The following is a 121,896-nucleotide window of genomic DNA, read 5'->3' on the forward strand; positions in this document are numbered from 1 at the left end:
TGTGAAATTGCAGAAACAAAGTGACTTGAAACCACGTTGGCCTGTAGTTTATCCCAATTGCCATAGTTCTGAGTTGGAAACTTGTTTGTAAACACTTAATTTCAGCCGTGGTGCTATGATGCATTAGGCTGAGAAAGTGAGATTTGAAATGCTGTTTTCTGTGAAATTGCAGAAACAAAGTGACTTGAAACCACGTTGGCCTGTAGTTTATCCCAATTGCCATAGTTCTGAGTTGGAAACTTGTTTGTAAACACTTAATTTTAGCCGTGGTGCTATGATGCAGTAGGCTGAGAAAGTGAGATTTGAAATACTGTTTTTTGTGAATTTGCGGACACAAAGCGACTTGAAAACTCCTTGGCCTTGTAGTTTATCCCATTTGCCATAGTACTGATGAAGAAATTCTTTTGTAAACACTCCGTTTAAGCCGCGGCGCTGCAATGCAGTTTTATGCTGTAATTGAGCTTCTCTCGCTGAGATAAGGCTGTTTTTGAAACATTGTGTTTCCTGTGAAATTGTCCACACAAAGTGACCTGAAACAACTTTGGCCATGTAGTGTATCCCATTTGCCATAGTACTGATGAAGAAATTCTTTTGTAAACACTCCGTTTAAGCCGCGGCACTGCAATGCAGTTTTATGCTGTATTTGAGCTTCTCCCCCTGAGATAAGGCTGTTTTTTAAACATTGTGTTTCTTGTGAAATTGTCCACACAAAGTGACTTGAAACCACTTTGGCCATGTAGTTTATCCCATTTGCCATAGTTCTGATGAAGAAATTCTTTTGTAAACACTCCGTTTAAGCCGTGGCACTGCAATGCAGTTTTATGCTGTATTTGAGCTTCTCCCCCTGAGATAAGGCTATTTTTGAAACATTGTGTTTCTTGTGAAATTGTCCACACAAAGTGACTTGAAACCACTTTGGCCTTGTGTTTTATCCCAATTGCCATAGTTCTGAGTTGGAAACTTCTTTGTAAACACTTAATTTCAGCCGTGGTGCTATGATGCATTAGGCTGAGAAAGTGAGATTTGAAATACTGTTTTTTGTGAAATTGCGGACACAAAGTGACTTGAAAACTCCTTGGCCTTGTAGTTTATCCCATTTGCCATAGTACTGATGAAGAAATTCTTTTGTAAACACTCCGTTTAAGCCGCGGCACTGCAATGCAGTTTTATGCTGTATTTGAGCTTCTCTCGCTGAGATAAGGCTGTTTTTGAAACATTGTGTTTCCTGTGAAATTGTCCACACAGAGTGACCTGAAACAACTTTGGCCATGTAGTGTATCCCATTTGCCATAGTTCTGAGTAGGAAACTTGTTTGTAAACATTTAGTTTAAGCCGTGGCACTGTAATGCAGTTTTACATTAAGCTGATAAAGTGAGACTTGAAATACTGTTTTCTGTGAAATTGCAGAAACAAAGTGACTTGAAACCACTTTGGCCTTGTAGTTTATCCCAATTGCCATAGTTCTGAGTTGGAAACTTGTTTGTAAACACTTAATTTCAGCCGTGGTGCTATGATGCATTAGGCTGAGAAAGTGAGATTTGAAATGCTGTTTTCTGTGAAATTGCAGAAACAAAGTGACTTGAAACCACGTTGGCCTGTAGTTTATCCCAATTGCCATAGTTCTGAGTTGGAAACTTGTTTGTAAACACTTAATTTTAGCCGTGGTGCTATGATGCAGTAGGCTGAGAAAGTGAGATTTGAAATACTGTTTTTTGTGAATTTGCGGACACAAAGCGACTTGAAAACTCCTTGGCCTTGTAGTTTATCCCATTTGCCATAGTACTGATGAAGAAATTCTTTTGTAAACACTCCGTTTAAGCCGCGGCGCTGCAATGCAGTTTTATGCTGTAATTGAGCTTCTCTCGCTGAGATAAGGCTGTTTTTGAAACATTGTGTTTCCTGTGAAATTGTCCACACAAAGTGACCTGAAACAACTTTGGCCATGTAGTGTATCCCATTTGCCATAGTACTGATGAAGAAATTCTTTTGTAAACACTCCGTTTAAGCCGCGGCACTGCAATGCAGTTTTATGCTGTATTTGAGCTTCTCCCCCTGAGATAAGGCTGTTTTTTAAACATTGTGTTTCTTGTGAAATTGTCCACACAAAGTGACTTGAAACCACTTTGGCCATGTAGTTTATCCCATTTGCCATAGTTCTGATGAAGAAATTCTTTTGTAAACACTCCGTTTAAGCCGTGGCACTGCAATGCAGTTTTATGCTGTATTTGAGCTTCTCCCCCTGAGATAAGGCTATTTTTGAAACATTGTGTTTCTTGTGAAATTGTCCACACAAAGTGACTTGAAACCACTTTGGCCTTGTGTTTTATCCCAATTGCCATAGTTCTGAGTTGGAAACTTCTTTGTAAACACTTAATTTCAGCCGTGGTGCTATGATGCATTAGGCTGAGAAAGTGAGATTTGAAATACTGTTTTTTGTGAAATTGCGGACACAAAGTGACTTGAAAACTCCTTGGCCTTGTAGTTTATCCCATTTGCCATAGTACTGATGAAGAAATTCTTTTGTAAACACTCCGTTTAAGCCGCGGCACTGCAATGCAGTTTTATGCTGTATTTGAGCTTCTCTCGCTGAGATAAGGCTGTTTTTGAAACATTGTGTTTCCTGTGAAATTGTCCACACAGAGTGACCTGAAACAACTTTGGCCATGTAGTGTATCCCATTTCCCATAGTTCTGAGTAGGAAACTTGTTTGTAAACATTTAGTTTAAGCCGTGGCACTGTAATGCAGTTTTACATTAAGCTGATAAAGTGAGACTTGAAATACTGTTTTCTGTGAAATTGCAGAAACAAAGTGACTTGAAACCACGTTGGCCTGTAGTTTATCCCAATTGCCATAGTTCTGAGTTGGAAACTTGTTTGTAAACACTTAATTTCAGCCGTGGTGCTATGATGCATTAGGCTGAGAAAGTGAGATTTGAAATGCTGTTTTCTGTGAAATTGCAGAAACAAAGTGACTTGAAACCACGTTGGCCTGTAGTTTATCCCAATTGCCATAGTTCTGAGTTGGAAACTTGTTTGTAAACACTTAATTTCAGCCGTGGTGCTATGATGCATTAGGCTGAGAAAGTGAGATTTGAAATACTGTTTTTTGTGAATTTGCGGACACAAAGTGACTTGAAAACTCCTTTGGCCATGTAGTTTATCCCATTTGCCATAGTACTGATGAAGAAATTCTTTTGTAAACACTCCGTTTAAGCCGCGGCACTGCAATTCAGTTTTATGCTGTATTTGAGCTTCTCTCGCTGAGATAAGGCTGTTTTTGAAACATTGTGTTTCCTGTGAAATTGTCCACACAAAGTGACCTGAAACAACTTTGGCCATGTAGTGTATCCCATTTGCCATAGTTCTGAGTAGGAAACTTGTTTGTAAACATTTAGTTTAAGCCGTGGCACTGTAATGCAGTTTTACATTAAGCTGAGAAAGTTAGACTTGAAATACTGTTTTCTGTGAAATTGCAGAAACAAAGTGACTTGAAACCACTTTGGCCTTGTAGTTTATCCCAATTGCCATAGTTCTGAGTTGGAAACTTGTTTGTAAACACTTAATTTCAGCCGTGGTGCTATGATGCAGTAGGCTGAGAAAGTGAGATTTGAAATACTGTTTTTTGTGAATTTGCGGACACAAAGCGACTTGAAAACTCCTTGGCCTTGTAGTTTATCCCATTTGCCATAGTACTGATGAAGAAATTCTTTTGTAAACACTCCGTTTAAGCCGCGGCGCTGCAATGCAGTTTTATGCTGTAATTGAGCTTCTCTCGCTGAGATAAGGCTGTTTTTGAAACATTGTGTTTCCTGTGAAATTGTCCACACAAAGTGACCTGAAACAACTTTGGCCATGTAGTGTATCCCATTTGCCATAGTTCTGAGTAGGAAACTTGCTTGTAAACACCTAGTTTAAGCCATGGCGCTGAGATGCAGTTTTACATTAGGCTGAGAAAGTAAGACTTGAAATGCTGTTTTCTGTGAAATTGCAGAAACAAAGTGACTTGAAACCACTTTGGCCTTGTAGTTTATCCCAATTGCCATAGTTCTGAGTTGGAAACTTGTTTGTAAACACTTAATTTCAGCCGTGGTGCTATGATGCAGTAGGCTGAGAAAGTGAGATTTGAAATACTGTTTTTTGTGAATTTGCGGACACAAAGCGACTTGAAAACTCCTTGGCCTTGCAGTTTATCCCATTTGCCATAGTACTGATGAAGAAATTCTTTTGTAAACACTCCCTTTAAGCCGCGGCGCTGTAATGCAGTTTTATGCTGTAATTGAGCTTCTCTCGCTGAGATAAGGCTGTTTTTGAAACATTGTGTTTCCTGTGAAATTGTCCACACAAAGTGACCTGAAACAACTTTGGCCATGTAGTGTATCCCATTTGCCATAGTACTGATGAAGAAATTCTTTGTAAACACTCCGTTTAAGCCGCGGCACTGCAATGCAGTTTTATGCTGTATTTGAGCTTCTCCCCCTGAGATAAGGCTGTTTTTTAAACATTGTGTTTCTTGTGAAATTGTCCACACAAAGTGACTTGAAACCACTTTGGCCATGTAGTTTATCCCATTTGCCATAGTTCTGATGAAGAAATTCTTTTGTAAACACTCCGTTTAAGCCGTGGCACTGCAATGCAGTTTTATGCTGTATTTGAGCTTCTCCCCCTGAGATAAGGCTGTTTTTGAAACATTGTGTTTCTTGTGAAATTGTCCACACAAAGTGACTTGAAACCACTTTGGCCTTGTGTTTTATCCCAATTGCCATAGTTCTGAGTTGGAAACTTGTTTGTAAACACTTAATTTCAGCCGTGGTGCTATGATGCATTAGGCTGAGAAAGTGAGATTTGAAATACTGTTTTTTGTGAAATTGCGGACACAAAGTGACTTGAAAACTCCTTGGCCTTGTAGTTTATCCCATTTGCCATAGTACTGATGAAGAAATTCTTTTGTAAACACTCCGTTTAAGCCGCGGCACTGCAATGCAGTTTTATGCTGTATTTGAGCTTCTCTCGCTGAGATAAGGCTGTTTTTGAAACATTGTGTTTCCTGTGAAATTGTCCACACAGAGTGACCTGAAACAACTTTGGCCATGTAGTGTATCCCATTTGCCATAGTTCTGAGTAGGAAACTTGTTTGTAAACATTTAGTTTAAGCCGTGGCACTGTAATGCAGTTTTACATTAAGCTGATAAAGTGAGACTTGAAATACTGTTTTCTGTGAAATTGCAGAAACAAAGTGACTTGAAACCACGTTGGCCTGTAGTTTATCCCAATTGCCATAGTTCTGAGTTGGAAACTTGTTTGTAAACACTTAATTTCAGCCGTGGTGCTATGATGCATTAGGCTGAGAAAGTGAGATTTGAAATGCTGTTTTCTGTGAAATTGCAGAAACAAAGTGACTTGAAACCACGTTGGCCTGTAGTTTATCCCAATTGCCATAGTTCTGAGTTGGAAACTTGTTTGTAAACACTTAATTTCAGCCGTGGTGCTATGATGCATTAGGCTGAGAAAGTGAGATTTGAAATGCTGTTTTCTGTGAAATTGCAGAAACAAAGTGACTTGAAACCACGTTGGCCTGTAGTTTATCCCAATTGCCATAGTTCTGAGTTGGAAACTTGTTTGTAAACACTTAATTTTAGCCGTGGTGCTATGATGCAGTAGGCTGAGAAAGTGAGATTTGAAATACTGTTTTTTGTGAATTTGCGGACACAAAGCGACTTGAAAACTCCTTGGCCTTGTAGTTTATCCCATTTGCCATAGTACTGATGAAGAAATTCTTTTGTAAACACTCCGTTTAAGCCGCGGCGCTGCAATGCAGTTTTATGCTGTAATTGAGCTTCTCTCGCTGAGATAAGGCTGTTTTTGAAACATTGTGTTTCCTGTGAAATTGTCCACACAAAGTGACCTGAAACAACTTTGGCCATGTAGTGTATCCCATTTGCCATAGTACTGATGAAGAAATTCTTTTGTAAACACTCCGTTTAAGCCGCGGCACTGCAATGCAGTTTTATGCTGTATTTGAGCTTCTCCCCCTGAGATAAGGTTGTTTTTTAAACATTGTGTTTCTTGTGAAATTGTCCACACAAAGTGACTTGAAACCACTTTGGCCATGTAGTTTATCCCATTTGCCATAGTTCTGATGAAGAAATTCTTTTGTAAACACTCCGTTTAAGCCGTGGCACTGCAATGCAGTTTTATGCTGTATTTGAGCTTCTCCCCCTGAGATAAGGCTATTTTTGAAACATTGTGTTTCTTGTGAAATTGTCCACACAAAGTGACTTGAAACCACTTTGGCCTTGTGTTTTATCCCAATTGCCATAGTTCTGAGTTGGAAACTTCTTTGTAAACACTTAATTTCAGCCGTGGTGCTATGATGCATTAGGCTGAGAAAGTGAGATTTGAAATACTGTTTTTTGTGAAATTGCGGACACAAAGTGACTTGAAAACTCCTTGGCCTTGTAGTTTATCCCATTTGCCATAGTACTGATGAAGAAATTCTTTTGTAAACACTCCGTTTAAGCCGCGGCACTGCAATGCAGTTTTATGCTGTATTTGAGCTTCTCTCGCTGAGATAAGGCTGTTTTTGAAACATTGTGTTTCCTGTGAAATTGTCCACACAGAGTGACCTGAAACAACTTTGGCCATGTAGTGTATCCCATTTGCCATAGTTCTGAGTAGGAAACTTGTTTGTAAACATTTAGTTTAAGCCGTGGCACTGTAATGCAGTTTTACATTAAGCTGATAAAGTGAGACTTGAAATACTGTTTTCTGTGAAATTGCAGAAACAAAGTGACTTGAAACCACGTTGGCCTGTAGTTTATCCCAATTGCCATAGTTCTGAGTTGGAAACTTGTTTGTAAACACTTAATTTCAGCCGTGGTGCTATGATGCATTAGGCTGAGAAAGTGAGATTTGAAATGCTGTTTTCTGTGAAATTGCAGAAACAAAGTGACTTGAAACCACGTTGGCCTGTAGTTTATCCCAATTGCCATAGTTCTGAGTTGGAAACTTGTTTGTAAACACTTAATTTCAGCCGTGGTGCTATGATGCATTAGGCTGAGAAAGTGAGATTTGAAATGCTGTTTTCTGTGAAATTGCAGAAACAAAGTGACTTGAAACCACGTTGGCCTGTAGTTTATCCCAATTGCCATAGTTCTGAGTTGGAAACTTGTTTGTAAACACTTAATTTCAGCCGTGGTGCTATGATGCATTAGGCTGAGAAAGTGAGATTTGAAATACTGTTTTTTGTGAATTTGCGGACACAAAGTGACTTGAAAACTCCTTTGGCCATGTAGTTTATCCCATTTGCCATAGTACTGATGAAGAAATTCTTTTGTAAACACTCCGTTTAAGCCGCGGCACTGCAATTCAGTTTTATGCTGTATTTGAGCTTCTCTCGCTGAGATAAGGCTGTTTTTGAAACATTGTGTTTCCTGTGAAATTGTCCACACAAAGTGACCTGAAACAACTTTGGCCATGTAGTGTATCCCATTTGCCATAGTTCTGAGTAGGAAACTTGTTTGTAAACATTTAGTTTAAGCCGTGGCACTGTAATGCAGTTTTACATTAAGCTGAGAAAGTTAGACTTGAAATACTGTTTTCTGTGAAATTGCAGAAACAAAGTGACTTGAAACCACTTTGGCCTTGTAGTTTATCCCAATTGCCATAGTTCTGAGTTGGAAACTTGTTTGTAAACACTTAATTTCAGCCGTGGTGCTATGATGCAGTAGGCTGAGAAAGTGAGATTTGAAATACTGTTTTTTGTGAATTTGCGGACACAAAGCGACTTGAAAACTCCTTGGCCTTGTAGTTTATCCCATTTGCCATAGTACTGATGAAGAAATTCTTTTGTAAACACTCCGTTTAAGCCGCGGCGCTGCAATGCAGTTTTATGCTGTAATTGAGCTTCTCTCGCTGAGATAAGGCTGTTTTTGAAACATTGTGTTTCCTGTGAAATTGTCCACACAAAGTGACCTGAAACAACTTTGGCCATGTAGTGTATCCCATTTGCCATAGTTCTGAGTAGGAAACTTGCTTGTAAACACCTAGTTTAAGCCATGGCGCTGAGATGCAGTTTTACATTAGGCTGAGAAAGTAAGACTTGAAATGCTGTTTTCTGTGAAATTGCAGAAACAAAGTGACTTGAAACCACTTTGGCCTTGTAGTTTATCCCAATTGCCATAGTTCTGAGTTGGAAACTTGTTTGTAAACACTTAATTTCAGCCGTGGTGCTATGATGCAGTAGGCTGAGAAAGTGAGATTTGAAATACTGTTTTTTGTGAATTTGCGGACACAAAGCGACTTGAAAACTCCTTGGCCTTGTAGTTTATCCCATTTGCCATAGTACTGATGAAGAAATTCTTTTGTAAACACTCCGTTTAAGCCGCGGCGCTGCAATGCAGTTTTATGCTGTAATTGATCTTGTCTCGCTGAGATAAGGCTGTTTTTGAAACATTGTGTTTCTTGTGAAATTGTCCACACAAAGTGACTTGAAACCACTTTGGCCATGTAGTTTATCCCATTTGTCATAGTTCTGATGAAGAAATTCTTTTGTAAACACTCCGTTTAAGCCGCGGCACTGCAATGCAGTTTTATGCTGTATTTGAGCTTTTCCCCCTGAGATAAGGCTGTTTTTGAAACATTGTGTTTCTTGTGAAATTGTCCACACAAAGTGACTTGAAACCACTTTGGCCTTGTATTTTATCCCAATTGCCATAGTTCTGAGTTGGAAACTTGTTTGTAAACACTTAATTTCAGCCGTGGTGCTATGATGCATTAGGCTGAGAAAGTGAGATTTGAAATACTGTTTTTTGTGAATTTGCGGACACAAAGTGACTTGAAAACTCCTTTGGCCATGTAGTTTATCCCATTTGCCATAGTACTGATGAAGAAATTCTTTTGTAAATACTTAATGTAAACCGTGGCACTGCAATGCAGTTTTATGCTATATTTGAGCTTCTCTCGCTGAGATAAGGCTGTTTTTAAAACATTGTGTTTCCTGTGAAATTGTCTACACAAACTGACTTGAAACCACTTTGGCCATTGTGGGAATTTCACTGTCTGATATTTCACTGTTGTTTGCTAATCTCCGCAGCACACGTCACTGTCCAGATAAGGGCACATGTATCAGTTGTTTGCTAAATCTCCGCAGCACACGACACTGTTTTTGGGGACAACTCCAGATAGACAGTGACTGTTGACGACATCACGGCGCCAGGTGCACAGCCAAGGCTACCGACATGCAGCCATCTCATGGCAGACAACACACCGGACAGAGAGCCAATTGAAGGAAGCCACCACCCCAGAGGAACTACCTATACAATGTACTATAAAATACAGGAGCGAGGGAAAGTCCTGGTGTCGAGAGGGGCACGGAAAAGTATTATATAAGGCGTAAACTTAAAGAGGCCCGGCGATATAATGCCTGTGAGGTAATTAATTTTTCTTATGGAGAACTGACCACTGCAGTCTGATGTTGAAGTGAAATTGAAGATTGTTGAAAGCATTTAAATACGGGGAAATGTGGGTGGCTTCCAAGAACTAAGCAAGTTTATAGAGACAGCCAGTCTCTGCAAGTTCTTGTTCTGTGGGGACAAAGGGTGGTGTTGGTGAAGAAGTGAGCGTGAATTAAAAGATTTGTGGTTTCTGGGGCGACCCCTAGAGTGAGACTGGACTGAATTTATTCAGCCTAGAAGCTTGTCTCACTAGATCCACAAATTGACCTGAAGGAGTCATTCACACTCAATCTCCACGTGTGTGTTGAATTACCACTGTGTGGCAGTATTGAATGAAAGTAAAACAAAAAGTCCAACAATTTGGTGACCCCTTCGGAGTACTTACGAAGAAATTCTTTTGTAAACAACTGTGTTGTACTCGGGTCTCTGTGACCCGGGTCCACAGGTAATAATGGGGAGATCAACTCGATCACTCGGGTCCCTCTTACCCAGGCCTCATGACCCACGCAACCCTCGTCCTCGGGTCTCTGTGACCCAGGCTTCATGCCCAACGCAACCCTCGTCCTCGGGTCCCTCTGACCCAGGCCTCCTTTTTGCTACATATAAACATGTCCAATTCAATTGTAACTGAAGAAGAATACATTTATTTTATAATGTCTGTTGTAATCATATTGTTTATGTGCTACCTGTTCTTAATCTTGTCTTTTTTGTGGAATGTTTCTAACAGTCAGAGATGTTACGAAGAAACACTCGGTTTTCCGCGGGGGGATTGTTCCTGTTGGGGATATTCAGAAGCGGACAAACGTGTCACTGCCAAAAGAAACACAAAGGTAAGTGGTAAAAAACACACAATAAAAGCAAACCATCAGAGTCAGCAGGTTTGTCAGGAGAGCAGAGTGAATATCAGAAGTCCCTTATAAGAGTCTAAATATAGACAAAGAAGCACTTTTTATTATGAAATGACTTGGTCCATTCACGAGTACACCAACACAACCGATTTTGTTACATCTATTTTGTGAAAATGTGTGCCAAAGATCTGATTTAATGCAAAATGTTGAATATTAAAGGTTTCTGTGAAAATAAAAAGCAAAAAAGTGACAAAACAATGCAAATAAATACTTTATATTTTATTTGCGGAATATTAAACAATCAGCAATCAGGACCCACAAAAGTTTACACCCCACCCAGGCAAAGAGCCACACATGTTTATGGCTCATGAGGAAATTCAAAAGGTAAAAGATCACATGAATATGTCTCCGTTTACAAAGCAAAGTTCACTTAGTACCAATAACGGTAAAAGGCTTTCTTTTTGTTTTGTTTTTTATGAATTCTGTGACAGAAGCAAAAACTATAAGGCAATATACTGTAAAGAAGATAAATTTACATGAGCAAAATTAACTCAATTCCTGTTCTTTTTTCAGAGGCATACACAATTTAACTGAAAGCGTAAATGTTGAAGTCTTTTCCGACAGTCACATTCGCCCCTGCTGCATCCTGTGAATCTGAGTCTGCTACAAGGGAACACTTACACTGTCTGCTGAATGACTCTGTACAGCAGGTTTCTCCTTGGCCTGTCTACTACAGTGTACAGTTCAGAGTTAAGATGCACCGCAGCAGATGAAGCCTCTCCCAGAGTTCAGCCCAAAAAGAGTCAAATCACAGGAAAAAGGCTGAGAACTCCACAGTGTATAAGACCTTATTGCATTGACACATTTGGCACAAGAACACAAGAAATATCTTCTCAAAAACAATCTGAGTGTGGGTACTGTGCACTCCTTGCACACAGGGATCAAAATTAAAAGACAAGAAACGTTGTCCAAAAAACCCCACATAATGCCTCATCCGGCAAAAACAGAGCTACAAGGAAAATGAAGTTGAAACGAGTCGTCATATAAATTCTGCTAAAGGCTCAGCCTGTGTTTCCTGACCAGCAAACATCCAGCTTCCATCAGTGAGCTTTGCACTGACACCACTCTGACAACAGGATCATAGTTCATGATTCTTAATAAAAAATACTGAAGGCTGCGTTTCTTTTGAAGTCTGACACACTGGAATCCAAGCTCGTGTGTGTGTGTGTGTGTGCGCGCGTGCGTGCATGCTTGTGTGCGTGTGTAGGAATGAGACCAGGGTAAACTATTACTGGGCTACATGCCCGTAGAGCCAGCTCTTTGCATATCAGTGTGAGCTCTTAACAGCTCAAAAATATATAAATTTTCATTAAAAATGACAAAACACAGTTCTGTCGAGCGTCTTACAGGTATATAAATTTAGATTGTGATTGTAACAGCAACTGGCAGCTGGTGCTGATTAAACTCCACATATAGAAATTAGTATCTCCTCAATGAAAAGGAGAAATACATCTGAAACCTTTAACCGGCCTAATTAATCAATTTAATACAGTGATAAATGCACAGAAGTAGCAACAGTAGAATAATGAAAATGTTGAATTTGAGCATCATTTGTTCAGAATAAAATTTGTTTGAATGTTCTGATAATTGTGGGTAGATACAGCAGTAAAATCTCCAGAACAAAAACAATCAACTTTGTTTTGGCTTGGTTTTCTCATAGATTGCACCAAATGTTCATAAATTTTTAAACATTTTACTTTAATTCATTTTAATTTTATATTTTTATAAATGTAAATGACACAACACACACTGACGTCCCATGAATCTACAGCTGTAAATCTAAAAATAATGTTGCTACAGGTGAAAAGCTTCAATGTGATATTTTTGTGATGTTTGATTTCACTCCCTGGTGGGTAAAAATTGCATTAAAAACAAGCACAAATGTCAATGAAATGTATGCTTAAATGGAGAAAACATCTGGATTCATTCATCACAGGACAACTGTAGAAAAATAAGAACTAATATCTGGATGACACAAACTTATAAAATGCACCTTAAGATGGTCTCATCAAGAGATCGGTTGTTGGAGTGTGCAAAGAGGTTGGACGATTATTTTAAAAAAAGATGAGAGGGTTCATTGTGTGTCTGTGTACATATGAAGTATTTTCATGCTTATTTTAAATGGCACCTCAACAGTTTTCAAAGTTAGAAAAATACATCTTTTTCAACACTCAATGGCCAAGCACTGGTTACTCAACATACTTTAAAACTACTTAAATCAACTCTCCATGGTCCATGCAATCAAGCAACTGTCTCATAACTGCATCAAACTATGTCAACATACACTCATCACCATATGATGCAAGGGATTGCCCTGTAATGGGGAATAAAATATTTTACAAATCGGGGCTCTCAACTCGTTTCTCGTATGCACAAGGGGAAATGAGCATCTTTTCTCTCCTGTCCCTGCTGCACACAGGAATAAAACTCTAAATTAAAATCTCTTTGGGTTCTGTTAAAAAATGTCTTTTGTGAAAGACTGAAATGTCAAACCTGAGAGGTTGGACAGCCAGGGAAGACCCTCTGTCATGAGTTAGTAGTCAGAGACATTTCTCACCTTTCTCATGATGTGATTGACAAATCTGTCTGAAAAACAACTGACTCCTAAATGCTAGACGCGCGAGTGCACGTTCATCCGCATGTGCATTCAAACACAGATGTATGCATGTACACGCACGTTTGCACAAACACAAATGCGGTCTAACTGAAGAGTTTAACGAAGCAGCCATGACAGTAGGGCTTGTCATTCTGCTCTTTGAAGGTGCCCTTGTTAAGCTGCTTGAGGCAGAAAGCGCACACGAAGTGCTCGGGGTGGAACTTCTTGCCCATGGCTGTGATGCAGCGGCCGGTGATGGGCTTCTGGCAGCCCGAGCACAGCGAGCCCCGCCGCTCGTGGTAGTGGGCCTCGCAGTACGGCTGGCCATCGTGGTCAAAGAAGCTGCCGTTTATGAATGGCGTGAAGCACTCCTGAAAAACACAACAGACAGTGAATGTTAATAGGCTGACATTGGATGGTCTGTCTCACACACGAGGGTCATATCTATCTGGCCCGCAACGTTCCGGAAGGAAATGGGGAAAAAAATAATAATAATCAACAAAAGGCAGCATCATGTTTATGAATCCTGAGGTGATATAAACTGGATTTCACTAGCTAGGACCCCGCCTCGGCTGAGGGCGAACCTTCATTGATTGGGGGAGATTAAGCCAGGGTGAGAGTTTCGCGGTTTGGGGAAGACTTAGTCGAGGATCCACTGCGGCTCCCGGGCCTTGCAGATCCCCGAGATCTCCATGTGGGACGGAAGGATAAAGGCTATGAAACATGATAACCATAAGTGAAACGGTTTAACAAGAGGGAGGGAGGGCGGGATGCAGAAAACGTGAACAGGCCGAGGTTTAGAGTGGGTGGATATTTACAGGAGTGTGACTGGAAGTGGGGGAGTGGTTGAGGCGTGGTCCTGCTGCTGAAATTCAGCTAAAACTTTATCTCCAAATAATTTGTAGCTTCGTAAAACATAAATGATGATGTAAACTGATGAGGGGATCCTCTTTTTCATCTTTCTTCTATCCAAAACTGTCATCTCTGACGGTTTGTAACTCGCATGAGTCACTGACTTTTCCTACGAGCTGATTGGCAGTTGAAAGACGTGACACCGTAAAACTGTCCACCGGCGGCTTCGCAAGCCGTACTACAGGCGACATCATCAGGCTTCAGTTGAGCTGAGACAAGCCAGTTCACACTGCTGCAACGTTTCCCCTGCTGCCTCAAAAACAGTTTCATCTCATCACAATTATTTGGTCTGAACTGGGCTTAATAGTAAATATTAGATGTTGTTTCATTGTAAAACAGATTGCCTGAAGTCCATATTTATATAATGCATTGGGTTTCATCAGTGACCTGTGCAGTGATGAATGTCAGACAATTTGCAAGACGATGGCTAATTCTAAAAGGAATACTGACTTTAATTGGACTGTTTTAAGCAACTCATCTTTTCATTGTAACCTCAGACGACACCAGATTGACACATACAGCTGTAAAGTTGATATTGTCCAAAGTATAATTCTTGTTTTTTGAAAGAAGGACCAAAGCCTTCTGGGCAGGTAAATAGATCAGAAGTCAAAACGCTAAAATAATTCAGCACTATAAGTTTCATGTTTTAGTTCAATTCACAAATGTGTGTCCCTTTGTTGACTTTATCGCGGAGAGCCGTCTGGAAAAAAATGTTGGATGATCTCTTTTAATTCAGACTAACAGATACTTACCCTGCAGACAAAGCATTCAGGGTGCCAGAGTGAGTTCAGAGCAGAGATGTAGTTCTCCAGGATAGCATGGGCACAACCACCACATTTAGGGGCAAACATGTCAAAGTAGTCCTTTCTGCAAAACGCCTTTCCATCCTTCTCATGGAAACCTAGAGGGCAGCAAAGGCACACACTGACTCACACTGTACACTTCTTTTAATACGACTAACGAAAACATCTCTGATCCATAACATGCCACGGTTTGTGGCTGGTACCTTCTGGTCCAAAAAAGGCTCCACACTGGGCACAGAAGAAGTGCTCTGGATGCCAAGTCTTGTCCAAAGCTGTCACTACTTTCTGTAAAACAAAGGAAAAGCAAACGGTCAGTTTGTCACTATCTCCTTGAGTTAGGTCAAACAAACTGGGGGGGAAGGTGATTTATCATGGTAATCTAAAATAAGAACAACATGCAGTCTGTCTGTATGGAAACAATACAGTGATTCAGAGGCCAGAAATCAGCAGGTGAAGTCCACAGAGGACCCATGGGAAGAGTGGTAATACTTTAAGACTGTTGGCTCATGTTTTCCAGGCCAGATAGCAGCTTCAGCTGGAAGCACACTCACACTGCCCATGTGACACATGATTTTAAAACATCCACAACTGCTCAGTTTCTGCAGCACGGCAACAATTACTCACTGTAAACCAATGAAACAGAGATCTATACATTTTTAGGCAGCTTCACCACCAGGGGGTGCAATCTTGTAAAGGGGTGTTTTTAAGAGGGAGAAATGTAAAACACCAATAATTAGATTCAGTTTCTAAATTTAAATATTGAGGCAGGGGCAATTCAACCCTGATGTTTAACAGTTAAAAATATATTATATATAAATATAAAAATTATATATATAATTGCCTTTACTTAAAAAATTTAATTTCAGTGGTTTCCTCAGGTCTTTGTAGGATACAATCCCACCTATGCAACTGGAACTACGTGGGGATTTGTCGTCCTTCTTATTAACAAAATGACCAAACTGCACCACCTTATTAACCTGCCATCCCTCCTCTTTATCACCGTGCAGCAGAGAGAGTGTGGGGGCAGTGGGGTTGTCTGGCTGAATATGTTAATCTAGTCTGACTCATTGATAATTTACTGTATCTGACTGAGGTTTGCACAAGTTAGAAGCTACGGCACGACCATGGGTCTGAAATATCAGAAGAATAACTGTGCTGTGTGTTATAGGTATGACATAGGCCTATACTATTGTTCGTGATAATTTTGTTTTAATCTTTAATATAATTTTAAAAATCCATATCGTGATAATGGCAAAAATTCAAAGCATGTCATACTGTTACACATCGTAACCGTAACAACGCAACTTACACAAAGCAACAAGCATGGCTTAAATATTTTACAGAGAATCTGAATCTAACTGAATCTTACTGTTGTTGTTTACGAACTAAAGAACGAAGACATAATTTTTGTTTACTTTTTACGAAATATTTGAAGGCAAACACATTTATTCTGACATTAAAAGTCCCTTTATATTTATTTGTATGTTTTCATTTGATATTTCTCATTATTTTGTCATGTTGTCGAGATTATCATTATCGCAGAAATACCCTGAAATATTGTGATATTATTTTAGGGCCATAACACCCACCCCTACTATGTACTGATTAAAATGACTTGATGAATGCTTCCATTGGACCACTGTCCCCCCCAAAAAATCACCTATTCCCAATAACAAACCAAAAGCCAACTTGTCAACTTTAAAAATCCCTGACAAAGTAAAGAAGGAAGAAAGAAAGCTGGAAGTGATGTATGAGGATCAGTTAGGAAGTCTTGACAGTGACTCATGTTGGCCTTTCCCCACGCTGAAGTCCACTGTTCACTGTCTGCTTCCCTTTCAGACCCTCTGGCACTGCGTGTGCGCACATATGAGCAATGGCAGAGAAAAACCCCAATGGGAGTGTATGACCAGGCAGATAAGACTGACAAGTGCTGACAAGTGAGAGAAGTGAGTTTGTCAGTCAGCGTCAGTGTTGGGAAATTATTACTCATTTAAAAAGTAATTACAATATTTTAGTAGTTATTCAGCATCAAGAGTGATGTCTTTGATTACTTGTTACTGTAGGTGCCTTTTAAAAACTCTAAATTGTCAACACCCAATTTATGTATGCAACATGGAAAATAGAAAAGAAAATAATATTGCAGCTTAACATGAAGGTAGCAATAAAGTTTGGAGAGATTCCCAGACCAACCTGCAGCTAGCTTCGCATTAACAGCTGATCATGAATCATGAATTCATGACCTGAATTACATTTTACAAACTCTTTTGGTAGAGATTACCACCAACCCTGCACCTCACTTACATCCCAGACTAGTCTGTCACTGAACACAGAAAAACAAACTGATATCTGCCCGCCAGCAAACAGCATATTTATAACTGGAGAGAGTAACTATAAAGTCATTACTGTATTTTAAATTTCAATCTTTTCAAATGTTATTCAGTAATATGTTCCTGCTCAACATTTGTTTGCATGCACAAGGAAACTGGAAGTCACTTCACTTTGAGTGCCTCTAGCGCCGTGTGTGTGTGTGTGTGTGTGTGTGTGTGTGTGTGTGTGTGTGTGTGTGTGTGTGTGTGTGTGTGTGTGTGTGCGCGCGCACGCGTGTGTGTGTGCGCGCGTGTGCTTGAGCGTGTTCGGATGTGTTCGCCTGACTGTCCCTGTCTGCTTAATAGAGAATTGTAATTTCCAACATGTAGTGATTTTTCCAGTAAGGCTTTAATCCGTTAAGTTATGAATAAATAAATATCATTAACTGCCTGTATACGGTATACATGTATGTATGTATGTATGTGTGTGTGTGTGTGTGTGTGTGTGTGTGTGTGTGTGTGTGTGTGTGTGTGTGTGTGTGTGTGTCTGTGTGTCTGTGTGTGTGTGTCTGTGTATGCGTGGGCGTGTGTGTTAATGCATGCATTACTAACATCCAGTATGGGTCCGTTGCAGTAGTGGCATCGCGGGGAGAACAGGTTGTGGTAGTCTGTCTCGCAGTAAGGCTGCCCATCACGCTCAAAGAAGTTTCTGGAGCCTATCTCCTCCTGACAGTGGGTGCACACAAAGTGCTCAGGGTGCCACGTTCTGCCCATGGCAGTCACCACCTGGTGTGGGGAGACACAGTGCATTAAAATGTAATAAGCTGCAAAGGGAAAGACGTGGCTCAGCAGAGGAAATCAGTGCAGCACAGTACTTGCATGCAAGCAAAGGGAATACGGCAACAGTAGCAGATGTAGATCTCACAACACAAGTTTAACAGAAATAACAACCAGTTTTGGCTTCATGTCTACATTTATCTAACTTTAAAATACAGATGTGCTTTTAATTTGTCCATCTCTGGGATTTTCAAATCGAAAGTAGAGTAAAATAACATTTTCTTTTCTGATATGATGAATTTCCTGCAAGTAAAAAACAATCTGCTAAAAGAAAGACAGCTACTACAAAAAATAGTTAAGCCAGTTAAGTGACATACATGAGGAGAAAATCTCAGTTTAATAATTACATATAAAAGTCTCCACATAAACGCTTGCAGAAAGTTCAGTTTGAATCATTACATTATATTTCATTTAGCTGACACTTTTATCCAAAGTGACTTACAACACACTGATGGTACATCATTGGGAGCAATTTAGGGTTCGGTGTCTTGCTCAGGGACACCCAGGCATGTGGACAGGAGGAGCTGGGGATTGAGCCACCAACCTTCTGATTAGTGTGCAACCCACTCTACGGACTGAGCCACAGCCTCCCTCCAGACAGAGAATGTATGACGCAGGCTTAAATTACTCCAGTTATTGGTTGTCAACTAAATAAAGTTATTGATAGACTGAGTGACGTTAAGGAATCAGCAGTCAGCCCATGATTATTAGGACGCGAGCCAAAACTGCACAACCCATCTCACTTGGGGGAAAGAAATTTGCAATCTGCTTCTCACCACACTATTACCAGAAAACTGCAAGGATTATGTTTTATAAGCCTCCTGGGTATTTACTGCATAAATACCATGGGCTGTGCGTGTGCGTGCATTTAAAAGTTCAGATTTAGTTTGTGTAACAGATCTGAACTTTCGTCTTTGTTTAAATGTGGAGGACTCTGTGCCAGTACCTGTCCAACAATCGGTTTCTTGCAGGCGCCACAGACACCTTTCGCCACCGTCTGGACTCCGAGTCTGTTGAGGTCGGACTGCAGGCTCCCCAGCATGTTGTCCAGCTTGTTGGCCGGCTTCGGAGGAGCGGTGGGAGAAGTCTTTCCCTGTGACTGGATCTGACAGAGATGGACGAATAAAATGGTTTCATTACATGTTTAAGGGGTTGATAAAACAAGAGAAACACCTTCATAAATCGTATGTGGTAAATACTTCAATGGAGGACCTGACAGTAATAATAATAATAATAATAATAATAATAATAATAATAATAACAACACATAATGTCATCGTTAGTGTAATTGTTGTGCTTTCCATACAGTATGTTGTCATCATTTAGGACTGACCAAGTGTCATGACCTAATTTTATAAACCTGATAGAATTACTTTACTTCATGTGGCTGTCTTTGTAATTGTGATTAACAGCAGCCGCTGCCTGCATCGCTGGTAGCACACCAAGTAAACAATGTGACACATTTACAACATAAATTAAATTGTCTCATACTGTCAATGCTTGTGGTAAAAAACAATCTATTGTGAAATTTTGCATTCAGGAACGAATTCTTTATTTAAGAAGAATTGGTTTTGGTTTAGTGGAATAGATCGTTAGTCTCTTCTACTAAAAATGAGGCTGGTACGACCCTGCTCCACATATGACATATGCTGTAGGGAGAAATGAAAGTGAATTTAAGGCCTTTTCAAACCGCAGGAACTTTTTTGGGGGTTCTAAGAACCCTGGGATAGAGTACCGCTTTTTTCTGTGTCCGTAAAGCAGGAACTGAGAACGTTTGAAGTTCTTGGAACTCTGTTTTAGGTACTTTTTTCAGCTCCTGCTCCAGGGTACGTACTCTCACCATTACAAGAGGAACTGCAGTGAAGTATGCATACTGTGATTGGTCCATGTGATTGCAAACTGAAAGAAAAATCCTTAAAATGTATTTATTTCTGAGGGGTAAAGTCCCCGTTTGATCCTAAACATTTCTTGATGGTGATTTGGTGTCCCATCTTTCAGGTGCACAGAGAGAAGATATTAAGGCAATTCATGGACACATCAACCAGGACATAATATTTTCTGATCAATCCTAATCCATGCTTTCAGGCCTGCATGATGACTCTGATATCAACATTGTGTGTGAGTGTGTGTCTGTCTACTGCAATGTAAGCAAACACAGACCTTCTCAGATGGTTTGGATATTGGAGCTTCATGAGTCCTACATTCCTCTGAGAGAAAAAATAGCATCTCTCCTCCATGTATTCTCTCTTACATCTCCCTCTCCCCCCCCACCCACCCACCCACACACACAAATGACCTCCTTACCTTTGACAAAATAAAAGTTGACTCGCATGCATATTTAATAATTCTCATGTCAATCTACTACCACAAGTCTTCACCAAATGACTTCACTAAAAACACCTTGAGACTTCAAGATGTGATGGTCAGTACATTCAACATCAACAAACCGGTGACTAACCTAATGGGACCTGTTGACTTAAGTCCTGTGAGACATGCTATAATTGTGGTGGTAACTGTGCTATCATGTGGCAGATTAGGTTTCGGTTGCACCGCAGGCTGGCCATTCCTGTGCATGGCAGGACACTTAGTGTAACGGGAACATCGGGGAGTTCCACTCCACTTTCCCCCTAAGCTCTTAAATTCTCCTCTCCGCTCTGAACGCACGGCTCTTGGCGCCATCAGATGTCAGAATTAGAAAAGGGGCTCAGTCTCTCTGGCCTGAATGTCAGCACCCCTCATAACCTGGCCTGACTGGATTTCAGACAAAGCTTTAAACAGGCTACCTGTTTCGGTACTGAGAGTCAATGACCCGACAAATTCCATAACCACCATAAATAACCGAGTAATCCACAAACAAGGCTCAAAGTGTAAAAGAAAGTGGCTGATAGAAAGTGGAAAGACAGCGTGAGGTGAGAGAGGAGGATAGGCACAGAGGAAGAGAGCTGATCCATGCCTGCATCGGTGGGAAGACGGGGTCGTACTCTGTCTGGCAAGCCACTGATACAAAGACCTTGGGAGGTGGGGGCGGCGTGGCGGGCTTGGGTGGGGGGCTAGGTAATGGAAGGGGTTGGACAGGGGGAGGTGTTGGCTCCCTGGGGGGAGGAGGAGGAGTAGGCTCCCTGGGGGGAAGAGTAGGCTCCCTGGGGGGAGGAGGGGTGGGTTCTCGTGGAGGAGGGGGGGGTGGGAGGGGGAGGAGGTAGCGGCAGAGGAGTCTGCTTGACTGGGGGTGGCTTTTTGGGTGCTGGGGGAGATTGAGGAGGGGGGAGGACTTTTCTCTGTGGGGCAGGTGATTCGGGAGGGATGGTGATCTGAGGGGAAAGGAGGAAACAGCAAAAGAAGGAGAGCAAACAGATAAGATACAAAAACAGTCAGAATGGATAAGAGGAAAAAGTAAAACTGAACTGGCACGAGAACTAAAAATGTTTGAACTGACTGCCAAAAACAAAGAAAAATTTACTGGCAATGTGATGAAATGTATTTAATATTTACCAGTTGATCCCCTGACAAAGGGCCAAACAGCCATAAACTACACCATCAGTAGGACATTTAATTTTTCCAACTGGCTTAACAAGTTCTTTATGTGGACCTCTCGAGTCTACCTTGTCCACAGATGGCTGTATCCTTTCTTCCCGTGTTCGCTGTGGGTTGGACATAACGATGACTCCCTCGGTCAGCCAATCATCTGGATATTGTTTGCGCCTGCGCCCCACTCGCCCAATCCCCAGTTTCCCTTGCAGCTCCTCAATAAGTCGATCCTGCGAGTTGCTTTTATTCACAATGATTGGTCCCATTTTACGTCTCAACATACCCTCCCTGAACATCGGATGCACATTGGAGGTCTCTTTGGTGCGGCGGATAACTGACTTGAGCTGGAGAGTGGACGATAAAGGATGAGTTGGAAGCTGGGATTGTGCCATTCATGAGAAAATCCACTTCAGGACAGGCCGAGCACTGGACGTCTCACTTGTGTGGCAAAAACACTCAAGCGCTGGCTTCAGAAGAGGCTCGTCAAAATGGACTGCAGTTTTCCTCAGTCCCAGTATTCAATCGTGTTTGTTTGCAGAAGCCAAGCACAGCCCTCTGTTCAAGTTCACTCTTTACCATCAAGTCCACTGAGCACGAGTTGGGAACCTGTGGCGAGGCATGCCGAACAGCCATGACAACATAGGTCTATCACAAAATGCTTCTCCAAATATCTACACATGCCAAAGCAAGGCCAAAGCTCAAAGAAGCAGAATCCTTGTATGTTTCTTGAATAAATGTGCACATTCTCAGTGCAAATATGCAGCAACAAAAAAAAAGTATCCCTTCTACTGTGGACTTTTGCAATCTTATTGCATTGACAGCCATTGATTAAAAACTTGAGTAAACATGATACGTCAGGCCCAATGACTAATGCAGCGATGTCAATGAAGCAAGTGGGGATGTGTGTAGACATCTTTTCACCAAAGCTTTCAACATCAGCCACAAACGGTGTCTACGGCGAGCCTTCTCCCTGAAGCCCTTTTGTAATTGCAATTTGACACCACATGCATCACACCACACAGATTGAGGAACTTCACTTGCATGTTTGTACTATTGCACAGCTCTCCCAAAATAAGCTTATTTCAGCATCGAGAGATACACTCTGCTTGAACAATCATCTGGCAAAGCCATTCTGCTATTATTGTCAGAGATCATTTATTTCTTAGGCTACATGGTCAAATAAGAGAAAGACTACATGGGGTCTTAAATCATTTATAGCACAAAGCTTATTTTGGGAGAGTCCAGTTGAGCCTCCTACTTGACCAGAAGTAGATAGCCGCTCAACGGCGGAGGGTTGCTGTGTGGGCAGTTCCAGCGTTGCATCCGGTGTCCCGGGGCAGGTAGAGGGGGTGAGACACTCGTCTATCCAGCTGGACTCAGTCATGGGTGTCAGGGTTCCCTCTTGGCTGAGATCGGGGTAAATTCCATCTTCCTCCTCCCAAAATCTGTCTTCATCTCCAGGCATGACAGAGGCAGGTAGCTGGTTCTCACCCGGTTGAGAGGAGTCGGAGCACAAGAGTTTGTCTAAAGCATCATCCAATACGGGCTCCTGACATGGCCATGTTAAATCCAGTGCTTCACCTCCCTGATTTTCTGTAGGAGGGGCATACAGGCTATTTGATGGTACAGCAGCAAGATAAACTGGAGAAGCTCTGGGACTACCGGTGCCTGGAACAGAGTAAGCTTTTCTAATGATTGAAGCAGGACTCTTAGGAACTGCACTTTCACTCTTGGGAACTGTTACTGGACTTGAAAGTCTTGGGCTCATATTCTTTGGGATGGTTTCAGGGCTGGAGCTCTTGGGTATCACTGGATAACTAGAGATATTAGGAACTGTCATAGGACTTGCAATTTTTGGAAATGGACTTGAAAGTCTTGGAATCGTCACAGGACTAGCGCTCATAGGAACCGTTTCTGGACTAGCACTCTTTGGGACAGCTACCGTGCTACAGATATTTGGGAGCGTCAGAGGACTTGCACTTTTTGGAATTGGACTGGACAGTTTTGGCACTGTTACTGGACTAGGGGCCTTTGGCACTGTCACTGGACTATCACTCTTTGTCACTGCTTGTGGACTTGGACTGAGACTTTTAGGGAACGGGCTTTTAGATGTAATGTCAGAAGGACTGGGACTCTTGGCTCTCAGAATGGGGCTAGGGATTTTAGATGGAGTAAGAGGACTCTTGGAAGCAACTATGGGACTAGAGCTCCCGGCTGCAGGACCAGGACTAGAACTTCTGCCAACAGTTACTGGGCTTAGGCTCTTTCCCAGTGGACTTGAGACTTTACTAGTACACACTTTAGTTATGGACATATGTGTAGGGCTGTTGACTTCAGTTTGACTCGAAGGTTTGACTGTACTGGACATAAGAAAGCTCTCAATACATGAAATCTCAGAAGTGACAGTGCCAACATCATCCTTCTGTTGGATCTGGGAGTACTGAAGGCTCTTAGATGATGCAATTACAGTGGAACGAGGTGAAGATGTAGGGGCTGAACCACCATCTTCATCTATGTGGAGTTCCAGTGGAAGAGGTGTACAGGAGGGAGTCGTGTAACTAGAGGGTAGAGGAGTATCCACAGAATCAACATAGGGAGTTTTAGATGGGTCGGTTACTGCTTGGACGACTGGAGAACCTGCTACCAATAAAGGGTCGACAGCATCCTGATTCACAGACAACTGAGAGCCAGACTGAGTCACGTATTGAACGCAATGTACATACAAAGACAAGACATACACAGTGGTAGAGAAAAGAGAAAGAGATCAGGAAACGAGAGAATGAATTGAGAATAAAGGGAATGAACAGAAGAGTCTCACACCAAGTAAAACGAGGGCAGGGTTACTACACAACCAAAATACAGTTCAAATGAATAGAATAAACTTTGGTTCAGTTTATTTCAACAAATAAAGTCTTGATTGCTGCCTGTTAATGTACAGGGGACAGACACCATTACTTCAAATTGATAATACTTCTAAGGTTTCTTCAGTCTTAACCAAACTTAATGCCGTCACTAAAGATAAAGATAACATATATTACAATGAGGTAAATATAGACCCCAATGACCATTCTCATGCTTCTGGGATGATAAGAAAATGCACTTTTGAGAGTGAAACCTGTGTAAGCAGCTTATAAAGATAAATAGTGAAACAGGAAAACAGCAGATTATTGGAAAATTTGTGTAACCCTGCGAGCACCAGCAATCACTGTAACAATACAAAACCACAAATACAGAAACGGCGCTAACTAAAAACAGCCGATTTCTACAGTTAATTTAAGAGTTGTAAAAATCTCTACTGCAGCATCCTAAACAGAGACACAGCGACAGAGACACAGAGATGCAATGCCAAAAATAACTATCTGCCATCGTGAATGCAAACACCCGAAGTCAACCCTGTAATGAATCATACTCACATTGCTTTGGACTTTGAAGTCAGAGAGGGAGGCCATTAGCTCATCCAGTTCCCGTGTGGCAGAAGAGGCAGACATCCTGGCTTGTTGCTGTGATAGTGTTTCCTCTTGTCCATCTGTTTGCTCCTCTGACACCACCAAAGGTGTGGGACTTGAGAAGAAAATAACACCATCAGCAGAAATACCAGACTAGAAACATAACAATAGCTTATTTCACCTTAATACATGAAAGCACTGATTTATCTTTGACATGCAGTGTATTATCATTCCTATGTTGGTGTAATATTTTTGTCTTTTACATGGGTGAGGGCACTGAGCTCTCCAGTTCATCTAGAAGGCTCTCTACACTTGGTCGAACGTCCTCAATTCCTCGAGCTGCTGCTCCACGTTTGGGCTTCTCCAACACAGGTGGAGCGGCTTTGCCTGCGGTGGCGACTCCATTTTCCTGGATATGGTGGACGATGCTGCAGGCAGGCAGTGGCGGAGCTGCTTCTTCTATTAAAGAATAAAAAGATAAATGCATTTCCTGCATGGATCTACGGTGAACAGTTCATTTGATTGTAAAACAAAACAGAAGGAGAGAATTAGATCACTGTATAATAGCATAAAAACAGAAGAGCCACATTTAGACAGTGACGTCTACGTTCCTTCAGAGAAACATGAGAGGTTCATAAACTGTAAAGTAATCTCCGTATGGACCTTCTGTGGGGAAAGCCGGGGTGCTTTGCTGGACGGCGTTTAGCTCCAACAGCAGGCGGTCCAGCTCAGACAGGTTGCTGCCCAACGATGAGTTCATGGCAATAGCTGATGACTCACTGCTCTTCTGCTTGTTAGGGAAACTGTGCAGAGGACAGGAGAACAACCAATATTTATCACTAACCTTTTTTTTAAAACCAGCTTCATTTGTAGAATGTTTTAAGCTCAACGCCGAGTCAAAAAACTAAATCAGATCAAGGATTTCCGGTCAAATGTTTTCAGATGAGTGTCAAATTCTCGTCCGAAATATTTTTTGAAAACTTATCTATTTATTTCCAAAGAGATATGGTCAGATGTTAATATACAGTTCTATATATGTATATGCCCTCTGGTCTAACCTGTATACGTGGTCCTCTTCACCAATGGGTTGGCTTGGACTGCTGCTGTCTTTGGACCAGGGACTTCTCTGAGCTGAGCTGAACGACTGAAGAGAGGAAGTAGAGTCACTATTCAGAGAACAAACTGATGTATACTTTCATTCACGAGTAAATCAAACAATGTTTTAATAGAATGATCCATGTACAATCTGTCAAACACAGTGACTCACACTGTGCATGCATTTACCTCTGTTTCATCTAGTCCATTCAGAGTTCGCTCTGGCTGAGTGGGTGGGACTTGGGGCGGAGAGCAGGGGTCTTGCTGGGTCTGACCTCCAACAGGGAAGGAGTAGGCGGTCTCGTCAGACAGGAAAAGTGGGTGCTTGGAAATGTGGGATGTTGTGGACTCAAGGTCCGCCAACAACGCATCTATGGAAAAACAAAACAGACTGATGAGCAAAACTGTTAAAACTCAACTGTAATCCGGTTAGGTTAGGTTAGGTTAGGTAGTTACTTTATTAATCCCCGAGGGGAAATTTTTTCGCCACAGCAGCATACAGGAAGCAATAAGATAATAATAGAATAATAGAAAAGCAATAAAATAGCAGTAAAAAAATATAAAATGCACAGTATATACAGTACAGTATATATCTATATATATTATATACAATTATTTGATTACAGCTGATTACAGTTTATAATCCAATTTTTGCTGCTCAATAATCTCTGCTTTGTTGTATTGGAAGACATCCTTGGTGTTTTGAAAGTCGTCAAGAAATAAAAAATAGTATTCATTACTAGACTGTATCATCACAGCTCTGAGGATTATTTGTGAGTTATAATCTTTAAAAATGTGATGATATAGTCGAATAATTAATAATGATTTTTATTTTTGAGTTGGGTGATATGACAATATGACAGACTTTGCTCAACCATTTCTACAGATGTTGCTATTTTTTTTAGCAAATGAAAGCCGAGTTTTTGAGGCATTGTTAGATTTACAGGATTTTTGCATCAATGTGATGAGGTACCATGAATGTATTAGCCTAAAACCGACATTCCCATCTGGTTATCTTGTCTACACAGATTCATAGTTTCTAAGTTGAATTTCCAGAAAATGTGTTACATCACGTAAAAAGAAAACTCTGTAAACCATAATAGACTTGATCTGTATCATCCAAACCCTAATAAAAACATCACCATGAACCTCTAGTAGAAACTTTTGTTTTCCTTACACCAGCACCAAATAACGACTGCTTCTTTCGCAACCTGTCAAAAACCCATGTGCATTGACATCAGACGAGGGGGAGTTGTAAAAGTTGAATCATGCAGGCTGTCAGAGCCGCTCCTTTGGTTACTCATTGACACTCTCCAGCCTACAGCCTTGAAATGTTTTAAATCCAAGTCACAGTCAAATCTGCACGCAGGCATACATGCTAAAGTTGACCATTTACAACGGCGAGAGCGAAAGTCTCTGAGTGAGGGGGTTGTTTGGGATTCAGAGCAGAAAACGGGCCAAGAAAACAACTAGCCTACTAATTTAGCAGTCCTAACAAGTAGGTAGAAGGGACACATAACATTAAAGGGGATTTAATGAAGAGCACAGGCTCTATTACTGAACACTTATTTTAGCACACTCACTCACCAGAGCAGAGTTTAGTTTATCTTGCTGAATTTCACAAGTCCTAATAAATAACACCCTGAATTTAATAACAAACTTGATCAAACAAAGTTTTTGTATAATTAAGACAGTATCTATAAACATCTAGTGCTCATACATGACGGCAGTTTAACACCATATTTAGGACAAGGAAAGACTCTGGTGTCACAAATATTAAGTTAGTAAATGGACATAAACTTGAAGTATAAATAACCAATATTTAGGTATGCATTATTCTGTATTGTTCCAAAGCCAACTGGCAGGTATCCAAACTGAGGATTATATTAAATAAGAAATTGTAGTAAGATTGCAGAGGTATGTACAACAGCAAACTCTGAGGCCCCATCCTAAAATTAAACACTGTACCAAGAGAGAAACTCATAGCTAAAGTAACACGGAGCTGAAACGTACCTTAGTAAAAGACAGAGCAGAGAACCCAGGGAAGTGAAGAGGAGATAATACAGAGAAAGGTGAAGCAAAAGAGGAAGAGTGCAACCTAAACACACTGTCTGCCAGGCAGGAACCGCCTTTCTTAACTCTACCATCAGCATAAATGAAGAACAAGAGACAGGGGGGGGGGTCACCGAGAGCGGAGGAGAGGGTCAGGGCCGAGAGGGGAAGGAGGGGTTAAAATTAATGGCAGGGTGAGGGGGTGGGGTAGGGGGGGTAGGGTCACTCCTCCACTGCTATCCAGCTCCAAACTCACTGCCTTAAGAGTAAGAGATACTACTCACGCAAATGATGGACCACTGAAAACGTCTGGAAGGCAAAAGCTGTCCAAGTTTATCAGGCTGAGCACGTTAACGGAGGATGAAGGCAAAGACAACGTAGGTAAAATGAGGAAAGTTGAGAGCAATCAGAGCTCTTATCAACAGAGGCATGCTCAGCTCAGGGAGTGGTATCACACAGGTATATAAGGGGTATAATCAGCCCCTCCTTCACGCTGTTAGCTCAGAGCTTTGCTTACTCATGACTCACACTCATTCCACTGCATTTTAATGCCACATGTTATATTTAGTCTTGTGAGTACAGTCCTATTATTAAGATGTGTTATTTTGAACAGAAATCTAATTACAAACCTGAAAATGAACGCTAGGTGTACCATCGTATCCTCACCGCAGTGGGAACTTGGACTGCAAAGTTTTCCAGACAGAGAGGAGACACGGCAGAAGCTGAGCCAGATCAACACCAGATCCACCTGGACCAGCTTAGCATTAGCATGGTTAGCATGGCTAACATGCCAGGTAACTGGGTTTCACAAGCAGAGGGACTCCTCTCTGGACGCAGAAGCCTGAGTACATTCCTGAGAGTTTCATTATGGCTGCAGCAGAGCGCACTGTTTACACCACTTTGTGTGTAAAAAAAAAAAAAAAAAAAGCACACGCCCATAAAAGTGAAGAGGCAGAAACAACGGTCAATCTTTATGGTGCCTACTAAGTGTGGTGTGTTATAAAACCTACAATTAAAATACATTTTAAAACAACAGGTGCACCTCACACTCAACACTACAGCTCAATTGCTGGTACATTAGAAGGTCAACAGGGCTGTGAACTAAGAGGTTTCCTGTGTCAAAAACATAGAGCTTAAGACTTCTTCTTTATAACTCTTCCCCTGTTGCAGCTGAATTTTTTTGTCATGACAATACGGAAAGAAATTGTAATCCGGGTGCACGTTTTAGGTAACAGTCCACCAGATTGCTGATCCTTGGCCATCACTTCTATATGTTTTACAGATGTGCACATTCAGAAGTACAAACTAAAAAAACAAACTAGATCAGAGCAAGTGAAAACAGGCCAAAACATAATTTAGACTTCATCAGATAGTTATCTGACATACTGCATAAATAAATAGTAAAAATATCGGTGGGGCTCAGAACATATCTGTTACTGATGTCAGAACAAAGTTTTATTGCAGCTGGTAGAGAGCTGAGTGTACAGATGTTAGTCCAGATGGTTTACACAAGAGATGTTAATCAACTTAGCTTTGGAGCTGAACTGGATTTAACCCTGCTTATGAAGAATCTGCTGCTCCAAAATACAGTTACTGCTCAAACATGAACCTCCAGGCGACATAAAACACGTACGCTTCCCGGCATTGGTCTGTGTCAGTGTACCGTCTTTAATGTCTGAGAGGCCGTCTCTCAAGACAAAATCAACAGCTCATTTCCCTCGACAATGCGGTTAGAGGACAATCCTAATTAACAGGATATAGTGCAGTTGTGTCAGGGTTGCCTTTGTTTGCTGAACGCAGCGTGCTTGGCATGCTCTGACCCATCCACCAGCTACACAAACACACAGAGGTGTGTCAGCCTCGTCTGCCAAGGAAGCATACCATGACACACAGCACACAGCTCAGACTAATTCCCCGGTGACCAAAAATGGAACTGCAGTAAAATGAGGAACTCATGAGACAGGAGGACTAAATCTTAAAATGAACCTCCTGAATCACTCTTATCTTTTGTGCAGAGCGGCAGAGAGATCCTCCTATTTTTTTTATATCTTTTTGGTAAGAGCAAGTCGAGAAAACTCCCATTAATTAATTCCACATGGGATAAAACTTTTGTTTTATAAGTGTTGTACGAGAAAAGTTATGGAAACTTCCTGGGAAGCAGGAGGTTGCAGACAGGAGCAGACAGATCTGCTCCTCTTCACCTGAAGAAAAAATAGGCCACATACTCGGTAGATCTCACCAACTGTGAACATCAATTAAACACAGTCGTCCCTCTTTTTTAACAGCAAATGAACACAGAAAAACAAGCGGCACTCGGTCAGCTTCTGTGTCCACAATGTTAAACGTGACATGACAGGGCACAGCTGGGCTCAAACATCCAGGAACAATCCAGGAACGGAGGTGGGAGTGTCGAGAGAGACAGAGATAGCGAGTGGAACTGGGAAGTGTGTGCGGCGCGCGGCAGGCAAATCCTCAGAGAAAAAAATGTGGGTTGACGTAGATTAAGGAGACTCCCTTCCTCCCAGATGAATGGTGTGCATTTTAATTACACGAACATGGCTTCACATGGGGCTCATTACAGGAAGAGAAGAGAGAGAGGGAGATAAAAAGAGGGGACTGGGGTGGCAGAAGAAGGGATGAAAAAGACAGGAAGGAAGGGGGAGGGAGGATATGGAAAGGAAACAATTTGAAGTATGTTGACAGTGAAAGGATCAGGGTATAATTGGAAAATCAATTAGTCAAAGCGGTCAAAGAGCACGACTCTCACTCCTCATAGTTTTGATCACTATACGAGTCCTGGATGTCAACAGAGGCAAGCCTCCATTATCCCTGACAGGACATCCTTCCTGCCTGACATCCTGCACCCATCAGTGCTGACTGCTGCACAGAGTGAATCAATGCTGTCCACAACTCAACACATCTACTCCTGTTATTTAGCCCGGCTGCTTGCGATTCATTTCAGGGAATCACTTCTATCAAATGTAACGTAACCAAACTTAGCATTTAAGCGCCTGCAGGGGGTGATGGTGAGTTGTGTGTGTGAGAGCACTGTGCTTGCGGCTTTTTTTCTTCTCAGACAGGAAAAGGCTTTATCTGTGAGGTTCATAAATGCCAAGGCGTTTACGGAGATCCGAGCTGACACACCAAAGTGAGACTAACGTTGAATATCTGCCGCGAGATGCTGCCTGTGCAGCAAGTTTACCCGTGTTCCCTGACCTCCTTTTCCACATCCCCCCTTATTCTCATTCCTTTCATTTCTTCCCCTCCAAATCTGATGTGTTGCAAGGTGCACGCAGGCTGATATGAATTCCTAACGTGCTGCAGCTCGTCTTCCATATATGAGAGGAAAGAGGGAGAGAAAAGCGAGGCAACAGCAGGCGAACAAGATGGTGTGATAAGAGAGAAAAGGAGGGACTAGAGGGAAGACAGAACAAAGAAAGTCAGCAAATATTCAAAGACAGAGTCGAGTGTTGAAATGTTTGAAAATGCAAAAACAAAAATCAAAACTATGGCAATAGTAAAGAAAAATCTACATTTCTGCTGGTGTGACATGAAGCGAGAGAACTTTCATTCTTCAGAGAGAGAGAGATGGCCTTTCAATGTGACACGAGCTGACAGACCATCAAAGAGAAGATGAATCCCAGTCTTAGCTTGTACGAGAAGGGAAAAAAAAAAAAAAAAAAAAAAAAAATCAGGACAAGATGGTCGCACATGCTCTTATGCATTACACCCCTGCAGGCTTGTGTTAGACAGCAGAAGGCCTGTGCCTCTGTTCATTTGGAGCGCTTCAGCGGGCACACGAGCGCAAAATTAAATCACACACACACACACACACACACACACACACACACACACACACACACACACACACACACACACACACACACACACAGGTGCAACAGTAGACAACAACATCGCATGCAGGTGCCTCTCTCAGCATGGCTGCTCACACATACCAGAGACAGGCAGAGGCATCCAGGCTCACTATAAATACTTTCCTGCCTGACCCTGACCCGTGGGAGAGGAGACATACAGTAGGTGATGGATGACCACGCCGGTCAAAGCAATAGTAGTGGAGCATTACAGACCACCCAACCAGCCTGCACTTGTAAATTACATTGGCTGTGCCATGTTATGCACCATTTCACTCTATAAAGAAGAGTCTGGTTGGAGTTTCCTTACGTCAAGATCAGTGAAGTGTTACAGATGCTATTATACATGGAAATGGAACTACAGCCCATAAGGGCAATTAAATCACAACACAAAAGAGCCATCGGTGTGTGTTGTTGCCGGAGCGCACCGAAATGAAATGAAGCTCAAACACCTTCTTTCAACCAAGTGAGGAAATAAAGTGTTCACAGTTCTCTTGATCTGGTTGAAATTAATTTCCATATTTTAAGTGCTTGAAGCGTATGTTCTGCAAGAGAGCCCAAAAAAACCAAATGGAATATTCAAGTTGTCACATTGACATTTAAGGTGTAGTGATTGATTGATTCACAACATCCTTGTTTTGATCCTCTACCATTTGCCCTGTTAGTTAATGCATTATGCATTAATACAAATACAGCATTTCCTATATTGGTTTCAAATTAAAAGCCTTCTAGGAATTAAGTAGACAAACCCTTGATTTCTTAACAAAGCTTTGAGGGATGTGTTCAGACTGAAATCAGACAATAACACTTTAGATGAGTAATCCTTACCAATCGCTCAAAAAAGCAGTATTATATAGTTGACTTTATGACACACGCGTCACTGGTGCGATCCACCATTTCAACAAATAGCACCAGACCTATGAAAACAACATCGACATGCGATTAAAAAGCCACACTCGAGCTCAGACAAAACTCTGCTACTCAAAATGCTAAGTAATGCAAACTCCCTCAATTCTGGAGCAAGTGATTCCTGTTGAAACACACTGTGAGTTGTATCCCTTTGACCTCAAACTGGCTTTAATAACTATTGTTAAATTATGAAAAATGAGACACTCCCTTCACCGTAGGAGGACGTGTGTGCACCGAGCAAGCAGACACACATTTCCAGCTTATGACAGAAAATATGACACAAAACATCCTCGTCGGTTTGCACCTATGACCACAACAGCAAAATAACAGAAAATTAATTGGAAAGTCTTTGAATATTGATTAATCATTTCAGTCATTTGATGGTGCCAGCTTTTCAAATGGCAGGTTTAGTTGTTTTTCTCACAGTGTTGGTCGAATGAAAGAAGTAATCAAAATATATGTGGGACACCAACATTAATCATCACTATGTACTGGCATTTTACAGATAAAACAATGTATTAGTTAATTGAAAAAATAATCAAATAATGAATAAATAATCTAAATCATATCACTATACTTGTATTCCTCTCACTCAATATAGTTCCTGTAATGACAAATGCTACAAAATAAAGCGCCTGCTCTCAGTGTCGAGCCTAAACCCATCTTCATATCGGAATATAATCAATATGTTTATACTGACAATGGATATCATGATTGTTTCCTTCAGCTCTATAAACCTTCATAGACACTTTCAGCTTTGATTCAGAGGTCGATTTGCGAGCACTACTTACAGACAGATTGCAAATTGTGCCTTCATCTCGTTTCACAAATGATTGTCATTCTTAAATTACTGATAAATGTGCGACTTCCTTTGTGCCCTTCCGTGCTCGTGTTGCAAATCTCTCTTTTGATAAGTTACAAGTGCCAAAATGAACCCAAGAGAAAATGATCTCATGCTGCAAGTCACAGTTTGCATGTTGCACATTTCATGAAAGGGGCCTCGGGCAGCAACTTCACTGTTTCGCTTCACTCTCTTCTGCTCTCATCGCAACATTTTCAGATTCAGCAGACAGCTAATTTTCTGCATGGAATTTTACCCCCAATACACTACCTGCCCAGCACTGGGGGATAAAGTTAGTAAATGACTAGTGAACATAGCAAAGCATCATAAAAGTCAGTTATTTCCCACAGGAGTTAGAGGAGACCAAACCAGAGCTAAAAGGAGAGCGAATGTAACATTGATCTGGTAAGACTCCAAATAAATGAAAACTTAGCTGCCGCTGGATGTAAAAACAAGCAACTGTTTACCATATAAAGAGCTGCCAGTAAACAGCCACAACATCACTCATAGGAATAATCTGACATTTTGTGAAAAACATATGCTTATTCTCTTTCTTGTTGAGTGTTAGAAACCATTCTTATGTCTGCAAGGAGGCGTTTAGCCAACCTTTGCATGACTGCAGACCAGGAGAAAAAAAGCTCAGACAGCTCTTTGAATAAACTTTTTCTCAAAATGATGACAGTACTTGTCTTCCTCGAAGGGTGCAGCCACACCAACAAAGTTACAGTTGACTGCAGAAAAAGTTTGACATCTCATGCCTGTTCACTTCCACTGAAAGAGTTGCACCCAGTCAGCTTCCTGAACAGTCTGCTATCCTTCAAATCGGTGTTTGACCTCAACAAACCGACGTGTATATAAAAGCTGCAGTCTAAAAGGTATCAAAGTCATGTTCAGATATTCTCCCATAGTTTGCAGGTCAAACCAATAAAACCTAAATAATGACAAAAAAAAACCCCTGCATTTTACTGAGTAACTTTTACAGCATTATCTGTATCTGTCATCTTTGATGGTGATTCTATTTCTGCTCTTTGTCGAAGGTTTTCTTCATGCATGCTTCATTTCCTTTAGATTTTTCTGCTGTTCAACCACTGCAGCATTATTATACATTTTTTGGAACGTAATTATTGTTTCTTTGTTTTTCTTACGCTCTGTACTACTGCTGCAAGAGTGTGACGGCAATCCGTGGTGTTTGAATTTCTCCTAAATGTTACTTTTGTCACATTTTTGTGTTGTCATTTTCATCATCTTTTGTGGTTATGAATGGGCACATTCCACTTCCTCTCCTGTCTGCATTCAAGTGCCTACCGATGATGCTCTTTGATGCTTTTTCTAATATGTTTTTCTGTATTTCTGCTGCTTTTGTTGTTCTTTTGTGGCATGTCAGTCAAGGCTGTACTGTTTTTTTCTTCTACTACCCACTGGGGGATAATAATACCCTGAATGAGATGATTTCACTTGAAAGAAGAGTAAAATTATTAATTAAAGGATTTTTGAATGTATAAATAATGTATAAGTCTCTACATATGCCTAAAAGAAGTGAAGGAAAAAAAGGAGATGAGAATATCTGCATCTAAAATAATACCATCTTTCCATCCCTCTTGCAGTTTCCTACCTACCTCCCCTCTTATTTTACCCCCCAGTCACAGGCTCACAGGGGAAGCCATAGTTGGTTTGTGGCGCTAAAGCTTTACACATTGCCCCTTTGGTTATTTTGGGCCTCCGTGTGCGTGCAAAAGTGGTGAAAGCACTTTAAAATTACTTCAATGGAATTGCGGAGTCATTTGTTCAAGACGATAAAAAAAAAAAAAAAAAAAAAAAAAAAAAATTAAAATGCTCTTTTTTCTTTTTTTTCAGTGTTTTGTTGATTTGCACACATCAGGAAAATAGGCACTGATATTTAACTGAAACTAACTTCTAAGAACAAGAAATGTTTAACACAATTTTCCTGAATGTCAGTGAAGAGCAAGTCATTCATCCAGATTTTATAATGGTGACAGGAAGTCAAACTATTTGATGGACTCTTTTATTACAGAACTGTTGCTGTGAAATTCATCCAAACACCTTCTTCAGTTCTACCGCCATATAGAAAATCCGCAGCATTAGTCCCTGAGGTGAAGCCACTCCATCTATTGAACGAGGATGTAATTGAGGGCACACTACAGTTTCCCTTTCTAGAGGGTAACAAAAGTGGTGCACTGTCTAGGTGATTTGTGTATTACCATGCTATTATCCCAATTTTCCATATTTATACACAGTGCGTTCCATAAATGGAGATTATTTGGGCCAGGCAGATAAAATCATCCAAATTCAAATTAGGTAAATCTATCACCAGAAGGCCTTATTTCACTGTTTTCAATTTTTTTTTTTTTTTTTTACCACACACCTGTCTGAGTTGAGTTCAGAGTTCAACATGTGGGAAACATTGATACACAAATATAAATAAATAACTTCCAATCTATTGTTATTTTTAATCTTTTTTTTTTTAAATAATTAATATAATTTTTCTCTGATGCATGTAAAAACTATATGATGCATTAGAATGTGTTTAGGATAAATGTGCTGTATGGACAGTGTTTCAATCTCTGATATAATTGCAACTTGGAAATACAACTCGCATCTACCAAATACCAGTCATGTTATTTAAGACTGAAATGTACTAACTAGTTAAAGTTTGCAGAAAATTATTATTATGTGGAATTAATTAATTTCTGTGTCTCTGCAGCTCTACTTAGGAACAAAGGTGCTTTGAGCAACATACTGATGTCAGCATCCTCACAGATACAATAATAAGAAACTGATGTTATGAAGACAGTTTTACTGTGAGTTTAACTGAAATGATAAAGGCTGTGAGATGCAGAGAGACAAACTACTATATCAACTCTGTTTTGCATTGGTTTATAACTGTCAGTACGAAGACGCCGATAAGGAGCAGAAAATACTAGAGATGGTTGGCTGACTGGCTGGTGGGACCAAGGGATGGGCAATTTCCACTTCTCCTAATCAGTCCTGTCTGGTTCTGTCTTCTGTGGTTGAAGTAGGTCACAGCACCAGAGACAAGCAGCTCTTTGTCCCCCGCCAGCAGGACAAGGACAGAGGGAAGAGGATGGAGAGGAGGGTTAGTGAGGGCCAAATCATTTCACTGGAAAACAATCAGCTCCAAGCCAATGCCAGATCTGTCTGTGTGTGTGTGTGTGTGTGTGTGTGTGTGTGTGTGTGTGTGTGTGTGTGTGTGTGTGTGTGTGTGTGTGTGTGTGTGTGTGTGTGTGTGTGTGTGTGTGTGTGTGTGTGTGTGTGTGTGTGTGTGTGTGTGTGTAAACTCTTGTTAAGCCAACACCCTTTCAAACCTGTGGTGTTATAATCCCAGCATCAATGCTGTCGTTAACTCCAATGGGCTTCCTCAGTGATCCTCTTTAAACAAGCCAGATTCTGATTGTAAAGCAATCTGACACACAAACACACACTCATGCTCACTTTCACTCATATTTTGCACACCCACTTCTCCTCCAGCCTCCTAACTTTCCAATTCATCAAAGGCTCGCATTGTGGCGGATTTAATAGGGCAATACCAGCAGAGTGTTAGTGACAATTTAAATCCGAGGAGGCAAGAGAGGAAACGCTCATATTTCCTAATAAAACAGCAGTGTGTTATCGAAGCCTGCAGCCACACCAACCACACAACCGCTTAGAAAAATGACATTTAGGAGCCAATTAAGGGAATGCCTGAAAAAAGCATGTAGGTGCTTTTGAAAGGCCATCTGATACTGAGACAGCTGTAATTGTGATTCATTATAGTGAAGCGTAGGAGCACAATCTTCACAGCAGTAAGGAGAGTTTTGAAACCCAGTGGTTCCTCCTGGTGCGACAAATCAAATTATGCAATTACTGTGGCATTGTTATTTTCCATGCAAACTGTTGTAGCAGCTGCTCTCTCGCTCGCGTCACAGGATCTGCAGCGTCGCATCAACTGAGCTGTCAGTCACTGACAGACTGGCAGCGATAAGAGTCTGACAACAAAGTCAGCGGGGAGCACAAATCATTGGAGCACAGCGGGATGCAGGAAGGCAGATTACAACTTTAGACGCATTCGCACACGTACAGTGTGTGTGTATGTATATATATATATATATATATATATCATACCAAATGTGTTAAACTGCTCCTCACTTTCTCCTCATTTCGCTTCATTACTTCCCTGACAAGACAACAGCGAAACAGGACGGCCTTAAATTAAGGAAACTAAGTCCACAAGTTAGTATGACTAACACAAGGTCTGAGGGCTACTAGGATGAGGCCTCATGACTGCCACCACCACAGAGAGTTTACTACAGGCACTTCCTGTCATGAAACAGGTGTCGAGCTGGATGAGGAGCTGCCCAATCAAACAGGCTCAGTGAGCTTAGCTGACAAACAGCAGGAACGAGGGCACAGGAAGGAACTACACTGTAGGACTTGTGGTTAGCTAAAAATTAGAATGGAGAGATTTTGCTGGCACCCTCGCCCTCCCCCTCCTCCAGCCTAAATATGTTTTTTTTGGCTTGAGGGACTCTTCCCACACAAACCCTGCTTCTAAAAACCTACAGTAGCTGCTGGAGCATCGACCCTGCAGGCTGCTGGTACACTGCACTGAGCCCATGAGGGATGACATGATGGTTGGCTGAGTGTCGCGCTGTCGATGCTTAGTCAGCTTCCCATTCAGAGCTGTCTGTCCACACCAGCAGTATGTAATCAGGAGCGTGTATGAGCTTTATTGTGAGTGAGTGAGTGAGTCTGTCTGTCTCTGTGTGTGTGTGTGTGTGTGTGTGTGTGTGTGTGTGTGTGCGTGCGTGCGTGCGTGCGTGCGTGCGTGCGTGCGTACGGCATATGTTTCAAAGCCCTGCAGCGTTTTGATTTTAAACTCAGACAGATGGACAAACCCTGGAGGAGGTACAAGAGATTGTCTCAAACCTACACAGACTGTGTGTGATTAATGTGCACGTGTCCAACAGGAAAGAGTCATCATCCACCGTATAGGCTTGTTCCCTGTTGCATTAAGCCAAGGGTCACAGAGGACATCAGGTTTTTTTTTGTTTTGTTTTTTTTGTCTTTTCCGCTTTAGTGAAGAGGAAGTTAACTGCTGGGGATTTTAGATTTTCCACGTTAAACATTGTTCAAATGATTTACATTTTGCACTTAAAAGCCTGAGGAGGTCATATTTAAAAAGAAAAGTCATCATTGAAGCATTAAAAGAAGACATAGTCTGACTTTTTGTCCACAGAAAGGCAACTTGTTATGACCTCCATTCCAGGTAAATGTGGCCCAAATTTGCTGTGTAAATATATTGAAGGTAGACCCCAGGTTAACTTGGAAACTATTGGAGCAGCCTTTAACCAATCGGCATTGACCATCATATACCCGCTGTAGTGCACCAAAACTCGACCTTCAGCTAGCTTAGCTTAGCACAAAGACTGGAATAAGGTGGAGGCAGCTCGTCTGGCTTTGTCCTGAATTACAAAATCCACCTACCAGCACTTCTAAAGATCATTGATCAATATATGGTTGTATGAAGACTATTCCTTTAAAGTATCTCTTAGGAACACACAAGGAAAATGTTTATTATGCTAACAAAGCATCAAATTCAGAAATGTAATTTATGCACTTTCAAATGTATCTGTTCCACTTTTCGACACACATGAATTATTATACTACCAGGCAAACCAGAGTAGTTACCTTTCTGATGCATCACAATTAAAACTGGAACTACAAAGGACTGAAACCAAGTGAGTGACGTGGACATGGGAAAAGAGGTTATTCCTCAAACTGTAAAAGACACCCGTGTCACAGTCTGACAAACGTTCACGTGAAAGCCGTGTGATGCGTCTTTTGGTCTATAAACAATGAACCAACCTAAATTTAGACTCAACTGAGTATCTAGGCTACATCAGATCTCATTTGGACTTAGTAAAGAAGTACTCTGCCCACGCCCACTCCCTGAGTGACATTTCCAACGCTGCAGCTGCTGCACTGACGCGGCCCAGGGGAATCACTTCCCTTCAAATAATGCCTCCAAAGCGACAGTGAAATAAATCAATGCGGGAGAAACACAGCAGTTAGTGTGTTAGCAGACATGAAAATGGAAATACTGAACGGCGCGGTGCATCAAAGTCAGCAAAATGAAGTTAACTATTTGACATTCATGTCTTGTTGGTGCAGGCCCGGAGCAGCGAAGCACGGAGCCACGCTTGGCAGCGCTGATAGCTGAGGAGGGGAGGTCAGTGAAAGTTTGCCTCAGAACACGAAACAGAACCTTTACTGCAAAGACAGCACAAATAAAAGGAGACGCAAACAATACAAATATAACATTAAAACTGCAAGCAGTGATGTACAGGCCCTCGCACTCCGGCGTGCCGCCTCCCCGAAGCCGTCCCCCTGAAGCTGTCTCCCCGAAGCCGTCTCCCCGACGTGCAGTGCGCGAGGGACCGCGTATACCCACTTAAAGTTGCTATTTTTGTCTTGTTTCCTGTCTCCAGCAGGGGGCGCTGGCGATCCGTTTGGCCACGCCCACTCGCAAAACACATTTCAGATGTATCACCACGCCGGATGTATGTCACACGTTTTGTGAGGTTTCAAGCATCCCTTGACCTTAAACATCAACTTCCTGTGTCATGGCGTGCGAGCTGTTTGGCCACGCCCACTCGCAAAACACATATCACATGTATCGTCTCACCACGCCGGATGTATGTGACACGTTTCGTGAGGTTTCAAACATCCATTGACCTGAAACATCAACTTCCTGTGTCACGGCGAGACATCACACTTTGCCGCATTGTCACGGCGACGCCCACTGACAAAGTCGAACGAATGTCTCAATATATCATCAACTACATGTTTAGGTTATTGTGACCCGATTTTACGTTCATGGGATCAACCAGCTCGACGTAGAATGTGAAAGTATGAAAAGTGTAATTTCCAGTGGCCAACAGGGGGCGCTCTGACTATGAGCGAATATTACCACGCAGGGGTCTTCAGGCTGTTATTCATACCTGTGATGTTTGGAGAAGGTCAGTCCATGTACATAAGATTTAAAGCAACTCGTAGTTTCATGGCGAGATGCTCAAAATGGCCGCCACGCTACGGGCACACACATCGATGAAAACAAATTATTTATACAACTTTTAATCCCAAACATGTTTTCTATCCATAGAACCTAAATTCAAGTCGGTCAGACAAAATTCCTCGGAGGAGTTCGACAAAGTACAACGTGTATGAATCGCCCAAAATGGCAACTAAATTCAAAATGGTGGACTTCCTGTCGAGTTGACGTAACAGTGCAATGTAACTTTTTCGTGCGTCCAGGTGTGATACATGTGTATTTAATTTAATTTAATTAAATTGAATTTAGGTAAATGTGGCCGCCGGGGCATCTCTTTAGGGGGCACTCTCGAGCCCATTCTCGACTCCACTAGAATACGGAATTTTTCGCCGAGAGACATATGTGTATCCATTTTCATGAGTTTTTTAATATAAAGCTTCCAAAAAGGCAAATCACTTTACGTGAGGAGAAGAAGAAAGAGAAGAACGAGAACATTTTCACGAAATACAATAGGGCTTTCACACCGATGCTTGGGCCCTAATAAGAAAACAAAAGCTTGGGTGAAAAAAGGAGGAAGCTGATAATTGCTAGCGATCATGCTTTATGATCTGCCTTGATTCAAATCTTCCTACAAGGCTAATCTTCTCTCCTGCAAACTCAGCCAGCTTTAAACTGTCAATAGATTGCAGCCTGCAGTTTCCTATGTGGTTCACCACAGGAATGGTGGGGAGTGGGAAGAGAGAGGGTGGGGCAGTGCAGTGTTTAAGGAGGACACATTTTGGCTGAGGCCCAATCCCTGCATGTGGGCCTGATCCACCCGACTCCCTGCCTGAGATTAGCACTACTCTGCTCTCATGGCCAGCACTGAGAGGAAGCACAACAAAGTCCGGATCACAAGAAAAAAGGCTTTTAAAGGTGAAAGAGATCTTGCCTGTCAGGATCACCGCTTTCATGTGCATTGTGCTGCGATGATATGGGAACCGGAGAGACCGTTGCAAAGGAACAAAATTGAGGAAAAGAGAGAGAAAAAAAAAAAAAAAAAGATGTCCCCTGGTTGGTGAAAGGTTTCTCGGCGCTGCTGGCTCAGCACTTGAGAAAACTAACTCTCCTCTGCTAAAAATACCTGCAGGTTTCCTTGTCTTCTCTGGGGTCTGAGATAGACGGACGGATCCCCTCACTTCAACTCCACTGGTGGTGCTTCGTTAGATCCCCCACCGAATCTGAACCATTTAAAAAACTTTCAACAAATCTCATTTTCATAAACACGTGGAGGTCAAATCTCCCGACGAGGCTAGCGCTACACTCTTCCTGATGACAGAGCACGTCTGGCGTCTACATTTCTCTTTTTTTTTTTGTGCCATATTTTCACACGTCTCCACTCAAACAATGACAGAATTTACAGCCCTGTGATACGGTAATTACACTGGGTTGTGTAACGCTCCTTTTTTAAGCAGCTACTTTAAGGAAAGCCCTTCACCCGTGTAAGCCAAGAAGGTATCCATAAATATTGACTGGATATAGAGTGACCAATATTCTCGGTACACTCCCACCGCCATGACCTCAACCACAGAACTGGGTTTTGGGCCCTGAATAGTTACATCCAGGTGTTCTTAAGGATGGCGAAAAGCTAGAAAAGTGTATTTTTTTGCATCACTTTTTGAAATGTAATCAATAAAAATCAGTTTATTGTTTTATGACAAGTCCACCTGCACAGAGAGAGGAGGGAGGTGTGTGTGTGTGTGTGGGGGGGGGGGGGGGGGGGTAATACTTTATGGATGGCTTTTGGAAGACATTTATGATCTTTGACTTCACCAGTGCATTCTGGTGGGTTTTTTTTAGCACCCAATGAACTCGACTCCTTCAATGCATTTCACTGATGTCCTGCTAAACTTAACCTTACAGTCGCTGGGGGGAAAAGAAAAAAAACGCTCATAAAAACACTGATGCTGATTCTGCAGCGCTGTGTGCAAGCTGCATTACTTCAGAGTTTCCTGTCGGTTTATAATTGCGCTGCACATTTGTGTATCTCTGAGAGGGGTTTGCATGATTGTTTTTTTTAATTAGAGCCAGCTCAGCCAATATCAGGCTCTCTCTGTATTGATGAATGAGCTGCGCGATAAACCTGGATATGAAAACTTGTGTTTTTTGAGGGGATTCTGTGTTCTTTTTGGTCTAATTATTAAACCCCCAGTGAAGTTTACTGCGTCAATCAAGTGGCAACGCACCATGACGTCACCCACTGGTTTGTGAACTGAGGTTTTGTTTGACAATTCAGCCCCATCTTTATTTTTTTTTAAAGCCAGAAGTGAGCATAATTTGGACGAGAGGGTGGAGCCACAGAGGAGTGAAGGATTAATCTGACGGAGAGCCCGAGGACACTACAGCCACCTATGTATAACGGTAACCTGACTGCACCCAAGGCGTGTCAATCAAACAAGTCATGCCCCAAAACATACCTCTCTTTAAGGTTTACTGCGAACATCAAATTATTGATGGGAGTTTTTTTTTCCATTAAGAGCACCAGAACACCGATTAAAAAGATTGAGCTAATGACACAGGCTTTGTATTTTTTGAGAGAAGTTGACATCTTCTGAATGAGCGTCTTATGAAGCCAGAGGTATTTTGGGGGCCAGCCCCTAGTGGCCCTAAGTGGTATTACACTTCTGCTAAAGCTTCTCTTTTCAGACCCAGAAGCTACATCCAATTATATAAGCAGTCCATGGTTTTAATGTACTGATGTCATTTTGGGGGAAAACATTTTTTTTGTTGAACTGTAATTTAATCTGCTTCAGTGTTTGACAGCCACATTTGAGGATCACTGTTTAAAAAAAAAAGGTGTTTATATAAAGAATGTCAGCCAATAATTAGGGTAATTGCCAGAATTTTTTTGTATTCATTTAATCGAAATCAACCCCAAAAAGCCAGAATCAGTCAGGCTCTAGTTTGAATTATTCTACACTATTAAAAAAAAAAATCCCACAAGGTGAGCAATGATCTCATAATAACCACAACATGAAAAGCAAGGAGAAGATTGTTTGGCTCATGGCAAGAATTTTTAACATCCAAGTCAAACGAACTTTCACAAAGCGAAACTGGAGAACCAGGATATGCTGAGCTCTACACAACCTCTCCCTGCCACCACAACCTGCCCCACGGCTTTACATTTCCTGCTGTCACAAAGTGCACCAGCCGTAATTCACCGAGAAAACCTTCATCGCAGCAGGCAGAGCAACACAGCTCTCCTGGATCCGTATGTGAGAGCACAATACAGCAGAGATGTAACAGGAATCAAGCCTGTGGCAGAGAAATTGTTGTTTTAAAAGCACTACAGAGGTCCTGATAAAACAAACTCCCTTTAATGATTGTTGTCACGAGAGGTTTCACTAAAGCCACCGCTACTAATCTCACCTGCAGCAGGGGCAGTTATGTAACGCTGACATACACCAGGAGGGGCTCGACAGGTCACCGTCTCCTCAAATGTCAAATGATCAGAGGGGTGATTTTCTCATTTCTGGCAGGTCTGAGCTTGAAAAAGTTCCGCGAGCTCTGCACGAGTCTAACGCGGCTGATTAAGTGATGTAGAGGGGATTTAACTCGTCTAAAACACTGTCCACGCACCGAGCAGCTGGCTGTGTTTGTGTCCACGTTACAAATACCAGCTAATAAAGACAAAAATTAAATGCCTCCTCGTGTCAGGAGCACGCGGGGCCTTTCTGTCCATTTAACCTCGCGCTGCTCTCAGCTGAACCTGGTTAACTTAAACCCACCTGCGAACCCAAACACTGCCGACTCAAACACACTAACTGTAAAACCCTTCTTTTGGTTGGAGGCACCTCCGGCGTTAGCATTGTGTGTTCACGCTAGCGACACACTCTCCGCACGCGCTGCTTTAATGTTGCGTTCACGGCCAGCGAACTTACCTAAATCATCCATGTTGGCCGGAAATGGTTCCAATGCCGAGAACCGGGACCGGTCCTTCTCTCTGACGGTCACAGCTGGACTGCAAAGCGGCCGAATCCGCTCCTAATGCCAGATCTGCGCTCGCAGGTCTTCCGCGCTGAACGCAGCGAAGTTTTCAAGTCGCCCTGCTGCTCGACGAGTCTTAAACACACTCAGAAACAAACCCAGCTGCCCCCACAGGAGTCTCCAGCAGTTCACATCCAGCCCCCCTGCCAGCCCACCAGCCACAACACACAGGGACCAGTGACATCCACCGGCAGAAAGTGGAACTGAAGAGGAAGAGAGGCTGCACTGATGGAGAATTCCCATCACTACTCCATCCTACAGGGTACATCGAAGTAGTAGGATGTTTACTTACAATAATAAGACTGTTACTATAAATATATATATTTATATATTTTACAATTGATCTACCATGCCTTATCCTTAATGGTTTCCAAGCTGCACCAGTTGTTTGTCGACTTGTATATTGTCTAAGGTATTGGTTTTTATGTAGGATAGACATTCAAGGTTTGTACTGTATGTGGCTTTTCAATTTTTTTTCAAATTTCTTTTTTAATTTAATTTAATCAGTTTCTCCCTCCCACTTTGCCTGATTGTGTCTCTGAAGTCGTATCTTCTATCGCCTATCTATCTTATCACAGCTACTTCTGTTTAATCAAAGATCATTTAACACAGTTCACATTATGTTCAATAAAAACTTACAAGTTCTGTTTGCACAGATTCATCAGGAGTCTAACAACTGATGAACATTATTCTTTGTATGTGCTGTTCAGTTCAGTTAAATTTGCATTTAGAAAATCAGTTAAAATATGAGTTCAACAACATAGACATAACAGAGAAATATGTGAGATATGGCACCCTGATAGGCTATCTGCAGCTCCAGCAGACAGCAAGCAGATACAGTTTACACTTTAAATACATTGGCATTGTATTAAACAGTTAACATTTACAACCTATGAAACACCCAAGACCTTGAAAAGTGCTATTAAATGGGCCGAAGACATTTGTATTATTAGTCTGAACATTGATTAAATAAGTAAGATACAACTCTTTACTCATCTCTTTACGATACAAACTGTTTCTGCTGGGGAAAAGAGTCATGAGCACCATCCCCTCCTAACAGAGGGGTGAGGTCTGAGAGAAGGAGACGAGATGAAGAGCCAGGTCTTGTACAAAAACCAAGTGACGAGGTGGAGGAGAGGAAGACTTGAGCTCAGCACATGGATGTGATCACTAAGGAGGTGAAGATTAACCTCATGGCCTGGGAACAAGAGAGAGAGAGAGAGAGAGAGAGAGAGAGACCGTGCACCGGGAGATCCTTGACCTCACACTTCAAGGGGAGAGAAAAAAAAAAACTAGGTCAGCCAAGTCAGCTCACAGAAGGAAGGACGCTTCAGAGTCCAGCTGCTTCCAGAGGGAGCCTATAGAGAAGGTACATATTCTGTAGGAGCAGCTGCAGAGGATGGTGGGGTCAGATTTTGAAGAGAAGCAGGACTTGGGGAGAGGAGCAGACAGGATTTTCTTGTGGGGAAAGTTGGTCAGGTTCTTCATTTTGGATGGAGGAGGAGCTGCTCATGCACTGAGACAGTGGAGGAGGTGACGTGTGGGGAGAAGCCTATGGGAAAGGTTTGTCAGTTTAACGTCATCTGCTGGTGAAATGCTGTTATAACTTTGCAGGACGGCGTTGCACCTGTACTCTAAATGTGCTCGTACATACACTTTTAACCTTTAACCCAAATGATGTCAAGAATTTTGTATTAAAATATTTCTAAATATTTTAAATCAACAAGTCAAGAAACAGGAAGTTATCTTTTATGTTTGTGGTGAAAAGAATAAAAATGCAGTGTATTTTGTAGAGAGCAACAGGAAGCTTTAAGGTCATAAGGAGAAATGCGCATCCACCCTTACTGAGCTCTTTGGCTTTTTGTAAAAGAAGAAACATCAGAAAACTGAATCCCTAAATTTGGGAAATGAGAAGAAAAGTTCTGGAGGGCTTAGTTAACCATTTGTAACTTTTACTGGGTTTTTTTTTGTGCATAACACCTTGTTGTGTCTGTTGTTTACAGTTATTGTTTTTGTAGGTAAGCATCATGGTTTGAGCCTCTGTGTTTTTTACCGTTTACTTCCTGGTAAATATGTAAAAAAAAAAGTGTTGTGTAGGTTGTTTTTATGAAGTATAAATGGTAAAGTCATTTTACTCTTATAAAAGTAAAAAAAAGAAAAGTAGAAAAGATGGAAATGCAGATACTACAGTCACACTGAATGAGCAGACCATATTCTTTTAACCCATTTCCCACACAGCTAAAATCTGCCTTCTTTGAACAGTGTCTGTTTTTTCAGCACAAATCCACAGTTCTAACAGAAAAAGTCATCCATTACTCCTGAACGGTGGAAAATGACTAAATGCCACTTAGTACTGTATTAAATCTCAATATGAAGCTCTTCGAGAGAGCGTTAATTGCACCCTCAGCACACTGTAAAATGCTTCCTCTGAGAAATGATTGGAGTAATGTTCATGTAATATTTCTGCAGGGAATTGCAGAGTGGGATGTTTAGTAGTGAAATTAATGTTTTTTTTTTTATACATTTTATGTAATCTCAACAAGATTTACATTATTAATATCATAGTTCTATGTCTGTATGATTATTCTAAGGTTTGTTTTTGAGTAGTTAGTTGTAAGTTAAGATTTATCAGGCCTAGAAATTTTATTTTTCATAAGGGCATTTTATGGAGCCACATTTTGGTGCCCATTTGGTTTATTTCATCTTTCATTTTGTTCTCTGGCCACTAGAGGGGGTTCGTGTACAACGTTTTACAGATGTCCAGATGAAGTCAGAGTCACCACTCAACAGCATTTCAATTTTAATGGTTTAGTTTAGTTTTAGTGAGGAAAATTAAAGATAAAACATTTGTCAGTTTTATTTTAGCATGTGTATATTTCAGAATCGCTTGGTTTGATTTTTGCTTTCAGTTCCAACATGATTTTTTTTATTTTGGCCGGTGAGAATGTGTCTTTGTCTTGTAGCATTTCAACATCATTTTAATAAAATTACTCTGAAACATCTAAGTGGTCGATGTCGATATTCTGACAAATGAGCTGAAACAAGCAAGCGCTGCAACTAGCAGATTAAACATTAGGCCAATCAATATTGTTATTTTTATGAACCCAGCACTAAAACAATAAATATTCCAAGTCATTTCATAGATTAATGTTTGAATCAGAGATTTGTTGGAGACTTGAAGTTATTGCAGATAGTCTATGATAATATTTCTCCTCCACGTGAAAATTCTTTATTTTAGGATTTCTCTCCATGTTTGGCAGGTTAGTCACTATTCTCAGAAATGTTGATGACAAAACTTCGTATATAATCATTATATACAAAACTAACAATTTACATTCAATGAAAAAGGCCAAAGGTCAAATTAAAACCTTTATTCTTAAACTTAGGTAGGCCCCATTTCACTGTCTTAAAAGGTTGTCTGTAATTTTCTTCAAGTTTTAACATTTACTCAAAGACCCAACTATGAGTGGCATCATATTGTAGGATAATTATTTTAATGTCTTCTAATAAACAATACTTGGGTGAGTTTCTGCGCAGCAACATGCACTACTGTAAGGATGTTGCTCACCTGCTGCAGCCAAAAGGCAGACGGTGCAGTTTTAAGAACTAAATTTAACAGACCGTTTCTCATAATTGAATTTAATCACATTAAGTTCAGAACATGACTGACACTAATTTTTAGTCGACAGTGAAGACATGTTGTTTATTAATGTTCTGTAAATCCCAGTTATAGTGACGTCTCTTTAAAAGGTAGCTTTGTTCAAGATATATTTATGTTTTTACATTTACACACTATATACTGTAAAGATAAAAGGGACATTGCTCCTTTCAAATTAGATCAATATACATTATCTTTCTTTTTCTTTCTGTGCTGCAGTCTGAGTTGAGAAATACAGCCGACTCTCTGGGAAGTGGGAATGCAGTGCATTGTGGTTCAGAGGACTGTAGATCAGCTGAAGCCTGCCATCAGTGGCCATTTAGAAAAGATAATGCAAGAAGCTGTCATTGTCTCTGCCTCATTTTTTATGGACTAATCTTGTAATGTTGTCTAAAATCGAATAAAAAAAACTAAAGAAACTTGTGATGGTAAACAACATATTCCAGGATCTCACTCTGGTTATTTACTGCTTGTTGCACACACTGCAGTATGTTTTGAATTCAGAAAACTTTTTACATTGATGATAAAAACACCATGGAAACCCAGTTAGGGTGCAGATTCTGTTGTTGTACTTGCGTTACTGCCTCACTTTCTTTTCCTACTTTTCCTGCCTATGTGGGCAAATAAAGGCAAAAACATAAAAAAAAAATAAAAAAAAAAAATAAAAAAAAGTTTAAAAAAATGATTTCAGCATAAATATCAAATGTATAAATTGTTTTTTTGCCCACTTGGGTGAAAGGAAACTCCATGACAAGCTGAAAACACCACATCTGCCATGTTGTCACTGTACAACCTTCTTGGATCAAAACAGTGTACACATCCAGCAGACTGACAGATTAGATTTGGGTCATTTTTCTGGTCACCTGATGAATGCAAGTTCAGTGGTTACTGTTTATTTAGCTCTGTTTTGAACTCCACGCACTCCCAGAAGGAAATAATTGTCTTTTTAGTCTCTAATTGTTGCAGTATTTTCAGCAGCTGGTTACCAACTTTGTCAGACGTGCAGTATTATATTTGGTTAAACCAAAACAAAGACCTACACAACTGTCATAATATGGAGGAACTGCAGACAAAGCCCTGCCAAGTTTGTCCCTACAAATGATTTGTTTCTTATTATATGTTGTGATTTCATTTTGTTGTTACTATTGCAGGTACATTTGAAGGCTGAATGACGAATGCAGTGCCGAGGTTCCCCTCCCTCAGTGGCCACAGTCTGTTCAGTCAAAACACAACACATGATATGAGCCGTTGATTCCGACACTCCCCTCGTACCTGTCTCCTCTACAGGAGACAATACACGTCTGGCGAGATGCTGGCAAACTAAGCCCTCTGCCCTCTGCCCCCTGCCCCCTGCCCTGGACTCTCCAGCTGGAACAAACAGGGATTTTCACCCTACCAAGGTCTGGCAGGTGGAGTTGGTGAGGATCACTTGGTGGCATCCTTTTGTGAGCCTCCTCAGTATAGTGTTACCCTCCTCACATCAGCACAGCACTAAAATAACAACAGGGCTTTGTTTCACTAAAGCCTTCTGTTTCAGTAGCCAAACATTTTCATGTGCACAATACACACACACACACACACACACACACACACACACACACACAGAGTGGATTGCACTCAGGGATTTCAGAGGGTCACCAACCTCACACCACTACTCTCAACTACACACATTCACTACCTAACATGGAGCTAAAAGAGTATCTAGCGTAGTCATTTATTTGAGCAGTAATCCTGTAAACATGAGAGCACCAATCAATGTAGGTACTTCTGAGTTCAATATTTTCGGTCTCCTCAGGTTATAAAACCTTTAAAAAATCAGAATGAACACTGTTAGCTGTCTTCAAAAACTTTTATTATTAGACTGACATTTATAGATTGAACAAGTGGATATGACAAATATAGGCAAGTGTATTTCAGTGTACAAAATGATAAGGAAAAATAATTGAATCAGTCTGAGGTGAAGGTGGGAATATAGAGTGGATGAAGTAGAAAGAGAGAAAGACCGTAAAGGTCTGTATGCTGATGTTGTCAGATGTCCATTTCTGGGGCTTGGAAACACTTTGTCGGGATTCTCCCTATGGTCATTAAATGAACACCGTTCAAAAAGCTTTACTCCTGGTCCTTCTCCTCTCCGTGAGTAATGATATGAACCAGGTTGTTGTAGTCCAGGTTTCCAGCCACATCTGGGGGGAAGGCAGCAAACATCTGCTCCATCTAACCAACAAAAAGGCAGATTATACAACCAGTCATCAGATGTTGTGCCCCACACGAACACAACACATCATTCAGGGTGCATAAAAAGGGTGTGATGATTCACCGATTTATTATTTGTGAGGTTGTTTGTTTTTTCATGAAAATGTGTCTGACGTGGTCGTGCATGGTCATGATGACGTTCATGCCTCAATTTTTTGGGGGACTCATTCACAAGCTCGCACAGCAATCTGCTATAATGATAATAATTAGAGTAAAAGACTACAATGTACCTCCTCAGCTGTGAATCGGTCGGCTTGTGTTGTTAACATCTGTGTCACACTGGAGAGGGGGAGAGAAAAAAAACAAAAAAAACAAAACGGGAAAAAACACTGTAAGAGATCGACGAGACCCGAGTTCACACTGAGAGGAAACTGTTGGGATAAATGACAGCAGTCAGACTGAGTCCTAAATTGTGAAGCTCAAGTAGCCCTGACAACACTTACTGGTCCTTCCTCAGCACACCCTTCCCCTCGGGGTCAAAGACTTTAAAGGCGTTGAGGATGGTCTCCTCTGGATCAGCACCTGTACACATTAAAACAGCCATTAAACTGCTTTAAACACATTTACATTGAAGCTTTGTTTACATGACTCAGATGTAGTTTTAATGGTTAAATTGGCACCTTCAGCCATGTGTATCTTACCTTTCAGCTTCTCGCCAAACATGGTGAGGAAGACAGTAAAGTTGATCGGCCCGGCAGCCTCTTTGAGCATCTCGTCAATCTCTTCCTGTTTCACATTCAGACGTCCTGCGGCAACAAATATTCAAGATGAACACACGGTACAAGCAGATTGAGCTGTTGTGTATGGTCACCACACTTAAGGCAATAAAACACAACATCTTGCGAGACTGAATATGGGTGGTGTGAACACACCAAGAGCAGCAAAAGTGTCCCTCAGATCATTTTTGTCGATGAAGCCATCTCTGTTCTGGTCCATGATAGTGAAGGCCTGAGATCAGAGCACAGGAAAAACATAAATGAGTCTCTTCACGTTACAACGGGATCGCAGGAAACTGCTTTGCAGCCACATGTTCTCGATATTCATTTTCAAATTCTCTTTCTCTGCTTGAATATTGTGCCATCTTTATGGATGTTAAGTATTTATAACATGCAAGCCCCCTCGGTTTCAGTGTGGCATCCAGGGTATGCCCAGCAGTTCATCTGCAGCCTAATCACTGATGACAGTCTGGATGTCTGGGCACTGCTGACCCTCATTCCAACATACCACAAAGCCTCGCTGCTGTCAAGCCAGCGACAGAAAAATAGACAGGTGGGCATACTACAGCGATGAACAATGGAAATGGAAAGACCTAGAGGGGAAGCTGGGAGACCTTTGTGTGTGTTTTTTTTATTTCTTTAATGCAAAAACACTTGGATCATAATCCTCGACATGGTGCTTTAACTTGCATATTCATCCATCATTTCCACAATTTCCATGTCATTCTGTGCCAAATGAAAATCAGTGGAATATAAATTGGTTTAGCAGCTTTCACCTCTTTGAATTCCTGGATCTGAGCCTGCTCAAACATGGAGAACACGTTGGAGTTGGCTCCATCTGCTGTCCTCTTCTTGGCTTTCTTGGGGGCCTTTTGAAGAAAGGAGGAAGAGATGAAACAGAAACTGAACGCTAGTTAAGGTTAAGCAACGTGTCACATAGCATAAATACAAGAGATGAAATGGCTTAATAAGAGAAAATGCATTGTAAACAGTGAAGATATCTTTTGGGCTGCAGCACAAGTGCACAAGTTCAATTCAGGTGTGTGTACAGAGGATTAAAATCTGCTAGAAATGAATTTTTAATACATATGAAGGTAGTTACAATGGAGTTTTTTTTACTTGGTGTTCAAAGGCGCTTAAATCATTGCAGAAGATGCAAACATTCCTGTTTTAAAAGCTAAGAATAAAAAAATAAAAAAATAAAAAAAAATTATATGCAGCCAAAAAGATTAAATAAAAAAAATTAAAAAAAAATTAAAAGCTCGTCTCTAAAAAAAAAAGAAGGAGCATCCTCACAGCCAAAGAACCACACCTGTCCTTACTTGCCCCAACAAAGAGCACACACACACTGACTTACCATGGCTGAGCAGCTGGGAGGTCAGACCAACAATGATGCCAGTGAACAATGGGGAGATTGTGGGTGTCCTTTTGTAGCCCCAACCCTCAGCTCCACTGGATATTTATAAACTATGTCCTCTTTAGGAAGTGACAGGTAAATGATGCTTCATACACCACATACAGTATAGCATGCTCGCAAAACACACTCATGAACACATACCCCTCAGTAACAGCCACTCTCCCCATGTAGTCATAATTGATGCTGGACAAAGAGAGTGGAATAACTGGTCGAGGATATCAAGTGCAGACTAAAGGTTGAAGCGCTTAATCACTTTAAACTGCCCTTAATCTGCAGACTGTTGTCTTCACTGTCCAAACTATAGACAGTGAATGAAAGTGATGAATATTCAAACACAAGAGGCAGTGCATGAAATCTGCTCTGTTTGGTTTGGTTCGTCCACAGTTCATTGTTTTCTTCTTGTAAATCAAGTTGAACTGGATGTTTTAAGTCTGCATTGTTTTTAAAAGTGTAAGGTAACATTTGGTAAAGTTAAGACAAGTCTGCATCCAACTAATGAATTAGAAATAAAACAGTGCATGTGACTGGTGAACAAATAGGTGAAATGAATTGTCTTTAAATATAGTCACAGGTTTACATTACACCCCATGAATATAGCAACCCAATAAGGTGCTACCTGCCATGCTATTCAATAAGAGACAAGTGTGGGAACTTTTAACTATGAACATGTCTGTAGATTCTGCGGAAAAAATAATGAACTATGCTATGGTTATATGTAGAAGATAATAGTGTCTTTTTTTAATTTAATGGGGTAAAATCTTTCAGTCCATTTGAGAATTTCAGATCCTTCAAAGCTGTAGACCTAAAATTAAGCCAAATTAAGTCTCCTTATGCATTAAAGCAATTCAAACTTGGAGCTTCATTCACCTACAATCACACAAAAATCAACTTAATCAACTCCTGATGATATTCTGATCTGTGCAACAACCATTTCTCATCTCCACTTGATAAAAAAAAAGAAAAAAGGCACGAGAGGGCTTGAAAATTATCGACATGTAATGAAGAGAAACATGATCTCAACAGTGTGAATGCTGACTCATCATTCACACATTTAACTGGCCTGTCAGGACATTGTTACCACCAACCTTACACACATGCTTCTTCACATCATTGCCGCTGGCTTTCGGGATGAAAGCCATGCTCTACAGTACAGCATGCATTGATTGACATGACCTCTTTTATTTTACACAGATATATGCACGTGCTGATATTGATGGAAAGGAATAACTTTCTCTACTGGACCTAACCCACTTTGTTTATGAAAAAAATCTTCCTCACATCTATTCTATTTCACATCCATGAAACAGATGAACATGAAGGGAAAACACAGATTTTAAATTCATAAATTAGATAACAAGAGTAAATACAGTGGGCAGAGAAAGGAAGGAGCAGACTACACTGGTGCAAGCATTAAAGAGCTTGTTGAAACTAAGCTCCTTGAATGTCAATAGCAGGAGGTGCGACATACTGAAGTGTCCCACTGCTGACACTGAACACATCCTTACAATGTGCGATGGCTCTCCGTGCCATTAACAAGTCATCCAGTATCACTCTGGGGCTCCCAGGTCAAGAAAAGTGACAGTGTGTGAAAATGAGCAGAATGGGCCGAGGTTAGGAGGTGACGCCACAGGTGTGTGATCTATATAGAGAGGCGCTGAAAGCCTCGGTCCTCTTGCTGTCAGAAACAATGCTGTGGACAAACCAACAGCACATGTCATTGTGTCATGTGCGGACAGGGAGGTCCGTATCAGACGAGTTATTGTTAACTGACGAGGCAGATGCCACCGTTAAAAACTCTTCTCCTTCAGCTCCTCTCGGCCGCTGCAGCTACCGGGACAGGAATGGCAGATTATTGTCACATCGGCTGAGCGCTGGGATCACCTATAAATAGACCAACCTCTTCCCACACAATGGACGGGGACAAATGGCCGTTTCACTGGCAGTCTTCATGCACAAGATAAGAGAATAGATGGCTTCAAATATGACCTTACAGAGAGAATAAGCAGCGTTAAGTTCTTTCTCTACAATTTCTAATATCTAATCAAGCATAAAATGAAGAGGCAAATTAGAAGTGAAAGACAATGGTTATAATATTTAATATTCTGTGACAAAATCTCTACAGGGAACGCTAATAAAACATTTGTTAGCAGACATCAATATCATATCCAGCGTTGCAGCATTATGATTCAGGATCATGTGAAAGCAAAAAGAAATTAAAAAGAATATAAAAAGAAAATAAAACAAAAAAGAAAAGATTGGTAACCCTTTTGTACAGAGTCCTATAGAGACCAGCTGAGAACATGTGCATTCTTGTAGCATCCGGTGCTTGTTGCTGAACATTTGAGACCAATGAATCAGCTCTATATTCTTGGCTTTAATACATTCAGGAAGATTTTTGATATCTAAAAAGAACTAGGGTTGAGTCAGAGTTGAAGAAAAGTTGGTTAATGTACTGTAACCCCAGATTCTACGAGTATAGGCACGAAGAGCCTGGTTAGGTTTTAACTCCCTCTTTAAGCGCCCGACTATTGACAGACACACTTGGCAAGTTAAAGTGGCCACTCATCTACTTACATTCAAAAATCACGATTAAAAACCACAAAGGAATTGTATTTCCATAGATCAAATTATGAGATACAGAAATAAAATCATCGTAGCTTAATGAACCAAATACATTTGAATGGATTTTTATCATATTTTCAAATTGAAAAGGATTGTTTTAACTTGCCAAGACTGCCTTCATACAAGACAAGGAAGAGATTTAGTAAATAGAGTCTTATGAATTCACTGTGCAAATAGGTAATAGTTAAAAGACAGGAGATATTATTCACGTGCTTCGCTGTTAAATTGTGTAATAAAAATATAACCCAAATGAGGCAGAAGCAGAAGACAACACTCCGTTTCATTTCAGATATACATATCCATGCCGTTTACAAATCAGGAAAAAAACAAAGATTATTTTCATCTTCACCTTAAACAATTTTGGGTTATATACAATAGTAGGGGACATTGTACAAAAAAAGAAATGCTCAAGTACTATGCTGTAAGCTTCAAACATGATCGTTTTTTCCCCCCCTCCCCTCGTGGAATTCAGCACTGAGGTTTTGCCTTTGACAGATGGAAGTGCATACACGAGTTTGATCCAGATACAATCACTCACTTGATAAAGGACGTTTGGACATATTAAAAGAATACTTATTGGACATTCAAGAGGACACGTTATCACTTTTTTTTCTTTAACAAAAATAGACACGGCTTCTCCAGCCTTGAAATTCCTTCTCAATATATATAAAATTATGTCTTGTCTATTTACAGTCAGATAGCGTTCTGAAGGGTTAGAAAGGTCCTGCTCCATTGCTGCTGGGGATTGTGGGTAGTGCAGTTTTAGTGTCGACCTGTTTGAGGGCAGACAATCATCTAGTGTGTGGTTCTACAGGGTGAGTTGTTCAGGGAGGGTTCATTTATTTCATCTTTAATAATTTATTTGTGCTCCTGCCACATCCTGCCTGCGTTTCTGACCGACGTCTCGACAGAGGACAGAGCTGGAGGTGATTGTAGTTAGTTGATAGTGATTGTGCTGACGTGTCGGTGCAGGGCTGGAGCCAGAAGTACGACTAGATGCTACCCACCTGCCCTGATCTGTAGCTACTGAGGACAGAGCTGAGCGTGGAGAGGAGCCAGCTGTCTTCTTGGTATTTAGAGTCAACCTCTGCCATTTGTTTTACTGTAAGTTTGTGAATATTTAGGCATGACTTGCAAGATAAAGTTGCTACGGCTGTGCTTGTCTTTTGTCGTCACTACTGTCTGACGTTGACTGAAGCTAAACGCCACCAAGTCAGGCCTTAACTTGAGAACTCAGATTTTCTTTGTATAAGAAGAAATCAAATCTAATTACTAATTCCTACTTGGAGCAGAGACTACATGCTCAGATACGTCGCAAAAAACCCTGCTCAGGTTGTTTATATGGCATTTTGTTTTTACCTTCATTGAAGAAATAACCTGATTCTAATGACATCTCTTTGTTTCTCTGGTTCTCGCTCTGTGTTGTGATGGCTGCAGGTGCTTTCCTCTGTGTGTTTTTCTGTTTAGATGTGTGGCAGTGTTTCATCATGAGTTGGTGACATTCTCACTGGTTCGCTGCTACTTTCATTTCTCTTTCCGAAGATTAATTTCTCTGTCCATGATGGGTGTGTGGCTCTGCCCTCCCTCAAACAGACGATTGGTCCCACACCTGCAGGATAAAGACATGAAGTCAGGTTAACGCTACTAGCATAAGGTACTGTCAGTTATTTATGTTTATTTAACCTGCATGTACTAACAGTGCTACAATGCTGGTGTTTAGCAAGCAATTTATTTGAGGCTGAAGAGCTTCGTTTAACCTGTTAACATGCCACTGTTTGCTTATTAGAACTAAATACAAAGTAGTTTTGTGGTAATCCATGTAGTTTGATACCATCGAAAAGTTGTCACTAAGAAACAAAGGTGTGCTGAGAAGTGCTAGATGTACCGTCAGGGATTACAGAAGATGCCTAAAATGTTTTGTTACCTTCATGTAATCTCGTAGTAACTGCAGCGCATTCAGCAGAATGATTAAGAAACAACAGCAGAAATCACTGACAAACCTTGTTAACAGGGTTTATGGGTGTGCGTCCAGAGCCAGTATGAAGCCTTTGTCGCTCTTCGTACCGTCCAGGGGACCTCTCCCTACGGACGTCCATCATCCGGCCAGGGGAGCGGTCCATGCGAGGGTCCCCCATGGCCCTGCCCGGCGAGTGCTCTAACCGGGGATCGGCCATGGCCCTGCCAGGAGACCCCCCTATCCGGCTCTCCAGCATCCTGCCGGGAGACTTCTCTCTCTCCAGTGGACGGCTGGGAGACTTGTCCCGCCGAAACTCTGTGCGAGCCTCTCGGTAGCGGTGAGGTGTGCCGGGGTCTCCGTGGACCAGAGGGTTTCCTGCCAGCCTTTTAGAGATGTGCTCATTGTAGGAGGGAGGCCCACGCTTGTTAGGACTGTTGGAAGGAACCGAGGAAACAAAGACGGGCAACAGAGCGTCGGTCAAAGGAAATGTTTTTTTGTGTCTCAGGTCACGGGCTTTGCTGTGCACTGTGGGAGTCAGTTTGCTCAGATGATGTGGTGAGGATAATGGATTCATAATCCAGCTCATTTAATAAGCAATAAGTAATTAGAAGAGATTGAACCCATCAACTCCATTTGGTTTGCTAAATGAGAACAGAGTCAGCGGCTGATGACAATAACTGAAGAACAAAGCTTTGACGGGCTTGCAAAGCGCAGTTGTTACTGAGCTTCAAATTGTAATGGACCAGTCTCGGGACATAAAAGGAGGAAGTCACTCTTTATTCAACAATCTCTTTTCTACAATTGACAGGAGGCATTGTTTAAAAAAATGTTAATCAACAAAACAATAATGAAAAGAAATTTCCTAAGATTTATTACAGATAAAAAATGAACTCCTCCTCCTGTAAAAAAAAAAATCAAATGAAGGTGTTACTCCTGTTTTACAATACGAACAAACATTAAGGCCTGAATTTACCCATCACCACCTGTGAATGCAAACCTGTTCCCTTCAGTGCCAGCTCAGCCCAGTGACCCAACAACAACACCAGTGTGCACAGAATAAAGGGGTGCAGTGTGCCACTATACAGCCTCCTGAGTAGAGAGGACCAACCCTCATAAAAAATACATAGAATAAATTCATGAATAAGTAAAATGCTCAAATAACTTAGAAATGAAAAAATAAAATGATATTTCTTTCTTTTACTTTTATCTCGACAGTTATTTCCCAATTTAACAAAATAAATTTTCACGTTTTCCTCTAACTGGTCATTTAATCTAACTTATTCACCTAATTTATTCTCCTTTAATAAATGAAGTAATGATATTTTTTATCCTCTATATATTAATGCCTCAATAAAATAGTCTAAAACTGATCATATAGGATAATAAGCTTTTAATACTTGATTGTTCTTGATACTTAGTGCTACAGACATGTTTGACTAAGAACCAAAAAGATGAATTATGACATGGAATAAATAAAAAATAAAAATAAAGTCAGGGTGCTTCGTGGATCAAATATGTCACTAAAATAATTATAAAACCAGAAGGGGATTGTGAGCAGGATAAATAAATAGTCTGTGTTCCCTCACCTGCGTCCAGAGCCGTTGCGCTGGAGATCTCCTCCACCTTCTTGGCTCTGGACCAGGTTGCCCTTGCAGCAAATGACCCGAAGTTTGTTCTGGTAGGAGGAGGCCAGGTAGATGGCCCCAGAGGAGATGGCTGGGCCAAGGTAGCGTGGGTTTGGGATATCCAGGTGGGCGTACGAGTGAGGCCTGGAAGGAACAGGACAGCAGTGATCGACACGGAAGATATTTGTTCAAGCTGTCTCCTGAGCCACGGCAGTAAATAGCACTTTAGAAACTCGGACAAAAAAACAACAACAATCTTACCCGAGAGCAGCGTGTCCCTGAATCTCAATAACATCCAGAGAGTTGAAGTAGGTCACAAACAGGTAAGGCTCTCTATAAGCTGAAACACAAAAATACCACTCAACTTAATTTTAAATGTTGACAACTAGATGACAAAAAAATAAAAGAAACATTGACAGTGACAGTAAAAAGATGCCGGTTTACACTAACCAAATGAGAGAGGCAGACGGCTCCATTTGATATCATCACTTCTACTCCTGCGGCCATATGCATCCACAAACACGCCAAACTCTGCAAGAAAAATGTCACTCATCATTCAAAAATACTGACTTGTAAACACAAATGAAATCATTCTTTCAACAACAAAAAATATTCCTTGGATACAGATTCACACAAGCGGTTACATTTCAGCTTCTCCACTGGTTCATGTGCTCAGCTGTACACACTACATAGTGTACATATATGTCCACACAAATGTCACACGGATGTCTAACCATGGAAACAGAGCAGGTATTCATCCTTCTGTGGAGCCGTGGTGACCTGGATGATGGAGATGGGGAAGCTGTGGGAGGACGCGGCGAAGACAGCCGAGGCGAGCGTCACATCGTTTTTATCCAGGAACTCTGTGGAAAGAAATCACCAGTATCAGTTTGCTTGTTGAAACCCCACAGAGACAGAATCCCACTTGTGTAGGCTTCGTTAGTTGTCAGAAATTAATATTCTATATACAGAATTTGAGCTACCTTCCAGCACATACTGCTTCATCTCGATCTCATAGAACTTGTTGGTGCCGATAATAATGCTGTAGCCGGTGAAGTGGATACAGCTGCAGGGCTCTGATGTCTCAATCTCCTGCAAAAACAAACAACAGTTCAGCGGTGCCACTTTTTCAAACTCTCCCTGAAGCAAAGCAGAACATCTACACTGGAACAGAAGCACTGCCTTTCCTTCATAACATCATCTATTAGTGGTTCACCTTTAAGACTCATTCACCTTTCTGATGCAGAACTTGTTGAGGCTTTCATTAAGTCGCAGGATTGTAATCTTGTTGGGCATAGCGGCGCAGATACAAGTTCCATTATCAATCTGTAAGGAAAGAACAACTCCACAATCAGGACAGCGGTAAATATCTGCAATCAAACAGCCCGCTGCAACGCTATTACTGTGATGTTCAGCTCATTAACTCTGACTGAATAACAGTCTAGAAGGAGTTTGTTCTCTGTAAGTAACAAGAACATGACTCACCTTTCCAGAGGAGAAGAGGTGGCATCCTTTGACTGTCTCGAAGATGAAGGGGTTGAGGTCAGGCTGAGCTGGGAGATGGGACTGGGACAAAGACTGTTTCACCTTCTTGATCTCCACCAGACACAGAGCCCTCTCCTCCCCTGAATCACACATCAGACATGCCAGGCATAATAAGACATACAAGCAATCTCCTGTTTACTTCAGTGCAGTTAGACACAATAAGTATTACGTACATGTGACAGTTTCTAAAAGACAAAAATATATATACCTGACCCTACGAGGTTACTATACATGTCAGTTTTAAGATTATTTAATTTAAAAGGATAAACAGCTGTTTGTCTAGAATACTTATTTATTACAGGGAAACGCATGCTATGTTCCAAATGACGTATTTGTCTACTAACATTTCATATTTTGAGTGCATCAGCACGTTCCAAAAAAAGAAGTGTGAAACTCTGGACACTTTTCACCCTAAACGGTCGCCATCTTGGCTCCGCAGAGGAAGGGGGCGGGAGCACATATGTCAAGAATTTTCCAATTAAGGCATCTGAGGAAGCTGCAGCTGTTCCTGAACTCTGGACAAAAGTGTTTATTATCCACAGAAGAATCAGTGTGTTTGTTGAGTGTGTTAAACAGAGGGCACAAAAACACCTTCATTTTTGGGTAAAATAATTAAAGCTGCAGATATTTTAGCAGGTGTTCACATGCTGAGGTTATTTCCAGCCAGCGCAGAACGGCAGTGTGTGATTTCAGACAATACTACGCTGTCAAAATTCATCTATTACACAAGTAAGAGTCCCAACATGTAAGAGCACTATTTGTTAGTGTACAAAGGGAAGTATGTCATTTGGAACACAGCAACAGAGTAGATGTAGAGTTCAAACATTATGTGGCAATAAAATTAAAACTTTACTGAGTTGGAAAAAATGAAAATGAAATGACTTATAATTCCCTTAAAATGGTCTCCGTTTACTGACCAGTGATCATGAGCAGCTTATCAAGCTCTTTCAGGATCTGGATCTGGAAGACCGAGGTCAGGCCGGGGATGTGGGTCAAAGAGTTCTTTATGACGTTCAGAGCGTACAAACCCTCCTCAGAGCCGACCAAGACGATCTGAAGGAAAGGACGAGGAAGATCATAAGAGCTTAATAAGTGAAACACGCAGCAGGGTGGCGCTGTTCCCGACTCTCTGTTTATAAATATATAAGTTTGTATCCTGGTACCTGGTCGGTGAGAGGAAGAGTACAGTTGATGTCCAAACGGTCGTCACCCTCCAGCTTCAGCAGAGAATTGCCCAGAAGTTTCTATCAGGACAAGAAACCGACAGAGAGAGAAATGGAGCAGGGGAAGAAGGTGGGTTAAAAAGATTCCCTGCAAGTCAGTTACTATAGAACAAGACAAGCTAACCCAGCAAGGATGAGAGCCAGAAAGCCTTCACAAACAGCAAATTACAAAACCCATCTATATTCAGTTAAATATGTAAGCTTAGGACGTCTGAATCTGACAATGGATATCTTACATCCAAAGACAAAATAAATCATGATTTTTAAGTTAGGCCAGGTGGTGTATGATATTTTTCAACAACACCAAAGTATGAACATAATTCGATACAAAAAGCCTGCTTGTTTATTAAAAGAAAGCCAATCTTGCTTATTGCTATTCACATCACGGGCCACTGAAAATTCAGAATTATGATGGATTTTTGATACAAAAAGCCTGCTTGTTTATTAAAAGAAAGCCAATCTTGCTTATTGCTATTCATATCACAGGCCACTGAAAATTCAGAATTATGATGGATTCAGGGTTAGAGCTTGGAAATTGGCATATTTGTGTACCGACCAATGGCTGAACTATAAAAAAAAAAGAAAGGAATAAAGAGCTTCTCAGTGGGACCCACAGCAACATAATGTTAAGTGTGTATCATATTTGAGTGAATCTGGAGGTGCAAAGGAGCCAACAGTAGGCAAAGGAAAAAGGCTGCAGTGAAACTGGTCGCCTGAATCTGAGGGACAGCTGCAGAGGGAAGGAGAGAAGACTGGAGAAAATCCAGCCAGAAAATTAATAGAATTACGAGATGTGGAGTGGAGAGGGCGGGGGGAGAGAGAGGGAGAGTGAGGGAGAGGGAGAGACAGAGATAGAGAGAGAGCTATATGACTTTAAACCCACTGGACATATCGTTTAATGCAGAACGCAAGTGTTCAAACTTGTCAGGATTATAGAACTTCTGGCTGAGCCTTGCAAACTCCTATTGACTAATGTTGCAAACATCAGAGAATCTGAGGCCCAGAAAACACATTTTATGATGTGGAGAGCAAGATTAGAGTTAGCTATCTTTAAATCTGATTACGTGCAGAATTTTGTTGGCCCCAGTAAAAGGAGGATTATAGAAAGCAACTTTGCACGTTCCATGATTGTGCATGTCAACACAATCAAGCTACAGTAAATACCACAGAGCTGTTTTCCTATTAGATGTGGCCCTGAGGCTTTATCAGCAAAACATCAACCTGACCTCCCATTTTTGTGGATAAATTGGAGTAAAACTATTCGGCTAGCTTGCAAAAACCTGCAGATATCCTCTGAAGAAAATTGGAGGCTGTTATAGCAACGTATTATTGCTCATGGTTATGGAAAGAGAGATTTATCCATCACATAGGGATGTTCATATGTAGCATGTTGCTGTCAAGAAAACACCTGCATATTGAACTTTTAAATGCACATTTAAAAAAGGTAATATAACATGAGAGGCATTGAAAACACTGACACACAGTTTAAGGATAATCCAGCATTATTTCCAAAGGTCATATTTGGCACAGAATGTAGGAGATGAAAACGTTCTTCTAAAACTGTGACAAACACGAGCACCCACAGCAGATGGCTGCACGCTGAAGTTAAGCTCAAGTTGCCGGAGGTGTGTGTGTGTGTGTGTGTGTGTGTGTACGTGCCTCTCATGTTTCAGTGAAGGGGGCTCAAGCAGTGCATGGCCTTTGCAGAAGCATGCATGACAGCATAGGACACTAAGTCAAAGGTTCACAGCAGTCTATCCCCATCCATGCAGCATCTATGTTTGTGTGAATGCAGCTGTTTTTTTTTTTTTGTTGTTTTTTTTTTTTTTATCAATGGCAGCTATTCCCACAAACCATATTCAGTAACTGACCCCAGGACTGTGTTGACCTGCACCCAAGAGCATCAGTGTTGTATGTGTAGATTTGTACAGCAACTGTATGCTCAGCCGGTCGGGCGACTGAAGCCCAAGCGTTCGTGCAGCTACTTACTGTACCTGAACCAGAGGGGATAGGTTCTTCTGTCTTTTAGAAACACCTGCCTATAATATGATCCACACAACCCAGTTGAATGGAGATACATACGCACAGTATAATCACAATGACAACAAATGAATACAAGATGTAGACGTTGAGAACATGCAGAGAGAGAAAGAAGAGGGAGGGGGAGAAAAAGAAGTGAAGGCACTGGGCTGATGTTTAATGGAGGCATTCAATATATTTTAACCCATTTTCACACCAAACAATACAACCACCCTTGGATTAAGTAGTTATTATTAGAAATGGGCCTAAAAAAAAACAAGCTTCTGTTGTATAAAGGAGACACAGAGCTTCTGCTACACCTCAGATACACTAAAGTATGCTTAAATTTGCCTGAAACAAGGACAGACAAACCGATATAACATTCACACCCATGACACTTACAGCATCGGCATCCACCTTGTCTCTCGATCCACGGCTACCAGCCACGACAGACTCCAGCACCGCCACCCAGCGCTGCTTGTCAGGGAAGCTGGGAGCCATGAAGTAGATGGACTGGCCTGGCCAACATGTGGTGTGAGGATGTGATTCCAGCTTCAACACATATGGGATGTCTGTGTACACACAAAAAGATGGATCAGCTGGCTCTTCGGACACCAGCTTAATTTCACAGCTGAGCAGAACTGTCAACATTTTGTTGTATTTTGGGATTAAAAGTGTAGAAGGGACAGGTGGATCCAATTTAAAATTTGGGGAGAGAATAGGCTGAGTGCAGCAGGATTAGCTGGTATTGATCCAGTACCTGACTTGGCAGTGTTGATGAGCTCAGAGGCTCCAACAGCCCCGTGAACAGTCACCTCTCCATCAGGCAGACAGAGCTCAAACTCCTCCTCAGCTTTTATACAGTCTGCAGGAAAAAACAACTAGATTTTTATTGGATTCTGTAACATTGATCTCCATGGTAACACACTGCATTTATCATTAAAAATGACAAATTTGCATTTCTTTTTATTAAGTTTAAAATGTAGGTTTCTATTATAAATTAAAATACAGTGATCAAATAAATGTAAGCACTGACCTTCTCTGGGCTCCGTATCATAGATGGACACTTTGGTACCATCGAGCACAACATATTTCCTCTCCCAGCCCTGCTGACCACGCTTACTATTTCTATTTAAGCAAATATAGAAACACACACACTGTAGTGTCAATGCTCTGTATATAACATAATGCATATTATTTGTATGGCAGGAAAGGAGTGACTTGGTTACCTTGGCTGCTTCATCCATCCTTCCAAGCGAACATGCCCGCTGGCCTCTTTGACCTGCAGTGCAGGTGAATTTGCCTTTTCTCGACACAGAGCCTCTGAAAAGTGAGTAGCATACTCAGCTGGCAGACCACAGGTGGCGGGAAGACATGGTGAGCATTTAGGGTGGCACAGGGTGCTGCACTCTACAAGAAGACAGAGAGAGAAAAAGGCTCATTTTGGTTCATTAAAAACTTCTTTATATGCTCAGTTTTATCATTATTACAATAAAAATATCCAAAAAGCTATCTTAATTTCTATTGATGTTTCTCTACTGTTGGTTTGAGAATAAATCGAACTTTTGCATTTTCAAAACAGGATTTTAATGATTGCCAAAACAAGACAAATCTGATTCCACAATTTGAGGGAGACTTAAGTGAAGGCTGCGCTACAAGAGCTATTTCCAGTAATATATGTATATGGATATTCCAATAATGTGTCCTCTGAAATATTTGGCCAGCTACAGTGCAGGATACCGACCTAGACAAGTGGCAGCCTGCCGTCCAAAATGCACAGTGTCCAGGCAGACGGCACACTTGGCAGCCCTCATGTTGAGGCCCATAGTGAAACGATGAGGGATGTTGTGGTGCATTCTTTCCTTCACACGACGACCAAACTCTACAATGCAAAAAGGGAAGTAGAGGAGGGCGGGGGTACATTTTGTTACAAGCTTAATCTCTTAGAAGTCAGCAACAATTGATCGAGATCCTGTTTTTTAAAGCAGAATAGGGCAATTTGAATAATGAATTTATTTTTTTTCAATTACAGGTATTAGTTATAAATGAATGCTCAAGTATCTTCAAATACTCAATTAGTGTCAGATTGTGCATGCCAATGAGCATGGGATGTTTTAAAATGTTACCTATTCTACCATATGCTATATAAATCATGACTCCGGGGATGATGCTGAAAAAAAGAGACCAGGACATCATGTCAAACTTGACCAGTTAAAAAAGAAAAGAAAAAAAAAGTCTTTGGTCGAGTTACAAAGACAATAAGACAGATGTTACAGTATGATAATGAGCATGTGTATGCACAGTACAGCATGCATGTACAGCAGATGAGCTCGTGTGTGAGAAGACACACTGTGGTGACTGCTAACTTACTTTCAAATGTGACCCTCCTCTTTTCTGTGAGGAGCAAGAGGAAAGAGACAGAAAGGAGAGAGCAGTCTAACAATAGCTAAGTGAAAGCAAAAGAACGTGGACAGTAAGGTGCTTGAATCACAAAGAAAGTTCAAATTCGTCAGGATAATTGTTTCATTATGAATACATGGAATTTCTGATGGTCTTTGGAACTTTTCACTTCCATATCACTGCAGTACTTTCGTCATTGTAGGATCCTTTTTCCACAGAGCTTACAAGGTGATGAGTTGTTTACACTTTTGAACGTGTTCCACTGAATACACTCCGCAGCTATGATATATGCTGCAAAGGTTCAGTTTCCATGGTGATCAACTCCATAAAAAAATGTCATTCATCTTTGTGGTAGTGGAAAGCCTGGATTAAAACCAATGTTACCTGGCAGCTAATCCACTGTTGCTTTACTTTGTGAGACAGGCCCGAGCAGGATTACAATGTAGCTGGATGACAGTGGATGAAACCCCAAACAGTGCTTTTTAAAAAAAAAAAATTTACTTCGTTCATGTTACTGCTTTTACGGCTTAACATGTACTGAGCACAGTTATCCAACTTTACTTCAAGTCATAATCCTGCTTTGTGACATTGGCCATTAAAAGAACACACATAAAACACACCACGGAAACAAAACAAGTGACTAGGGAGTCCATTTGTTAGCATAAGGTTGAATGTCCCTGTGAGGAAAACTATACAGTCTCATAACAGGAAATCCATGGTTTAAAGGCTGACGGGCTGGAGGCTGCGTTTAGTTTACCTGCGTGTTTGTTTATCAGTCTCAGTCTCTGTGTGTGTGTGTGTGTGTGTGTGTGTGTGTGTGTGTGTGTGTGTGTGTGTGTGTGTGTGTGTGTGTGTGTGTGTGTGTGTGTAAGACACTAACCTTCGGGTGTAGACGTCTCTTTGCAGCGAGTGGAGGGGTTGAGCAGGCTGCTTGGGTTGGGTTGATGTTCTGGAGATTTGACAATGGCTGACATGAGGATTTGATGTCGAGCCTGAGCCGGTGTGGAAGGAGCCACATGTTCCTGGGCTTTGAAATGAGCCGCTGTGTCATCAGAAGCAAATAAAACAACCTAATATTAGATCAGGAGCTATTAAGCTGGAAATATTTCCCTCCATTACCGAAAAAACAAATAGATTCTGAAATGAGCCTCATAGGACCTGACAGGTGTCGGCAATGGTGCGAGGTGCTGCCATGGTAACTCTGTTTAAAAGATGTCTGGGAATAGATCAGGGACGAATCACACATCAGGATTTCCTGAGCTGACTGAGGTTGTAATTTCTCAGATGGGAGACCTCAGTTTTTGGCGGTATGAATTTGGAGGAAAAAAATATGTATACCAAAGTCAAACAACATGTCTCTGACTCAGTGCAGACAAGAATTTTAAAAATCTGTTTACACCGACTGAAGTGTTCATGACAGGACTGTTGCATTTTAACCTTTTTCCCTTTTCTTTAGGAGAATCAGAATCCAGTTGGCTACTGACAACATCCCTTGACAGCTGACAGGGATTTGCCATCTTGGTCCAGGACATTTCAGGACTCTGCTCAAAAACAGATGCTATTAAGGTACAAAACATAACAGAGTCTGCTATATCTTGTCCAGCAAGAGTGTTATCCCCACCTTCTTCTCTGAGGGATCGCAGCTCTATCCTCATCTTCTGCAGAGCTTCTTCCAGCTCTGAGCACCTTGAACGCTCCTTCTCCAAAGCCATTTTCATGTCGCTATACTGCATGGGAACTGCCGGCTGGGGCTGTGGAGTCAGTGCCCCGTTAGTTGTGGTGCCTACATCCTCCCGCCGCCGCCCAAATATACCCTGGTAGGGAGAGGAAACAGCACTGAATTACTGATATTATACAGTACGTGAACAATACAGAATATACACATCTTTATTTTGAAGCTGATAATTAATCTAATATGTCTTATGCATTGTTATAATTAAGTATTTTTCCAGACCTTCTTCTTTTTGGTGGGCTGATCCATTTTGGCCTGTAGGAAGTCAATGAGTTTGGTCTGTTGGGAGATGGTTCCCTCCATCTTCACCTTCTCATGGGAATATACAGCCTGCAGGAAGGAAAACAGAAGCTCAGAGAAGGCAATACCTCTGAAGAAAACTTTAAAAATAATTCTCTTTGGGCATACATGAATTAGGATTACTCTATGTTTTTAGTCCCACTGAGATACCTTGTTACTTGCCAACATCAGTCACACTATTTTAATATCAAACTAGGACTCTCTCCCTCCCTGGAGACAGCTCGATTTTGTCTACTTGCGGAGGTATTGCATTGAGCACCTGTATATTCTCCAGCTGGTACTCCAGATCGGTTCTCTCAGTCTTGAGCATGTCAGTCTGGTCCAGGGCATCCTGCAGGCCCTGGGTCAAACGGAAAATGTGGCTCTTCTGCAGGTCCATCTGCTGCTGGAGCTTCCCTTGCTGTTGGGACACCAGCACACAAATATTTAAATAAGGATGTCTGATTTAAAATCTGCCACATTTCAAAGTCGTCAGAAATATAATTAACTAGTGGAGATGTATCCCAAACAGATGTCTTAAACAGTGGCAATTAACAGAATGTGTTTTATGTTCATTTCTTTTAACAATTGGCTATAAAAAGTCCTGTTGGTTTTATGTTTACAAATTGCAGGGAACAACATGCAACTTAAATTGTAAAAAAAAATACATGTATGTATGTATGTAGGTTGGTGGAACTTCATTTTCTACCTCTTCCATCAGCCTCTGTTTCAGTTCTCTCTCTGTCTCAAGTTTCTGTTGTAAGCTGCGGGCATTCATCTCCAGCATGGCGTGCTTCTTCTCCAGATCATTGAGCTGCGACAACATGTGAGTGAATGTTAACTTGTAACACAGACCAGCCATAAAAAAAGTATTGATCTTCTGTTTCAGAAATGAAACTTAAATTTGTTGACTGTGGCAATGCCAGACATTTATTTTGAAGGACTGATTGTTGGGTTAAAGTTAAATAATAGGAGAGTGACTCACAGTATCAGACAGACTTTCAGCCTTTAGTCTCTGCTCCTTCAAAGCCTGCTGTAAGGCCACTATCTCAGCCTTATGCTCTTTGACTGCCAGTTCCACTGCCTGGCGAGACTCGGAGCTGCGCTGGTCTGCACGCAGCCTTTCAACAACACAATAACAATTTATACAATGATGGAACATTTGATTTTTAAAGAAAAATTACATACAACAATCATTTTCTATGTATTATAAATGTAGGTAAATTAGAGATGCTTGAGTGTTACCTGTTCTGTTTCTCATTGTCCAGCAGCCTCTGCAGGTCCCTGGTGCGCCTCTCGGCTTGGCTTTTCTCGTCCTCCAGAGCCCCTCTCCAGGCCTCCCACTGCCTCTCCTTCTCCAGCAGCTCGTCGTTTAGGGACTCCAGCTCCACCACCTGCTCCTCCAACATGCTGCATGTGGTCTTCAGTGTCTCAATGTTCTGACAGCATAAATGAAAGAACAGACTGAAGAGAACATCTTTCACAGCTTTTGGTGATACCACGTGATTGTTGTCTCTGAATTTTCACTGACAGCACATGGTCTAAGTGTTATGAGGCAACACAATATATATTTGCAAAATTACTGTGGCCTTGAATAGGATTATTTCAGATTTTTTTTTTTAAATGCAACAAACACCTTTCATTTGTTTATGTTCTACCTGTTTCTGGTTGTTGAGGTGCATCTCCCGGTCGGCCACCTCCCTCCTCAGGTGGTCCACCTCCTGGCTGAGCTGCAGCTGATCCTCCCTCTCGTCTGATGCTTCATCAAGCTGTTTGGACAGGTAGAAGTTCTGGCGGTTCAGCTCGGCGTTCTCCTGACTCAGCTGTGTGAGCTGTTCCTCCAGGTCAGTAATCACCTGTGGCAGCACAAACAGGCAGAGGTGTTAGCCTTGATCGTGGGAGTGAAAATATATTTTCAGGTTCTGGTCACAAAATCCGGGGGTGGTGCTGATTCGGAATAACTGTGATAATTGTTTAAGTCATAGCACAGCTTAGTTGCATGTTACAGCAACTTAGGCTTTATTGTGTACATTGATAGTAATATTGCCAGCCTCACTAATGACAAACAAATTGTATGCAAGTAGGAGCTGTGCCAGTTAGATGTCAAGTAAGAATTCTTTGATATTTTATCTCCAAGTTGAACAACATGTTTTGCTGAACATAATAAATTAATTCTGTCCATCTTTATTTTCTCAGTAAATGTGTAAAAATGTACGCACTGTTTCAGCCTTAACAGGATGATGTCACTAGGAAGAGCTCAATTTTGTAGAGTGAATGAATGCACTAACAGGGAAGCTAAAAAGCCTGTGTTGACATTAATCTTTTCAAGTAGAAATTTAAAGGCAGAAAAAAAAACAAATTACAATTGATACGTGTCAAAAGTTCTCCATGTTAACAAAATCTGCCCAATTCCCAGCGCTAATTGGAGTAATGTGTGGCATTATGAATCACAAAAACTGTAATGACACCTTTTACTAAATGAATGTAAAAACAATCCTGGGGTGGAGTGTTTCAGTTAAAGTCGATGAATGCCATCTCACAGCAAGCTGTGTTTTGTTGCCAAAGGCTTAACTCAATAGACTACAATTTCACATTAGATTGAGCAGCACAATGCAGAGACAAAAGGCTATAGCAGCACTTACTGAACAACTGTCTCTCAAGGCATCAAACTTGCGTTGAATGTCATCTCTGTGATTCTGTGAGAAACAAGATAATCAAGAATGAAGAGCGAAAATACAATAAATTCTGACTGCTCCATATGATAATGAGCAATGATGCAATTGCTGGCAGCAGTATCTAAAATAGTAAAATGTAACATACATTTTCTGTCCTTACACATTCATAATACAGACTTAAATCTAAATATACTGAATGTACGCGCACCTGCATTTCTGTGAGCGACTTTGATTGCACACATCTGTGCTTGCACTTGTAAGTCTTACCCTGAGGGCGGTGATCTCCTCCTCGGCCTCAGCGGTGGTCTCTTCCAGCTCAGTCTTGGCCTGCTGCAGCTGACTCTCCAGGGCAAGTCGCGCAGCCTGCAGGCTGCTGATCTGGGACTCGCGCTCCTGCAGAGACAGGGTCAACTCTGACACCTGTCTCTTGATCTCCAGTTTCTCTTCTTCATGCTCCAGGCCCATCTACAAGAGAGACAGTGTTAGGGTGTCTAAATCATAGTGAATCAGCATATCTTTTTCAGCATAATCGAACCTGTTTAGAGTACCAGATTGTAGGTGTTTTAGGGGAGCAGGACAATACATATGAAACAAAGCTGAAAAAAGTATCTTATTTTAATTCATCTTAGATTATCCAAGTCAAATGTAAGAAAAAGGACAAAAGGAGATTACTTAGAGGACGCCAAGGGACACAAGAGCTGATGTAGAAATGCAGAAAAAAAATACACAAGGGTGCATTTAGGTTTTCCATAAATTTCTGACTGTTACAGAGATGGAATAGCTGATTACAATTGAAAGTGCATATTTGTGTGTGTGAGAGGACAGTGTGTGTATGTGTGTTTGTAAGTGGGGGGCACAGAGAGGCCAGCAATTAGTGCCAATCTGTGTATAATGTCTCAGTGGGGAAGAACATGTGGAGGTAGAGATATGACATCCAGTCAGCAGGCTGTCCACCGGGAACATCGGCAGACAGCTCACCAGGCGGGGAGAAAGGGGTCATCGTGGTCCTCAATTATGTCAAAACTTCTTTTTATAGAGTAGGTTTGCACTGGATGCACAAATGGATAATGGATTTTGGATTGCATCTAGTTTGGAGTGTTGGAGAAACATTATATACTTTTAAAAAGTCTCAACTTGAGTTTAATGCTTTATCAAAGCATTTTTAGCATTATTCTCCGAGCTGTTGTCAGCCAATGCAACAGCATAGATCAAGAGATGATAAAGGAAGCCCGCTGTTGGCTATTTTGTAAATGGTGCCATTATGAACTTGTACTTAATTAGCTGTAAATCTGAAAGCTATCTGAGCTTGCTTACTGATCAACTGCCTTAATCCCTTTTATGGATGGTAATGATGTAAATGTGTGCTGGTTAAAGTGAATTACTTAATCTGGAGCTAACAGATTTAGCACTGTCTCTCCGCCTCCTGTTGCCTCACCTCCCGCAACCTGCTTTCCAGCTCCAAAAGCCGGGTTCTCTTGGTTTGCTCCTGCTGACTCATCTTCTCCAGGTGCTCCTCCAGTTTGGCATTTTGGGCCTCGAGCTTGCCTGCCTGAGACTCCAAATAAAACTTTTGCTGTCGGAGCTCTGAGATCATCTCTTCCTGGGCTTTCCTGACATAAAATAAACAGACAGACGGTTATTGTACTGCAGCTGTCATAGCCTGTTGGGAGGCAGTCATCTTTCAAAAAGCTTTCTGGAGTTGCATAGAATTGATCAAATATATGAATTATGCAGTGGGTACGGAAAGTATTCAGACCCCTTTAAATTTTTCACTCTTTGTTTCATTGCAGCCATTTGCTAAAATCAAAAAAGTTCATTTTATTTCTCATTAATGTACACTCAGCACCCCATCTTGACAGAAAAAAACAGAAATGTAGAAATTTGTGCAAATTTATTAAAAAAGAAAAACTGAAATATCACATGGTCATAAGTATTCAGACCCTTTGCTCAGTATTGAGTAGAAGCACCCTTTTGAGCTAGTACAGCCATAAGTCTTCTTGGGAATGATGCAACAAGCTTTTCACACCTGGATTTGGGGATCCTCTGCCATTCTTCCTTGCAGATCCTCTCCAGTTCCGTCAGGTTGGATGGTGAACGTTGGTGGACAGCCATTTTCAGGTCTCTCCAGAGATGCTCAATTGGGTTTAGGTCAGGGCTCTGGCTGGGCCAGTCAAGAATGGTCACAGAGTTGTTCCGAAGCCACTCCTTTGTTATTTTAGCTGTGTGCTTAGGGTCATTGTCTTGTTGGAAGGTGAACCTTCGGCCCAGTCTGAGGTCCAGAGCACTCTGGAAGAGGTTTTCTTCCAGGATATCTCTGTACTTGGCCGCATTCATCTTTCCTTCAATTGCAACCGGTCGTCCTGTCCCTGCAGCTGAAAAACACCCCCATAGCATGATGCTGCCACCACCATGTTTCATTGTTGGGATTGTATTGGGCAGGTGATGAGCAGTGCCTGGTTTTCTCCACACATACCGCTTAGAATTAACGCCAAAAAGTTCAATCTTGGTCTCATCAGACCAGAGAATCTTATTTCTCATAGTCTGGGAGTCCTTCATGTGTTTTTTGGCAAACTCTATGCGGGCTTTCATATGTCTTGCACTGAGGAGAGGCTTCCGTCGGGCCACTCTGCCATAAAGCCCCGACTGGTGGAGGGCTGCAGTGATAGTTGACTTTGTGGAACTTTCTCCCATCTCCCTACTGCATCTCTGGAGCTCAGCCACAGTGATCTTTGGGTTCTTCTTTACCTCTCTCACCAAGGCTCTTCTCCCACGATTGCTCAGTTTAGCCGGACGGCCAGGTCTAGGAAGAGTTCTGGTCGTCCCAAACTTCTTCCATTTAAGGATTATGGAGGCCACTGTGCTCTTAGGAACCTTGAGTGCTGCAGAAATTATTTTGTAACCTTGGCCAGATCTGTGCCTTGCCACAATTCTGTCTCTGAGCTCCTTGGACAGTTCCTTCGACCTCATGATTCTCATTTGCTCTGACATGCACTGTGAGCTGTAAGGTCTTATATAGACAGGTGTGTGCCTTTCCTAATCAAGTCCAATCAGTTTAATTAAACACAGCTGGACTCCAATGAAGGAGTAGAACCATCTCAAGGAGGATCAGAAGAAATGGACAGCATGTGAGTTAAATATGAGTATCACAGCAAAGGGTCTGAATACTTATGACCATGTGATATTTCGGTTTTTCTTTTTTAATAAATTTGCACAAATTTCTACATTTCTGTTTTTTTCTGTCAAGATGGGGTGCTGAGTGTACATTAATGAGAAATAAAATGAACTTTTTTGATTTTAGCAAATGGCTGCAATGAAACAAAGAGTGAAAAATTTAAAGGGGTCTGAATACTTTCCGTACCCACTGTATATTATATAAATCCCTTTTGTTCTTTGAATGATGCATTGTAACTAACTCATATTAGTAAACAAAAACTTGTAAATTAAGGCGATAATGTTTACATGTAAAAATGACCTAAGCAAGCACTTTTCTAAGTTAAGATTAGTTTAAACTGCATGTCCTGCATTTAACCTCAGAGATGATTCACAGTTTACACTCAGGGGAACAGATCAGCCACAGTGCACAAAGATTTAAGTGCACACTAATGAAGTAATAGGACACAGAGTCAGTGTGCGTGGGGGCTCTCATGAAAGCCAAGTGTGGGCAGAAGGTCTAGTTAACTCACATATTCTTCTGGGTGTAGATGCTGCTGTTGGCGGCCAGCTTGTTAGCCTCTGACAGCTCAGCGATGCGCTGCTCCAGGTTTTTCATCTTGGAATCCATTGCATTAATTGTCTGTAGGAAGAGAGCGGTACAATGACCTGGTGTAAATCACATCCCAACAAATAATTTCAAATGCAAGGATATGTTCCTCTTTGATTGCTAACCAAATCCTACTAAGAATCATGGGACACCCATATTTCAGCAGCACATTTCGTATAGGCAACAGAATGTTGTACTTCAGCAAAATCCTATTAGTGTCCATTATGGTGTTGCCTGAATTGTCTACTGTCAACGTCAGATGACTACCTCTAAAAGCTTCTTAACTGCTTCAATTCTACCACATTAACCAGATTAGAATGTAAGCACAGGCTTTATAGTACAACATGAAGCATACTGCAATTTAATCTGTCTTCTTAAACTGCACATCGCAATACATTTGAAAAGCTACAACCAACTACAGTGTAAAGAAGCAAAGGAAAAACATTACTCAGTCCCGCTATCATTTTGTCAGAACAAATTCAGATGATGTATGTTTACAAACAACTTGCATCCATTGAGATTTATGCATTTAGTACATTGAAAATCCATAGTATCACTTAAAAATCACACAATCATAAATGCTGCATCTGTTCTAATGTTGCAAACTTACCCTTAGGTGGTTTACATCAGGCTCTCTGTCCACTTTAGAAAAGTTTAAAAGCGAATTCATAAGTGGGTATAATTTTTAAAAAGGTTGTTGTGTTGCCTTACTGCTTTCTGTTCGCTGATAAGTTTACAGTTCTCCCTCGATTCCTCCTCTTGCTGCGCCCTCCTGGCCTCCAGGCTCTCCTTGTCCGCCAGGTCTTCCTTCATCTGGGCCTCCAGAACCTTGACCAGTCAGAACCAATAACTATCAGACTTGCCAGTTTTGATTTGACAAATTCATCATCTCCCACATGATTAAGCAATCATTCATGACACAGTTGTAAGTGTACAACCTGGTGTGAAAACAGTACTTAGTGTAGTGTCAAATTTTGCTGTAAGAAATGTGACAGGTCTGACTAACATCCACAGCAACACCAATTTAATGTCAGTCATGACTAAGATTGACTACAGCAATAATATATATACACATTTAAAAATATATCCTCAGCAGTTTAGAAAATATGAAGCTGGCTCACCTTAATCTTGTCTTCAAAAAGCCTCTCTTTTTGGACCAGTTGGGTTTCCATCCGCTGAGCAGTGGACTGGGCATCCCTAAGGTGGTCCTCCAGTTCCTGGAGACATCACAAGTTTAATTGGATAAACCTATCATAACAACAAAATTATACTACGATTTATTATAGAAAAAAATACAACATTGTGTACTACATACAAAAACAAAAAGCTGCCACCCAGAAGATAAATTTAAGTAGCCTAAAACCCCGGACTTACAGAGGTGATGATGGCACAATATACTGACAGAGTGAAAACTATTCTAATAAGTCGACTCTTACACCAAATACAAAACAACAAAAGAAATTAAGGAACTTGCATTGAAGAGCTGGAAATCCACAATTCGATTGTATCGCTGCCTGTTCATCCTAAAACGTTGTAGTCTATATGTTAGAAATTAGGAATGTAGAAAGACTAGATGACTAGTAGCCATTTGTGAGGGCTCAGAAGTGTGTGTAGCGCGTACATGTGTGTTCTCGGACAAGTGGTGAGGATAAAATGGGAGAGGGCTGAATGAGTGGGAGTGGGCGCTAGGGTGAAATTAGGGGTGGGGTGCCGCTGAGTATTAGCAGGCCTTATCTGTAGCCCTCTCACCAGGATCTTTTCAGCCATCTGCTGGATCTGCTGGGATTTGGTCTGAATGTCATCCTTCAGCTTATTCTCCCGCCGCTCCACCATTTCCAGCCTCTTTACCTGGTTCTCAAGGGTCTTCCTACCCTCCTGCTTACACAAGAAACATGACAATATAAGGCTAAATACAAAGAAACTTGCATTGGGAAGGTCCAAAAAAAAAAAAAAAAAAAATTTAACAAATAAACAAGCATTATTTAATAAATTGGCTTGATTAACATTGTGGGTTAAGTCTGGTACCTCTGTCTCTCTCAGGCGGCGCTTCAAAGTGTCACTAGAATCGGTTTTGCCTCGCAGGCGCTCCAGATCTCGTTCCAACCTCTCTTTGGCCTGCCGGACATTCTGCAGCAGCTCAGTGGCTTCTGTGCTCGCTTTCACTGCCTGGGGGATATCGGGAGGTCAAAGGCTGTTAGTGCATCCCAAGACAAACATCTTGATTTGCTTGGGCAATTCCTTCCCACCAAGACAGCGCGGGGGAAGCTATTCTAGGTGGGAGCTATAGCAGGCTGCAGACATGACAAATCTGCTTATTCTCTATACATACATATGCACTGCTGATCAGTTTTTTTAGACTTTTTTTTTTTCAACGACTACCGACCGGTTGCCCTCACATCTCATGTGATGAAGGTGCTGAAGAGGCTGGTCTTGGCACACCTCAGGCCGCTGGTGAAATCTTCACTGGACCCGCTGCAATTTGCGTATCAGCCTCATGTGGGAGTGGACGATGCCATCATCTACCTGCTGCAACGAGCTCAGTCTCACCTGGATGGAACCGGTGACTCTGTGAGAATCACTTTCTTTGATTTCTCCAGTGCATTTAACACCATCCAACCACTGCTACTGAGTGAGAAGCTGCAGGTGGTGGGGGTGGACGCGTCCACCGTCTCCTGGATCACTGACTACCTGACAGGCAGACCACAGTTTGTCCGTCTGGGCAGTGTGCTGTCTGATACGGTGGTCAGTGGTATTGGAGCTCCTCAGTGAACTGTTCTGTCCCCCTTCCTGTTCACCTTATACGCCACTGACTTCCAGTACAACTCAGAGTCCTGCCATCTGCAGAAGTTCTCTGATGACTCTGCAGTGGTAGGGTGTATAAGGGATGGACGGGAGGATGAGTACAGGGCAGTAGTGGAGGACTTTGTGGAGTGGGCGGGAAGAAATCACCTGCTCCTGAACGTGGCCAAGACCAGAGAGATGGTGGTCAACTTCAGGAGGAAGACGAGGGCTCCACAACCGCTGAGAGTTCTGGGAGAGGAGGTGGACATGGTTGAGGAGTACAAGTACCTGGGTGTGTCCATCGACAACAGACTGAACTGGAAGACCAACATCAACGCTGTTTACAAGAAGGGGATGAGTCGACTCTTTTTCTTGAGGAAACTTCGATCCTTCAATGTGTGCAGCAAGATGTTGGAGATGTTCTACCAGTCTGTTGTGGCCAGTGCATTGTACTTCGCTGTGGTCTGCTGGGGGAGCAGCATTGGAGCCGGTGACACCAACAGACTTAACAAACTGGTTAAGAAGGCCGGCTCCATTATCGGCTACAAACTGGACAGCCTGGAAAAGGTGGTGGAGAGGAGGACGCTGAACAAACTATTATCCATATTGGATAATCCTGACCACCCTCTCCACCACCTGCTGCAGGGACAGCGGAGCACTTTCTCCAAAAGATTCCTCCAGCTCCGCTGTCACAAGGACAGATACAGGAGATCATTCCTGCCGACCGCAATAAGACTGTACAATAACTCACCTCTGGCAAAATCCATCACATAACAATAACACTGTTACTGTGTTTCTTGGTTGTTTGTATATAATATATATAGATATATACTGTACTGCATATACTGTATATACTGTGCATTTTATATTTTATATTTAATATTTTTTACTGCTATTTTACTGCTATTTTATTGCTTTTCTATTATTCTATTATTATCTTATTGCTTCTGTATGCTGCTGTAGCAAAAAAAAATTCCCCTCGGGGATTAATAAAGTAACTCCCTAACCTAACCTAACCTAACCTACAAAAGATGACACGTTATAGAAATTTATGTAGAAAGAAATTGGTTGAAAATAAGTATAATTACAAAATCAAGACAAAAATTAATTTACCTTGGACAGTTTGTCCTGGAGCTCTAGGATTTTCACCTGCTGCTCAGAGTTAGTCTTGAAGATAAAGAAAACACAGTGAGCTCACTCATCAAACTTCAGGGGAACTACAGCTCTGTATAGATATCTGACATCGAAAGAAGAGTCTGAACCTTCCTTTACCTTCTCAAGTTTGGAGAGAAGCTCCTCCACTTCAGCTTTTCCCTGCTCCTTGGCCTAAAAAAATAAGAGAGAATGAAAATATTAATTTCTCCCTGCAGTCTTGTTTCACTTGAGTAAAAACAGCATGGAATCTGCAAATGAGGGAATTATAATAAACAAAAACGTGTATTATTTGCTGCCATAACCTCCCCAAATTAAGTGTGCATTGGGTTGTCTTTGTGTAATTGTTGACTTTATAGTATGCATATTGTAATTCATTTATTCATACATTATTAAGCAAAACAGTGAGCATAGCAGCCTAGACAGCACTTTTCACATACTCCTCCTCTAGTTACTCCTGAAAGACCCCCAAGAGCTTCCAGGCCATGAGGGACACGTAATCACTACAGCAGTGTGCTGTGGGTCTACTCTGGAGTTTCCTCCCAGCCAAGCATGTCAAAAGGAGGCATTCAGGGGGGGCTTCAACACCATGTGACCATTTCAAATGATATCCACACAGCTATCAAGTGCTAAACTCTCCAAAAGGAACTGACAGCTAACTGTAATGTGACTCACACTTCCTTTGTGTGATATAATCTGAGAAACAATCAAAAGAAGTTGTACTTTTGATTTGTTTCACCAACATCTGAAATATTCATGAAGGACAATTGATCAAGGACAAAAAGTGAATCTTCTGCCGGTCACTTGATTCACATCCATTTCATGAACTATAAACGTTATACTGTACGAGGTGCTAATATACCTTCTGGATTCTCTGCTGGTATTCCACAGCTTTCCTTTTGAGATCCTCGCTCATTTGTCTCGAGTCTCTAAGTTCAGATTCATAGAGGTCGCTGCGACGCCGGGCAGCTGACAGGTCCTCCTCCAGCTGCCTGATGGTCACCTGCATCTCCTCCAGCTGGGCATGGTACTCCTGAGGCCACGAAAAGCACACAGTGAGCATCATTATGAAAAATAAATGTGCATCTAAAGACTGACAGTTGAACTTACATCAATCAACTGTTGACAATGGATGCTAGGAACTAAATACAATTAAGTTCATTTATTTGGCTCTAACAATGTAATCTAATAATGTCAAATAATGTAATGATTTATATAATTGTGGTCATTTTATATGCTGTATATATACAGTAGTGGTAATCTGAACCAAACTGCTGAAAGCAGACTGGACACAAGTCACTGTTGTCATCTTAGGGTCAAGAAAACATTTTTCAATAAGTAAAGTAAAACCGCTTAAAACCCTTTAAAAAAAAAAAATCATAAGGAAGAATAGAATAAAATTAATGTTTATTATTTTTCTATCATGTTACAAAATGTAATGTAGCAGTATTTCAACATATGCCAACATCAAGTTCTTCTTTGTTTTTACTAAATAAAGTTATTCTTCTATTCTGGCTTTTCCTGAAAAAAAAAAAAAAAAAAAAAAAAAAAAAAAAAAAAAAAAAATCATTAGCAGATTCTTAGCTTGTATTTTCAATCAAGGTGAAAATAGCAACAGCAGCAACGGTGTGTTTGTGAAAGTCTGAACAGGAACTGAGCTATTAGTGCAGGCAGAGATTGCAGCCAGTGCTACAGACAAAGACGTACTTCACAGATCTGCTGACACCGATTTATTGTGAAGTGATCTATAGAAACTGCAGTGCTCCGTAGCAATGACCATTCATCACCAAAAATGTCACAATCAAAGATAACAACTCAAGAATTACCACTTTAAAGCCGTGGTTGCACTACAGAACTCCAAGTGAAAGGAAAAATAACTGCTTAAGTCCGTAAATCTTTGCAGAGACAATGTGTTTCACTGATGTTGGTAAATTCTCTGACAAATCAAAACTTTACGTTTTCATTAGACATTTCTTGTGCATTAAGATTTGCAACCCATGACCACATCAGGCTACTCAAATGGGGAGGAAGGACAAATCTGTTACAGCCCAGTTTCCATGGATGTAATTTAGGGTTTTTGTCTGCAAAAATATGCCCTTGTTCAATATTAATTTCTCATTTGAATCAATAATGTGTATTTAAATATTGCAGATACTGCGTGTCAGTCCCCTCAGTGGAGGGTGGCTCAATCTCTTGCGTAATGTTCAAAGTCTCCACTTTTGTACCTTGCAGGGATGCCATCTGCAGGAATGACCTTTATGAGAGTGCAGAGGACAAGGGAGTCCTCAGAGGGGAAGCCCTGCCTGTGTAATAGGGACACTGAGAAGGAATATAATGTCCCTGCTTCCATTATCAGCTATGATAGTATAAATACAACACTATGGGAATCAGCAGAAAAGGATGCAGTATGAAGATGTTTTTTTTCCCCTTTCACTACACATTTTTAGTATAAATACCTTTAAGTGATTAAAGAAGAAAAAAAAAAATCCAGATGCACCATATCATTAACGTGATGAGAAGGAGGACACAAAGGATCACTGGAATGAGAATATTTACATACTTGCTCCTTAATTTCTTGCAGCTTGTTGCTCTGTTCGCGTATGTCATGCAGCAGCTGCATGGCCTTGTCATCCTCTCTGGAGACCTCCACACGTGCCTCCTCTAAGCTCCGCTTCAGGCTCTACAAACACATACATGCACATAAACTCAAGGCGGCTGTTGGCCCACTTTGACACAGATTTTTGAAGTGTTGAGGACAGTGAAGCAAAATGTGTGAATAAACACTGTGTTACGTAACAGCATTATTATGTATAAACATTTCTCTTTTTTTTTTTTTAACTCTGCAGACACGCACACGGACAGAGATGGTAGTATGACTCACACTGCACTCAGTAATGTAGGTGGCAAGATCTTGCTCGAGGATGCCCCTCTGAGTCTCGGAGGCCTTCAGCTCTACATCCTTCTGGTGGAGCACCGACTCCAGGTCAGTCATTTTACGCTGGAACCTGGAAATTTCCTGCTCCATCTTCATATACCGGAAAAAACATCACAACCTCTTAATTTGATGCCTTCAACAGAAGGTTGACAAATTTACACCAATTTTCAGAAATCACTGGTTTGTGTTACATCTGATGCAAGAAATACAGCAGAACATTAAGGTACTTCAACAGATGATTTAGTGTAAGTCAGCAAGACGGGTCCATCAGCCAATAGATTACTATGATAACTGATTTCTTATCACCCAACCAAGAATTCTATAAAACATGTAGTTGTAATTTTATACAAACAAGATTAACTTGGTTTATTAGAACACCAACAGAAGCTATCTTGATCTGTGTTAAGCCACACAGCCAGAATAAACACAAGGCAGCTAGAAATAAAACCCAGAACAATTGACTCACTTTGCTCAATGTACAGTTCCAAAATATGGAAATATGATTTTAGTTTCCAATCAGCAAATAGTCCATATGGTTTCCCCTCAACATTTGCTCCTTCTACGAATATGCTAATGTTATTCATATGCTATGAAAATAGACATATTGAGGTTTGCCAAAAAGGAACATTGACAAGACAAAATTATTTTGGGCTTTGCTAAACTATGTCCAGTCAAAGAGTTTCCAAGTGTTACACATTGGTTGGAGCCTGGTTAACAAAGGTCTGTGATGAAAAATAAAAGATGAATGAAAGCATAAAGAGGCTGTAGTGACCTTGTGACATTTGTCTTGAGTTTCTTGTAGTTCTTTGCTTTTAAGGTGCAGCTTCTTTTCCATGGAGTTGGTCTTAGCAGGAGAGTTGAGGCCTGCAGACACTGACCTGGGAAACAACATCAACAGAAGTCTTTAGCACTTTTTAAAGGCCCTAGATTTAACACTTTCCTGGTGTTTTATTTGCAGTCTTGATATCCATAACTAGATGTTTTTGTGGTTTTAAGCACCAAACAAAATCTGAATATTGCATCACATCTTTAAACCACCAAGAACTGCTGTGATGTTTCCGTTTCTGTAAGGTGCACTGACATCAGTAACCCTCTGTTCTGATTGGCTGATTCTTTTCCAAGTTATGCACGTCCAGGCCAACAACAGCCTTGTCGCTTGCTCGCTCTGCGATGGAATTATTGCTTTGTGTTTTCTTCCACATAAAAGTTTGAACATTAGGCCGTGTTCAGGGTGGACATATGACAAGAGTTTGTGACATCGCAAACAAATGAAAGTCCAAACGACTCGTCCAACCAGCACAGTTACTAAATACAGGCTGCGTGCATTTATTTGTGGACTCAGCATTTTGACACTTTCGCAGTACTTGAAGCATTATGAAACAAAAAAAAAACAACGGAAATTTATACAATCAGGGACATTTAAATCAAATACAAATACTTTGACTTTTAATGCAGCAAACCATAAAATAGTGCACATGATGTCGGCAATAACCAACTTGATATTTACTGAAATATTCTTTTCACAAAAATAAGGTAAAAAAAAATTGTGAAAGCACTATCTACAAAATATGATTTTATGAAGTAGTTTGGTGGCCAAACAGTTACACAACACCGGTGGTCTGGTTCTGGCCGGGGATCATGGTTGCACGACATAACACATCTCTTTTCCCTCGTTTCCTGCCTGCTGTTTTACAATCAAGTCTTCCATCAGCTAATGAGAATGACTGTCAGTCTTGTATCATGACTAAAGACATAACACACAACAGCAAGACTTGACATTATCGTAGTAATTAAATCAGCTGAAATACAGACATAACACCCACACATCATAAACCAGCCACAGACACTGGGGAGCATAAGAGTTTGCATTGAATCAACTTTTCTTTTTAAGAAGAATACTTCGAAGATTATCATAACAATAAGGCTCCCGACAACAATTAGGATGACATTCAACAGAGCATTTTTCAAGCGAGATAGAGCCAATATATTTTATTCATAGTAGTTTATTGGGGACAAAACAGACTACATGAACAAAACAGCCATGTAGATGTGGGAATATTTGCTGTTTGCCTGACAAAATAATGTGACAGGAGAATTTGGGCTATGTTGTTGCTTGGGGTTGGTCTTCACAGAGCTCTGTAGTGAGCACAATGCTTTTTCTTGTTTATGTATGGTGATGTCCTATTTTGTTTCCATTCTTTTGGGAAAAACAGAGCAAAAAGTCAATTTTCACCCTGTAGTTGACCAGAGACATGGCAACTACGAATAGGAGTCTTCCGAATAACTGAATGGGTCTGTATGAATGAGTTCACAAATACTGCAGAGGGATCTTTAATAAAGTTGACTCAGACTGACTCACAGTGTTAAAAATAATCACAAAAGCAAGAACTGCCCCCTGTGCCTCTCTGCATCAAGAAACATCCCCTTGAATCACATACATACTGTATATACAATATATTTATATATATATATATACATATATACTGTATATATACATACAGTATGTATATATACATACTGTATATACAGTATATATACTATATATATATATATACACAGTATATATATAAATAAATAAATATATATAAATAAATAAATCAAATATACAGAAAACCACATATGCATTTGGCTTATATCACAAACAAATACAGCAACACCCCGACTGGTCTTTTTCACAGGACTCTAGATTAAATAAAGTGTTCCAGCAAGCTGAACGTGTTTGCAATTAAAAATTTATGTTAGACATCAAAATTCATAAAGTTCTCCAGCGCCTAGTCGAACAGTTTAGGAGGCTGAAGAAAAGATAATGTGGCACTTAGTCATCAGCTGGGAGTTTTCTGCATTGATTTGCCTTTTGTTTCATCTATCTATTTTCCTTAAACCTTTCAAACAATGAAGAGTTGATAGATTTCTTCTTTACCACCTTCAGATGATTTCTCGTACTTATTGTTATATACGCTTTATATAAAAAATTGGACCAGATAAGCAAAATATTCTGAAGGAAGCAGAAATATCAATTTAAGAGTTTTAAGCATCATGTAGGCAGAATGGAAAGTTTTTTACGAGACCAAATGCCGGGCAATTGTTTTCATAGCTGAGGAATAGCGTAGTTGTTGTGTCTTTGAACTGTGGAGGAAAAATAAATGAGTAGCCGGTGCGGACTGCATTATTGAAGAGAATCAAAGAAAGACAGGAGCACAAGGAAAGTGGGGAACAAAAAGCTCGGCAGCTCATCAGGTAGAAAAACAGAATACAATTCATACAATAAGGCGAGCATGCACACCGAAAAAAATACAAGCAGACACACATTATTCTAGACACATGCAATTAGGATGCACACAAGGGTTACAAAACAAGGCATTTTTTTCAGGTAACCTTCAGTAAACAGTAAAAATTGTGCCTATGTCAAAATAATAAAGACAAAACAACAAAGGAGGGAAAAACACCTTGATGTTTTCATTTCAAGCTGGGTTTTATCCACTTGGACAAAAATGATGCGTCTTAATTTATGCAAATGAAAATTGTTTTTGCATCTCTGATATTTCTCCCTAAAATTGTGCATAAATTACATTTAGTAATCCAATAAATGGATCCCCTTAAAAGAATCGAAACTCAAACTATTTGAAAGTGCTAGATAGAAAAATAACAACAAACTATTTTTTGTATTTTTACCAGTAGTAGGGATTAAGAGTTCAAACTTGTCCCAAGAGTGGCCTGAGTGGACAGGCATTTGGTATTTTTTTTTATTAAACAGGGTTTATCTCTAGTGTAGAATATTTTTCTTGTGTCTATGTGGAGCCTGATGGTGACACTACAGTGAAAGTCAGCACCTCAGTTAAAACATAAGACACCATTTATTAAAGCCCAAGAACATCCTCAGAAGATTTCTGGAAAAACTGAGCCATTAGTTGCCAAAATAGCAGTAAACAGAAATCCTAATCTGTATGATAGCATTAGATAAAAGGCCAAATGGTCAACTAAATCATAAGAAATCATCCTCTGGAGACTGTGAATACACATATATGTCCACTACAGTCATCTGGCAGTAATCATTCAGGGCACTCTAATCAATAGTTGTCAAAATATCCTACCAAGATGTTCGATGACCAGACAGACTGACCAACGGACACCGGTATCATGCCTAATCATGAGTGGGGGAAAAAACAGAAAAATACTGGCAACTTGCTAAAATGGCACTTAATTTTTTTTTTTTTAAATGCTTAATGTCTTAAATTAACTCAAGATTCTTAAAAAAAAAAAAAAAAAAAAAAAAAAAAAAAAAAAGGCACATTTGCCTGGAAGTTTATGACTCTACAGTCCAGCTACACTGCAGAGATGTTCTAACACTAAACCACAGAAGGCTTCTTATAAATTTGAGGCAAGCTGTTAAGGAGATTTTGTTGTTGAGGATTTCTAATGAGGAGTCAAACAGACAGTCAAGTTCAAAAAGAATAAACAAAAATAATAGCAGGAACCCCCCCAAAACACATGATTAGCATTTGATTATGCCTGGGTCTGGGTTCATTTCTTTTTCCTATTTGGCATTGTAATGAAGAATGTGTACACGCATATGCATGCACCCACACACAATTTTGACACATTCTGTGAGCTCTGAGCACCTCTTAATCAAATGCAGCAAAGAAAATGACTGGCTTCAATTAAAAACCATGAACAGATGACTGATGGTGTAACGGCAAGGGACAGAGACATTAGAAGAGGGAGAAAATAAGAAGAGGAGATGAGACGGGTAAAGATGGGGGTGGGGACTGAAAAAAAAAAAAAAAAAAAAAAAAAAAAACATCACAGTTGTAACCATAGAAATAGATTCTCTCCCCCAATCTGAGCTCTCATCCTTTTTCCTGTCTAATCTGCTAACGCTTTTTCTTCCTTTTCTGTTGCTGCTGCTGTCATGATCCGCAGTCTCCAGCACCATTAACCTGCTAGAGCACTGGCATGGGGCTACAGAAATGAAACCCATCCCCTTGCTTTATTATCAGAGGTTAAGATGCCAAACACTATTAAGCATAATTACAGTCCCAAAACCCAAGCAATAAAAGTCAGGAGCCCATTATGCTTCACAGTAACAGAGAAAGCACAATAACAGCAGCGAGGGTGGGAGTGTGTCTATGTGTGGGGTTCCACTTCTCAGCAAACCTCATTGACACACTCAGCCGCATACCAATCAGTGTCGATGGCAAGATAACGCCAGTTCACATCCTCAGGTCCATTCATTTGATCTATCTGTGCATTGGATCAATATGCACGTGATCACAATGCAATTTAGAAAAAAAAAAAAAATAATAATATATATATATATATATATATATATATATATATATATGAGCAGGAATCAGAAGACAGCACCAGAAAAGAAGGGGATCCCTCCCCTTCCTTGTTCCTCTTCTGACACAGCATATGGCCAAACCCATTTTAGCCCCAACAGGCATACCACTAATGACAGGGACAATACCAACTGCCCAGGCCACCATGCTAGGTCACCTGAAACAAGGCTACCTGGAATTTGTTGCTGTGGTAATAAGGAGTCTAATGGCAGAACAGCAGCCAATGCTAGCATGGGGTCTTTAACCAACAAAGATGTGGAACAGAAAGTACAGAAAAACACGAGGTCCACTTTGAAAAAAGCCCAACAATGCCGAGTAAACAGGTAGCACTTACTCTGTTTTGGCCAATACTGCCAACGCTCTGCTGAAGAACCAGCCTAGAAAGGGCAGATCCTGGCCCTGGAAGCCCACTGGCAGAGCTCCTCGCTGGGCTGCTGAGGCTGGCCAGGGGGCTGCCTGCTCTGGCTCCTCAAAATTAGAGGTGTCATCTTCAGCATGCAATGCAGGGACGAAAGGCGGGAGAACTGCAGGAGAAAAAGGATGAGAGGAGGGAACAAGAGAGGGCAAAGGGATGAAAGGATGCAGTGATGAACCTGGTAGTAAATAAATGTAAAAAATAAATTAACACAACAAGGAGAAAGGGGAGAGAAAGGAAGGGAGGAGGAACAGAGCGGAGCGGTGGGAAACTAGAGTGCGGTAAGTCGCGCGTTGATGCACATGCTGCCTCTGTCCCTCCCTCCTCTCTCTCTCTCTCTCTCTCTCTCTCTCTCGCTCTCTCTCTCACTCACTCATTCACACATGCTCACTCCCTCTCCCTCACTGCAGCAGAGCAAGCTAATCAGCTGGAGCCAATGCTGAAGCATAGAGCTCTATCTGTGTTCAACTGATAATGAAGCAGGGCTGTATTTTCCATTCAAACATTATCTCATGTGGTACGTTTATGTTGCGTTTTATATCTATTACTCAAAGACAATTTACAATTAAGAAAAATCCATTGAAAAAAAACCTCCTGAAAAATCAAAAGACTTCCTCATATTTTCACAATTGTCATGACCTTTTCAAAAAACAACTAGTTTCCTTGATATTCAATGTCTGGATGAATTTGATCACAAAAAAAGCTCAGAGGAAAAGATGAGAATAGCAATGTTTGAAAATCATTTCAGAATAGGAAGGTTTATTCATCTGAAAATAGAAATAAACCCTCATCACCCCTGCAGCTGCATTTGTGAATTACAGCACCACTGTAGGGATGTGGTTCTTCAATGTGACCATGTCTAACTAAAAAAAGGTCTAATAATTTAAGTGTTATGGGTGTTTTTTCCATCAGCAGGTCACGTGAAAATATCAAACTCGGCAGCAACAATGACATTCAACAAGCGCACATGTATTTCCGCCACAGATAGCGTGTCTGGTGTCGCCTGCGTAGAAGATTTGTGCTGCATCTGTTGAGAAGCAGATGAGTTGCGGATCTTTAGTCTGTCTGCCTCGCTTCTCGTCTCTACCTCCCTCCTATTCTCCCTCCTCAGGAAAGAGTTGGCCTACTGCCAACGGCACACAGAATCTCATTATTTTACTACCAACAACACCACTGGCAACGCAGATACTGTTTGTTGTCTATGTGGACACCCCCCCCCCCCCCCCCACACACACACACACAAACTACACCTAAAAACAACATTACTATTTGACAACTAGTCATATATCATCTGTCCAGTACCATGATTGCAGCAGACCCGTGTCATTTCATGCCAAATTGAGCATTTTGACTAGAAAGACAGGAGCATGGAGTCTCAAGGGAAAGGAAACTCCTCACCTTGTCTTAAGTTGTTCCAATCAACAGTGGAGAAGAAAGAGTGACAGCGGAGTCCCTGGAAACCAAGTCGCTCTTTCGCACCACGCAGCAAGCTCTGCACCAAGTCGACAAACTGCTTACTGGTGTGTGGCTCGTCAGGAAACTTCAGGTAACGCTGTGGGCAAACAACATGAAGAAGGACTCTTTGCATAATACATAGACTGATTACATATAAATGCAGACTGCATATTTTAATGACTATATAGAGAATACTAAGTACACAGCTTATTTCTTTACTCCTCTGGAGTTCCTATTACAGATCAGATACAACCAACGACCCAAGTCAGTATCAGACCAGCTGACTGTCTATGTACCTGGAAATTGAGGATCTTGTGGATGGTCTTAGTAGAAGTGCCTTCAGAAAAAGGCAACCTGCCATAGATCATCTCATAGGCAATGACCCCGAGGGACCACCAGTCACACTCCAACCCGTAGGTGCCGGGAGAGCCCCCATTCATGGCTGCCAGGACCTCAGGGGACAGAAAGTCCTGGGTCCCAACAGGCACTGTGGGAACGGCCACCTGGAAAAACATTTGAAAAAAACCGCTATGATGTCACTGTCATGAATACTGACATTGATACATGGAGCAAACTCTGTAATCCACTTACTGTTTTGTTAGCAGTCAGACTGGCAGCTGATCCAAAGTCTGCCAGCTTAATGTGACCAGTCCGATCAATGAGAATGTTCTCTGGTTTGACATCTCTGCAAGTGGATAGAGACATTTGATACTGATCTTATACAGATGTACTGTAACATGTCTACTGCTCTGATGATATAGGAATACATCTGTGAACTCCAGCAATGTTTTTATCTTACATACTTTCACACACGGTATTGTCGGATAAATCACACCGAAACATTTCTCAGTTAAAGTTAGTTTTTTTTTCTCCTGAATCATGTACATGTGGCTTTTTTGTGTGAAAACAAATCAAATCTGGAAGCAAGGAAAGTGACTCTATTTCTGGGGCTACTTCTTTAATCACGTTCTTCAACAAAGCCCTGATTGGCCAGTCCTTCAACACTGAGAGGTTGGATTCAGTAGCTGGTGTCTTACCTGTGGACGTAGCCCAGCTGGTGGACAGCATGAATGGCCTCTACCAGCTCAGCCAAATAAAACTGAGCCATCGACTCATCAAACTGATCCTCGTATCGGTTTAGCAAAGACATCAGGTCGCCACCCGGCAGGTACTCCATCGCCTGCAGACATATTTGTAACCAATAAACTAAGATCAGCACTAGGAATTTAAAGGAATGTGTGTTTTTTTTATTTGATTTGTCACGTGTCAAATGCTGCTGAAACATTTATGAATGCCTACAAATGTGTCTATATTTAGAAGGAAAAACAAAGCAACAAGTGTGGGACCACATGTGCTTGAGCTTACATCAAAGCTCTGTTCATCTTAAGCTTATAGGGTGGTTCTTCTCATTATGAATTAATTTATGTAAGCCTGGATACTATTGCAGATTTATCTGAGATACTGCAGTCAAAGCATTGGTATTCAATAGCTAAAAATACACCCACAATAACTGCAAAAATCCTTGTGCAGTGTGTGTCTGTTATCGCAGGGTAAAAAACAAGCATGTTTTCAGTCAAGGCAACATGCCACCAAAAAAACCCATATTATTACATATATATATATATACATATATATATGTATATATATATATAGTTTTAAAGTTTGAAAACACAAAACAACCTGTCATATTGTCTCTAATTCTCTTTTCTGATGTCTGCACCCTCAGATGAAAGGCACTGGTCAAGTCGGTTTGAGCTATATGGTTGCAGCCATACAGCCATAACAGGCAAGCCCCTGGTGCATGAATGGTCGGCGAGTCTGAATGAAGGGGAGCATTCTCCAGTGTTACCTAGCAACACGGAGACTGGGTGCCTCTCTGACACACGGATAAAGATGGATGCTTTGTATTTTCCTCCATGCTCAGTTAGGGAGCAGGGTGAGACAGAGGGGGAGTGAAAAGAGAGGAGGAGGAAGAACTGAGACCGACATGCAGGGGGCATGAAGGAAGGTACGGAGAGAGTGAGGAAGGAAAACAAAGGGCGGTATACAATGTAAGGCTTGGCTGAGCAGGAAATGCTTTTCCCTACAACCTCAGGCAGTCTCGGTCATCAGAGAAAAATTTGATTCTTTGTGAGGTTAACAGCCATTACAATGATTACATGAGATGTTCTCTGTGAGTAAATTGACACGGTGCTTCGCAGCTGAAGATGAGACAATTAAAGGGACACCAATTTTATGGGAAAAATGTCCATTTCCCTCTTTAACCAGAGTCAAATAATTCACTCATTTTATACATTTACATTAAATACAGAGCTCTATGTGCTGTTTTATGAATAAGTGAAAAACTGTAAGCTTGTGGAAACAGTAAGCGCAGCTCTTAAATTTGTTTCTCTCATTTGCTGCAATGTGACAATTTTTTTTATTTTTGTTGCTACTAAATCACAGCAGAACCCAAAGATGCCCACAACACCTGAGAGGTCCTGTCCATTGAAGAGGCCAGCACTGACTTATGTCATTAATGTGAACTGAGCCTTGGTAACTATAGGCTGTACTCGTGGCAAAGCTTCAAGCTACCAAGCTGACACAACCAAACCTTGAAATTGCTGCAAGGTGATTTCTTTCCACTTCTGAGGAAGGATAACAATAACAATTCAAAGCATTTATTCTACATACAAGTTGTTTCTTACATTGTTCACTTCAGATCCCGTCACGTCACCCCTCATGTACTATTCTGACTGATCCCAGTGCTTTATTCGTCACATTTTGGAAATCACAACCATGAAAGAAAATGTAAGAAATAAAGTACACCTTCCAATGCAACTTTCTTGTACACTGTGTTCTATTGAAATAAAAATATATATTGTATTGTGTATAAAATAAAACAAGATATTGTACTTTTTGGAGTAGGTAATTTATGCAAAATGGAGCAATTTCTGAAGCTCTACACTAACACTTAGGTCCAGTTGTTGAATGGAGTTCAGACAAGAGAAGAAAGGCTACCTACTCTTCTCATATTACATATTACATATTAAACATATGTAGACTGGGAGTATAATTTTAACTCAAGTAACTATCAACCCGTACAAATAAATATCAAATTCCTTTAACAGTCGCAAGGCAAAGTGAGTGTAATAAACCTTTCTATGCCAGAGCTACTGCTGCTTAGGAGTAAATAAACCAACAATTTGTACAAATATAAATTAAAAAAAACTATGAGTTTTAATATTTGGTATTCTCTGTGTAAAGAGGCCAAATTTAGAAAATAGTATCATCGATATTAATTACACCTTCTACTACAAACAATGTCAAATCATCATGATGACTGCTATTGTGTGTAAACTCAATGGCTTCAGATAATTTCTTTTTTATCAGTGAATTGGGGGATGAACCACACTGGTTCGGTTTTAACCCTTGAATCTACAGTTAAAACAACAAAACAGCGTTTGAGTAAATTATGGGACTAAAGTGGAATTGTTTGCAGCGTATTTCAGTTAACAAGACTACCTCCAGACCTTTACTACAACATAAAAGTACTGTACTTCCTGCATATATATCACAGCAGTGAGTATTACAACATGTGTGCCACTTGCTCTGTATATCTATTACCCCATGATTCCCCTTTGGCCTGTGGTGTTCAGCAGAAGATTCTGAAATCATTCTTCTGACACGTTAAATAGTCGTTTCAGTCAATCCTTAAGATAAAAAAAACATGTGCTGCAGTCTCACCAGATAGACATGATCTTTATCCTGGAAGGCATAGAGAAGGTGTGGGATCCAGGGACTACTGTTCAGAGAGAGTATCCTGCGCTCTTCTTCATGAAAAACCACCTGGGAAGAATTGAAAAGCCATGCAATCAGCATTTATACATGTAATGTAAGCAACACCAGTGCCAGACAAATTGTTGTTGTATGAGTGTCGGTTACATAAACTAATCTGTCTTAATTGCTGAGAAGGTACCAGCTTTAATAATGTAACGTGGTTTTCTTGAAGTATTTTAATTAGTTAAACATTAAAAGACCTCAATACATGTATCAAACTGTTTGTAGGTTAGACCTCCTTTTCTGGCTTCAGTTCTTGTTGCTTATTGTACAAGTAGGACGCCATTCAAATCCAGCAAAGTAGTCATAAGTGGCATGTACAAAACAGTCCCACTCATTCAGATTGTTCAGAGTATTGCTCACTTCTGATCCCTTCCTGTCACAGCTCATGTACTATTCTGAGTGAGCTCTGTTCTATTAGTCATATGCCAGGGAGCACAGCTGTGAACTAATGTACCCAGATTTGATTTTCATATATTCAACCTTACAGCACTCTCCAGTGGGCCTTTGTAAGATTACAACTCTGAAACACCAAATGTGTTGATACACAATTAACGAGACTGGCATGGTTGGTGCATTGCCTACTGTGACATATAAACATGTGAAATTTTAGAGCCAAACTATCAATGTAAAAATACAAAAATAAAAACTTTTCAAATGTTATTTTACTGTTCTGGGACAGTTTAACAACTGAATAAAAAGGTATGACTCTTACATTTTCTTGGGTGCGTAACATTGTCTTGTTCATGACTTTAAGTGCACAAACGTTTCCGGTGGCCTTCTCTCGGACTACTTGGACCTCAGCGAAGCGACCACGACCCACCGCTGCACGAACCTCAAAGTCATGAGGCCCTGGCTGCAAGGCCCGCAGCGCCGAGACCACTTCAGAAACTGTTTTTACAGACGCACACAAAAAGATTTCCAGCCATTTTTCTCCCAACTGAAGTCAGGCATAAAATTCTTACCATAGCACTAATATTACACCTCATTCTATTAGTGGTAAGAATACCAATACCAATGGCACATTGTATTTAAATACAGTCCATCTGGCTGGTATTGAAAATAACATTGCATCAGCCCAGTAAGTTTTGATCTATATTTGCTGATTGTGTCAGATAAATGCAAGTGATTTTTTTTTTAGGATGACACCTTAAACAGTAAAACGTGTGGACTAGGACTTTAAAAACAAGAACTCAGTTACAGTAAATAGGCCTGTCTTAAAAGCGGAATCATTTACACCAAATGATAGAGTTAGACTGTATTGGCCTCAAAGATTAAACAAGTTACTCTTGTGCAACTGCATGTGCCGAATGTGTGCTTACATTTGTTGACAAAGTTTGCTACATGATGTATCTTCATGAGCTCTGGGGAGCTGCACTCTTGGTAGAGGAGCAGCAGAGCCTCCAGGAACTCTTCCCGTCCTAAAGTGCATCCTCCCTCCTGACCACAGAGGCTGACTCGCCCCTGGAGACGAAACACAAACACAGGAAAAGGAAGTCAGTTAGTGACGCTTACTTCCACTGGTTTTACACTATGTACAGCGTTTGAGACAGCGTTTATGTGCATGTAATGCCATGACAACACCAAAGCTGTTACTGTACCTGAAACAGCTGGTTGAGCCGCGAAATGCGGCTGGTGATGGGGTCAGCGGAGGAAGACAGCGTTTTCAGGGTTCCCTGACTCACGTATTTGAATTTCAACATGGCTTCTAGACAACAGATAACCTAAACACACAAGGCAAACGATAAATCGAAGTATTAATGCGCTTAAATAAAGTACTACTGCCTCCGGAAGGAAAACTGTCAACAATGGATCCCTTTAGCGTGCTAAGTTAACGGTGGCTAACGCTCGTTTTCTAACACACATGAGCGTTAAACGCGACACCCGTATTTGTTGTTCATTCATATCTACAGGAGCAAAAACCGGGTTGTATGAGATTACTCACCAAATGGCCATGCGGGTAGTTACAATATTCCTTTCAATTTACATAAAAACATTGATATGCTAAAGGAAACACCGTACTCTTCAATGAATCACCGTTGTTTCCGGGTGAACTTTCAAATTTTGCGCGTTCCCCGCCCACCGCACGAGCCTGCCGATGAAGGCGAGGTTTGATTGGTTGCCTCGACTTTTCATGGGCGGGTCTCCTTTGGGTTTTTAACCAATAGCTGATGGTTGAGCACATCAATGTTTTATCAAAGCCTCACACATGGAGGGAATGTTTGCTCTTATCAAGAACATTAACAGAATATTTTCTGAATATATTAATTCTTTGCTAAACAAACAAAGTTTAAGTAGTTTTAACATTTGGGGGATACAGCTGCTGCTGACCAATACACCACGAGTATCTGTCTCACCAGTTTTCTTTTGCATTAAACAAGTCTGTTTGCTGGGGTAAGTGGTCTCAAACTTAAAAGGGCTGATAAAGTGCCCTGCCATGAAATCCCAAAATATTCTGGCTTTAAAACACCAACATTTTCCCATAAATCAACCGCTTTATGTCATAAATTTGCAGTCTCTGAGTCTAAACTGAGATTATCCTGAAATATCAACAAATGTTTTCTCAGACATTAGAAAGCTCCTCCAGTGCCACAGAAAATACTACAAAGCATTTCTTCTCACAAGAAGTGCCTCTTTAAACATTTTACCACTTCTACAATCTTTTTCCATTTGTTTTCCAGTCAGAATGATCTTTTTTCCCCTTGTTAGCTTGCTTAACTAATTTACAGACTATTATGATATCATCATTACTATTAGGAGACCTAGTGGTTTACACAAAATACATATCATGTAATAACTTGCACATGACCAAAATCAGGGCCAAAACCTTTATTTTCAACAGAAATACATGTTTCATTATTGTCAGTTCAACTTTTCCAAAATTGCATGGTCAGAAATCCTAAACTAATAGGGAGCAGGAAAACTTCAGCTTTCCCCAGTTGCTGTGGGAGTTTCTAGGGATGCAGTGTTAAGGCTGGGGTTGAGTTTGGGATTTGGGGTTGGGAGCAGGGTTAGGATTTGGGTTGGGTTTGGGGTTGGGATTTGGCGGTGTAGGGCCAGGGGCAGGGGCAGGGGCAGGGGCTGGAGCAGGGGCGGGGACAGGTGCAGGTGCAATATAGCACCCTCTCTTGTGCCACTGCATGTCCCGCACACGTCGGACGGACTGGATCTGAGGTGCAGTGGCTCCCCAATCGTTCCAGTGCTTGAAGTCTCCATGCTCAAACACGTACTGGCTCCCTCTGTAGCCTGGATACATGTATCCCACCCACCTTTCAGAGAGAAGAGACAGAACAACATTACATTGGCATTTATTTAAAAAAAAATACACGCCTACAAGACTACAAGACTCTATAGCTTCGGTAGAGGTTGTTAAGATTTACTGTAATATACATGACTGAGAGGGCTACATCTTACGTTCCACTGAAAGCCTTAGCACTTGCCACACGGTCCTGGAAACCATAAGCCCACAGACTGGGGACATCATCATCGACAATCTCCATCTTTCTGCCCTCAAAGCCCGCATTCTCAAACAGGTGCAGCTTGTGATCTGCGCTGTCCTGGAGAGAGAAACAGCATTTTTCCATTTGATCAACAGAAAGTTACATCTGCTAGTATTACACTAATAGTTAAAGTGGCCGTACTTCCTTGCAAATATGTCTACAGTCTACAGTCAGTGTCATGGCAGGTACTGACCACTTTCAGGGGCCTGAAGGAGCTCAGGTTGTAGTTACTGTGGCAGTTGGTCCAGGTGCTCCAGCGAGGAAACTCTCCTTTCTCAAACACATACTGCTCTCCTGCAAAACCTGGACGCTCAAACCCCACCCATCTGACAATATGGGGAAATTGCATCACAAATAAATGCAGACATTCATTTTCAATTACAAAGCAGAATTCAGATTTTATGAGATTTAATGAAGGCAAACTAAGTCACTCACGGTCCTGACTCCACAATGACTGAGCCCACTCTTTGTGTCTTCTCCCACACATCTTTACATTCACCAGACAACTCCACCTTTTTTCCACGAAAGTTCTCGAACTCAAAAATTGCCAACTACAAGACAGAAACCATTAGAGAGTGGAAAGATGTGGTCCAAATATTTAGGTATTTCTGAGTTCTTTTCACTTTAACCCAAACATGTTCTTGTTGGTTTCAAGTGTGAAGTTAACAGAAACGTTCCTAAATGTGATACCTTATATGTGGCCCCAGCCCCTCCTTGGCCTTTCTCAGCTGGCAGCTGGTCTGGGGTTCCCTGCTGTTCTGTCATTTTTCCTCTGCAAAGCACAGCAATTACATTATTACATTTTATATTTAGAACATAAATTTGTGAGTACTTTTGTAAAGTTTAAACAAAATGTAATTTAAGTAATAAGTTGTTAAATCTACACAAGACAATTGAGTTTCCTGCAACATTGGAAGCCATAGATATTCAAAAACAAAAAATGTCACAGGTCCAACTTTAAACAGTTGGAAATACAAAGATGTAACTTTCTTTACAGAGCTGCTGTAATTTTGTTGGTCACAAATCTGCAAACTTTTGTTTGTTTCACTCAAATCCATTTGTGTCAGTTGTTTGCTTAACAAATGAATGGTGCACACACATAAGGCAGCTTAGAGAGCAAGCATTTGGATGCAGATACAAGAAGCAATAGAGACAAAACAAAAGAGAAATGCCTATCGGGGAGAAGGACGATCTGGATCCTTTTTACCTGGATGGCTTGTGCTTCACTGCACGCCGTACAAGCCACGCTCTCCGTCTTTCTGCTTTCTTTTCTGTCTGTCTCAGTGTGAGGGTGTGTGTGGTTGTGGAGGCCTGGCGAGCGCTTGGTGGATGGCAGTGGGGGTATTTATGGTTTATTTCTGGCCACAGCAGCAAAAAGCCTGTTGATGCAGCAAGTCTGTCGCACCCATTGTGTCCATCACACTGCTTCTCAATAGGCTTGCCCTCTGTCCCTGGCACACTGGCAAACGCTGGCCAGCGCTGCCCATGCTGCCATCCTCACCATGATCCTATAGTGGGCACAAGCACTGACTGCCAGCCAAGAGAATGAACAGAGATCAGTCTCACTCAGCACAATTGGCCCCACCCAGCTATCTTGGCCTCCAGTCCCTTGTTTCTTTACCTTTCTCATCATCTGCCATCCAAAACATTTGCATCCAACTTTCTGATTTCTTGTCAGCCATCCAAAACACACTTAAATGATGTTTGGATTTATCAACTCTCTTAGCATGACTCCATTTATTACATTACAACTTGACCAAAAAGTTTGATGGCAGCAGAAAGGCTTGTGAAACAAATAAAACCATGTTTGGACACACTCAACTTCATTTCATAGAAAAAGTTTTAATAAAATTCCCTCAATTTCCTCTTAACATACAATATATTCTTCATAAACGATTATAGAATTGATGACATTCATTCTTAAACATTGAAAAGGCACATAAAAGCATTGCGAACAAGATTAATGCATTTTTCTAAGTTAAAAGTTTTACAAAACATGTTTCCTGATATTTTGTTATTGCTGTTGTTTTTGTGACCAGCTATTGGATGTGTTAATAAAGTCAGATAGTACTTATTTAAATCTTGTGGGACCTCGTTTCAAATAGAAGACAGACACTAATGGTTTAATAAAAACATTTAAAAAATCCCTGGATTTTGATACTACAGTTCATACTCGATGACTCTATTGCTTGGATGTACTGTATGGACATTAAATTGTTAAAATTTAAAGTGCTTCAAGCTTTACTCAAGACCATTTGTGATTGGTTACATAATGTAAAACACATTTGTACATTTAAAACTACACACAAGGTGCATTATTTATATTCAGTATTTCTGTACATGTGTAGACTTATTCATGTCTTTCTATATTTGTGTAGACAAACTTTAGTTCAAAACCATAGCGAGGGGAACCTAAAGGTGAGAAATTTGGCTGTTTCTGACAAGTACAAAAAAGCTTTTCAAGGGATAAGATGTGATTTTAAAGGTTCAATTAGTCGGATATATTGGCAGAAATTGATTGTTATTTCATAATTATGTTTTTGTTAGGGTATTACCTTAAACTAAGCCTTTAATATTTTCATAGAGAGTGGGTCCTTTTTTACGGAGCGTGCCATGTTTTTACTGTCATGTTTCTACAGTAGCACAGATGGGACAAACCAAACACGGGTTCAAGAAGGGGCCTTTTGTGTTATTCACAGCAACGTAGATTCTTTTACATGCTTGGAGGGAAGAGTGAGAAATATTCACTTGGCTGCAATCTGCAAACTCGCCACTAGAACTTTTTATCCTATTTTTAGCTTGCTTTATTTCTTTCTTTTTTTATGTTTTAATCACTGTTTCTAATTGTTTTAAAATGTCCTTTTCTTTTGCCTGAATGTTTTGATGCTTTTAATGGTTTTATGTGAAGCACTTTGAATTGCCTTCTTGTTGAAATGTGCTATACAAATAAACGTGCCTTGCCTAAATGCCACTAAATGCTAAACACTGTTCCTTTAAAGGACAAAAGCCCTCCCCAAAAATCAACCACAAAGATCTTTTGTTCACGCGTTGTATTACCACTTACAGCTACGTCTTAGAGTTAAACGACCTCTGGCGGTCATGAAAATACCGATAATCTGGTGTCCTGGAGAAGTGACGCAGTTCAAATGATGTCTATAAGGTGAGTTTTTCCTTGTTAGGAGAAGGCGGGTCAGGTGGATGGTTCAGTGCAAATGCAGACTTGTATTTATTCCTGTTTCCTTTTTTTTTTAAAAATGCGTTTACTGCTGCCATGACAACAAAAGTTGCATATTTTAAGGAAGTAGTTATTGCCTAACATGATTCAAGTCATCATTTTAACTTTAAGTATTACCTTTTCCCACCTTTTTGTACCGAAACCTAACCAGGGGAACTAATTTAGGAAACAGTCCTGTGGGTCGTATTTGAAGACACGAACAAACAACCTTTATGCAGTCACATTGGTTGGATGACTTGTCTTTAAGTTAAGGTTAGAATTAGGTTTAGGTTAGCCATTTAGTTGTCATGGTTAAGGTTAAGATGAGGATTTATGAAATGCATTATCTCAATGTGTCCTCAACTACAGAAAGGCATGATTGTGCGTGAAGGTTCCCTGCTGAAGGCCTAGTGTCATCAGTCCGTGTCAGTTTATGATGGATTTACACATCAAAACAGTAAGACAGTCCATAGCTTTGCTCGAAGTTAAACTGGGGCATTCATGCTCCTCTGAGCCTTTAAACAACAGTCAATAAAACATGTAATTTTCATTAACACATCACAGTCTCGGCACAAAGCCTTGGCCCCCTATTTAATTTACAAAATATAAAACTTCTTAATTGCCACTGTGTTTGGCAAAAGTCTGAATTTCCCTCCTGCATGGTTGAGTAAAGGTCCAAAATAAGGCACTTGAAGCGCAGAATGGAGCAATCATATCAAGGTGTCTGTCAGCAGCAGCAGCTGAGATGGACTGTCTCTTCCTGAACAGCAATGGCAGTGTCTCCTAATGGGAACAAAACATGCAGTAAGTTCAAATGGAAGTTTTAAACCATAAAGGATATCTAATATACCATGAGAGCATTCGTGTTTAGCATGTGTGTTTTGTGTTGGGAGTAATCTCAGAGCAAAATATGGCTTTTACAACAGTAGATAGTATGAGCCAAATGTTGAAAATGTAAAAACTTTCTTGCTAAATGATCATCTATGGCTAATCCTATTAAGTCATCAAATGTAGACAGAGAAGCAATTTACAGGTTATGAAATTCACTTGTTATAAATGCAAAAAAATTGATTAAATCAAAAATCTGCTGAAAATAGTAGTCATCCAAAACATGCCATTTCAGATATTTGACCATGGAGTGACTATTAGATAATTTTTGAATGAGACAAAGCTAAAAATGTGTCTTTGACAAATTATGATAAAATGAGAGAAAAAAAGAAATAATGTATATTTTGATAGATAAAAAAATTCATGTGCATTACAAAAATGCCTAAAATGTGAGAGGAGTGAGGTTATTTTTCTTTCAAATGTAAAAAAAAAAAGACGTATGATGGAGAGAAAGCCGAAACTAACAATAAGTGTTAATTATCACAAGGCAACAATCAAACTCTCCTTTATTACAGCAACAAAAGCATTTGGAAGCAAGAAGCTACTGACAGTTTTTTTTTTACATTAAACTTCATAACAAAATTATGTTTTATGATAACACAAAAATTAGTATGCCTCTTTTTTTAATAGTTTTAAAATACTCACCTGTGTCTGGCTAAACAGCATCATGCTGACTCAGACGCTTCTTAGACTTCAGCTCTTTCAGCCAAGCAGGGGAGGAGACGGCTCTGAGTGACACACAGAATCAATATTTTAATCATTCTCTCTGAGAACATTCGTACGGGTCTCATCATTTATAGGACTTTTATAATTTTTTGAAGTGTGATGTGCTTACGCTCCGTCCTTGCTGCCTAAGGGTGGGAACACCCGTGCAGCCCCTGCGAGTTGAGCAGCTGAGCGAGGAGAGCGCGAGAGCTGCGAGGGAGATGGTGCTGGTTTCTCGGTTTGACTTCCTTTGTCTCCTCTTGCCTTGTCCTTTTCTGTCTCCTCTCCAGCTCCAGGTCCTCCTCCACCCGTCCTCCTTTTTATCTGAGCCTTAAATAGCAGGTAAGTACATTTAACTTAATGCAAATGACATTCATTTACATGTTACATGTAAATAATATAGACGAACATTAGATGTAAGCTGTCCTTAAGGACTGGGAGCACTTACAATCAGGGCTGCAGGGCTCAGACCAGGAAACATGGGGACTTTCTGGGAGGAGGGAGGAGGAGAAGAGACCATCTTCGGTTTAGGCTGTTCCTCCTCAGAATCTGACTCCCTTTGTTTCGACGATGCCTTCTTTTCATCTGAAAATAAGAGTTGACAAATCGGTCCAAACATGCAGTGAATCAACATTCCCAGACTTCTTTTTACCCGGAGCGGTTGTATTTGTTGGAGATATTGCCTGTTTACTCAAAATCAAAGGAATCCCTGAGTGCCAGCCCTCCATTAAGACTCCATGACATTATAGATAGTGTAATAACCTGAGGAGTCATGGGCCCTCCAGTCCAGTCTCCCCGTTTGAAACGACCCTGCACGGAGCGAGCGTGACGGACGCGTTCGAATTCGCCTTTTACACAGATCTGCTTTGGATCTCTGAGCGCTGGTGTCGAGGAGAGGAATGGAGACCTGTGCAGAGACACACAAACAGAATCCAGCAAAGAATGAATACGATACCAGTGTGCATTTACACACCGTCACTTAAAAAAAAAAAAAAAATCAGATAAAGGAGCAGATATTTCCTCAGGTCTGTTTGCAAACAACCAAATTCCAACATTAATGTTGTAGCATATAACAAGGATATAAACTGAGGAAGATTTAGAAACAAAAAGTGTCCAACCTCGGGGAGTGGAGGTAACTCTGGCTCCCGGGGAAAATCAGTGGTATCAACATCTTCGGCGGAGACTTCAGGGAGTTCGTCAGGTTTCGGACTGAAGAGAACAAATGTTATTTAGAATCATGTGTCAACACAGATGGGAAAGAAAAGACAAAGGTTATTGCTGTAATACTTGTAGTTCAGCTAATTATCTTAGTAATTTGTTTAACTACACAAAGCGCCTCTCTTTTAGGCTTATGTGTCGTTCTCTGTTTGCCACAAGGGGGCACAAGGAGCTCAACTCTTGAAAATACTTGATTGCACATTTTAGCTGGATTATGCCGTCACAGGATTTGTGTTTCTAAATAGCTTGTTTCATAAGGTTTCATATATTAGCTTTTTAACTGCAAAATCCAAATCACACATTTGCTTAAAAAAACTGAAAAAGAAAAAGGAGCTTTATTACAGTTTCACACTTGGATGGGTTCTTATTGGTTACACTGCATGCTTCTGCTGATTAAACTACAAAACCAGAGCTCATCTTGGCTTTCCAACTTGCACCTGCAGGCTACTTACTTTAAAACTTCAATGTCAGATAGCTACAGGGCTTCTGTTTTTCAGGTGTGCTCAGTTTTAATCAAATCACCGTAACGTGAAGGCACACCTTCAGCACAACACACAAAGACACTGAAACCTGTCCCGTCTCGCCTGTCTCCATCAGGGTAGATGAAGGAAATGAAGCCACATAAACACACAACAGGAAGTGGGGTTTGAATAGTTTTATAATACAACCTCTTTCCTACCTGTCAGTTTCAGACCTTTGTTCACAGACTCCGTTCTGTTGGTCCGGTTCACTCTCTATCAAAGCATCAGTGTCTTTGTCCTCATCGTTTGTGCTGTAACTGTTGACCTGTGCCTGTGAGAGAGACACAGAAATTCCTTAAAACATAAGCAAAAGAATAAAAGAAAAATCAAGGGAGGTGTTTCATTTTGTGGGGTATATTTTCCTCAATTCATCCCCAATGCATTTTTAGGTTTGGGCAGATATCTACTGATACAACTCTACCTACACTCTGTTAGATCAACTGCTTCATCGTGATGGAAATGTTCCTCTTTGTTCTGGAAATCAGCATATTAGAAGTTCAAATGGTGGAGTTGAGATGGGCCGAAAATGAACTGTGTGCTGAGCCAAGATCACTAACTACAGGGAGAGAGGACTGAGGACCAGCCAAGCATGCGTCTTTTAATGAGCCGGTCACAGAAACTGGGCTGTCCTCAATAAACACCAGGAGCCTGGACATGCACGCACATGCGCTGGCGCACACACCTATACGCCTGCACACAGACACACCAAACCCCACTCATGATGTCACGCCCACATGCAGGAATGCATGGGTGCACAAACACACACAAACATGCACACGCACACAAACACATACCAAACAAAAGCAACTACTGTGCAGCTCCACGCAAAACATTCCTTTGGGCTCACTTCACATTTTGTCAAGAGGTACATCCCAGTGTTGTGTTGCCTGATGTTGTCACCTGGATACAAGACAACACTCGAGTAAACACCCTCATCTCATGTCCTTCACGAGTCTGTCTTTTAGTCGGGACTCACACAGTCGCTTCATTTGCACAATGCCTAATATCCCAGTATGAATGAATAGGCTTCTGGTCATTTTCCTATAACCGCAGTCCGTGTTCAGATGCAGAGAAATAAACCAGGTCTGCTATAACAAAGACACAGTTTACAGTGTGACAATTTCATTCCCATGAATTGATCCTTCAAGGTCCAACCTTTGCCTCGGAAGTTTTTAATGTTTCTCTGTTCAGCACATCGTATGACTCAAATATCTTCCTTTCTAAATATTTGAAAGCGCAATTAGGGAATTAAAAAATAAACTTGAATTTCCTGTTTGGCAGCGATATATATGCAACAATTAATGAAACAATAGGAAAGTGAATCTCAGAATGATGTGCAGATTTGATATGAAACAGCCGGTCTGCTTATTTCAAGTCTGTTGTCGGAGAAAAGCAAAAGACTTCCCTGCTACAGAGAAACTGCCAATGTTACTTCAAGTGCCATGCAACTACACTAACTCTCGCCTCCAAAAAACAAAACAAATCGATATATATATATATATATATATATATATATCGTTAAACCACAGAAGAACAAGTTCTCAATACATATTAGATGTCACAAAACTATTTACACATTAAGCAAACGTAGTTCAATATTAGAGTCCTGTTTGTGGCCACCAGACAAATAAGTCTAATATTCACTTGAATTTTATCTTTGTTTTGACCTCCACCATTTCCTGAGGGAATTATCTGCCTCTTCAGCAGCTAAGTGAGCAGGTATTTTTGCTGAACGTGGCTGCGTGCTGTGTCTTGAAACAAAGACAATTCACTGTCAGTTTTTTCACTATAGCCACGTTTCCACCACAATAACTTTCCCTAGACTAATAAACTTTTGTAGAATTGATCCTCGACCTGTGTTTAGGAACAGGGTCTAAATAAAGTTCCTGTGAGATTGCTTTACCCTCCACCTCCCTTGTGACAAAAGCACTTCGACAGTGTTTTTGTAATTACTCCATCCGGCAACAGAGGGAGACAAAAGTTCCGCACTGCAGGTTTAAGCAGTTTTGCAAAGACATCCGACGGGAATATGAGGTGCCGACGTCATCACTGTTTCACATTTTCACAGGCAAAAACGTACAGCTGTTGCTTTTTGAAACATCAGCATGATGTATCCCATAATATTCACAGGACTTCAGACTGTGGTGGAAACAGAGACAACAAAAGGCTGTAGGACCCTTCAGTTCTCTGCTGAATTTCTGGACGCTGGAACTAAAAGTTGTGGAGACTTTAGGTGAAAACACAGGTTAAGATTAACACCTTTCAAATTACATATTTCATTTTAAACATTGTTAATATGAAAATACCTGTTCGCGCGGCTTTAAGCTAAACATGCACACAATGGAAACTCCACAGAGCCATGTTTTCAGATTTCTTAGATATTGTAATAAGTGAGCATTATATAAGTTCACTTATTCCTTACGTGCTCATTTGCTTGGCCAATAAATCGGGATTCTGATAGACGACAAAGTTGTAGCCATGACACTTGACAAAGCTTCAAATGTAGATGTTGCTGCAAAGAAGCTACCAACTCTAAACCATGAATGCTTCACACACATCTTCAAACCAACAGCACAGAAGATCTGTGCAATTACCACAGTTTCAAGGTGGACACCCAAAATTTGTGCCGACAAATGTGAAATCAATCTCAATCTCTCCTTCTGTTTCAGAGTTATAGCATTGCAGTCACAAGAATGGGACGGACATGAGGTCATACTGACCTTTGACCACCCGACTCTAATCAGTTCATCATTGAGTCCAAGTGAACGTTTATGCCAGATTTAAAGAAATTCTCTCAGTTTTGAGTTCTCTCAGTTCAAATGCACGGACGGACAACCTGAAAACAAAATGCCTGCGGCCACAGCTGTCATCGCTGCACAGGCATAAAAACAACATCTGTGTGTGCCAGTACAGTACATACTTGTGAGGGAGCAGGATGTGGCGTACAAGTTAAGACAGAGTCTGCTTCATTATAGTTTACCTGCATCACAGTTTTGTCACGGTCAATGGAATGTGAGAGTTTGTTTACAGTTAAGTGGAGAGAAAACCAACCAAAAGAGGCCAGAAACACAACAAACTGGGACTCTACGAGACTCGAATCGAGGAGAACTGTCAGCAAAACATCACTTCAAATGAATGGCAGTGATGGGTCATCAAATTAAGAGTGGAAATAGCCTGCAGGTTCTTTTCTCCTTTCAGCAGTTGTGGCTCCTGCACACACACACACACACACACACACACACACACACACACACACACACACACACACACACACACACACACACACACACACACACACACACACACACACTTACGTGCAGCCTGCAAACACATCAAAAATATGATAACATACTTTGTCTTGTGCCAAATATTCTCCAAAACACAAGATAATAATCTAATGAAATGGACGGACATACGTACGAATTAAAAAGAAAAAATGCCAACAAACGTGAACCAAATGATTAGCATGGACAAAAGGCAGAGTGAGATAAAAAGGGGCAACAACATAACTAGATATAAACAGTCACAGTTGGATAAGCCTTTCACACTGTGCTTTATCTCTGACACACACCACAGACACAGAGGGAAAGGGCACGCATGTACACAGATAAAACAACACATTCGGACAACTTCATCAGATAAGGCCGTCCTTCCTGAAACAAACTGTCACTGCCTGCTGCACTCCCAATTTAGATTTGCATGGATATCTGTAAACACATGGACGTTGAAATATTATACAAGGTAAGAAGAAATAAACTTGTGTCTAACTTTGATGAACCCAAGCCTTGAGAGCCGTCATGTTCATTCATCATTTTATCTAATGAAGATGGAAACAAATCCATCCATTAGATTTAATATTGATATTTTATGTGCAGAACATTTCAGAGTATTTAAAAATATGATCTATTGGGTTTCTACATCAGCTCTTACAGAACAGCTTTCGGCGGCTCTCCTCTGCACAGTCTGCCGACTTCTGACGGAGAAGCGACGCAGGGATCTCCTGCTGCGTCTGGCGAAGCTACAAAGTGGTGACATGGCTCTCTGGAATCTTCCTTCTCCATCTTCTCCTTCCCCTTCCTCTTTATGATCCTCTTCCTCTTCCTCCTCCTTCTCCTCCGGCCTCTCTTCCGAGTGGCCCCACACCAGCTCCAGAGCCCCTTGCAAAGACCGTCGTACGCTGCCCACCCAGCCCGCCACCTGCAGCTGCGCGGCCGTCAGTTTTCCTCCGAAGTACTGCATGGTTGAAAAAGCTCGGGCAGCTGGTTGTCCCGACGCTACAGTCACCATGGGAACCGGGTCACCAGAGAAACTGAGGTTCAGCTTTGTTAGAGAGGAAGGGATTTTGTGGGTTAGTCAGAAAGCTGGGTCTGTGATCTGCACAAATTGTATTTAGCAGAAAGGGTTCTGATGTCATACAAAACAAGATACAGTCCATCTTTCATTTGAGCACGATCCTTCCTCTTTACATATTTCTATGGTTCAGTTCACACAAGCTTCCTGGAACAGTCTATTTTTTGCTGTCATTAAAGAGGTAAATAGTCTGACCAGCCATGTGTTTGCACTGTGACAACACTATTCCACTGCCACATTAACTATGATGGATGTGACATCCTGAATAGCAGCGTCCCGATGAAGGATCCTCTCATCATCACAGTATCATCCATTGATAAGTCTGAATCAAAAACCTTCTTTTTGTCGTAGCTCTGAAAGTACAAAAAGAAGAAAAGAAAACAATGTACCTTCTTTCTTTGGCTACAGCCTGATCTGCCACTTTCAAGCTTGTTTGCTTGTGTGCCTACATCCTCGTTCACAAAAAAAAAGGTACGAAAAAAAGAAAAGCAGCGTGGGAAATATCTGCCACTCCAAACATCCAAAGCCAGGTAGAGGTAGAGCACTCCTTCATCTCCTGTAGACCTGAGTGATTTCAGAGAACGTCAAAACAAAGCGGAGGTCTGTGCTCGGATGTGGAAAATCCCAAGGGAAGGAAGAAAGGTGCGGCAGGCTGGGCCAAGGTGCTTTCTGTACCTCCCTCTGCTCCGTAGGTAAATGCAGGCAATGAATGAACCGGGTCTTTGTGAGAGGAAAAAACTCAGAGGGAGAAGTGGCAAACAGGAGGCCCGGCAGAAAGCTGAGAGAACATTTTGAGCAACAGGCATCACCAGATGAAAGAATGGACAGCAGACATGTGAACTTTCTTGTCTGTGGATTAGCCCATCCTCTTTTGTGTGTATGTGTGCCAGAAAGTGTGTGTGTGTGTGTGTGTAAGAGGAGGGTGACGGGTTCTCCCTCTCAAAACAGGGTGGAGAGTTTGAGTAGAGAGACGGAGACAGACAATGAGAGCAGATAGGGGCACCATGTATGGTCATTCTGACATTCTGCCCTGTTGGGCAGATCCAAATGAGGACATGCTGACCACATAACACCTCGGCTCTACTTACAACAAGATCCATCCATCTGTCTGTCTGTTAGTCAGAAGCCTGAATGAGGGCGCACAGTCGGCCGAACACCTTATGTTTGCCCAGTAAACATTTTCCACATTTGATTTTTTTTTTTGATTTTATACACTTTATTAATCCCCGAGGGGAAATTTCTTCACTACAGCAGGGGGGCTCTCAGGGGGGAGCTGCTGCAGCAGGCTGCCACGAGCGCGGCGCCAGATAACCTGACCTGAGGTGCATGTTTTTGGATGATGGGAGGAAGCCGGAGAACCTGGAGAGAACCCACGCAAGCACAGGGAGAACATGCAAACTCCGCACAGAAAGGCCCAGGACTGGATTTGAACCCAGAACCTTTTTGCTGTGAGGTGACAGTGCTAACCACTGCGCCACCGTGCCGCCCCACATTCCGCCCAGTCAAAATGAAAAGCTTTTCTTGCAGCACAAAAAGGTCAGATTTTATTAATAAAAGCTTGTCTAGTGACATGCTGGTCATATTGTGGGAGTGTAGGGTGCTCTACATGAGATACATTCGATGGTTTCTGTAGCGCAGAATAAGGAAGTGCAAATTTCTAAAAGCTGCAGCGCCACTCAGTGGTGCAAACAAGGATGTGCTCACACAGACATGAAAGGCAAAGCAACAAACTCAGTGGCCTTTACAGCAGCCAAACGCTGCCCCCTTACTGACGGTTCAAGGTTTGTTTGCTGAAGGACGCACACAGAAAACAGAGACCTAATATTACAACAACAACAACAACAACAACAAAAAACCACTCACACATGAACACAGTTTAGGGCTCAAGACTTTGAAGTGTCTTCATCAAATGCAAAAAATGCTGCATGTTCAAACAGGTGGTGAACCGTTTTATCTTGAGAGGCACGTCTCTGTCAGCTGTTCAGTCATTCGAATGCAACCTCATCTTTTCTCTGTTAATCTCAAATGGTTTGTGTTTGCTGCTTTGTCTCTATTAATGGTTAAAGCTTGATAAAAAAAATTCTGTAAATATCTGATTTTTTTTCATGTTAATTTCTGTTGCAAGATGTAACACTGCAAAGGTAAATTCCATTTTTCGGCAACATTAGCCGACTGTTACGCGCAACATAACTGATGAGGACTTCTTCTATCTAGCTGTATAGTTACGAAGTGTATTTGTTGATCCACCCAGAGACAGTTTGTTGACGGCAGCTGTAAAACAACTTCAACAGATCTCTCAATGTGAACTGACTGAAACAGAAAATCACATTTTTGGAGTTTGAGTTTTTTTTTTTTATCAAACAGGATTATCTGCACCACTAAACACTGCTTTTAAAAATTGCTTGTCAAAGTCTAGTTATCAGCGCACCCAAATGCTCTCCAGCTTCACAAAACTACTGACCTCCCAACTTTATAAAGTACACTTACTTAATTACAGATACAAATTAATGACAGAATTACATGATGGATGGGTGATAAAAAAGAATTTGCTCTACTAATAAAAAGAAAACATCCCAGTTTGCTGGTGTCATAAAAACAACTTGTGAACCATTTGTTGGCAAGTTAGTATAAAATTATACATTGCATGTGCAGCTTTTATAGTTTATCTGTAATAATGTTGATATGGTACATTGTCTTGAAATCGATTTAAACACAGGAAGGTCTGTTTTGGACAGGGATGCAGAGATTTAAAGGAATATTTTGGCAACTACATTTAAATTGTTAACTGGTGAACATTATTTAGTTAGTTAGGTTTAGTGATTTCTGGACATAACCAGGGGAGAAAATGTAGCGCAGAACTCATGTTTTGATGTGCCAATCTTTTTTCACAGCAGAACAATAATCAAACTGTGCTTTCAGATTTGCAGTGATGTTAATTCAGAAATATTCGACAGGAATAAAGCCTGTCCTGCTCTTTTGTTCACAGCGAATGTGATAGAAGATGAGGGGAGACCAGTGTGTATTTTATGTCTGAAAACTCTGACGGTGTCAGACTCAAGAAATTAAGAGGACACTTAGAAACATTCGTCACGTCAACAAGCCACTCGAGTTTGTTCAGAGAAAACTTGTAAACAGAAACACTACTTTTTGTGGTATACAGAATTGAAACAACACACGACAGTAGAAGAGCTCATCCTCCCTGCAAGAGCTGTGTGACATTTCAAATGTCCTTCAAAAATAAGTCACCAAAAAACTGAAAGACAAACGTTTCGCCTGACAGGTGAACGAAGCTGCTGACAGCCCATCTTCAGCAATAACAGCTGCTTGTTTATTGCGTCTCTTTGCTTTGAGGATTTTCTGTTTTGTCCTGTATGTTACATGTAGAGCAACAGCTGATGAGCTTTTTAGCCTTCTTGACTGTTACCTGACAGAACATGGGGCTGAAATGGTAAAACTGTGTGGGCGTTTGCACGAATAGTGCACAGTTCATGGCAGGGAGAAGGAGGAAGGGATTGCAGGCACCAAATCAGGAAGGTCTCAGCATGTGTGCAATGGACGCACTGTCACATTAACAAAAAAATATCAATGCAGATGAGCCCTGAAATAAAACGATGCGTGGCTGATTGCATCAAAACAAGACTCTGCACTTTATGAGGAAATGACTGAACGTTCAGTTGTGTTTATGTGGCTCTCACAAGGTTATTGGTTGTTTTTGGAGGACTAGAAGGGAAGAGAAGTACTTTATTTAGCGTATGCATGAATTTCTGTGCATGTTTATGAAAGAACCATTTCTGAATAAACTGGCCAATCTCAGATTTATTTGGAAAGCTGAATTAATAAAATTTTCGTCTATTGCAGATAAGATCAGCAAATTCACTCAGAAGCCAGAGATGTGGGGCACACGACCTGACAGAGGAAATACTCTGACAGTCTGAGTGAATTTGTTTCAACCAGTGATTCTGGAGCCACCACACTGATCCCATGTTTTAAGGAGCTCATCTCCTCCCTGAGAGGATCCTTTCAAAAATACTTGTAGTGTGACTGGGTGGGAGATCCATTCAGTGCAGCAGCACCTGCTGATTTCATCTGTGCTGCAGAGGACCAGCTCATCCAGACCACGTCTGACTCCACTGTGAGCTCAGAAGTTCTGGCTCGGTGTGAAGAGGGGGCACCCACTCATAGGACAAAGGGCTGTGGGCTCCTTTTCACCACATCCTATCTCTGAGATGAGCTTTTCTAAAAACACTGAAAATACAGATCTCAGCTCAACATTGAGCATGACTTCAGACCAGCGGCATCAAGCCTAAAATCCTGTTTTAAAAAGACACAAAACAGGCTACTAATGCAGTGATAAGACTTCAGCTCTCAAAAATGGACTTGCTTATCTTTCTCGCTATAATATATGCATTTGCTTTATGTTTTTTTACACAGATTGAACTCAATTGCTCTCATTTTATTGCAAATTTAATTAATTTTTCTCTATTTTTGAAAAATGTTTATGGTTTTATGAAGCTAAAGTTGTTTTTTTATTTAAACAACAGAAAGAAAGGAATTTTGTAATCTTATTTTTTAATTTTATATTTTACAACTAAAACTTGGCCCTTTTTGTCACGATTTTCTTGGGGCAGAGGGCATGTAAGAAAAAACTTGAGAAAACCTACATTAATTCATGTCATACCTGCATTCACACACCTTGCTGTGTTTCCATCTCTTCAGAGGACATTATATTGTTGTACATTATAATAACAACTCCTAATCCTAACCCTAACCTTAACCCAAGCTTTCACACTTGCATGAGGACTGTCTTTTTTTCCCCAAAAGGAAGGTGGGTCCTCTCAATGTGACTGTGTAAACAGATTTATGTCCCCACACACACACACACACACACACACACACACACACACACACACACACACACACACACACACACACACACACACACACACACTCTTGAGCTGTGACTTAATCAGGCTAAAGCGAGTATAACAAGATATTTTTCCTTGTGCTACAGGAATGACTCAGTGTTGGTGCAGGTGAGGTGAGTGTGCCTGCCAGGCTGATATGATTCAGCAGTGAAGTAACCACATTTACATGCACACTCCTGTTCCTGTTTGTGTTCTTAACCTCTCCCTTTTTGCGTAGTTGAACAGTTCACCCATTCATGTAGCCATGGTGAAGTGCACAAAACTAAATCTAGCATGATAGACATTCAAATGAAGTCACAATCCAAACACACGGGACTGATGTGTCTTTACCTCCTTCTTGTCTTCTTCTTCTTCACCTTCATCTTCCTTTATATCCAGCTCTTCCTCCCTCTCCGTCTCATTCTCCTCCCCCTCCTCATTCACCTCCACAGAGATGAGCTGCTCCTCTGCTGGCCTCTCTTTCTCTTTCTCCTCGTCCACCTCTTCTTCCTCTGGTTTCTCCAGAGCTGGTGCAGGCACGGGGCTGTCTGGTTCTTCCACCTGCTCTGACGTCACTTTGTTCTCCTGAGGTTTGACATCCAGGAGCACCGGTACCTCCACTTCCTCTTTATCCAAAAGGTCAACTGCCCAATTATAGACAACCGGAGTAGTTTCTACTTTAGCCTGTGAGCCCTTTATCTTTGGTTTGACTGAAAAATCATCAAAGTCCACCTCGATCAGTGGCTTCCTGACAGAGAAGTCATCGTAAACAACATCAATCAGACTCTCAGTGGGCTCAGAGATTTTTGGTGCAGAAGAATGTGATGACTCTGACTTCTGAGTCAAATCTTCAGAGTCAAAACTGATAAGACTTTGATCTACTTTGTCCACCGCGCTCGCTTGTTCCCTATTGGACATCCCAAGTTCTTCATTTTCTCTCTCTTCCTCTCTTCTTAGTCTTTCTTTGAGCTCATCTGCTTGCTTTATTTCCAGTTCCTCTTGCATTTTTCTCTCTAGCTCCTCCACTCGTTCTTTCTCAATCTGTCTCTTTCTTTCCTCTTCTCCCTGTTTTTCTATTTGCCTCATTCTCTCCATCTCCTCCTCTTTTTCCAGCTTCATTTTCCTCTCAAGCTCCTTTCTTTTCCCCTCCTCCTCCTCCTGTCTTTTCCTCATCTTCTTCTCCTCTTCCCCCTGTCTCTGTCTTTCCCGCATCCTCTCTTCCTCTTCCTCCTGTCTCTGTCTTTCCTGCATTCTCTCCTCCTCTTCCGCCTGTCTCTGTCTTTCCCTCATCCTCTCCTCCTCTTCCTCCTGTCTCTGTCTTCCCCGCATCCTCTCCTCCTCTTCCTCCTGTCTCTGTCTTTCCCTCATCCTCTCCTCTTCTTCCTCCTGTCTCTGTCTTTCCCTCATCCTCTCCTCCTCTTCCTCCTGTCTCTGTCTTTCCCTCATCCTCTCATCTTCCTCCTCTCTCTGTCTTTCCCTCATCCTCTCCTCCTCTTCCAGCCTCCTATGTCTCTCTCTCTCCTCAGCCTCATCTCTTAATCTTTCTTTCTCCTTCTCTTCCAGTCTGAGTTTTTCCTCCGTCTGCCTCACCCTCTCTCTCTCCTCGTCTTTTTGTCTCTGCCACATCACCTCCAACTCTTTCTGTCTCTCCATGTCCCCTTCATCTCCGCTCAACCTATCTGCCTTTTTCACCCATTCTTTTTCCCACTCTTCCTCTCTTTGTTTCTCTTTATTCAGTTCCTGCTCTCTCAGTTTTGCCTCCAATCTGTGCTCTTCGTGCTCCTGCAGTGATCTCTCCTTTTCTTCTCTCTGCCTTTCTCTTTCCTCCCTCCGTCTCTCCTCTTCCTTCAGCCTCTCTTCTTTCTGCTTTGCCCTCTCTCTGTCCTCCTCTTCCTGTCTCTGCCACATTAACTCCAACTGTCTTTCCCTTTCCATCTCTTCTTTTCTCAGCCTCTTCATTTCTTTTTCCTCTTCCTTTAACCGTTCTCTCTCCCACTCCTCCTTCTTTCGTCTCTCCATTTCTTCCTCTCTTTGTTTCTCCTCTTCCCTGAGCCTCAGCTCTTCCCTCTGTCTTGCCTGTTCTTTCTCTCTTTCTTCTTTGTCCCGTTTTTGCTCCTCTTCTACCTTAAGTCTTGCCTGTTCGTTCTCCTCTGCTCTCTGTCTTGTTTCGAATTCCAGATTTTTCAGTCTCTCCTCTTCTTGTCTTTGGATCTCATCATCTTTCTTCTGACGAATTCCTACTCTTCTATAGACAGGCACTGAAACGGGGAAATCTTCCTCAGTTTTGTCCTCCGGAGCCGCTTCATCCTCTTCTTCTTCATCTGTGCTGGATTCAGATGCTGAGCCCAGGATCAGTGGAGGCCCACCATCATCTCTCTGCACGGTCCCAAAGCGAACAGAGCGCCGTTTGACATTGTGCCTCTTTGGTATGACCTCAGCACTTTCACGCTCAGCCGAGCGTCCCTCATCAGTGATAGTCTGGGTTGCAGATGGGATTCGATTGTGTATCTGGACGTCATCTGTTGATTTGTTCTGCTCTTCTGGTTTCTCTGTTGTGCTTTCCAAGGATTTATCTTCAGGAAGAGCATCTTCTGGTGAGACCTTTGGAAGTGGATCCACAGCTTGACTGGATGACGTCTCTGCTGCAGGAAGATCGTCGGTTGGTATTTTGTGTGTTTTCTCTTCTGCTGGAGCAGTCGCGGGCTCAAAGCTGCAATGGGGGAAACCAATCACAGTCAGTCATTGAGAAAAACTGAGTTTAATGATGATGGTTGCATTAAAAAAAAATGTCATGACCATGCTCAGGCATCTCAGCAAGAAGAAAATCTGATCACATCAAAGTACGTGACATTCAGGGAAATACACTGAGAGTTAAGACTGATACCACTGTCAGTAAACAAAATACAAAACAAGAGCCTGTTGCTAGTTGGCTCAACTATTCATAATGACTAAAAGCAGGGGAAACAGCCAGCCGATCAGCACCTGGAAAGCTCATAAAATAACACATTGTATTTTGCTTTAAAGGCAAGTTACAGTGTCACAGAGAGTTAAGTGCTGGAACTACTTCTTGTTCAGACCAGTGACTTCTCGGAGTCTCCGCTGGTTGACTGGCAACCTCACAGGAATGCAGGAAGTCACCAGCTGTACAAGAAATAGTCCAGCATGTAACATATATAATTTAAAGCAGTCTTTCCCAAAGAGTCGCAGGAGATTTTATTTGTGTTGCCGAAATAAATTAACAGAATTTCTTCCTGCCTTCTACTACTGCAGTACCTCTTTGCACCACAAGGGGGAACTTGTTTGTTATCTACCACATTCACAGTTTCTGACATAATTCTGCCAGATTTTGCAGCATGTTACAAGAAATGAATGCTTGGCTAATAAATAAAAAAAGGTCCCGCTAAAGACCAGACTACAGCCATCGTTGGTCAGAAAACTGCCAATGAGAATAGCCAGCATGAGGATGGATGGGAAGCCATCGGTAAAGTAAATAGCATGTTAAAGTATTGTATGCGTGCACGATTTCAATAATGCACAAAAAACAAAGTGTGATTTATCAAATGTACATATTTTCAAAATGACTCCATTTAAGATAATATTAGGTGATGTGGAAATGGCAGCAAGTTATGCTAATTTATGCACAAAGGATCTCTTCTTATAATTTATAGGAAATCCCTATTGTGAATTGGGTTGCGATGGTTTGTCATTTTTAAAAAGTGGGTCCCAGGAACAACGTTTATGAAACACTGATTTCAGGCACACATAGGAGGTGTGTCAATCTAATCTTCATGTCAGCAAGAAAGTAAATTACCCAAAATGGTGTACTATTCCTTTAAAAGGTCAGTTTTTGACCAGTTAAAAAACTGTTTTTGTACTTGTCTCTTCAGTGTCTATTCATTCAGATAGTTATGACTTAATTTACATACTGTCTATAGTTTTCATAGAATATACTCTATCTTCAGTAGAAGCTCTACTGAAAACAGAGATGAAAAACAAATAAACTACCTGTGAGTGGCTAAAGATATCAGTGGGATAAGTCAAAAAGTTAGGGAACTGACTTTTTCACCATCTGTGTGCACTTGTGCAGTTGGACATCTAATCTCACAATTCACACTCTGTGCTTGCCTTGTTTGTACTCTTATCTAACTTTAATAATTCAAGAGCATTAATCTGGCCACAGTGTTGATATTGCAAGCAACGTTATTCCTTTACCACACTAGACTACACAAGACAGTCCAGGAATAGAAGACGCTGCTGGCGACACATTTTCTGCCTCCACAGCTCTAGACTTGGACTCTATCCACAGAAACTGAAAACTATCATAGATAATACTGAAAGCGCCTTGTTTGTTTCCAAGGAAACCAAATGACACACCCAACCCAAGGCTCATACCTGCACTGGGGTCTAAATAATACATGCCAGCTATATTTTTAAATCTCAGCTGCGGAAAAAAAGAGAGAAAAATAACACACTCGCATGAAAAAAAAAATTCTCCAAAGTTTACTCATCCTGATGAGAGGAAAGACGACAAGATACTGACACTTAAAAGTATCAAATATGAAAAAGAATGATCTCAACTGATACGCATCTGATCATCTGAGTAACCAGTCATAATAGGTGTCAACTTTAAAATAAACCTCTTGCTTGATCACACTTGTAAGAGAATGTTCTTTTCTTTTTATTCATGTCTCGTCATGTCACCAAACACAAACTGCACAGAAGGCTCACTCACCTCTTGGAGCGAGCTCGGGGGCCGTCCTGAGGCTTCTTCTCAGTCTTTGGAACCTTAGGACTCGTTTCAGCGGCCCAGATTTTGATTCGCTCCTTCACACCTCCCGTACCATTCGTAATTTCGGGCTCCTCCCTCTTCGTCATGACCTCCGGCCTCGACGACGAGTTAAACAGAAGACTGATTCTGCGCTTGATGCTGCCTCCTCCGCCATAATCCTCCTTCAGTCCACCATCGTCACTCTCTCGGTTTGTCGGCTCTGGTGCCGTGCGGCTCGGCTCTGGGTCAGAGGACACTGGCTTACTTAAATCCTCTTTTGCGCTGGTCGTGGAGATGGCTATGGTGGGTTGTGGGGGCAGAGACAGACCATCTGACTCAAACTTTGAGGTGAGCTCCATGGACAGACGCTTCCTATTGCGGCCCAATCGATTGGCAGAAGAGGAACCATCGCTGCCTGATTCTTCAGGCTGTTGGACGACAGACGGCTGAATTTCCTCACCGTTCTTTTTCTCTTCTTTCTGCTCTGAGTTAGTGAAAATATCTGCTTTGTGGTGTGTTTGGATGACATCGTCTTTCTGGACCGGCTCAGATTTGGGTGTCTCCATGGGTGGAGTTGTTTGAGAGGCTGGTTCTGACTTTCCTGCACTAGAATCATGAGCGCTCTCTTTGCGCGGACCTGCTTCACTTGCTTTGGTTGTTTCTGGGGGATTTTTGGGGAGCACACTTGCAGAGGCTGGTCTGGAATCTGAGGTGGAAGTTGGTTGAGGCGGTTTCTCAGCAGCGGTGTTCGATGTCGGTTTGGGGACTTCTGTTGCCTTTGATTTTTCAGTCTGATCTGTTGTTGGCTTGGATGTAACAGAGACCGTCTTTGGAGCATTGATGGAGCGAATGGTGGTGTTCTTCTGCAGAGAGAAGGGCTTGGGAGTGAGCCGAGGTTTGGGGGCCACAGCTGGCTTGGGTTTTGAGGCGCCTCCAGCTTGGGAAGCCTCAACGGAGCTCTCCATAACTGATTTGCTGAAGGAACAAGGGAGAGAAGAAGAGGACATGTGTACATTTAAAAAAACGTCATCACTCTCAGCCGAGACGAAGCCAGCTAGCTATGTTGTTACAAAGGAGACTGGATTGGTCTGGTTGGTCGAGATTTTTGAAAGCGCATTACTACTGCGGGAGTAAAGAGAAACTAATCAATCAAAGTGAACAAACACAAGCAACTACAACAAACCTTCTTGCTCGTCTCATCTTCATTCTCTTGCTCAGCTTTCAGTCCTCAATTTATGTTTTTAATAACAAGAAATACACTGAAAATTAAAGGGCTCTTTCCTACAAAATTAAACCATTTGAATGTCAACACTCTCCTTTAAGATCTGTCATTTTTTTCAGCCTCATTGTAATGTTGCAAGCCGCCTCTGAGGCCTCATTCTGATGAAGGATATCCAGTCAAACTAAATCATACATAAGCTTCTAAGTGTACCTGTTAGGTAAACAGCTGTGATCATGTGATTATTTAGACTAAACAGGTGACAGAAATATTTTCAACACAAGTATATAATGTATTTAGAGCTGCAACGATTAGTGGAATAAATAGCTAATCAGAAGAAAATGAATTGCCAACTATCTTGATCAATTTATTATTTTGAGTCTTTTTATAATGAAAATAACGATAAAATTATCTGATTCCAGCTTTTTAAATGTAAATATTTCCAGTTTCCTTTCAACCTCCATGATAAAAAACTTAATGTCATTTAGTTGAAGACTGTTGATTGAGACCCAACAAGACTGTTTTGGGCTGCACTTCGGAAACACTGGTCGACTTTGTTCAACATTTTCTAACATTTTAAAGACCAAACAGCTATCTGATTAATCAAAAACGAATCAACAGATCAATCAGTTAATAATTAAATAATCGTTAGCTGGAGTCATAAATGTATTATACATAAAAACTCAACAACAACAAAAATAAGCAGGTAGTCAATTTGTAGCCTGAAAAATAAAACAAGTTGTTACCGTCCCCCTTTTTGTGACAAGTGGTATTGAATAGGTTCATGTCAAGTATACAGATAATTTTTCATAATAACGTTTACAGATGTGAAGAATTACATGATCATAAACATTGAATTTGACACTGGAAGCGAGCTGCCCTTCAGTTTTATCATTACACACTGCACTTAAGAGGAAAAACCACTAAAATATGATTCCAAACAGGAAGGTAGGAGAAACTGTCACAGATTGAAGCACGGCTGATGACTCAGCAACACAATCTACAGACATGATACAGCCACAACAGATCTGTTATTGAACTGAAACCACTACAAGGTAAACCAACTGACTGTCACATGAGCAATTTGGGTAACAAAAATGGCTATCACTAATAGAGGGGCCAAATTTATCCACTGTGACAAACATACCTGTAATGTTTTCAGATCTGTTACACTAACATAGGCGTTGTATGCAGCAGGTCGTCTGGTTTGGCCTGTAAGACTTACACACAAACTGGAAACCACACACCCCATAGTTTAATACTGTGTAACACTCTCAGACAAATGCTTACTGTGACACTCATGTTATCAATCTGCAGCTGTTTTGCATGCACTGTTTTAATTCCAAACAAAAGTCAGTATGAGCACTCAGGTAATTTTTGCATGTGATAATCGTGCTGCTCCATTGCTTGATCACACACCACCTCTGGGTGTGCATGATATTGCGTAATTAAATCAGATTGGACATAAACTGTGCACACCACCAATAGAGGTTCAATGATCTTCCTCTCCCCTGTTTGTTTACCCCATAAATTCCTAAGAAACAAACACTGTCTGTTAGCTTGATGGATGATTCCTGTTGCTTACGAAATGGACTTCCAGTGAAAATCATTCAGCAGCAGCACTTTGCTTGCTGGTTTTTAAGTTTCTTTATCTTTGTTTGCCTTTCGTGCCTGTCAAGGCTGCACTCGCTGTCTTTTCGTTTGGATGTTTATGTTCTTATACTTCTTTAGTTGATGCGGTGGGATCCCACTGAAGTTCGGGAGCAATTTAGGACTCATATCGCAATGTATTGACTTCTAGTTCGCATAAAGCGGCGGAATTTAACGCTATATTAGCATGTTTCATTTAGTGCTGTTAATAAGTCACTTATAAACGCGTCAACAATGAACTCCCAGTCGTTGAACCAGTGCAGTGTCCTCTGAAACTGGACGTGAGAGGCGTGAGATAAACCAATGTAACATTAATTTAAGCTCGTCTCGTGTACGAAACAGTGACTCTTTTATAAGAATATGTGTACGGTATGCGGATGTGTCACTCAAAATATTTCCAAAGCCAAAATAACACTCATAACACATTAATGGAGGTTGTGCACCTGCTCCCAAGCTGAACATTTCCCATCATTCAGACAGCAACATTTCGCTCGCAATATAAAGTTGTTGTTGTTTTTACCTTTCACGCAGTCATTCTGGTGGAGGGACGAAGGAAGCGGGAAGAAGTTGCAAAAGAAAACTGTTCCTCGGATTTCCGTGCTCGTCTCGCCTGTTTGTTTTTTTCCCCCTTCAGTCATTCACACCAACAAGGCGTCAGATTGCTCCTATTGCCAGCCTGCAGACACTCCCTCTGCCCGTCTCGGGTAGAGCCACGCTGCTGCCGCCGTCAGGTCACACAGACAAACACCGCGAGACCGGAAGAGGCCGGTAACTACTTCAAAATAAAAGCGCAACAATCTGTACAGGGGGAATGGAGGATGTTCATTGACTGCTGTAAATGCTGCTTTATTGAGTTTCTATAGCCTAATTATTTTGTATCGTTACGTTAACTTTCAGTTTGGTTGAACAATTATAACATTCAGGAAATCATTTAGAGCTCTGGGCTACGAGAAACAGGACTAAAACAGCAGCAAAGTGAATCATAAATCTCAAAAACGTCGACAAATCTGTAATGTTTACAGCTGAGGAAATTCCAAAAATTTACTTAAGTGACTCAACCAACATACATTGACTGAAAGAAATGTATTTATTCTTTTGAAAGGCTGGACCGTAAAATTGCTTTAAATTTGTCCAACTTGATCGCAGTTTGCAGCTCAATGGACTGGATAAACAGGTCCTGACTGAAATGTAAAGCCACTTTATTTGGAGTGAAAAGGGATAGGATCCCTGCAGCTCTCACTGCTCAATGGAGAGTGCTGAGGCTACCTGGGGCTTCTTCACAGCGGGATCTGCACTCACAGTAATTCCGTATTTGCATAACACCCGGGCCTTTACAACGTGAATTTGCGTTGCCTGGGCATCAAAGCCGGAAACACAGCTTTTTACAATTCTGAGAAATAGGACTTCTTAGATCCATCCTTTTTTATAGACCTAACTCAGCAGTGTGTGGTGTATGTGTTACTGTGTGAGTGCCGTCGGGTGGGCTGATATTGTTTCATCAGGTCATGACACATACAGTGAGACAAAATTGCATTTCTTTATCAGACAAAATATTTTTTTTTAAATGATAAAAAAATTAATTAAAAAAGGAACTTTATATTGGGTTACTTTATAGCCTGCGTCCTGATAACCTATAGGGCGAATTTTAAATGTCAGTTAAAAAAAAAAAAAAAAAAAAAAAAAAGAGGACAGGGATGTTGATTTGCGCACAAATTGTCTGATGTCATGTTTCAAATCAACATCACACCCTGCTCTTCACTAGAAATATCCCTCAGCAACCTCAATGGGGTGGGCGTGGCCAAATGGTTCGCTAAAACCAAAAGGTTAACACACACAGGGTTAGGCAGGGATCCTGAGTTTCGCCGTGACACAGGAAGTTGATGTTTGAGGTCAAACGATGCTCCAAACCTCACGAAACTTGCATCAGGCACCAACTTTTAATGAGTTATGTTAAAGCCGCCAAAAAAAAGCCCCCCCCCCTTTTTCGAGAAGACTAAGGAACAAGATCGAGAAAAGAATTAAAACGGCAAAGGGGGAATATGCGGACAGCCGGCGGCCCCGACCCGCTGGATCCCCGACGTGCAGCGTGTAAGGGTCCGCATATCACTGCTTGCAGTTTTAATTGGAATTTAAATTCATATTATATTCAGTATAATGTTGCAAAGTAACAGTGCCATGCCCCCCTCCCTTCACAGCGCGACACTTGGATCGATTTACTGCTGATCAGAATGTGACGTTCGCTAGCTAGTTAGCGTCAGCTAACGTTAGCCTCCTGCATATGGATGCGTCAGCACAATCATCCGAACGTTTCCAGGAACAATCCGGCACTTTTTTCAGCGTAGCATGATATCAAGTCAGTATTGATGCTCGTCTGGCGAATAAAAAGTGGCTTTTGCGCCAAAAAATTGTAAATTTTGAAAAGTTAATTTTAAATATAAATTCCGGCCAATGTTCTTCGTGGCCACACGGTGGCGCAGTCATACCATCCCCGCACCAACGGGTCTCAGGGCTCTTGGTACCGGGATCGAAT

General features: G+C 41.2%; 5 protein-coding genes across 8 annotated transcripts; all 5 read right to left on the minus strand.

The window, feature by feature from the left end:
• Nucleotides 1-10,564: 10,564 nt before the first annotated feature.
• Nucleotides 10,565-44,768, minus strand: LOC138203485 (paxillin-like). Of its 3 annotated transcripts, XM_069158401.1 has the most exons (11): nucleotides 44,544-44,763; nucleotides 26,070-26,251; nucleotides 25,844-25,929; nucleotides 25,449-25,588; nucleotides 25,049-25,244; nucleotides 24,753-24,900; nucleotides 18,761-18,919; nucleotides 17,590-17,763; nucleotides 14,875-14,956; nucleotides 14,621-14,769; nucleotides 10,565-13,327 (listed from the first exon to the last, which is right to left on the minus strand). In XM_069158401.1, the coding sequence occupies exons 1-11, from the start codon at nucleotides 44,554-44,556 to the stop codon at nucleotides 13,061-13,063; spliced, it is 1,596 nt and encodes a 531-aa protein (XP_069014502.1). In that variant the 5' UTR covers nucleotides 44,557-44,763; the 3' UTR covers nucleotides 10,565-13,060. The 3 variants fall into 3 exon arrangements, with proteins under 3 accessions (XP_069014502.1, XP_069014485.1, XP_069014493.1); XM_069158384.1 differs by lacking the exons at nucleotides 10,565-13,327; nucleotides 14,621-14,769; nucleotides 14,875-14,956; nucleotides 17,590-17,763; nucleotides 18,761-18,919 and adding exons at nucleotides 20,074-21,122; nucleotides 21,414-21,683; nucleotides 22,598-24,031 and having other exon boundaries at nucleotides 44,544-44,768; XM_069158392.1 differs by lacking the exons at nucleotides 10,565-13,327; nucleotides 14,621-14,769; nucleotides 14,875-14,956; nucleotides 17,590-17,763; nucleotides 18,761-18,919 and adding an exon at nucleotides 21,592-24,031 and having other exon boundaries at nucleotides 44,544-44,768.
• A 5,374-nt stretch (nucleotides 44,769-50,142) lies between these two features.
• On the minus strand, nucleotides 50,143-52,713 carry myl2a (myosin, light chain 2a, regulatory, cardiac, slow). Its single transcript, XM_069158413.1, has 7 exons — nucleotides 52,634-52,713; nucleotides 52,053-52,145; nucleotides 51,433-51,508; nucleotides 51,202-51,306; nucleotides 51,004-51,082; nucleotides 50,791-50,839; nucleotides 50,143-50,521 (listed from the first exon to the last, which is right to left on the minus strand). The coding sequence occupies exons 1-7, from the start codon at nucleotides 52,634-52,636 to the stop codon at nucleotides 50,417-50,419; spliced, it is 510 nt and encodes a 169-aa protein (XP_069014514.1). The 5' UTR covers nucleotides 52,637-52,713; the 3' UTR covers nucleotides 50,143-50,416.
• Nucleotides 52,714-54,765: 2,052 nt separating this feature from the next.
• Nucleotides 54,766-93,803, minus strand: cita (citron rho-interacting serine/threonine kinase a). Of its 2 annotated transcripts, XM_069158427.1 has the most exons (46): nucleotides 93,752-93,803; nucleotides 93,145-93,320; nucleotides 92,337-92,438; nucleotides 89,648-89,790; nucleotides 89,202-89,295; nucleotides 88,907-89,113; nucleotides 88,554-88,707; nucleotides 87,075-87,264; nucleotides 82,171-82,276; nucleotides 81,345-81,488; nucleotides 81,024-81,143; nucleotides 79,326-79,496; nucleotides 78,584-78,637; nucleotides 78,425-78,478; nucleotides 76,556-76,696; nucleotides 76,280-76,405; nucleotides 75,652-75,747; nucleotides 75,242-75,358; nucleotides 74,454-74,563; nucleotides 72,206-72,380; nucleotides 71,038-71,235; nucleotides 70,738-70,791; nucleotides 69,754-69,951; nucleotides 69,341-69,534; nucleotides 69,081-69,216; nucleotides 68,805-68,909; nucleotides 68,376-68,516; nucleotides 68,039-68,146; nucleotides 67,706-67,898; nucleotides 66,965-67,126; nucleotides 65,429-65,566; nucleotides 64,914-65,094; nucleotides 64,721-64,812; nucleotides 64,445-64,549; nucleotides 64,087-64,256; nucleotides 61,606-61,686; nucleotides 61,360-61,495; nucleotides 60,383-60,522; nucleotides 60,131-60,223; nucleotides 59,881-59,989; nucleotides 59,632-59,760; nucleotides 59,348-59,428; nucleotides 59,159-59,237; nucleotides 58,859-59,041; nucleotides 57,316-57,703; nucleotides 54,766-56,924 (listed from the first exon to the last, which is right to left on the minus strand). In XM_069158427.1, the coding sequence occupies exons 1-46, from the start codon at nucleotides 93,786-93,788 to the stop codon at nucleotides 56,901-56,903; spliced, it is 6,135 nt and encodes a 2,044-aa protein (XP_069014528.1). In that variant the 5' UTR covers nucleotides 93,789-93,803; the 3' UTR covers nucleotides 54,766-56,900. The 2 variants fall into 2 exon arrangements, with proteins under 2 accessions (XP_069014528.1, XP_069014538.1); XM_069158437.1 differs by lacking the exons at nucleotides 88,554-88,707; nucleotides 88,907-89,113; nucleotides 89,202-89,295; ... (2 more) ...; nucleotides 93,145-93,320; nucleotides 93,752-93,803 and adding exons at nucleotides 63,660-63,704; nucleotides 66,055-66,078 and having other exon boundaries at nucleotides 76,280-76,408; nucleotides 87,075-87,355.
• Nucleotides 93,804-95,327: 1,524 nt separating this feature from the next.
• Nucleotides 95,328-96,694, minus strand: LOC138199394 (beta-crystallin B3-like). The gene is made up of 5 exons (XM_069151453.1): nucleotides 96,620-96,694; nucleotides 96,365-96,480; nucleotides 96,123-96,255; nucleotides 95,844-95,986; nucleotides 95,328-95,698 (listed from the first exon to the last, which is right to left on the minus strand). The coding sequence occupies exons 1-5, from the start codon at nucleotides 96,692-96,694 to the stop codon at nucleotides 95,398-95,400; spliced, it is 768 nt and encodes a 255-aa protein (XP_069007554.1). The 3' UTR covers nucleotides 95,328-95,397.
• Nucleotides 96,695-97,751: 1,057 nt separating this feature from the next.
• LOC138203519 (golgin subfamily A member 6-like protein 22) lies at nucleotides 97,752-120,065 on the minus strand. Its single transcript, XM_069158450.1, has 10 exons — nucleotides 119,887-120,065; nucleotides 116,462-117,472; nucleotides 112,081-114,439; nucleotides 102,634-102,746; nucleotides 101,855-101,945; nucleotides 101,499-101,643; nucleotides 101,185-101,321; nucleotides 100,867-101,066; nucleotides 100,677-100,759; nucleotides 97,752-99,926 (listed from the first exon to the last, which is right to left on the minus strand). The coding sequence occupies exons 2-9, from the start codon at nucleotides 117,460-117,462 to the stop codon at nucleotides 100,687-100,689; spliced, it is 4,119 nt and encodes a 1,372-aa protein (XP_069014551.1). The 5' UTR covers nucleotides 117,463-117,472; nucleotides 119,887-120,065; the 3' UTR covers nucleotides 97,752-99,926; nucleotides 100,677-100,686.
• Between the last annotated feature and the right edge of the window lie 1,831 nt (nucleotides 120,066-121,896).

The sequence above is a fragment of the Embiotoca jacksoni genome, unplaced genomic scaffold (genome assembly GCF_022577435.1).
Source record: "Embiotoca jacksoni isolate LCO1_2020_lvr unplaced genomic scaffold, fEmbJac1.0.p SCAF_1, whole genome shotgun sequence".
NCBI lineage: Eukaryota > Metazoa > Chordata > Actinopteri > Embiotocidae > Embiotoca > Embiotoca jacksoni.

Coding starts and splice junctions, on each gene's coding strand:
- LOC138203485 (XM_069158384.1), bottom strand. Junction 25,589..25,843: donor GAAGAGGACCACGTATACAG/GTTAGACCAGAG, acceptor TCCTCTGCACAG/TTTCCCTAACAAGCAGAAGA. Junction 25,245..25,448: donor CCCGGCTTTCCCCACAGAAG/GTCCATACGGAG, acceptor ATTCTTTAATAG/AAGAAGCAGCTCCGCCACTG.
- myl2a (XM_069158413.1), bottom strand. Junction 51,083..51,201: donor GTTTGGCGAGAAGCTGAAAG/GTAAGATACACA, acceptor TAATGTGTACAG/GTGCTGATCCAGAGGAGACC. Junction 50,522..50,790: donor ACCGATTCACAGCTGAGGAG/GTACATTGTAGT, acceptor TTTGTTGGTTAG/ATGGAGCAGATGTTTGCTGC.
- LOC138199394 (XM_069151453.1), bottom strand. CDS start 96,694: ATGACAGAACAGCAGGGAACCCCAGACCAGCTGCCAGCTGAGAAAGGC. Junction 96,481..96,619: donor GGGCTGGGGCCACATATAAG/GTATCACATTTA, acceptor TCTGTCTTGTAG/TTGGCAATTTTTGAGTTCGA. Junction 96,256..96,364: donor GTCATTGTGGAGTCAGGACC/GTGAGTGACTTA, acceptor CCATATTGTCAG/ATGGGTGGGGTTTGAGCGTC.
- LOC138203519 (XM_069158450.1), bottom strand. CDS start 117,462: ATGGAGAGCTCCGTTGAGGCTTCCCAAGCTGGAGGCGCCTCAAAACCC. Junction 101,946..102,633: donor CAAAGGTCTGAAACTGACAG/GTAGGAAAGAGG, acceptor TGTTCTCTTCAG/TCCGAAACCTGACGAACTCC. Junction 101,322..101,498: donor GAGGGCCCATGACTCCTCAG/GTTATTACACTA, acceptor TCTTATTTTCAG/ATGAAAAGAAGGCATCGTCG.
- cita (XM_069158427.1), bottom strand. CDS start 93,788: ATGAAGATACATCATGTAGCAAACTTTGTCAACAAAT. Junction 81,144..81,344: donor CCTACATTACTGAGTGCAGT/GTGAGTCATACT, acceptor ATGTGTTTGTAG/AGCCTGAAGCGGAGCTTAGA. Junction 70,792..71,037: donor AGGAGATCACCGCCCTCAGG/GTAAGACTTACA, acceptor TGTTTCTCACAG/AATCACAGAGATGACATTCA.